Here is a 143,785-nt window from a genome sequence, read left to right as displayed (position 1 = left end):
TAACTTTTATTTTAGATTCATGGGGTACATGTGCAGTTTTGTTACCTGGGTATACTGCATGATGCTGATGTTTGGGGTATGATGGATCCCATCACCCAGGTACTTAGCATCGTACCCAATATTTTTTCAGGCCTTTTTCTCCTCCCTTGCTCCCCCTTCTAGTAACCCCCAGGGTCTATTGTTGCCATCTTTGTGTCCATGAGTACTCACTGTTTAGCTCCCACTTATAAGTGAGAAGATGCAGTAGCTGGTTTTCTCTTTGTGCATTAATTCTCTTAGAATAATGGCCTTTAGCTGCATCCATGTTGCTGCAACAGACATGATTTCATTCATTTTTATGGCTGCATAATATTTCACGGTGTATATTTACCACATTTTCTTCATCCTATCTAGCACTGATGGGCACCTAGGTTAATTCCATGTCTTTGCTATAGTGAATAGCACTGCGATAAACATGAGTGTATATGTCTTTTTGGGAGAATGACTTATTTTCTTTTGGATATATACCCAGTAATGGGATTGATGGGTCGAATGATAGTTGTAAGTTCTTCAAGAAATCTCCAAACTGCTTTCTACAGTGGCTGAACTAATCTACATTCCCAGCAACAGTATATAAATGTTCCCTTTTATCCACACCCTTGCCAGCATCTATTATTTTTTGACTTTTAATAATAGCCATTCTGACTGGTGTGAGATCGTGGTAAGATGCTATTTCTATCATTCCCTCTTCACTGGAGTACCTATTTCTCAACTCAATGCCTCTGTGAACATAAACTACCCTCATTGGTGATCTGGTTCCTCAGTGATAGGAAAAGCAGGATGCTTGAGTCTTGCTCTCTGGGTACAATTTCTAAGACATTGAATTGTTGCATTAGCATCCTCCAATGGTGACTAAGTTTTTTGTATTGTTATGAACTCAGATTCAACATACTTGATGTATTTCAGTCTATTGCAGTTATTATTATTATTATTTTTAGATAGAGTCTCGCTCTGTCACCAGGCTGGAGTGCAGTGGCACGATCTCAGCTCACTGCAACCTCCGCCTCCCGGGTTCAAGTGATTCTCCTGCCTTAGCCTCTCGAGTAGCTGGGGCTACAGGCACGTGCCACCAGGCCCAGCTAATTTTTGTATTTTTAGTAGAGATGCAGTTTCACCATGTTGTCCAGGATGGTCTTGCTCTCTTTACCTCATGATCCTCCTGCCTTGGCCTCCCAAAGTGCTGGGATTACAGGCATGAGCCACCGTGCCTGGCCTGCAGTTATTACTCTTGCGTATGTTAAAACAGTTCAATTTTTAGCCAGCGTTAGAACAGTTCAATTTTTAGACAGTGGGCACCTCTTCAAATTGGTCTGAATCCTTTTGACATGGCCTACTGGTCTATGATAACTCTTTTGCTTCTAGGAGGGCATGCTGTCCTTACTTGTAAATTCCTCTAAGGATCCAGATAACTTTTAGTGTGCTTGCAAATCACAACTGCCTGGCTGAATGAGCTATTGAACTTACTTCACTGGCTTCTCTGTCTCAAATTCCTTACTGGATCCTCCTTTTCCTGCCTTCTGTTTGTGGCAGTGCCCAGAACTTAGTCATCTGTTGTTTCCTCTTTGCTGTCTTGGTGACATCAAGTAACCTCATGGCCTTATAATCTCATTCTACACCAACACTTCCCAAATGTATACCTTCAGAGTGGACTTCTCCCCCAAATTCCAGAATCCTATAGATCCAGCTGGCTACTCAGTGTCTCCTCTTGCATGTACAAGACTGGCATGGCCAAATTGAGCCCGTGATTCTCCTCACCACCACTAACAGCCCTCCCCAAACCTGCTCTTGCCATCATATCAGTGATAACCCCATCCCTCCAGAGACTCAGGCCAGTATCTCTGGGGCTGCCTTTGGCCCTTGATTTGCCTTTGCCCCTCTTCTGTTCTGTCAACAAAACCTATCAGCTCCAGCAGCCTCAAGACTTCATGTCCTTTGGCTACTGCCCCAGTTCAATCGTTATTATCTTTCCGTTGGATTCCTGCAATGGCTTCCAGCCGGGGTCAGTAACAAACAGATAAAATCTGCTAACCTGAAGTCAGACAATCTCCCTTTTCTACTCAAAACCCTCATAAGGCTTAATGTCTCACTCCAGGTGACAAACCATCTAGGGAGTGGGGGTGGGGAGTGCAGAGTGTAGGATGCCTTGGAGCTACACCACACCCTAACCTGTCTGGCCTCTTCTCTGCAGCATTCCTTCTCCCTGGCACAGGCACACCGGATTCTGGAACATCCCTCAGACAAGCCTGTCCTGCTCTCCTTAGGGACTTTGTATCTGTGCTCTGTCTTCCTGGAACGTCTGCTCGGCTGTTCTCTCACCGTCTCTGTTCTTCTCACCTTAGACTGCTCAGCACCAGGAACTGATGTTCAAGGCTGCAGGCATTTGTGATAAGAGGAAAGCCACGGAGGTTGGCCAGACCCTAGCACTGGAGACTTGAATTGGCTTCTGATATGTTTTAAGCGTCCCTGTGGTCTAAGCCATTGTTGGCTATTTTACAGATCTGTTTGTATACACTACATTTCCAAATGTACGTACATTTCTTACTAGACTCTCCACACTTAGATTATTTCTTTTTAAAAGTATTCTAGTTTCTGAATGTAGACATCTTTTAATTTCTTTATATGTACACAGATATGAAGGTTCATGTACATGAATACATTTTTAAAGACATACTAAATTCTTACAGTTGTTTTTAATTGTAGTGATGTTTTGTGCAGTCTTTTTAAAATTTTTATCTTTTTAATTGGATCATTTCCTTCTCCAGTAACAGTCCCTGACTTGTGATCTCAGATCACCCATATTAACAATCCAGCTTACATTATTATGTATAATATGTCTGTACCTAATTACATGATTATTTAGAAAACATTATTTGTGTATATATCTAATCTCAATAGGTATATATTTGGAGGTTTTGGGTCTTTTGAGGTGCAGATTCAGTGCTTTTACCAAAATGGGATCATATTAGAAACACTTCTGCACTTCAGATTTTTTTTTCGTTTCCATTCAATTATAATTTATGAAAATCCTTCCAAGTTGACTAGAAGAGAGGCAATTCATTCTTACCAGTAGCTAATGAATTTTAATATGGTGTTCCTGTGCTATAATTTATTAAATAATTCTCTTAATTGTGGGTCACTAATTTTATTTTCAGTTTATTTGCCACTATAAGCAATGCTACAGTAAACATCCTTGTCCACAGATTATTTAATGGGATAAGAATATATACATTTTGTTCATCAAAGTTGGTTTTGATTTATTGTTTTAATCATGGTACTTTATCTACTTAGACAAAAACATTTAAGCTAATTTTCCTCCTTCTTGAAGTGGATCTTATATGAGTACTTTTAGAGGATGTCTGTTAATAGCAAACTTTATTTTTTCTTTTCTTTCTTTCTTTTTTCTATTTTTTTTTTTTTTTTTGAGACAGAGTCTCCATCCGTTGCCCAGGCTGGAGTGCAGTGGCATGATCTCGGCTCACTGCAACCTCCACCTCCTGGGTGCAAGTGATTCTCCTGCCTCAGCCTCCTCAGTAGCTGGGATTACAGGCACGTGCCACCATGCCCAGCTAATTTTTTTTTTTTTGGTATTTTTAATAGAGATGGGCTTTCACAATGTTGGCCAGGCTGGTCTTGAACTCCTGACCTCAGGTAAAGACAGAGCAGGAGCTCCGTCATCTTGGACAAACACCGCCACTTTAAGTTCCAGCTCCCTTCTAGCCTCATGTACTTCAAGCAAATCACTTCTCTTCTAACTACAAGCAGCCAGAAAGAGCAGACAGTAAAACACAGATAAGACAGCTAGGGCACAGGGGGAGGTGAGGGGAAAGTCTCTTGGGTAACTGCCAAACTTCATCCTCATACAATGGGCCCCAGTAAAACAGTGGGCCTTAATAAGCGTATTTCTTTCCCTTCAGGCACACTAAGATAGGGACGCTAAAAGCAGACTCACTGCAGAAAGATGTATGGGAACAGACACACAACTCTCCCTCCCAGATAAGCACAACAAAGAGACATAGAAACAGTCCAAGCCTCTGATAAATGTTCCCACCCTGAATCCTTAAAAACTCTTAGCCTGTAAGAAAGTATTCCTCTAACCTAACTCGGCAGAAGGTACCTCTCATGTGTGTTTTCTCTAAAATAAATCTGTCTTGACTGGTGAGCTGCCTTTTGTGTTTCTTTCCTCTTTCTTTAATTCTTTCAGGTAATATGCCCACCTCAGCCTCCCAAAGTGCTGGAATTACACGTGTGAGCCACCATGCCTGGCCTATTTTTTCTATTTTGGAAAAAAGTGTTCATATTAACATGTTTTACTGAAAGATATTTCAGATATACAATTGTTGGTTGAAAACTATTTTCAAGTAGCACTGTGAATACAATTTCCCTCTATTTACTGGCTCCCATTGATGCTTGAGAAAGTAGTGTCATTTCAAGTGATATTACTTAGGAAGGTTGCCTGTATTTTCTCTTTGGTTGTTTTTCTCTCTAGTCTCTGTTCTGCAGTGTGTGTTCTATGGTGTATGCCAATATGTGCTTTTAAAAAATATTTCTTTCTTGAAATTTTCTGGGATTTCTGATGCTGAGGCTTAGTGTCTATGATAAATTATTGACCATTCATTCTCTTTAAATATTGATTTTCACTCATTTTCTCTCTTTTGTAACTTCTGTTAAGTGTATGCTTGGCATTCTTACTGCTTGTTTCAGTTCGATAATACATATTTATGTTATCCATTTCTTTGTTCTTCTGCCCTGAATGCTCTGTAATTCCTCTAGATAGATCATCCATTTTACTAATTCTACATTCAATGCTGTCTACTCTGCCATATAACTTATCTATTGAGTTTCTAATTTTAATAATTGTATTTTTAATTTCTAGAACTCTTTTTGGCATTTCCCCCCTAATCTTCTGGATCATTTTTGAGCGTCTCTTGCTCTTTACACAAACTTTTGACCCCTTTTTGCCTATATTCCGGCTTAACGTCCTTCCTTCTTTTTTCTTTTTTTAAATTTGTACTTCTGGCACAAAGGCATGGATTAATTAAACTATTTGGCTCAGGACACACTTTCAGTATTTGCATAGCTTTCTGTTTTGTGGTTTTAAAACAATATTATAATGAATGCTTGTGAACTTACCATTTAACTTATAAATCAGAAAATTATCCTTCTCCATTGGTATCCTGTATTCTGAATTTCAGGCTTATAATTCCCTTGCTTGTTTTTCTTTTGTTTTCTCCACCCCACCCCCACCCCACCCCTTGCTGCACCTAGCCCCATCTCATACACACACATACACTCACACACTTAGTATTGCTTATATTCTAGCTTTCTAACTTTGTAACAATGCATTATGCTTTCTGTAATCTTCTGGTGCTTGCTATTTTCACATTGCATATGTCACTAAGATTCGTTCTTTTTTTGTCTAAAATGGAAGTCTACTGATGCTCAGAGCTGAGAAATAGTTTATTGCTTAGGAAATATTGTTGGAGAACACAACGTATTCACTTCTTTGTTGATGGATACTTGGGTTACTTCAGGCTTTTTCTTCTTTTTGTTTTAATTTTTGCTAGTACAAGCTGTGATGTAATGAGCACTCTTTTAAATCTAGAGGAATTTCTGCATTGTAGGGTAGGCAAAAATATAACTTTAAAGGTAATGCTAAATTGCTCTTAAAGTGTTATATCAATTTATATTTTTACCAACAATGCATACAAAATCCCATTGATCAACATAATCTTTAATACTTGCTCAAATTTAATTCTTTATTTTTGGCTAATTAAAGAAGTATAAAATACTTTTTCATTGTGGCTTTCGTTTTCATTGACCAATTTTTATTTCCCTTCTTACTTTTCTCCTTCATGGTTTTTTTTTGGGGGTATTCTTGTCTCCTTGATTTTGTAACCAATTTGACAATTTCCATTCAAAAGCCTACTAAAATGTTGATTAGATTTGTACTAAATCTATAAGTTTTGAGATAATTGATTTCATTGTCATGTTAACTCTTCCTACCCATGAACATGGAATGCCTGTCTTTTCATTTAGGTCGAAGTTCAAAGCCTTCAGTAAAGATATAGAATTTTTGAATCATAGGACTCATATGTATTTTATTAGATTTACATTTCCATTATAAATATTATTTTCCAAAGTGGCTACAACACTTTGCATTTACACCTGTAATGTATCTGGAGGCTGAGGCAGGAGAATGGCGTGAACCCAGGAGGCAGAGCTTGCAGTGAGCCGAGATTGTGACACTGCACTCCAGCCTGGGCGACAGAGCGAGACTCCATCTAAAAAAAAAAAAGAATCCTCACCAACACATGGTGTTACCTATCATTTTATTTTTAGCCATTTTACTGTGCGTGGAGTGGTGTATCATTGTAACTTGCATTTCCATAATGACTAATGGTGCTGAGAATCTTTTCATATGCTTATTTGCCATTCTTACGTTTTCTATTGTGAAATATCTGTTCAAAGCTTTTGCCCATTTTTAACTAGGTTGTTTGTCTTCTTGCTATTGAGTTGAAGAGTTCTTTATATATACTAGATATAAGTCCTTTATTAAATATGTCTTCTGCAAGTATTTTCTCTTCATGGCTGGACTTTTATTTTAAAATATATTTTGTAAAGCAAATATTTTTAATTTTAAATGTCCAAATAATCAAATTCTCCCTCTCTGTAGCTTCTACTCTGTGGTCCTATCAAGACATCTTTGCCTAACCTAACGTCTCAAAGATTTTCTCTTTTACTTTTTCTAGATGTTTTAAAGTTTAGCTCTTATGCTTAGGGATTTTATCCATTTGAGTTAATTATTGTTAAGGTTGATGTTCTTATTGTTTTGTGTGTTGATATCCAAGTGTTTCAGCACAAATTTTTGAAAAAACTATCCTTTCCCTCATTGATTTACTCTGCCAGTTTTGTCAAAAATCAATTGACCAGGCCGGGCACAGTGGCTCACGCCCATAATCCCAGCACTTTGGGAGGCTGAGGTGGGCCTATCACCTGAGGTTGGGAGTTTGAGACCAGCCTGACCAACGTGGAGAAACCCCATCTCTACTAAAAATACAAAATTAGCCAGATGTGGTGGCACATGCCTGTAATCCCAGCTACTTGGGAGGCTGAGGCAGGAGAATCACTTGAACCTGGAAGACAGAGGTTGAGGTAAGCTGAGATCACGCCATTGGACTACAGCCTGGGCAACAAGAGCAAACTCCATCTCAAAATAAATAAATAAATAAATAATCAATTGACCATACCTGTGTAGGTCTATTCTGTAACCTTGATTCTGTTCCAGGTACCCAAACAACATTGTTGTGATTATGTTAGTTTTTACAGTAAGGACTTAAATCAAGTGGTTTAAGTCCTCCAATTTTTAATTTCTCTTCAAAACTATTTTGGCCACTCCATGTTCTCTGCATTTCCACAAAAATTACAAATTCACTTGTTAACTTCTATTAAAATATCAGGTGTTATTTTGACTGTAAGTGCAATTAATCTATTGGTAATTTGGGAGGAAATTTGACATTTTAATACTATTGAGTCTTTTGCTTATTGAATACAAGATACATCTCAATTCTATTTAGGTAGTCTTTAAATTTTCTCAGCAATGTTTTGAAGTTTTCAATGCACAGGATTTGTGTGTATTTTATTAAATGTATCCCTATTTTATGATGCTACTGCATATGGTATTTCCAATTGTTCATCACTGCTATAAAAAAACAATAAATTTGGTATATTGACTCTGTATCCTGTGATGTTACTATACATTATTAGTTACAGTCAAGTTTTCTGTAAATTCCTTAGAATTTTCTAGGAGACAATCATGTGATTTACAAATAAGAACTGTTTTACTTTCCAATTTGTATGCCTATCCAATTTGTATTTTTCAATTTGTATGCCTATTCAATTTGTATTTTACTATCCAATTTGTATGTTTACTTTCCAATTTGTATGCCTCTATTTTTCTTATGTCATTGCACTGGGCAGGACATCTAGAACAATGGTTGCTAGAAGTAATTAGATAAGACACCCTACTCTTGCTTCTCATGTTGAGGAGGAAACATTCAGTCTTTCACCATTAAGTATGATGTTAGCTAGATATTTCAATAAACGTCTCTTAGATTGAGGAAGTTTTCTTCTATTTATAGTTGCCCGAGAGTTTTTAATTGTAAACGAATTTTGGATTTTGTTAATTCCTTTTTCTACACTTTTTGAGATGATCATAGGCTTTACTTTTTAAATCTTTTAAAATGTGGTTGATTGCACTGAATGTTAGACCCATCTTGCGTTCCTGGGATAATTTCCACCTGATTATGGTATGTTATCATTTTGATACATTGCTGGGTTTGATTTGCTAAAATTATGTTAAGGATATTTTAATCTGTGTTGTTGAGGAATATTACTCTGTAGTTTTACTTTTATATAATGTAGTTTTCTAGTTTTACAAGTGGGGTAATGCTGACATAAAAAAATGATTAGCAAAATGTTCTCCTTTCCAATTTTCTGGGAGCGTGTATGTGGAACTGGCATTATTTCTTCCTTAGATGTTTGGCAGAATTTACAAGAGAATCTATCTGGGCCTAAAGTTTTCATATGGGAAGGTCTTAAACTATGAACTCAATTTATTTAATAGATATAAGACTATTCAGGTTATTAATACTTATATTATTCTTGAGTTAGGTTTGGTAGTTTGAGTCTTTTCAAAGAAATTGTCTATTTCATCTAAGTTTTCAAACTTCTAAGTATAGAACTGTTTGAAGTATTCCCTTGTTATCCATTAATGACTGTAGGATTCTTAATTATGTTTCCTTTTTTATTCCTAACATGGATATTTTATGTTTTTAAATTTTTTTTGTAATCAATATCCTTAGAGGCTTATTGACTTATTGATCTTCTTCAAAGAAACAGTTTCTGGTTTCAACAATTAAAATTTTGTTTTTTGTTTTATGTGTTCTCTTTTATATTTGTTATTTTCTTAATCCTGCTTATTTTGTATTTCTTTTGCTCTTTTAAAATTATTGTTTGTTTCTTAAAGTGAAAGCTTAAGTCATTCATCTGAGGTGTTTCTACTCTTCTCTCATATAAGCATTTAATGCTATAAATTTTCCTCTAAGAAGTGGTATTAGCCTGGAGAGGCTGCCTATAAATACATTATCATAGACTGAGTGGCTCCAAAAACAGAAATGTATTTCTCACAGTTCTGGAAGCTGAGAAGTTCAAGGTCAAGGTCCAGCATGTTTGGTTTCTGGCAAGGGCTTTCTTCCCGGCTTCAGTCAGCTGCCATGTGGTTCTGTGCTCAAAAGGCCTTTCCTTAATGCATGTACTCTGGGAATTGGGGGTGAGGGTCTCTCTTCCTCTTCTTGTAAAGCCACTAATCCCAACATGAGGGATCAACCCCCATGACCTAATCCAACCATCATTGTCTCCCAAAGGCCCCATCTCCACGTACCATCACACTGGGGATTAGGACTTCCGCATATGGATTTGGGGAGGACATAACCATTTACTCTCTCATAGCACTTCTTAGCAGAATACTACATATTTGAATTCTTAGATTTTCATTTTCTTTAATATGAAATTTCCTGAATTTCTTCTTTAATGTCTTTTGACAAGTGTGTTAATTTCCAAATATTTGTGACTTCTAAAACTATTTTTCTGTTTGACTTCTCATGTAATTTTACTATATCTGAGATCATGTTTTGTATGATTTCAATCTTTTAAGTTGTATTTAAACATTTTTTGACCCAGAATATACCCTGTCTTGGTGACTGTTTCACCTGTACTTTAAAAAATTTTGTATTCTAGTATTGTGGGTAGAATGTTTTATAAATGTTGGGTTGGTTTAAAATGTCATTCAAGTTTTCTATATCCTTGCTGATTTACTGTGTATTTGTCTTCTTGAATTCTGAGATAGAGATTGTTGATGTCTCCAACTGTAATGGAAGATTTGCTTATTTTTCCCTTCAGTTCTATATGTATTCATGTATTAGGACATTCTGTTATTAGATGTATACGTATTTAATTTGTTATGTCCTCTGGAAAAATTGGCCTAAGTGGTTATAACATTCCCTCTCTATCCCGGGTAATATTCTCCGTTTGACATTCTAATACTAATGTACCCACTTCATGTGTTGTTTTTATTGTCACTTGCATGGTACACTTGTCTGTCCTTTTACTTTTAGCCACTGTGTGTCTTTGCATTTAAAGTAGATTTTTTAAATGGCATACCATTTGATATTACTTTATTTATCCATTCTAATAATCTCTGCCTTTTAATTCTTAGTGTTTCTATATATGTACTTAGTGTAGTTGTCAATATGTTTTAATTTAAATCAACCGTCTTACCATTTGTTACTATTTATCCATCTGATTTTCCCCCTTTCCTGTTATTTATTTCATTTTATTATTTTATTTTTATTTTTATATTTTTGAGATGGAGTCACTCTGTCGCCCAGGCTGGAGTGCAGTGGCACTATCTTGGCTCACTGCAAGCTCCACCTCCCAGGTTCACGCCATTCTCCTGCCTCAGCCTCCTGAATAGCTGGGACTACAGGTGCCTGCAACCATGCCTAGCTAATTTTTTTTTTTTTTGTATTTTTAGTAGGGACGGGGTTTCACTGTGTTAGCCAGGATGGTCTCGATCTCCTGACCTCGTGATCTGCCCGCCTCGACCTCCCAAAGTGCTGGGATTACAGGCGTGAGCCACCATGCCCGGCCTCCTGTTATTTTTTTTGGATTGAGAATTTCTTAAAAACTTATTTCATATACCCTACTGGGTTATCAATACCACTTTGTTTTAGCTTTTGGTGATTGCTCTGGAGTTTACAATGTAAATATCTTTAATGTATCAAAGACTACTGTCAGATTATATTAGATTCTCTTCCAGACTTTTTGCTATTATTGTCACATATTTATGTCTTCATATGTTATAAACAACACAATACAATTAATTATTTTCGCTCTATTAGGCTATTAATTATCAGAGGACAAAGACATTGCCATATGCATCTTTCCCAAGCCTTTGGAAAATGCCTAGAACAGAGTGTGCTTTAAATAAATGTTGATTTAATGAAGGGAGAAAGAAATCACCTTCCCGACCCACATTCACAACAAAACGCTGTCCCTCTGCTGGGTCCTCAGGGTGCTCTGTCCCTCTCCGCTACTCTCCTTCACATGGCTGTGTGTTTCTGGCCCAACCTCTTCAGGGCTGTTTTCACATCGTTTTTCGCAGACTGTACATGAGGGGTTGAGCGTTGGGATGAGCAGGGTGTAGAAGATGGAGATTGCCTTGCCCTGCTCCATGGACTCCACAGGCCCCAGCTGGGCATACATGACAAACACAGTCCCGGGAAAGACAGTCACTGTAGTAACGTGAGAACCACAGGTAGAGAAGATTTTGCATCCCCTAACTGCAGAGTACATCCTCAGGATAGTAGCTGGGGTGTAGCCACAGGAGACGAAGACCACAAACGTCACACCCACCATAATGAGCTAGCGATCCCATTACTGGGTATATACCCAAAAGATTATAAATCATTCTACTATAAAGACACATGTACACGTATGTTTATTGCAGCTCTGTTCACAATAGCAAAGAGTTGGAACCTACCCAAATGCCCATCAATGATAGACTGGTTAAAGAAAATGTGGCACATATACACCATGGTATACTATGCAGCCATAAAAAAGGATGAGTTCATGTCCTTTGCAGGGACATGGATGAAGCTGGAAACCATCACTCAGCAAAGTAACACAGGAACAGTAAACCAAACACCACATGTTCTCACTCATAAGTGGGAGTTGAACAATGAGAACACATGGACATAGGGAGGGGAACATCACCCACTGTGTGTGTGGGCCTCTTGGGGGGTGGGGGACTCCGGGAGGGATAGAATTAGGAGAAATACCTAATGTAGATGATGGGTTGATGGATGCAGCAAACCACCATGGCACGTGTATACCTAAGTAACAAACCTGCATGTTCTGCACATCTATTCCAGAACTTAGAGTATAATAAAAAACAGAAATACAAATAAAATAAAATATTATATTTTAATATATTACTTTTTTCTAATCTATGAACATGATCATGTTGTCTGCAAATAATGGTCATTTTGATTATTTTCGGAGTCCTATTTTTGCTATCCCTGGGCCTTTAATTTACATTTTAGTTAGTTTTTAACTTAGTGCACTTGCTGGGAACTCCAACACAATGTTGCATTTAAGTGGCAATAGAAGGTGTTGCATCCTTGACTTGTTTTCAATTTTAAGGAAAATACTTTCAATATTTCAAAGTAGAAGTTTTGGAAAACTCTTATTCCTGGTTTGCCAAGAGTTTTTTTCAAAATGAATGTTGAATTTCCCCAGATGCTTTTACTGCAGCTATTGAGATGATCATATGTATTTTCTTTTTTCATTCTGCTGATAATTTAAGGTACAAAAATTGATTTTTAAGTATTTAACAACCTTGCATTTCTGATGTAAACACAAGTTGGTTGTAATATATGATATTTGTCTATATGTGTATGTGTGCATGTAAGTACACACACACACACACACACACACGCAGGGTGAGACTTTTAAGACTTTTGTTTTTTTCCTTTCTTTGTTTCTTTTTTGAGACTGGGTCTTGCTCTGTCACCCAGGCTGGAATGCAGTGGTGCAGTCACAGCTCATTGCAGCCTCAACCTCCCAGGCTCAAGTGATCCTCAGCCTGCCAAATAGCTGAGACACAGATGTGTGCCACCATGCCCAGCTTTTTTTTTTTTTTTTTGAGAGAGAGACACAGGGTCTCCCAATGTTGCCTAGGCTAGTCTCAAACCTCTAGGCTCATGTGATCCTTTCCTCTCAGCCTTCCAAAGCATAAGAGATTTTTTTTGTTTGTTTATTTGAAAAATTTTCCATCTGTATTCATGAGAGAGGAGGGCCTGCAATTCTATAATGTCTTTGTCAGATTCAGAAATCAAGATAATGCTGGCCTTATAAAATGAATTCATTAGCGTTCTTTCTATTTCTAATCTTGGGAATGCCATGGTCATGTTTCTTTCTTAAAAGTTTGGGAAACTCATTGGCAGAGTTTTCTGGGTCCGGAATTAATACACATGCAAAATTTATGATTGTGAATTCAGGGTCTTTGCTTTCTGTATAATCGCTCAGCTTTTTAATTTCATCTTATGTTGGCTTTGTTAAGGTTGCATTGCTGTAGAAATATTTGTCCTTTGCATCTAAATTTTTGATTGATCTGATGTTGCTCATAATATCCTCTCACCACTGTTTTAATATCTGTAGTCTCTGTGTGGTGCCCTGTTTCATTCCCGACGTTGGTCACTGATGCTGTTTTCTTTCTGCTTAATCCACCTGGCCATGTGTTTATCACTCTCATTAACCTTTAAAAAGAATAAATTTTAACTTGGTTGATCCTCTATATTGTGTGTTTATTTCTTATTTTATTAATTTATACTCATCATTATTTCTTCCTTTCTACACTCTTTGGGTTACATTTGCCCTTTTACTAATTTCTTGATATGGAATGTCATTGAAAGAGATAGTTGTCTTTCATAAGAAGATATGAATTTTTTTCTGTTGTGCCTTTTAGATTTTCCATAAAAATTTGGTTTTCATAATCTTAACTGACATATCCAACTATCATTTTTTGGTAATAAATATCTTACTTGAGGTTTCATCAATTTTGGAAAACTCTCACCTATTATTTTTTCAAACATTGCTTCCAGCTCATTCTCTCACTCCTGCACTCAAGGACAGCACTCTTACATATGTTAAGCCTTATTACCATATTATTCCCTATGTCTTTTCTACTTTTTCAGCATTTTTAAATTCTTTTGTCTCTTCATGCTTAAGTGTGGATATTTTCTTTTGATCTATATTCCAGTTAACTAATTCTCTCTACAGCTATATCTAATCTGTTGTTAAAATGATTCATTGAGTTCTTAATTACAATTATTTTATTTTTTAATTCCTGAAACATACTAATCATACTTATTTTGAAGTACATGTCTGATGGATTCTGTGAATCTGCTTCTAATGGTTACTGTTTCTCCTTGTTTTTTGTCATTTTCCTGTGAGACTGGTTACTTTTGATTACTTACCAAATATTGTATATCTTAAAATGTGTGGATAATTTCAGGCTCTGGATGATGTCACCATCCAGACAAGCAATCTCTGACTACACTAATTCAATCAGAAATTGATGAGATTTGAATTTGGGAGATAGCGTGAAATCTTGTGAAAGCTAGTCTGCTTTTAGTTTACTGCTACTTCTAGGATATTGCTCTTCAAATGCCCCTCTATTAGGTGCCAATTTTTGTCCACTAAACCCATGAATGCTAGTTACTTTTCAGCATCTCAGTAGCAACTTTAGCCGTTGCCAATTTTCACAAAGGAAAGAGCCCCAATACATTTTATTCTCACCTATCTTGGTTTAATCTACATTTCTATCTCAGTCCCCTAATCATTGCTATCCTAGTCACTAATTATTTTAAACAATGTAAAAATATTTTTAAATATTTCATATTTCATCAAGAGGATTTGTGTAGTTTTTCCCTTCCATTGCTAGGAACAGAATTCCCGTTTTATCATTTTCCATTCTTTTCTTTTTGAACTTTCTGTGTCATTTTGTTTTAAATATATCTCATCAAAAAACAAGTAGTTGTTTCTTTGTTTTACCATTCTGGGAGCCATTTCCTCTGAATAGGCTAATTTACTACATTTATCTTTGCTGGGCTTTTGATATTTTTAAACTTATAACTCATATATTTTCTTGTATTTTGTGTTGGCCATCTTACTTACTTCTTTTCTTACTAATTTTTGTACAAATCATTGAGTTTTTTCTTCCACTTTTTATTCTCAGTATTTGTATATTACACATTTATTTCTATTTTTCCAGTAGCTACTCTTACATTTTTAATATATATGTTAAATATATACTTTGTATTGATGCCTGGAGTGAATCAGAATCTCCATTCCTCAAGAAACCCAGAACATTAACATGATCTTCCCCTTAGACCACCACCCTAATATTAACATCCTTCAGCAGCTTAGATTTAAAAATATAAACATTGTATTACATTCTGTATCAAAAGTCATGAGGCTTAAAATATATTTTACTTTCTTGTTTTTCACCATGATCTCTTTTACCTGTCTTCATCTTTCTTGAAAACATTTATTTTTCTGGAATACACCATGTACAACTGTCTCATTGTTTATTTGATAAAGGGGATGGGCCAGAATCTTGTCTTGTGATGTCTGTGCACACATCTGGGGACATACCTTTCTCTGTCTCCAGTTCCTGCAAAGCACCACTCTTTAAACCTGTGGATAGGCACCTTCCTATACCCTATGAGATAACTGGGGAAGAGCTGACTGATCTAGATTGGTCCAAAAGGAGCTCCCAAGAGCATCACCTGGTGGATGGCCCAGAGTCTCTTCCTGTGTCCTGCATCTGTTCATACAGCCCCGCCATGCCCACACCTTAGCAATCTTCTGTATATATTTGGGGCTTTGTACTGTATCGCTTACTCCACAGATTTTTTTCCTTTCTGAAGAATTCTTCAAAATGCCTTCTTGCTGATGACATTTTTTCTTGATTTTCCAGATTATTATGGATTTATTACATTCAGAAACTATCTTTTGTATTATCTACTGGGATCTGGTGTGGGAGAGAGAAAAGAAAATATGTGTATTCAGCCATCTTGATACAATACGGCTTTAATTTGTATAATGACATAATCAATGACACTTATGTCAGCCAAGTATTCTGATATTTATTATGAATTTTTTATTACCTTTCAAATGAATTAAAGCTGTCCTTTGCTATCTGTCTCTATTCTAGTCCTATAAGAAGTGAGTCAGCCATCATTGTGAACTGTTTACTAAGAATCCCAGTGCTTGTTTTTCGCAACCTGAAAGTTCCATACTCCCCCGGGGTTCTACCTTCAAACTAACTCTGTGCAGACTAACAGGCAAACTAACAAGCTTGAAATTCTTGCCTCATTAAGGAGTTTCTAATGAGCTAATCAAACATGGGTAGAGTTTGGCCAAAGAAAGGCCCTTAGAGAATCTGGATTCTGAGACAGAAAGGAGAGGGAAGTAAACCCTGGAGACCTCAGCCTAGACAACATGAAGATCCTAATGAGCTGGGCCTGGCTGGCAGCCAGCTCAGTAAGCACATACAGTCAGACAGCAGATCGTAAGGAGCCTGGGCTTTTGGCCCCAGCCTCTAGTGAGATAGCTTGGCCAGCTGCATCTTCTAAGGGATTCAAGTTGCCAAACCACCCGCATCTGCAAAGGCAGGCCTCACCATCCATAGGCCCAGATGAGCAACCCATCCCCACGCAAAGCTCCTCCTTTGTCTAAGCCATCAAAACACTGGGGTCCACATAGCTCAATATCTCATGGGATTAGAATCAGAGAACCTGGAAATATTCAGAAGTTCACTTAGTCCAATCCCATCATAAAATGAAGCCTAGACAAACTAAAATTTTACAAGCTGCATGCATTTTACAAGCCACATAAATTCCAATGTCAATCATAAAGAGAAAAGGTGCAAAAATGATGAAAGTTTGAAAAAGAACAATGAGGCGGGATTTTTTTCAACGAGATGTTGACATTTATTATAAAAGTAGTGATTTCTGGTGCTGTTGGCTGCCTAGAAAGTCAGCCATTTCGTCTGTTATCAGGTGATTAGCATCGCCACCCTTCCATGACAGAGACCAGACATGCAGATGCCAGTGCTCTGTCCCCCTTGCAGCTGGAGTATCCATATTTGATGCAGTTGTGATTCATCATTTGGAAATCATCTGGGAAATACTTTCCTCCTGATCAAAAGCGACAGTAGGGCAAGATAGACTCTGTAGAAGAGATTAATGGCTGTCCTTTAACACTGATTTCCTTGTGTGATGTTGTAATAGAATCCTTGTTGATAGCTGTTGCATATTCACCCAGAATAAAGACAGGAGCTTTCGTCCTCCTGCAAAACACTGTGGTCATGTAACCAAGTTGCAGTTAAAGTAGTATAGCCAAAGTGTCACACAACAGCGTCCCAGAAGCTTCCAAAGACACAGCACGATATGTCTGCTGCCCTCTCATTTTTCTCTTCCTTTAGCCTGCTATTTATTCGGCAGATGTCACCATGTGGAGCCAGGACTTCAAGTTCAACATTGGTGGAGCAAAAAGGCAGAAGGAATGTGAGTTACCATTATGCACCAGTGCTGCACCACCTGCCAGGAACTTCACATAAAAATAAACGACCCTGGCCGGGCGTGGTGGCTCACACCTGTAATTCCAGCACTTTGGGAAGCCGAGGCGGGCAGATCGTGAGGTCAAGAGATTGAGATGATTCTGGCCAACATGATGAAACCCCGTCTCTACTAAAAATACAAAAATTAGCTGGGCGTGGTGTCACGTCCCAGCTACTCGGGAGGCTGAGGCAGGAGAATCACTTGAACCCAGGAGGCGGAGGTTGCAGTGACCCAGATTGCGCCACTGCACTCCAGCCTGGGCAACAGATTGAGACTCCGTCTCAAAAAAAATGACCCTTTCTTTTATTTAAGCCACTGTTGTTTGGGTTTTCCATCACTCACAGCTACTTGAACCATAAGTAACAGGACTTTTCTCCATGTGCCCTTCCTTTCTGTCTGTGGCTTTGTGGGAGCAAGGTATGATGTCTGGAGCTACAGTAGCCATCTTCATGCCATGAGTCAACCACCCTGAGCATGAAAGTCAACACTCTGAGGAGGGGCAAGGAGGAGGAAGAAAAAACCTGCACCTCTGAGCACTTGAAACAACCTTCAGACCAACCAGTCCTGGGCTTGTTATGCATGGTAATAGCACTATTAATTTTAAACCACTTTTAGTCAAATATTGGTTACTCTCAGCCAAAAACATCCTAAATAAGTCAGATATGTTAATTGAAACTAAATTGTTAGTGGAGATATACACAAACAGATCAGTAGAACAACCTCTAGAGTCCAAAACAGATGTTTGTAAACATGGGATTTCACACCAGTGGAGTTTGGGGCAATAGGCTTTTCACTTGGGGGAAAAGTGAGAATCCTACCTCAAATAATACAAAGAATAAACTCCAGATGGATTGAAATCAAAATATAAAATCATACAAACAAATAGAAGAATATTTTTATGGTCTTGGAGTAGAGAAGTTTTTTTTATAAAGCTACAAATCTTAGAGGAAATAAAAAAAATTTAAGCTTCTCTATAATGAAGGACACTACAGATGAAGTTGGTAGATAAATAGAAAAACCTGGAAACAATATCCAAAACATGCTAGGCGAGTGAAAAATAATTATTGGGATATATTGAGAATTCTTACACATCAATAAGAAAAAGATTTTTAAAAAACTAACTGGAAGGCCAGGCGTGGTGGCTCACACCTGTAATTCCAGCACTTTGGGAGGCCGAGGCAGGTGGATTATTAGGTCAGGAGATCGAGACCATCCTGGCCAACACGGTGAAACCCCGTCTATACTAAAATACAAAAAATTAGCTGGGTGTGGTGGTGGCCACCTGTAGTCCCATGTACTCGGGAGGCTGAGGCAGGACAATTGCTTGAACCCGGGAGGTGGAGGTTGCAGTGAGCCAGGATCGTACCACTGCACTCCAGCCTGGTGACAGAGCAACTCCATCTCAAAAAAACAAAACAAAACAAAACTAACTGGAGATGGACAAAGGTTAGAAACGCACAAATATAGGAGAGGAAATACAAATGAACGATCAACATGAAAAGATTGTAAGTCTCAATGATAAACATCAATTTTCCGTGAACAAAGTAAACTATGAGGTTAAATATGCTCAACCTCAATGAAGAGACATTAAATTTCAATGATTGGGGAAAATAAAACCCGAAATAGTTATGTTTTGTTCATAAGTTTGTCAAACATTAAAAGGATCACTGGCACCTGGTTTTTGATAAGAATGTCATCTTCACTTGGTTATCTCAGAGATCTCTTATAATGGACCTATCCAAAAAAATCCTCTCTTAATCTTTCCTTCCCAATCCCTTCTTTATTTCATTTCTGGATCTTCCATACATCACTCAAGCCAAACATCTGAAATTCTTTAAAAATTCTTTTTCTTTCTCTTATAATATCTAACTTATTTCCAGTCATAACCTGCATCATTAAGACATTTAAAAGTGGAAACAAGGCCCAGCACAGTGGCTCATGCCTGTAATCTCAGCACTTTGGGAAGCCGAGGTGGGCGGATTGCTTGAGCTTAGGAGTTCGAGACCAGCCTGAGCAACATGGCAAAACCCCACCTCTACAAAACATACGAAAATTAGCCGGGCATGGTGGTGCACACCTGTAGACCCAGCTACTTGGGAGAATGAGGTGGGAGGATCACTTGAGCCCAGGAGGTTGAGGCTGCAGTGAGCTGTGATCATGCCACTGCCCTTCGGCCTGGACAACAGAGTGAGAACCTAACTCAAAGAAAAGAAAAGAAAAGCGAAAACAATAACACAAGTTTTAACATATGTAGGATAACTTCATTCATGTTAGAAATATTCAATACATACCCATGTGAAAATCAATGTATATAAATGCAAAGGCAAATAACTGGGTGATGTAAGTCTATTTACATCACTTACTTCTGCCAAGGATAATGGGGAAGGAAAAGGGAGATTGGAAAGTAAGAGGGGGCTTCAGTGTCTCATTTCTTATTCTTATAAATTTATAGACTTCTTTCCATGTGACTGTGTTTCCAAGAAATAAGATAGCTGAATCAATAAACTTATTGTTTTAAAAAATATGAACTACACAGAAGGCTACAGCTATTATGACAATTCCCCATAAACACCCAAACCCATTTTCCATTTTTTATTTATATGTTCTAAACACTTTGTTGCATATTCCTCGAGGTTTTATATTTCTGGGTGCCTATCTCTGTGTCTGTCTGTTATTTTCTCCCTCTCTTTTTCTGACAGAGTCACAGTTTTTCTCTATATGGGTGGACTACAGTTTATATGCTTTATTTAACCCATGTCCTATTGAAAGATTTTTTTTTTTTTTTGGCAGGGTCTCACTCTGTCACCCAGGCTGGAGTGCAGTGGCCCGATCTCAGTTCACTGCAACCTCTGCCTCCCGGGTTCAAGTGATTCTCCTGCCTCGGCCTCCCGAGTAGCTGGGATTACAGGTGCACATCACTATGCTCGGCTAATTTTTGTATTTTTAGTAGAGATGGGGTTTCACCATGTTGGCCAGGTTGGTCTCGAACTCCTGACCTCAGGTGATCTGCCTGCCTTGGCCTCCCAGAGTGCTGGGATTTAGGCCTGAGCCTCCATGCCCGGCCCCTACTGAAAGATTTATAAGTTGTTTCTTATATATTTATAATTTGTTTCTTATATTTCCATTGTTTCCTAAGGGACTGCAACAAAAATCTGTCTGCACCAGAACAATGATTTTTGGAGGCGAGATTCATAATAATAGATGAAGAGTGTCAGAAGGTAGGTTCCTTTTACAAGGGCTGATAAATTATCCTCCAAGCATGAAATGCTAATTAACACTTCAAAGTGCTGAGTTGGCCTATTTCCCCACAACCTGTGATGATTAAATTTAATTAGTATTTTTGAATTTCAGCTACTCTGACAGGCCCGAAGAAAAAATGGTACTTCAATGTTATTTGTCAAACCGTATTCACTTAATTTTAAGTGATGTCAATCATATTTTCTTACATTTATTGGCCACTGATAATCCTTTTTTTGAAGTTTTAAATCATATTCCGTGTTTATCTTGGAATATAGAAGCTGTTGGAAAGTTTACCTCTCATGAATCCATTTTTAAAAATTACTAGAAATTTGACCAAATGATGCTTGACTTGGGATAAAACATCAATTTAAGAAAAATAAATGTTCAAGAAACACAGCAGTGAATAATGAATTCAGAGGCAGGACTTCCAAAATGGTGGCATAAGGGTTTCTATAAATCTGATCCTCCAGGCCAGGTGCAGTGGTTCATGCCTGTAATCCCAGCACTTTGGGAGGCCGAGGCGGGCAGATCACTTGAGGTCAGGAGTCTGGCCTGGCCAACTTGGTGAAACCCCCATCTCTACAAAATATACAAAAAAAATTAGCTGGGCATGGTGACAAATGCCTGTAATCCCAGCTACTCGGGAGGCTGAGGCAGGAGAATTGCTTGAATCCAGGAGGGAGAGGTTTCAGTGAGCCAAGATTGCACCATTGCACTCCAGCCTGTGGGACAGAGACAGACTTGTCTCAAAAAAAAAAAAAAAAAAAAATTCTTCCATTAAAGTAACAAGAATACTGGCAAAATTATCAAAGTCAACTTTTTCAAAATTCCAGAAATTAGCCAAAGTTCATGACACTCTGAAAAGCGTTTACAAAAGAAAAATGACTGAAACTTGGTTAGAATAGCAAGGGCTATGGCATTTTAACTTGGTATCTCTCATCTCATCTTTCCCACCACCATGGTGTGGTAGCCTGGAAAACCAGCGGCCTTGCAGCCACCAAAAGGGAAAGGCTGGTTTTGAAACTTCTCAAGAAGACAACCCTAGAGCATTGTCACTGTGACCTGCAGTTCCCCAAGAAATCTGTATTTATGTCATGGCTACTGGATCTGACCCAGAGTAAGAGTCAGCAGCAATTGTTTACCTTTGCAATTGCCTAATGCTGCAATATCATTATTTCTAGGGCAAATAAGAACTCAACTAAAAATTTAAAAGAAAGACATGGGGTGTAAGATATCCAGAGGCTTTGAAAAGCTCCTATGTATTCCTGGGGATCTAGAAGTCTGCATATAAGCATATGTCTGCATACCTGCCCAGGAAAGACTAGAGGAGCCCAGTCAGTCACCTCTGGCTGACCTTGAGGCCCTGTACAAGCAGAAAGTAAAGGTTAAGACAGATTTGAAGGAGTGACTCTAACACACACAGATACCCTTAGGAAAGGGTGGAAGACTTACTGGCTGATGGCATTTAAGAAAATCTAAATGAACATTGACTGACAATTAAGTCAAGGTGAGTCAAGGGTGACTCTTAGAAAGCCAAGCTTAAAAATAAAAACCAAAATTTAAAAAATACCCAGAGGCTTCCGTGGCCATAAACTGTAGATAAAACAGACTCTACAGAATAATCTGAGGAAGGTCATCAAACAAACAAACAGCAACAAAACCACCTACAACAAACCAAGGGTGGGCTTATACCAGAGTTGTCACATTATATTATTTAAAATGTCAATGTATCAATGAAAAATGATGAGACACAAAGAAACAGGATAGTATGTCTCACACAGAAAAATAAAGCTGTCACTTAAAACTGTTCTTAATGGTACTTAGATGGTGGTTTGTCTAAAACTTATTAGACAAACACATGAAATCAGCCACTGCAAACATGTTCAAAGAACTGAGGAAAATCATGTTTAAATAATTCAAGGAAAGTATGTACAATGATGTCTTATCAAATGGAAAATACCAATACAGAGATAGAAATTACCCATCATATTATTATATATAATATACATATATATATATAAAGATATATATATATGTATATCCCCAAATAGAAATTTTTGGGACAAAAAGTACTATAACTGAAATAAAAGAATTTACTAGAGGTGCTCAACTATAGAAAAAAGAATCAGCAGACTTGTAGATAGGTCAATAGAGATTATTCATAGTAAGAAACAGAAAGACTATAGAACGATTAAAAATAATCAAAGCATCAGAGACTTACAGGATACCATCAAGTGTACCTACCCATACATACTAGGAGTCCCAGAAGGAGAGGAGCAAATTAAGCATAAAAAGGATTTGAATAAGTAATGGTGGAAAACATCCCAAACTTGATGAAAAATATTAATCTATAAATAGAAGAAGCTTAATGAATTTCAATTACAATAAATCCAAAGGGATCCACTCCTAAACATATCATAGTCAAACTTTCAAAAGCCCAAGACAATAAGAGAAAGCAGCAAGGCAAAAAATGGCTCCTCATATATCTAATACTCAATCAGATTAATGCTTAACATCATCAGAAATGATGAAGCCAGAAGGTAGTGGAATAACATATTCAAACTGCCAAAAGAAAAATTATATAACACTGGAATAACGTAATATAACACTGGAATAACCTAACATAACACTGGAATAACATGAAAAATGGCATCTGACTTTTCGTTGTACACAATGGAGGCTAACAATGGAACAACATTTTTAAGGTATTGAAAGGAAAACACTGTCAGCATAGAATTCTATGCCCAGCAAAAATATTCTTCAAAATGAATGCTAAATGAAGACATTATCAGGCACAGAGAAGCTGAGATCATTTGGAACCTTCAGGCCTGCACTAAGAGAAATTCTAAAGGAAAATCTCCCAGCGTAAAGAAGATGATATTAATTGGAGCCCTGAATCTTCAATGAAGGAATAAACAGGACTTGAAAGGGTAAGAGTGAACATATGAGCAAAGGCAAAATAATTTTTTTAGAAAGCAAAAAACAAACAAACAAAAAGTTCAGGAGGGGAGTACATGAAATTATACAAATGTAACATTTCCATATAGTTCATCTTATAGCATAGTATTAATTGAAGATAGACTATAATATGTTAAAGGTACATATTTCAACTTCTAGAATAACCCCCTGAAACTAACTGTATTAACTTCCTATTGTTGCTGTAACAAACTCTATTATCTTACAATTCTAGAGGTCATAGTCTAAAATGGGTCTTATGGAACTAAAATCAAGGTGTGAAAAGAGCTGCATTTCTTCTGGAGTCAATTCAGAAGAGTCTGAGTTTTCCTGTGTCCAGAAGCTGCCCATATATCTTGGCTCTTGGCTGCATCACACTGGCTTGGGTTTCCACCATTATATCTCCTTCTGTGACTCTTGCCTTCCTCTTCCATATTTTAAGGACTCTGCGATCACATTGAACCCACGAAGATAACCCAGGGTAGTTTTCCTATCTAAGGATCCTTGTCTTAATCACATCTGCAAAGTCTTTTTGCCATGTAGGGTAACATGAGCAGATTCTGGAGATTAAAATGTGGACATCATTAGGGGAATATTATTCTGTCTACCACACTAACAAAAGAAATGTAGCTAAAATATCAATATGGAATATAAAGCAGAACATTTTAGAAGTGCATAATTTATCCAAAAGAGGAGAGTAAAAGAGAAACAAAGAAACAATGAACAAAGGAAATAGACATTAAAATGGGAGGAAATAGAAAGACATTAAAATGGGAAACTTAAGACATGTCATTTATTGTATTAAGTGTAAATTGAGTAAATACTCTACACAAAAGAGTTAACTTTATTTTTAAAAAGCATTTAAAAATTTTAAAATACGTAACTTTGCTTAAAAGAGGCAAATTGTTTTGAAACAATGAAGTTGAGTGCTGTTGACTCAACTACTCTGTGCTGAATTCAAAGAGATCTGTCTCATTTCCTTAGTGGTTTCCTGAGCTCTAATAGATAGGAACAAGCATCTTTCTCCTCAAATATCCATTGCAAAGGCTGAAAAGTATTAAATTAGCATTTTCCCTTTCCCAGGAAGAATGGGGGATGTAGGCCAAGCAAAGCAGAAGAATTTTCCAAAAATGCTTGACTGTGAAATTCTCAGCCCAACACAGGTTGACCAGTCAAAATAATTTTCATCCTATAATTAGCTCCAAAACTCAAAGACTAAATAGACAAACTAAAGTAATCCTTGTGGTTAATATTGCTATTGCATTGCTTAGAAGGAAAGCTGTTCCAATAGAATTCTCTCTTCTTCTGAGAGCAGGAACCTAACAGAGATCCAAGGAACATTTAAGTTTAGCAAAAGGTTATTTCAGAAAGCTAGCAGAAAGGAAAGTTAGTGGAAAGCCAATCAGCTCAGACATTTTGTGGTGCTTATCCATATTTTTGCCTGCATGGAATGCCTTACCTTTCTGAAAAATGCCTTCCCGCAACACTGGGTGGTTTGAATGGATGCTGCCATCTTCTGACACGTTTGGAATCTTTGTCACTTGTGTTTTGCCAGAAGAAGGTACCTAACAGCAAGTGGGGCCTAGAGGACTTCCTTGAGATTTTTTGAAGCTCATAACCAGACGAGCAACCCCCCGAGGAGGTTAAGTAGGATAAACGAAGCATGGAAACTGTTGGCAACTTTCTTGCTGTACAAAGAAAAATCATCCGGGACAAAAAAGGCCAACTGATTAACAGACTGTATGAAATTCGAACATCCCTTGAGCCTTGCGCCCAGGTACCCTTGAGACCAGCTGGTCACCTGCTCTGCCTGCCGTTCCACAAACCTTCCAGCAAATTCCTATTCTTCAATGTCTTAGTTGCAGTTGGACTCCCTTCCTTTCCAAGGTAGAATATATGATATTTTTCTCATGAGCGACTCTTCCCCAAGACACCAAATATTTCTCTCCACCTCAGAGGTGACTCTGTTGCAAGTAGTTAATAGTCATTCCAATTAGAGCTGAAGACCTCATACTATGATTTGCCTTTCTGATGTAATGTTTACTTTCTAGCTTCTGAGCTCATAATTGACAATGACATTACTTTTATTTGCAGCAGGATTTCTAGATGTTGCAAAAATCATTAATGGGTTTCTTTGATTTAGGTAGTTATAAAAAGTGAGAAAAATTAAAATGGCCTTTTTTGTCTGTGTCAAAGACTGCCAATATTGAAGATGACTGGAATTGTAATAATAGTATGCCAATAAATTCAACAACATATTATTTTTAAGATAGAGACCGTGTCTCGCTCTCTCACCTAGGCTGCAGTGGTGCAATCATTACTCACTGCCACTTTGAACTCCTGGGCTCAAGCAATCCTCCTGCCTCAGCCTCCTGAGTAGCTGGGACTACAGGTGCGTGCCACCAGGCCCAACCGAAATCAAAAACTTCAATGAAAAGGCCAAATATTTTTAAAATGTACCTAATCAAAACGGAAACAAGCAGAATAGAAAACCTGAAACAGCCATGCATCTATTAAATACATGGAATTTGTAAACAAAACCTTCTTACCAAGAAAATGCCAGGACCATGTGGTTTCATTGAAACTGTTAACAAAAAATTTAATGACAAATAACACCAATCTTACAGAAATTGTTTCAGAAAATAAACGCAGTGCTGTTTTCCAGCTCATGGTTGAAGCTAGTAAAACCCTGCTATCAAAACATGAAGAAGATGCTACAAGAGAAGGAGACTTCAGACCAAGCCTTCATTAACATAGACATAGGCACAAGAGTCTCTAAAAATATTAGCAAACAAATCCAGCAATACAAAACAGGGCATCTCATCATGACCAAGTAGGGTTTCTTCCATGAATTCACCATTAGAATACCCATAATTTACCATATCAACAGAATAAAAGAGAAACACCATACCCCTAGCATCTCAATAAATTCAGAAGAAAAAAGGCCTTTGACAAAAATTCAACACACATTCAAAGTAAATATTTCAGAAAATAGGAACAGAAGAATTGAATAAAACTGTCTCAAGCCAGAAAAAGAGCATTGACAAAAACTTAAAGCTGACATCATGCATGATGTTGAAAAACTGAATGTTTTTCCGCTAAGGTCAGCAATAAGGCAAGGATATCTGCTTTTACTACCTGTAGTTAACATTGTGCTGAAGCCTTCGGCAAATGCAGAAGGCAAGGGAAAAACCGCATAGAGATTGGACCAAAAAAAAAAGAATTTAAATGTTGTTTATTCACAACACAATTTTCTACATATAAAATACTCAAGAATCTATAATTCAACTATTAAATCTAGTAAGTAAATTTGGTAAGGCCATGAGCCATGATTATACAAAAATGAACTGTTTTTCTGTAATTAGCAACAAACAAATAGGAAAAATAAAAATTTTAAAAGGTATGGAAGATGCCTACCCTAAGAACTGCAAAACATTGGTAAGATAAATTAAAGAAGTCCTAAATAGAGAAATGTATGATGTCCATATTATTTAAATGTGAATTCCCCCTAGTGATCGCAGATGGAACCATCAAAATATAAAAATTAGTAAAGAGTAATTGAAGTATTAATAAGTAGGTAAACAATTATTAGCTGTTTGAACAATAAGAGCAAGGACACATACTTTAAGATTTATGTAGAATTTTGTAAACGTTGAGAAAGATGAAATGAAATTAAACTATTTTAAAGTTCTAACATTATCTTAGTGGTAATAAATATAATTAATCTTAATAGATTGTAATAAGAGAATAATGCATGTTGTCTTTTGTAGGATAGCCAGAAAATAATAAAGAATATATAAAAATTTAATAAAGGAAAAATTGAAATACAAAAAACAATTCAAGTGAAAGTAGATAAAAGTAAAAGTAGGGGTATAAAAGAGAGGCCAACTTTTAAAAAATAGGCAAAAGATGTCAACAAAATTATGTCAGCATTTACATTAAGTTATTTAAGTATTCTGTTTAAAAGACTGAGATTATCAGGTTGGCTAAGACATACCTTAAATATAACGACACAGGAAAAATGGAAGCAGAAGTAAGGGGAAAATCTATGTCATAAAGTTAACCAAAAGAAATCTTGTACAGCTATAGCAATATCAGATGATTCTACCTTAAAGCGAAAAGCCATTCAAGAAATAAAGAGAAATGTTACAATGATAGAGGTGGGTTTGTATGCTGTGCAACCTAGGCAGGTTGTCTTACAGCCCTTTATGAGCTCAAAATTTCTTGGCAGTGATGGAAACTCACCTGATGCAGTATCCACCTGAACCACTTAACATTATCCTTGTGGTACCTGGGAATAGGCAAGGGGAAATGATGCAAGCATGAAGTTTATACATTCTCCCATATCATGAGTAGTAAACTCTGTTGTCTCTACCTTCTGTCGGCATCCATGAAAGTGTGGCAGACTTAATTGGTAGCTCATAATTAGGTAAAATCTCAAATTCTTCACAATTCCTGACAAATATGAATGGCGAATAAACCCATGAAAACATGCTCTACATTGTTAGTAATTAGAGAAAAGGAAATTAAAGTCACAACAAAATACCTGGCACATTCACTTGAAGAGCTAAAGAATGGCATTACTAAATCTAGGTTAGGATGCAGAGCAACTAAAACCCTCATATGTTGTTGGTAAGAATGTAAAATGGTACAGCCCATGAAAAGTTGTATGTAAGCTCAAAATACAATTTCTGCATAACCCAGAAATTGCATGCCTTATGTATTTATCCAACAGAAATAAATCTCTGTACACACAGATACATACACAAATGCTCATAACAGCTTTATTCATAATAGCCAAAATATAGAAACAACTCAAATACCAATCAACAGATAAGTAGATTAAAATATGTGGTATATTCATATGCTGGGGATACTATTCAACAATAAAAAGGGAACAAATTATGCACCCAACAATATGGATGAATCTCAAAAACATGTCGAGCAAACGAAGCCATACTGTATGATTCCACTTACACAAAGTTTTAGAAAAGGCAAACATAAATCTATAGTGACCAAAAGCAGATCAATATTTCCTTGAGCAGTGGGTAGAGATCATTTGCTGCAAATGGACATAAATGAACTTTTTTGGGATGACTGAATGTTCTATCTTGATTGTGGTAGTATTACACAACTTTATACATTTGATAAAATTCATAAAACTCTACACTTAAAATAGTGTATTTTAATACACTATAGCTCATAAGGTTGTATCAAAAGGAACATTCCAATAAGAAAAATCTATAGCAATTTGATACTTGGTCAAATATTATAAGTTCTCCCACCACACACACATGCACACACACACACACACCCCACACAAAAATATTCAGGTTAATTTATTCTTATTTCCATTGTTTCAAGATAATTTGTTAAAGAGCCTATCTTTCCCCATCAAACTACCTTAGTACTTTTACCAAAAATCAATTTACCATTTATATGTCGTCAATTTCTGAATCATAGCATATTCTATACCACTGGACTACATATCTGTCATCATGCCAATCTCACCCTGACTTTATTACTGTAACTTTATAGTAGGTGTTGAAATCAGGCAGTAGATATCCTCCAATGTTGTTTTTCATTTTTTTTTTTTTCAAAATGGTTTGAACTCTTCAAGGTCCTTTCCTTTCTATACAAATCTAGGGTCAGATTTTCAATTTGTGAAGCCTGCTAGTATTTTTATTGGGAGTGCTTTAATCTATGGATCCATTTGGGAAGAATTAATATCTCAACAATATTGAAATTTTTAATCCATGAACATGGTATATCTTAGTTTAGTATGGTATATTTTATTTTAGGCCTTTGTCATTTTCTTTCGGCAATTTGTTTTAGTTTTTGGTGTTTCTCTTATCAATATTTTGCAGTACTCAGGCTGAGAATTGACAAAGCAGTAGGGTCTTCTGGCCCAACAACTGGTTGGAGACCCAAAGTCATATGTACATGTGTGGGGAAAAATGGCTGAAAGGTGAGACTAATTTTTCTGGGACCCCTTGACACAGGAGTCCAATGCACTGTGGCTTCAAACCTGTTGGTAAAGTCCAAATGGGGGCTACAGTTAGATTGAGAAAATTGGACACACTAAACGAGAATCCATAGAATTTCCAGAACTCATAGAGGTTATTAATTTGAAACAATATAGAACACCTGGTAGACAGAAAGAGATTACCACTTTAATTGACAACAGAAGCTGGAATGGTTATAAAGAGATTGTTTGTTCTATAGCTTTTTGGGGCCTGTGGAAAGGTAGATGGATCATGGACACTATCGGTAGATAATCAAGCCTTAAGTAAAGTGGTGAAGCCAATAGCTTCAGCAGTTCTTAATGTGGTTTCAATAATGCAAAAAAAATACAGCAAGCAAAAGGAGATTATGCTCAGCGACTGGTTTTGGAGGTGCTTTTTTCTCAATCTCAATCTCAGAAAAGAGCCTTTCATGTAGAAACGATCTCAGTTTACATTTATTGTACGGCTACAGGGTTGTTTGAATTTAGCAGCTTACTGTTATGATTTAGTTAGAAGAGATTTCAAATTGATGCAGCTCTTGAGTGTAATAAAACATAAAAAAATTGATATTGCAATAATATCAGAAACTGAAAAGCAAGCTAGAACTGACCTAAAGAGGATGCTGATACACGTGACTAACAGAGGCTCATTGATAAATCCAACAACAATAGAAGGACATGTCCAAAGGGTGAAATTCTTAGGAATAACATGGGCAGAAACCACTCTTGACACTCCACAGGCAACTAAAATTTAATTGCTGTCATTGCCTACCCCTGGAACTAAGGAAGAAACACAGTGCATGATTAGGACATTTGGATTTTCAAGGATGCATATTCCACAGCTGGGAATATTGGTAGCTCCAATCCATGACACTACCTGAAGAAGGCCACATTTGAACAGGGACCCGAACAAAAAGCAGTAGCTCTATCGATGTTCTTGAGCCCTAATGAGACACACTCAGACATAATTCCGGAATTATCTGCCACTCACACTGCATGCAGGAGCTCATAGCTAAAGCCTATGAGTGCCACCCAGTGGCAAACTCAGGGATTTTGAATCAGAATATTTCCAGATGCATCAATATGACATAGACTATTTGAGAGATAATAACTAGTTTGCTACTGGGCATTCATTGACGCTGCCTCTGTGATTGAATGACAGGAAACAATCTTGAAACCTGAAATGCCCATAATGTCTTGGGTGATGTCAGAGAAATACTCTCATCAGGAGAGCAATTCCCAGAAGAGTTCCAGAATAAAATGGAAATGGTTTACACAGGAGCATGCTACAAGGGGATGCCTGGAAAGTATTCATTGTATTCACAAAACAGCAGCCTCTTTTCCTCTGTGGCTGACTTTAGGACCACCTGAGGGACTGCTAGATCCCATTGCCACATGGGAGGTGCCCTATGAGCAGCCCTGGATTGACCAAAGATAAGCTGCTTGGTTTAGGGACAGCGGTTCCAAGGAGGATGGGTAGCATCCTGTTTGGAAGGCTGCCACCCTATGACCAACTGATGGAAAAACTGATTGAAGAATGTAAGAATAAATCAGTTCAGTCAGTGGAAGTGCGTCCTGTTTTCCTTGTGGTATTGGAAGAATTGAACACCAGTAAGAGCCCTTGTGTTTGGGTGTTTACGGACTCATGGGCAGTGGCAACGACCTGGCTATGTGGGCAGGCAGGTGGGTCATGGAAACTGCACTATTAAAGAATTGGGTAAGGCCCCATAGAAATCACTATGGGAATTTCAGGGAGTGCATTAAAGGACATATCAATGTCTGTCAGAACCCCCTTCCAGGATCAGAAAGTGATTGGAACCAGCAAATGGAAAGCCTGGTGCACTCACTTGAGGTGGCCACCAGGGCCCATGGAATGAGTGGACGTGGGGGCTGGAGCTGTGCAAGGAGGGAGTGCACCTGGATATGCCCCCCCCCACACACACACCCTCTGAGGTACAAGATGCCAGCAACAACTGTCCTGTCTTCAAAGAAGAGGGACGGAGACTGCAGATGATATGAAGCAGACTCCCTGGGTGGGCGCGGGAAGGGGGATGGCCCCACACATCGGGGGCAGTAGACTGTCACAGCACTACTGGTCACTCCAGGACATTATAAATTGGCCATGCAGGAAGAGACACTTGCTCTGGACTGGGCATTGCATACCCAGTGGTAAATGCAAATGCTCAAAATACTATGAAAGGACTGGAACAGAAGATGCTACACCAGTTTGCTCCATGGAGTTACGTTTCCTCAAGAAAGAGCCTAGGAGAGCCAGAGTGACACCATTTTAAATCAACTCCATCTTAAAACTAGCAAGGAACACTCCTTGCCAGTCATGACCCATGGTCTTAAGATGTTTACAGCTAAGGAGGCAGCTTGGTGCTGTCTGCAAAAACACACTCCTGCAACAACAGAAAGTCCAGATGTGCTGATGCCCATAACAATATAGGCTTTCTAGATAATTCTAGCTATGCTTTGATGGACTCACACACAAAAATGTTAAGGACAGTTTTCTTTAAATCAATAGAATAATGCATTTTGTCATGCTGTCAGCTCACCCGCACACAGAGACAACTTAGCTTAGTCATTGCGTGGACGAGACACTTACATAAGAAAAAACTTAAAACAAAGCTGAGGTGCTCCCCATCTTGCTTCCTTTTTTTTTTTTTTTTTTCAGACAGAGTCTTGCTCTGTCGACCAGGCTGGAGTGCAGTGGCGTGATCTCGGCTCACTGCAACCTTCACCTCCTGGGCTCAAGCAATTCTCCTGCCTTAGCTTCCTGAGTAGCTGGTACTACAGGTGCACACCACCACATGCGGCTAATTTTTGTATTTTTAGTAAAGACGGGGTTTTACCATGTTGGTCAGGCTGGTCTCGAACTTCTGACCTCAGGTGATCCACTCACCTCTGCCTCCCAGAATGTTGGGATTACAGGTGTGAGCCACTGTGCCCAGCCCCCATCTTGCTTTCTGAGGATGCCCTGCTCTGTAACAGAGCAGCTTTCAATGAACTCTTCTCACTGCACTCTGTGACTGGCCTTGAATTCCTTCCTGCATGAGACCCAAGAACCCTCTCATGGGGTCCAGATCAAGACCCCTTTTTTCCAGTAACAGATGCAACTAAAACCAGGTGAAAGGCTTGAGCAGGTACATCAGGGAAGGAACCAACTGGCCAAGCAGCAGTGAGCAGGTGTCAGTGTTATTAGCAACAAGAGGAATGCACACTGGAAACACAGGCAGATGCCCAAATGGACAATAAAAATAGAAAATGTGAGATTGTCCATGTTGTGTGGATCGATATTCATTTGTTCTGATTGCCAAACAGGACCCCAGCATACAGATGCACTCCAATGTGCTTATCCATTGACCTGCTGAAGGGCAGCAAGGCCATTGCCAGCTTTGGGAGATGATGGATGGGGCTGCTATAAACATTCGTGTGAATATAGCTTTTGTGTGAATATACGTTTAACAGAAGCTGTGAGACCATTTTCCAGAGCAGCAGTAACACTCTGCATCCACACCAGCAGCGTGCGAGGCCCCAGCTTCCGTGCCTCCCAGAGAGCATGTAGTGCTGTCCCTGTGTTTTATTTCAGCTACTCTGATGGGTGTGCAGTCGTGTCTCATGATGGCTTTGATTTGCATTTCCCTTGTGGCTAATGGTGATACACATCTTATAAATCCTCTTTGATAAAGTGACTGTTCCAGTCGTCTGCCCATTTCTTTTATTCTTTTTTCTTTCTTTCTTTTTTTTTTTTTTTTTTGACAAGGTCTTGCTCTGTTGCCGAGGCTGGAGTGCAGTGGCACAATCACAGCTCACTGCAGCCTCTACTCCCCTGCTCAAGTGATCCTCCCACCTCTGCCTCCCGAGTAGCTGGGACTACAGGTGTGTGCTGCCACGCCTGTCTATTTTCTTTTTTTGTAGAGATGGGGTCTCACTATGTTGCTTCTATTTCTTAATTGAGCCCTCCTTCGCTCTGTCTACTAGCCTTCCTGAGAGTCAGAAAGACCTTGGCAAGTTGGAGTATTTCTTTACAGGAATGCCCACCCTCCCCCACTGCCTTCTCCTCTCTTGCATTGGGCTTCTCTCCAAACAGTGTAGCTCCCAGACTTCCTAGGCAGGGACAGGCCTCTGGGTGCTCCCATTTCTTCTGCCACCAGAAAACTATCTTTTGGAAATATTTGCAAGACCGACCTGTTTGGGCTAAGACTGATACAATGATGTTTATGTTGGCTGTATATTTGAGAAAAGAAATTATCTTATGTCAGAAACTCAAATTTCCTTGTCCCCTTGACAGTGACAACATTCCTGGATTCTGGAATAGAGTATGGTCCCTCCCTGTCCATGTTCCCTGGACCAGGTCATGGCCATTGAGTCTAGAAAATGCCTCTGTCCCCAAGCAGAAGTCACACCCCTCTCTGACCCCAAAGAGAGAGGGTAGCAGAAGTTGTGGTGGGAACAGGGCTGTATGGGTGGACTCTGAATGGACAGGGGAGGAAGGTTGGTCAAGCGGCCTGAATGTCTGGACAGGGCACCAGAGATGGTCAGCAGTAAATGGGGTGAGTTTCTTACCATCCATGGTTGGGGCCACTCCTCAGCCAGGCACCATCCCACACATAAGATTCCAGGCTAATTGGCAGTATGGGGCAGTGACTTCTCCGTGGCAGGATAATTGGACCCTGGAGTCCCTACATCTGTGCACAACGGGGAAGGAAGACACAGCCCCTTCTTCCCTGGTGCCGCCTACAAACCAGCTCTCAAGACTGGCCGGGCTGCCTCAGAGGCCGATGGGCCACAGGTGCCAGTGGGCAAGACAGAGGGAAGTGCTGGGCTGCACCAGGCTGAGGACAACCACCGTGACTTCCGCAGCTCTCCAGGGTAGGTTCCTTCTGCCAGTGAAGTGACTGGGTCTGGGGGACAGCCCCAGGATCTGATCCCTCAAGGGCAGTGGTCGGGGTTGAGATCCCTGCCCCATGACTGGCCCGGGACGTGACTGCACAACGTGGGACTCCCCCTCGTAGGGTCCTGCCTCCCACCTCAGCTTCCTCTCCCTCTGCAGTCTGAAATCTTCACCCAGGGGCACAGGCACAATTCCCATTCCCATGTGCCCACCCTCTGGCTTGCCTGCCTGACCCCCAATGTAGAAAGATGGAAGAAGCCACTGCAGGTCTGCTCACCCCGCATCTGTGCCAGGCATGGCATGTGGGTGGCACCTGCTCTGCTTCGCGCCCTCCCTGCCTGTCCACCACACACCGCCTCTCCCTCCCTCCTGCTGCAGCCTGCTGAAAGCATGCTGGCAGGCACATTTCCGAAAGGCCATGTTCACTGGGTCTCATGCCAGTGACCGGCTGCAGGGCCTGAGCAGGCAGGGCTGTTCTGGGGGGCAGGCGCGGGAGGTGGCAGGCTGGAGCTGCTGCCAGAACACCCACCTGTGCCTGTGCCCTCGAGACGCGGAGGGACCAGAACTCAGGTGGAGGACTGCCCCTTGCCTGCTCCACCTCCTCCTCTCTGCTCTTCCTGCTCACTCTCTGTCTTCCTCTCTCCTCTTTTGCCTCCCTCATTCGAATTTCCTCTTATCCCATCTTTGATGAGGCTGAAAATGACAGGAGGTTTTCCTCTCAATTGGGAGGTTGGAGGGCTGCGAGAAAGACAAACAGACTCAAAAAGCCCTGAGCTTCGCTTCCCGCAAACATGATGCTCCAGCCAAGTGGATCAAGGGTGCCAGGGAGGTGTCCGTTCGGAAGCAGGACGGTTCCCCTGACCCTGATCCAGCCACGGGCCTGACCAGTCCCCCTGTCTGACTCCCACAGGGAGTGACGGCCCTGAACCATCACATGAGGCCCCAAACTCAAACCTGTATCCAGTCTCAGACCCAACCCAAACTCCATCAACAACTAGCAGCTAGGGGGCGCCCCTCATCCCCTCACATTGGGCCTGGGCCAGACTTCGCCGTCTTGGTGATTTTGGGGACAGGCGTGACAAGGGATGGGCAGGAAGACGTAGGTTTCTAAGACCCTCTACCCCCTAGACCTTGCTGCCGTGTCCCCTCCAGCCGCACGCTCATCTCCACTGCAGCTCAGAAGCATGCGTTCCAGGCATCCTCCCCGGGGACAGATCTTCCCCAGAAACACATTCTGGAGGACTCTTGTTTGGTGTTTGTACTTTCCATTGTGATATTAACTCCACAGAACTGGGTTCAGAAAAGCTTTCAAGTAAAATACCTACTTACACTTCAAGACACCAGAAGTAAAAGGATGAAATGTTTTGGGAAATGGTAAATTGCGAAAGTACACCAAATTGTATCACTGTTTTCCTTCCTCCTGAGAGGCATCTGTTCCTGCTAGCTCTGTGCCACTTCCTTTCCAATTCTGCCTGCCCCATTAACATTGAGCTTCTGCCCCCAAACCCTCCCTGATATGTTTTCCCTCTGCCGTTACCAGTGGCCTCCTACCTGCCAATCATGCTCCCTCCTCTTGGAGGGGCCCCCGTGTCCTGGCTTGGGCCACATGTCCCCGAGTGTCTCCCCACGTCTCCCACCGCCTTCACCAGCCCCTCTTCTTCCTCCTCTTCCTGCTTCTAGAGGGGGAGGCTTCTCAACTTTTATTCTTGCCCTCTTAGTCTTCACGTTTTCCTTGGTCAATCTCATGCACATCCCTGCAGGCAGCACAGATTGACTTCCTGGTGTCACTTTCGATTCTCAGGGACCCAGCCAGGAAGCCTCGTTGAGGCTGCCTTCAGCACACACTGGACAGGTTTGCCCTTCCCAAGCCTCCTGCCCTGGCCTGCGCTCCTGCAGCCTCTTTCCCTGATGACCTCGGGGTCTCTGCACGGGCTCCCCCTCCTCACCTGACTCCTCCAGCCTGATCTCAATGAGGTGGTCAGAGTCAGCCATTTACAGTGTGGGTGGTGCCATGCCACTGCCGTCAGAGTGACAGCCAACGTCCTCACCATGGTCCTCACCACCTCAGGCTCTGAGTGGGCTCCTTCTGCTCTTGGTTGTCACTGTCTCCTGCCACTCCCTATCACTCTGCTGCAGCCAGCCTTGCCCCAACCCCCTGACCCCCTTCTTGCACTCCCCAACCTTCAGCCTTTGCACCGCCTTTTCTCTCCACCTATGTGTGTCCGACAGACAGCCACAGGCTAACTCACATCTTCTTCGAGACTCTGCCCTGGTGTCACCTCCTCTCTGGCACATCCCCACCACCACCCCCCAGCCCACCCTGACCTTCTGTTCCCATCCACTCACCACCTTCCACACTCTAAATAATTTCCTTACATATCATGGGTATTATTTATTTTTCTAATTATTTATTTTTCTGACTTCTTTCCTGCCTTCACTAGAATTTACATTTCATGAAGGCAAGAGTTTGGGACTGTTTTTTTCTCCTGATTTATCTCAATTGCCTGAAACAATGACTGGCACATATTAGACACTTAATAAACCTTGGACCGACCCCCTACACATCTTGACATCTGACCTCAGTCTCTGGTGGGTGTTCTGGATGTCAGGGGTACTCCTGGAGCTCTCTACAGGGTGTCCCATAGGCACTGCAAACCCAGCATGCCCCAAACTAAGCCCCTCATCTTCCTCTCTCTCCTCAAGTGCACTTTCCCCCTCTGCAGGGAAACCCTAATGAAGCAGAAGCCTGGAGGCGCCCTGAAATTCCTCATCTCTGGGAGCAGCTAATAGCATCGGGAGCTCAAGTGAGCCCATCAGGAAGAAGCTACGTCTGAGGCAAGTCCTGAAGGGCAACTGGCAGGACAGCAGTGGGGACTGAATCAGCACGGTGCTCTCATGGCACTGAAGAGGTGCCTCCTGCAGCAGCCAGGGATTCCAGGAGGGGCAGGAGCAAGAGAGGCAGTGAGGCCATAGAGAGGCTGACTCAGGAGCAAGGGGCTTATGCTAAGAACATGTGATGGACGTGGCCAGGAGAGAGGTCTGCGTGTCATTCCCTGAATGTCATTCCCTGCTACTGGGATGATGGATCAGACAGAGTCAGGAGAGACTGGAGGAAGACCAGTGAGAGAGCGGTGACAATAATCCAGCCTGGGAGGGACGGAACCTGAACAAGGACAGGGTGGATGGTAGCCCACGAGCTTGGAGACAGCAGACCTGATTCTGGAGGCATTTAAGACGTGGGGCAGAAGGACTCAGGCTTGCTCGGGTGTGGAGGGAGGGGAGGGGAAGGGTCCACACTGGAGCTCAGTGGGGCATCCAGGGGGAGTGGGCAGCCGCACCACTCCCTGAGAGGAAGAGCACGGGGGCAGGGGCTCCATGGCCAGGGGAGGTCTCGAGTCATTGGCTGGACACAGGAGTTGGTTCTGCAGAGGGATCAGGGGCAGCCTGGGAGTCGTCAGCTGGAAGTGACCACAGGAACCGCAGGGGCGGGTACGTTGTTCTGAGTGTGGACGGTGGGGACGGAAGGCTGGGGCCACAGCGCCAGACACTGAAGGAAAGGGGAGCAGAACAAGAGCCAAAATGTGGGCCCAGAAATGAGCAGAACGTCGCTGGCATCTGGGGACAGCCAGTCCCCGAGGTACACGGCGACAGAAGCCGCATGGCAGTGGGAGGAGGGAGTATAACTGCCTGTGAATCTTCATGTATGGGAGGAAGAGGCCTCATCAGAGGCATTCGTGGGAATGTGCACCCCAAGAAGACAGGGGACATGGGGACCCAGAGGTATCTGAGTAGGAGCAGAGACACATCATTGCCTGCCTCGCGCCCTGCTCTGCAGCTGCAATCAGGTAAGCAGTGGGCAGACGGGGCAGGCCTCCCAGAAAGAGGGGCCATGATGCGAGCAGGGTGCATCTTGCACTGTCCACAGGGTGCATTGTGAGTGCAGGACCTTGAACGGTGTTGCCTCAGATCTTCCAGCTTTTCGAAAGAAACCAGATATCGGTGCCTCTGTGTGAAATGTTCTGATTTTCAAAAACAAAGGTCAAAGTGAAAGTTTTAGAGAATTGTCCTTCTGAAACGTGCAGGATAAATGACATCCCAATATACCCAATATACAGGCGTGTGAGGAACGGGCTTGAGAGGTGCTCAGAAGCCACTGGAATTCTCGGTCTGCCCCACCATAAAATCTGTCTCCCTATTTATGTTTAAGAAGCGGTGGCTCATGCCTGTAATTCCAGCACTTTGGGAGGCTGAGGTGGGCGGATCACCGGAAGTCAAGGGTTCGAGACCAGCCTGGCCAACATGGCGAAATCCCGTCTCTACTAAAACAGACACAAAAATGAGCTGGGCACCTGTAATCCCAGCTACACGGGAGGCTGAGGTGGGAGAATCGCTTGAACCCAGCAGGCGGAGGTTGCGGTGAGCCGAGATCATGCCACTGCACTCCAGCCTGGGCAACAGAGTGAGACTCTGTCTCAAAAAAAAAGAAAAGTCACAAATAATCTTTAATTGGATTATTCTTTAAAAATCAGTGCTGAAAGGAAATCAACGAGCAGGCTATGCGTGTCGGGCCCACGGGCTTCCAGCTTGGGCTCTACCCTGTCGTGTCCACAGAATAGCAGCTTAGGAGAGGCTGGAGGACCGGCAGGCATCGCAGGCTCTGTCCATCTGAAATGCACTTTCTGATGTAACATATGAAGAACAGACCCGGTTGGTTTTTAGCATGGGTTTAATGAACTATCTTGACATCACGTTTAACACAATCCAGGCTTTCCTTGCTAATAGTATCACAGAAATCCTCAGCTCTGACATAGGGCTTTCTATACTTTCTCTATGCTGTTCCATTGACTTTATGGTGGTGCTCGTTATCTTTAATATTTATTTTATTAAGTTATTCTTTTATTTTTATTGTAGTTTTTCTATCCAAAATAGAAACACCTCTTCATTAACCTGCTTCTCTTTTCTTCTTCCTGAATTATTTTAGCTATTCTCATCTGTTTATATTTCCAGATGATTTCAAGAATTATTTCATCCTGTTTCAAGAAAAATAAAATTTGGTGAGATTTCAAATAGAATTGAGTTAAATTTCAAAATTGATTTGGAGATATTGACATTTTTACAATATACTTTTTTTAATCTAAGAATATTCTAATTAGTCATTGTTGGTATATAGGAAGACTACATTTTTAATATTCATTTTGAAACCCCTTAATTATAATAGTGTAGCAGATTTTTCAGCTTAAAAGTCCTGCCATCTGGAAATAATGATAATTTTGTCTACTTCTTTATTCTGTTCTGTGGTAGCTAGTACAATGGCACATTGTTACGTAGCAGTAGTTACAACAAAGAGCCCTGTCTTAATCCTGACCTTGGCGGAGCAGGAATGATCCTGGTATTTAGCTGTGGGGATGCTGTAGGCTGTTGGTTGAGGCTAGTATTATTTATCATGTTAGGAAAAATCACTTCTTTGGGGATGACAGATGCACGAAAGTTTTGGGAGAGTTTTTAATCAAAGCCTTTTAGCATTAGCTAGACTTCAAATGTGATCCTTTCAGCAGATTTGCTGACCTCGAAGTCTCTTTGCACCGCTGAAATAACCATGCTAGTGCAACGTGAGCTCTTCTAAAGTGCTGCTGGGTCCTAATTGCTGACATTTTATTTGAGTTTTTTAAGTATAGTAAAAAAGAAAAAAATCATCGATACATAGTTTTTCTTCCCTGCAATCTTCATCAGGCTTTTGTATCAGGAATTTGCTATTTTGTAAAATGAATTGGGACTTTCCCATGCTCTCTAAGGGTTTACCTAATGTAGGAAAGATCTGCTCCTGGCATAGCTAGAAGCTGGGCACAGGCAAAGTATCTGGGCCTGTCGGTTTTCTCGGAAGCAATTTTAACATCATGATGCTGTTGAGCTTTCTGTCTTCACTCAGTTTTCTCAAAAATAGACTTTTTCTTGACTTTAACAGTCACTCTTATATGATTGCTCTTAATCATCTTCTAAGCCCCCAGTCTTCCTTGTCATCTGTAAACTGAAGCTGGAAGAGGACCACTGAATAGAATACATATTAGGTGCTTAGTAAATAGCGCCAACCCTTCCCCTGTCATTTGGTGGGTCTCCATCTGCAGTTTACTCTTTTTTTAGTCTCTGAAATTGCGTTGCATGCTCATATTTTCCTGTTCATTAAACTAGAGTTTCATCTATTTTACTGTCCTCAACTCTAAGCCTACTTCAGAACAAGTTTTTGCTGCTATTGATCAATTCTATTATTTTTTCTAATTCATAAAAAATGATTTTTATGCCATTGTTTTAGGGAAATGTGTTATCTGTGATTCTGCTTTGGAGACAGATTGAACATTTTTCGATGCCATTGCCGATGATTTCTCCACATTTTCTAAACAAAAGTGTGTATTTTCTCAAGGTTGTGAGTTTATTATCCCTCAAATCAACATTTCAAAAATTTTACTATTCTAATTCCAATACTTGGCATTCTAATTTGTTTTTACCTTTGAGATCTGTCAAGTAGTGAGAGGCATGTACTAGAGTCTGCTGCTGCTACTTTATTTCTGTCTCTTTTTTTTCCTTTTTTTTTTTTTTTTTGTCTCTTTGAGACGGAGTCTTACTCTGTCACCCAGGCTAGAGTGCAGTGATGCCATCTCCGCCCATTGCAACCTCCGTCTCCTGGGTTCAAGTGATTCTCATACCTCAGACTTTGGAGTAGCTGGGATTACAGGTGCCTGCCATGACGCCAGGCTAAGTTTTGTATTTTTAGTAGAGACAAGTTTCGCCACATTGGCCAGGCTAGTCTTGAACTCCTGACCTCAGGTGATCTGCCCGCCTTGGCCTCCCAAAGGGTTGGGATTACAGGCATGAGCCACTGTGCCCGGCCCCTGTCCATTTCTTCTGATACTAAAGTCAGGTTTTTGCTGACTCTGTGTTGAGGATATATTATTCACTAAAAGGTTTACAAGTAAAACAGACCATTTGGGGTCTGAAATTTTACTTGATCAAATGTTAATTCTGCAATCATGCTTTCTTTCTGTTTGATTATACATCTGAGCCTACGGTTGTCATTTCAACCTGAGTTGAAGTTTTTCGTTGTGCATCTTGGCATATAACCGCAATTACTTTTGCACCAACCTAATACAATAGATTTTTTTTTTTTTTCTATGACTTGGGCATTTTTTCCTTTTACCGGGTGAGTTTATCCTACATACATTTATTGTCACAACTGATTTTTTTTTACTCCAGTCATTGTTGTAGTTATTTTTGGGTGCTTTCTTATGATTTCCTTTATTTCTATATTTTTTGTTCTTTCAAGATTTATAGGATCTATATCCTTTTAAAAACCATGATTTACTATTAAAATTTTTAAGGACTCATATTACTCTAACAATAAACTCCAGGAATATAACATACCCTTTTGATTATCTCATCTGAAAATGAGGCAACACACACTTTTTTTCTTATTACAATCTTATCCTCTCCCAAGGTTTTCCTCTTGGAAAAACAATTAGATAATCAGTAATTGTTTGGAAAAAGAAGAGTAACTGGTTGAAATCTAGTGACTGGCTTTGACTGTATTTAAGCCCAGTTTCTCTTTTTTTCCAAACAATTACTATTTTTCATTATATATTATTTCGATTAACAAGGAGAGACGTTTGCATTTTGTTTTGTAGCTATCCGGACAACATTTGCTAGAACTGGATACGCTGTGTCTGAATGTGTGTTTCTTCACTGCCCGTGTTTTTACGCTGTGAAAGTCTTGATCGGGGATTGTTATTATATCTCAGGTTAATACCTGTGACATTTTGAGTTTCTTATTGAGGAAGAGTTTAAAACTCCTACATTCAGACCAGGTGCTTGTGCAGGCTGCCTCTCTGCTACCCTCAGGCGTGAATAATTCCAGGTCTGGACACAACATTCGAGTTTCATACCCTCCAGCCCTCGCTAGAAGTTTCTCTGCTGTTTTCTGGACTCAAGTTTTTGATGAAAACTAAAGCTAACTCAACGGATCTTCTATTTTATATACAAAAAATATACTTATTTTATTCTGGCTGGATGCCTTTAGGGTTCTTTTTCCTTGAAGTTCCTAAACTAGCCATGCTCTCCCTGGTACCTGGTGATAATCCTGCTATCCTTAGTCTGTTTACAGCCACCAAGCGGCCCAGCCAGTTGCCTCTGCCCTTCTTAAATTTTGCTGATTTTTAGCCATGAAAGGACTTCCAAATAGAGTTTCCATCAGCCATACAGCCCACTCACACCCAGCCCTCAGCCCTCCTCCCTGCTGACCCAGAGAACTGTGAGATCCAGACTCCCACCATCCATGTCCCCTGGGCCACAGAGCTCTCTGGGCACCCTGGTGAGGCTTTCTGGACACCTTCTTCCCTCCCATGGGTGAGAGGGTGGTAACATCCTCAAAGACTCTTGGCTCTGGGCCGCCTTTCTTCACTAGCTTTTTGTGTCATGAGGGTAGCCCTCTAGTTGTACATTTTATACGTAATTTCTCCTTTTCTTTAAAGATCCGGGATTTAAGGACTAAGAGGAGAGAGAAGAGGGGGCAGGTGGTTGTGGTGGTGAAAAGAAACATGTGCCATCACCCAATCGGCCGCCTTTTGCTGCACCGTGTTAGTTTGGGCAGACCCTTGTCACTCCTTTAACTTTCCCATCGACACTCATTCCCCTACGGCTTGTGGAGTTTCTGCTGCATGGTGGGAAGTGCTCTTGGTGCCTTGGTCAGTAGTGAGAGAGGCATAGCTCCTGTCCTCAGGAGCATGCGGCCCAGTGGGTGCGCAGCAACAGGTGCTTCACAAGCACCTCCCAAATAGAGAGCTTCCACCAGCCCTGCAGCCCGCTCGCACCCAGCCCGCATCCCTCCCAAATAGAGAGCTTACATGAGCCCTACAGCCCGCTCGCACCCAGCCCGCATCCCTCCTCCCTCATGAACACAGCAAGTGCAACCAGGAGAGACAGTGCGGAGATGGGGGTAGGTGTGGGGTGATGGGAGCCCAGAGGACGGCCACAGCAGAAGCAGCCAGAGTGGGGACGGGGCTGGGGGGCATTCCAGGTGCAAGAAAGGATGTGAGCAAAGGGCCAGGGACTCCACTTTATACAGTTCTACGATGTATACTACTGTGGTTTAAACTCATTTTGTGTTTAATCGGTGTACTTAAAAGAAAGCTCTTTTATTAGATTTCATTAATGTAACTCCTATGCACAATATTGCTACCATTTATGGAACGAATACTGCATGCCAACACGAACCAGGTGTTTTAACAACTCCCTACATTTCCTATGTGTTTTCTTTAAAGATCTGTTGAATTCATATTACTTATTTATATTCTTAATCATTTACCTACTTATTCATGCTCTAACAGATGCCATCAATATGTTTCTATTTCATCTTCATTTTCGGTTTTCTTTTCTGTATTTCAATTTCTCTGCTATTTGGGGAAGCAAACTGCTTTTGATATTATTCTGTCGTTTCTGATCCATCCTCTGTTTTCATTAATTATGATATCTGTGCAATATCATAATTGAAACTTTTGTCATTTTTAAAGGCACACGATACACTGCGCAATACACTTTATTCTCATTCAGTCATTTAATCTATGTGCGTTTTTCAGTATAGATTTGGAATTATGGCCTGGGAAAATGTTGAGTTATTGAATTTTTAATCCAGTGCATAACGTTTTCTTTTTGAAGGAGAATGTAGCAATTTAAAAATAAGTCACGGATCACTATTTTCAATAAATGTACACTCACGTGAAACAAAATTCAAAATGCAGAAAAAGGGTTGCCATAAAAACATCTGTGTTCCAGTGACCTGCTCTGCCCCTCAGGACAGTGAGTGTCCCCACCACCTTGTACCTTCACGGGTCGTCCGCCCTATTTACATACTTTTACTTGTATGAGCGGAGGCATACGATCCGTGCTGTTTTGGACATTTAAAACTGTGGCTACAGACCTTGGAAACCATTCCGTATCTACAGACGGACCTGCCCCTTCTTTTCAGTGACCACATAGTGTTCATAATAGGGATGTGACAAAACTTACTTAGCCCATCCCTTATTAATGAACAATACGGTGGCTTCCAAGTCTTTTGTTTATTAATTTAAATATTTGCTTTAGGTTCGTTCAACCAACCTATGCCCTATATCCCTGTATTTCCTTCTGAAGGGGTCTTCTCTGCCTTTTTTCTGAATAATACTATTTATTTTGTGACTTTGTGTTTTCATTGCCTGTTAGTGTAGTGTCACAGGGCAACCAACAACTGAATCTACACATCTTTATAATTCAAATGTTCTAGCCCATGTCCACATGGGTTCACTGCTTCTGTTGTGGAAACCGCATTAGAAGGGCAGCGGCCTTGGTGTTAGAAGATTCCAGTCTGTGTCCTGGTGCTGCCCCGGCCCTGGGTAAGTCCATGAACCTTTCTTTTTGGGTCTCAGACTTTCCATCTCAACTTAGAGATGTAAGCCTTGTTTTTCCCAGGACTGTAGTGAGGATTAATGGATGTGTTTTATATAAAAATACACACTCAGGTGTGGGTGGACGGCTCCTCCCTCAGCCACAGGCCCCTCGAGAACGTTCTAGACTTCCTCCTCTCTGCTGCCATCTGTTTTCTCTCTTCTGGGATTGCACTGCAATCTCTCCCTTGCTGATATTCCCCTCAGATTGACAGGGATAAGGATGTGACCACTTTCCCTTCTTGGCCTGGGAGGCTCCGGCTGCTGCTGTGGATGTGCCTGAGTCTGGGATCTGGCCAAGTTGGACCTGGGCCTCACCCCTGCCATGGTGTCACTTCCTCCTGTAAAATCAACCCTAAAACCAGGTAACAGGTCATATATCTACCAATTTAGAAAGAACAGACTCAAACAATACATCCAGAAGCCTGGGGCAGTCAGCGCTCATCCCCTGGAGGACACCGGACACCCTGTGGATGCCCTTCATGGTTATTGGGTCCCTTGGAGAAGTCCAGGTGGTGAAAAATAGGACACAGCTTTGAGAGATGAGGGAGACTGGTGGTGACAGGCTCAGGAGGGCATTCCAGACCCAGTGTTACAGGCTGAGACCTAGAATCTATATCATCAGAGGTTAGTGCTTAACATGTATCCGGGTGGGGAGCTGCTTTTGCTCCCCACTGGTGCTCTGGGGAGCCACGTGGCCTCTCTTTACACCAAAACTCCCTATCCAGGTCCAGCTCCACTCTCCCTCTGCCCCAGCTGCCCTGCAGCCCTTTCCTCTTGCTCTTTGATGTTTTGTAGGCGCGCAGCTCCCAAGCACAGAGGCATGAGTGGGGAGAATGTCACCAAGGTCAGCACCTTCATCCTGGTGGGCCTCCCCACGGCCCTGGGGCTGCAGTACCTGCTCTTCCTCCTCTTCCTGCTCACCTACCTCTTTGTCCTGGTGGAGAACCTGGCCATCATCCTCACTGTCTGGTGCAGCACCTCCCTCCACAGGCCCATGTACTACTTTCTGAGCTCCATGTCTTTCCTAGAGATCTGGTACGTGTCTGACATCACCCCCAAGATGCTGGAGGGCTTCCTCCTCCAGCAGAAACGCATCTCTTTCATCGGGTGCATGACGCAGCTCTACTTCTTCAGCTCCCTGGTGTGCACCGAGTGTGTGCTTCTGGCCTCCATGGCCTACGACCACTACGTGGCCATCTGCCACCCGCTGCGCTACCACATCCTTGTGACCCCGGGGCTGTGCCTCCAGCTGGTGGGCTTCTCCTTTGTGAGTGGCTTCACCATCCCCATGATCAAGGTCTGTTTTATCTCCAGTTTCACGTTCTGTGGCTCCAATGTCTTGAACCACTTCTTCTGTGACATTTCCCCCATCCTCAAGCTGGCCTGCACGGACTTCTCCACTGCAGAGCTGGTGGATTTCATTCTGGCCTTCATCATCCTGGTGTTTCCACTCCTGGCCACCATGCTGTCATATGCACACATCACCCTGGCTGTCCTGCGCATCCCCTCGGCCACCGGCCGCTGGAGAGCCTTCTCCACCTGCGCCTCTCACCTCACCGTGGTCACTGTCTTCTATACAGCCTTGCTTTTCACGTATGTCCGGCCCCAGGCCATTGATTCCCGGAGCTCCAACAAGCTCATCTCTGTTTTGTACACAGTTATCACCCCCATCTTGAACCCCTTGATATACTGCCTGAGGAATAAGGAATTTAAGAATGCCTTGAAAAAAGCCTTCGGCTTGACTTGAGCTGCGCCATAGAGGGGAGGCTTTCTAGTCTTCTAGAACTTCATCTCCCAATATACAGCCAGCCTCTCTGAGGAGGCCATTTGACTGTTTGCATTATTGTAGTACCGCATTTATTTAAAAATTACTTCCAAATCTATTTTTCTCCTTCAGGAAAAAAACAGAGGTTGAGGTTAATAGCGTAGGTATTGTTGTTGGTGTTGTAACACCAGTACTTTCTTGTTTTTGTAGATGAGCAAAGCTGTAGTTAGTAAAGCTTAATGAATTTTCCTCGCCTTTAAAATTACCATGCACATTTCAGAAAGCAGCAAAACATGTCAGATCATCTGAGATTTTAAAGTCCCCAATAAATTGCAGTGTGTTAGAGTACTAAATATTTAACCATGTGGCAAAATGAGCTCCAGGTGTCCCTGAAGCAAAATGTGTCTGGGAAAAGTAAGGGCACATAGCCTTCTGTTTTACACCCAAGGAATGTTCTCTGATTGTCTTGGGTGGACGCCCCCTCTGCCTTTTTCCTAAATAAACCCCTACTCCATGCCCAGTCAGCTGCTGAGAAAATAAAAATTGTTTTATTATTGCATGAGTTGATTCTGATTGAACCTAAATATACGCAGATGCCCAGGCAGGCAGGGCCACCTCTGTCCTATTCACTGTTGTACCTGGCAGCCGAGCACCTAAATACACACAGATGCCCAGGCAGGCACGGCCACCTCTGTCCTATTCACTGTTGGACCTGGCAGCCCAGCAGAGCATCTGGTGCCCGATGGGCATGCAGGAGACAGAGGCTGGGTATGGGCTGGGTGGGACGTGTAGGGGATCAACAGTGCAAGAAGAGAGAAAGCAAACCCAGGTGGGGGCTGCAGGGAGGAGTGGAAGAGGGCCACCTGGATGGCATGATATCTACACCTTAAAACAGGAATGGAGGTTATTCAATTTAAAGGGTGGAAAAGGAAGGGTGTTCCAGGCAATTTCGATGATAGCAAAGCCTCAGAGGCAGGAAGCAGCATGGAGCTGTGCAGAGCTCAAAGACGCAGCCTCATAGGAGCCTGGTGTTCACCAAAGGGGAGACTTGAGACAAAAAGAGGACAGAGCCCCAAGAGCTCACATGTATGGTGGGTAACGTCAGAGCCCAGAGAGCTCCCAGGTGTAGCGGGCAGATCAGGACCCGAGAGCTCCCAGGCGTGGTGGGCAGATCAGGACCCCCAGAGCTCCCAGGCGTGGCAGGCAGATCAGAGCCCCGAGAGCTCCCTGCATGGCAGGTGGATCAGGACCCCCAGAGCTAACAGGTGTGGCGGGCAGATCAGGACCCGAGAGCTCCCAGGCATGGCAGGCAGATCAGGACCCGAGGGCTCACAGGTGTAGCAGGCAGATCAGAGCCCCAAGAGCTCCCTGCATGGCAGGCGGATCAGGACCCCCAGAGCTAACAGGTGTGGCGGGCAGATCAGGACCCGAGAGCTCCCAGGCGTGGCGGGCAGGTCAGGACCCGAGGGCTCACAGGTGTGGCAGGCGGATCAGGACCCCCAGAGCTCACATGCGTGGCGGGCAGATCAGGACCCGAGGGCTCACAGGTGTGGCAGGCGGATCAGGACCCCCAGAGCTCACATGCGTGGCGGGCAGATCAGGACCCGAGAGCTCCCAGGCGTGGCAGGCAGATCAGGACCCGAGGGCTCACAGGTGTGGCAGGCAGCATGGACTCATCTGGCAATTAAGGTGGGGGTAGAGGTACGTTCAGTTTCCTGCCTTGGACCGTCTATTTGGCAGGTGTGTGACAGATGGAGAGGGGACCCCGTGGGAGGCAAGGAGGCTGTGGGGGAGGCTGCTGGGATTGTGCACGTGAGGGATGAGCACTACCCTGGGTTGAGCAGTGGATGCAGGAGTTGGATGCAGTGGCCGGGCCCATTTGAGAGCTATGTAAGTGTTCAAATCAGCATTTGGGGTTAGAGTGGGAATAGGAAGGAACTGAGGAATGCATCCAGATACCTGTTGGGGACCGAGTGGATGCCAGAGCTGAAGGAGGATGTGCAGATGAGTGAAGGCTGTTGAAGGCTGAGGGAGTGGGTTTGGGCTGTAACTGCCACAGAGGCCCCCAGAGAGTCGGAACTGATCGCACCTGATCTTACAGTAGGCAAAGGGGTAATTCCTATCAAACGGGTAGAAATCAGATCCAGGTGAAGACTTCTTCCAAGGCCAAAGGAGACATGGGATTTCATGGGAGGGCGGGATGGGGTAGCAAAGGGCTTTGTGGGGTCTGATTTAAGGGATCAAGCTGACTTGGGGTCAGGAATTTAGAGCCTGCCTCTCAGTGGGTTGAGCAGGAGAGGGCATCGGGCTTGGGTTTGGCTTGCTCCCAGTGAAGCCTGGTGGTGCCTTGGCCACATGCATGCCTGTTCATCCACAGCTCTTCATCCACGGCCCTTCATCCATGGCTTTTCATTCACAACTTTTCATCAACAGCTCTTCACCCACGGCTCATCCACGGCTCTTCACCCACGGCCCTTCATCCACGGCTCTTCACCCATGGCCCTTCACTCATGGCTCTTCACCCACGGTCCTTCACCCACAGCTCTTCACCCACAGCCCTTCACCCACGGCTCTTCACCCACGGCCCTTCATCCATGCCTCTTCACCCACGGCCCTTCGTCCATGCCTCTTCACCCACGGCCCTTCACCCATGCCTCTTCACCCACGGCCCTTCGTCCATGCCTCTTCACCCACGGCCCTTCGTCCATGCCTCTTCACCCACGGCCCTTCCTCCATGCCTCTTCACCCACGGCCCTTCCTCCATGCCTCTTCACCCACGGCCCTTCGTCCATGCCTCTTCACCCACGGCCCTTCGTCCATGCCTCTTCACCCACGGCCCTTCCTCCATGCCTCTTCACCCACGGCCCTTCCTCCATGCCTCTTCACCCACGGCCCTTCCTCCATGCCTCTTCACCCACGGCCCTTCCTCCATGCCTCTTCACCCACGGCCCTTCGTCCATGCCTCTTCACCCACGGCCCTTCGTCCATGCCTCTTCACCCACGGCCCTTCCTCCATGCCTCTTCACCCACGGCCCTTCCTCCATGCCTCTTCACCCACGGCCCTTCCTCCATGCCTCTTCACCCACGGCCCTTCGTCCATGCCTCTTCACCCACGGCCCTTCGTCCATGCCTCTTCACCCACGGCCCTTCCTCCATGCCTCTTCACCCACGGCCCTTCCTCCATGCCTCTTCACCCACGGCCCTTCACCCATGCCTCTTCACCCACGGCCCTTCGTCCATGCCTCTTCACCCACGGCCCTTCCTCCATGCCTCTTCACCCACGGCCCTTCGTCCATGCCTCTTCACCCACGGCCCTTCGTCCATGCCTCTTCACCCACGGCCCTTCGTCCATGCCTCTTCACCCACGGCCCTTCGTCCATGCCTCTTCACCCACGGCCCTTCCTCCATGCCTCTTCACCCACGGCCCTTCCTCCATGCCTCTTCACCCACGGCCCTTCCTCCATGCCTCTTCACCCACGGCCCTTCCTCCATGCCTCTTCACCCACGGCCCTTCCTCCATGCCTCTTCACCCACGGCCCTTCCTCCATGCCTCTTCACCCACGGCCCTTCGTCCATGCCTCTTCACCCACGGCCCTTCCTCCATGCCTCTTCACCCACGTCTCTTCCTCCATGCCTCTTCACCCACGGCCCTTCCTCCATGCCTCTTCACCCACGGCCCTTCCTCCATGCCTCTTCACCCACGGCCCTTCCTCCATGCCTCTTCACCCACGGCCCTTCGTCCATGCCTCTTCACGCACGGCCCTTCCTCCATGCCTCTTCACCCACGGCCCTTCCTCCATGCCTCTTCACCCACGGCCCTTAGTCCATGCCTCTTCACCCACGGCCCTTCGTCCATGCCTCTTCACCCACGGCCCTTCCTCCATGCCTCTTCACCCACGTCTCTTCATCTACACCTCTTCAGCCACAGCTCTTGCCCGGTGGGCTTCTCACAGCAGGGCAATGTCTTGCTGCTGTCTGCCAGGGCCACCTTCAACACCTGTCTTCTTGTTTCTAACATGTACTTTCTAATAATCTCTTACTAAGTCTATCTTTATCAACTCTGGCATCCATTCAGTCCTCTGCACATTTTTGAGCCAGAGACAACCAAGAAAAGCTTCTTCAGCTCATACTGTAAGCTTCAGCCCACTCTAGAATTGGCCTTGTGAGTCTGGTTTTAATATAGAAACTGTTTTGTAGTCAATCGCGCATCCTCAGACTGCACAGGGCCCTGAAGCCCACTCCTCCTCTGGACCAGACAGTTCCCTGCTGGCTCCCAGGCGCCCAGGTCTGCTCTCACTCGCCAGGGGAAGGGACACTCGGACCCCTGGGAACCCAGTTGGCTTGGAGCAGCTGTCTGGGTAGGAAGGTTGCACAGCGGTGCTTCAGCCACCACTGTACGTCCCAACACTGGGAAATGATGAAGGTCTAAAATCTGCCTGTATCTGTATCTGAGTTATGGAAAAGTTGCTTTTCCTCCTCTGTATTCATTCTGACTGAGTTTGGATCCATTTGCAGAGCCTGTGTCCACCCCATTAAAACCCACTTGTCTCTTCCACATCTGCCAACCTCTAGGCTGCTGCTGGACACCCACATTGTTGCACAGAAGCACCACTGTCCACTGACTGTCCACCTCCAGCTCATGTCCTTTCCAGAGTCCACTGCTCTCCTCTAAGTCTCTGGCGCCCTCTCAGTTGGTACAGAGTGAGCGCTGAGACTTCCTGCCATCCACAGTCAGGACCTCCCTCCTGGGTCTCCTGGGTGTCAAGACCTTGGGTTTGCCTCCTTCATGTGCAATTGATCATCTGGGTCTCCCCCCCACTTGGCCTGCTGAGTCAGACCCCATGTCCCTGCCTTATTTGGAGGAAGGGCTCTAGGCTGGGTAGCCAGCCCAGGGACCCAGGCACAGGCTCAGAGTGATGCTACTGGTGCCATTCTCAGGGCTGTGGAGAGCTGATTTTCCTCCCCAGGCAGCTGGGCTGGGACATGGTTTGTCTCCTGTTAAATTACTCCATCTTCTCTGTCCATACCCTTCTCTGGTCACAACCAACTGAGTCATTCATTCATTTACTCATTTATTCATCTAAGCACCTACTATGTGCCAGACACTAATCTAGGCACTCAAGGTAAATGATGAACAAAATCGACAAAAATCTCAGTCCTCATACAGTTTACAATCTATTAGATGAGAGAGAAATACACAAAATAAATAGGTAAAATACTCAGAATGGTATTCAGGGATACATGCTAAGGAAAAAAAAATATATCAGCTCTAGTCAGCTGAAAAATGGCCCCAAAATATAGGTCTATGTCAAATCTCTGGAACCTGTGAATACAACTTTATTTGGAAAAAGGGTCTTTGCAGATGTAACTAAATTAAGGATCTGGAGATGGGGAGATCAGTGTGGATTATCCAGGTGGGCCCTAAATGCATTGATGAGCATCCTTATAAGAGACACATGGTGGGGAATTCCAGTTCTTTAATGATGGCATAGAAGCTGGCTTCTCCACCTGCCCCTGCCCCCATACAGAATGAACAACAAATACATAGCACCAAGAGTATCACCGGCAACATCCAAGAACTCAAATATGAGGAGGAAAAAGATCGTGCAACCACAGAAAAGTGAAAAAAACTCCAAGCCGACAATAAGAGAATTGGACTTCCATATTCACGACATCCCTCTCCCCAAAACTGCCCAGCACAAAGGACACGGAAAATGTCCCCCTGACTCACAGTTTCTACGCTGGAAAAAGTGAGATTGAGGTGGACAACCAGCTTCCTCACTCTCTTAGGTTTCCTGGCAGGAGATCTGCCCCAGCCTCAACCCACAGGAAGTGCTGCTAGCACTGCTAGCACCTGAAGGGAAAAACAGCCTTAAGGCCAGCAGAGACAAAGCGGGAAGGTAGGACTACCAACCCCAGCTCTGGAGACTCTGTTCTGTAACTCAGCCAAAGAAGATGTCAAATCAGTGTGGCAGTTCAGCAGCACCATGCTGTAGGAGGTTTGTTCCACACCTTCCCCGGGCACAGACTGTGAGCCAGCCTTCCCACACTACCAGGATATCCCCTCTGGGGCCTCCCTCATTTGGGATGGTTGGCACTCTGACTGTTTACTAGAGCTGAGGCAAACCTGGGCTTAAGGAATCATCTAGTGTTGAAAAGAAAGCAGCAACATAGTGAGGTGGCAGGGAGGGAAGAAAGAAAATCAATAGATAAATTACAAGGAGTCTCTAAGCAAACAAATCTAATAAAAGCCAAACAAGCCAGACAGAGAAGACTGGAATAAATAATTAACCCTTCAGTGAAAAACTATAGATGTACATCTATGGGAGACAACAGCAAACAGAAAACATGACCTCCTTAAATGGACAAAGCAAGGATCCAGTGACAGACCCCAACAAGACAGTGATATGTGAACTCTCTGAACAACAATGCAAAATTGCAGTTTTAAGGAAACTCAGTGATCTCCAAGATAACACAGAAAAACAATTCAGAAATGTATCAGAGAAATGTAACCAAGAGATTGAAACAATAAAAAAACAAACAAACAGAAATCTTGGAACTGAGAAATACTTTTGCTGAACTGAAAAATTCATTAGGGCCTCATAAGAGATGAATGGATTAAGGAGAGGAAAGAATCAGTGAGCTTGAAGACAGGTTATTTGAAAACACTGAGTCAGAGGAGAAAAAAGAAAACAATGAATAAAAAGGAATGAAGATCACCTACTACCAGATACAGAAAATTACTTCAAAAACCTGAACCTAAGAATTATTGATGTTCAAGAAGGAGTTGAGCAAGGACAAGGAATAGAAAACTTATTCAAAGAAATAATAACAGAAAACGTCCCAAAACTAGAGAAAGAGATAAACACCTAGGTACAAGAAAGTCTAAGAACACCAAACATAATCAACCCAAGTAAGACTGTGCCAAGGCATATAATAATCAAACTCTCAAAAGTCAAGGACAAAGAGAGGATCCTAAAAGTAGCAAGAGAAAAAAAGCAAATAATTTATAAAGGAATTCCAATTTGTCTGGCAACAGACTTCTCAACAGAAATCATACGAGTCAGGAGCAAGTGGGATAACATTTTCTAAGTGCTAAAAGAAAAAAAAAAGGTCAGTCAAGAATACTGTAGGCAGCAAAGATATCCTTCAAATATAAAGGGGAGATAAAGTCTTTACCAGACAAACAAAAGCTGAGAGAATTCGCCACCATCAGACCTATCCTACAAGAAACACTAAAGGTAGTTCTTCAATCCAAAAGAAAAAAACATTTCTGTGCAGAAAGAAAGCACGTGAAGGTATAGACCTCACTGGTAAAATTAAATACATGGACAAATCCAGAATACTATAATACTGTAATTGCGGTGTGCAATGCAATCATAACTTGAGTATGAGGCCCAAAAGACAGCTCTATCAAAAACAGTAATACCCACAGCGACTTGTTAAGAGATAGGCAATATAAAAATTTGTAAATTGAAACAACATAAAGTTAAAATGTGGAGGGGGATGGAGTTAGTGTAGAGGGTTTTCATTTTTCCTTTGTTTGTTTCTATTCTTTGTGACATAAGTCTTCATCTTTAAAATAATAAACATCCAATATCTATAAGATATTTTTGTAGCTTCATGGTAACCACAATGCAAAAGTTTATAACAGATTCACTAAAAATTAAAAAAGCAATAAATTAAACATACTACCAGAGAAAATCACTTAGCCACAAAGGAAGACATTAAAAAAAAAAAAAACGAAAATGGGAGTTACAAAACACCTAGAAAACAAGTAACAAAATGGCAGTAGTAAGTCTCTACTTATCAATAATAACATGGAATGTAAATGTACTCAATTTTCCAATTACAAGGCACAGAATGGCCAAATAGATGAGGAAACAAGATTAAACCATATGCTGCTTACAAGAAACTGACTTCATCTATAAAGACACAAACTGAAAGTCAAGGGTTGGAAAAAGATATTTGATGCAACTAGAAACAAACAAATATCAGTAGTAGCCATACTTAGATAACATAGGCTACAAATAAAAGACTGTAAAAAGAGACAGACAGTGTTACTATATAATGATAAAGAGGTCAATTCAGAAAGAGGATATAACAAGTTTAAATAGCTATGCACCCAATACTGAAGCTTCCAAGTATATAAAGCAAACATTAAACAGATCTAAAGGGATAGCAGGGGACTTCAACACTCCACTTTCAGCAATGAACAGATCATTCAGACAGAAAATCAACAAAGAAATGTGGGAGTTAAACTATGCACTGGACCAAATAGGCCTAACTGACATTTATAGAACACATCAGCCAGCTGCTGCAGAAATACATATTCTTTTCAGCACATGGAACATTCTCCAGAATAGGCCACATCTTAAGCCATAAAACAAATCTCAACAAGTTCAAAAAAGTATAAATCACTTCAAGTACCTTTTCTGATCATAATGGAATAAAACTAGAAATCAATAACAAGAGGAACCTCAGAAAATACATGAACACATGAAAACTAAATAACATGCTTCTGAACAACCAATGGATCAATGAAGAAATTAATAAGGAAATTTAAAAAATAATTGAAACAAATAAAAATGAAAATATACCAAAATCTATGGGATATAGCAAAAGCAGTACTAAGAGGGAATTTTATACCAATAAATGCCTATTTCAAAAACGTAGAAAGACTTCTAATAAACAACTTACTGATACACATCAAGGAACTAGAATAGCAAAAACAAAGCAAAGCCAAAACCAGTGGAAGGAAAGAAATAATAAAGATCAGAGCAGAAAGTAAATTGAGACTTAAAAAAAATACAGAAGATCAATTAAACAAAAAGTTGTGTATTGAAAAGATAAACAAAATAACAAGTCTTTAGCTAGACTAAGAAAAAAAGAGAGAAGACCCAAATAAATAAAATCACAAACTAAAGAGGAAACAACAACTGAGACCACAGAAATACAAAGAATTATTAGAGACTGGTATGAAGAACCATACACCAATAAGTTAGAAACCTTGGAAGAAATAGATAAATTCCTAGACACATACAACCTATCAAGAGTAAACTATGAAGAAATAGAAAACCTTAACAAACCAATAAAAAAATAACTAGATTGAAGATGTAATAAAAGGTCTCCCATCAAAGAAAAGCCCAGGACCCAGTAGCTTCAGTGATGAATTATACCATGCATTTAAAAAACTAATAACAATGGTACTCAAACCTTCAAAATATTGAAGAGGAAAGAATACTTTCAAACTCATTCCATGAGGCCAGCATTACCCTTGTACCAAAACCAGGCAAGCACACAACAAGAAAAGAAAACTACAGGTCAATATCCCTGATTAACACAAATGCAAAAATTCTCAACAAAATACTAGTAAATTGAATTCAACACGTTAAAATGATCATTCACCATGATCCAGTAGGATTGATCCCAGGGATGAAAGAATGGTTCACCATACGCAAATTGGCACATGTAATACATCACATTAAAAGAACCAAGAAAAAAGACTGCGATCATATCAACAGATACTGAAAAAGCATTTGAAAAAATTCAACATTTGTTTATGATAAAAAACTGGGTTTAGAAGGAACATACCTCAAAATAATAAAGGCGATATATGACAAACCCACAGTTAACATCATATTGAATTGGGAAAATTTCAGAACCTTCCCTTTAAGGTTTGGAACTAAACAAGGATGCCCACTTTCACCACTTTTATTCAAGCATAGTACTGGAAGTCCTAGCCAGAGCAATCAGGCAAGAGAAAGAAATAAAAGGCATCCAAATTGGGAAGGAGGAAGTTATATTAGTCTTGTTTGCAGACAACATGATCTGATAGTTAGAAAAACCTAAGAACTCCACCAAAAAAAAATGTTTAGAACTAATAAACGAATTCAGTAAAGTTGCAGGATACAAAATCAACATGCAAAAGTCAGTACTATTTATATATGCCAACAGTGAACAATCTAAAAAAAAATTAAAAAGCAAACCCATGTATAATCACTATGAAGAATATAAAATACCTAGGAATCAATTTATCTAAAGAAGTGAGAGATCTATAAGATGAAAACTATAAAACACTAATGAAAAAAATTGAAGACGACACAGAAAATGGAAAGATACTTCATGCTTATTAGTTGGAAGGATTAATATTGTTAAAATGACAATACTTCCCAAAGGAATTTGCAGATTAAATGTAATCTCTATCAAAATACCAATGATATTCTTCAAAGAAATAGAAAAAAAATCCTAAAATTTATATGGAATCACAAAAGACCCCTAATAACCAAAGCAATCCTGAACAAAAAGAACAAAGGTGGAGGCCTCACACGATGTGACTTCAAAATATACTATAAAGCTACCGTAACCAAACCAGCATGTTACTAGCATAGAAACAGACACATAGACCAATGGAACAGGATAGAGAACCCAGATATAAATCCACACATTTACAGTGAACTCATTTTCAACAAAGGTGCCAAAGACATATGATGAGGAAAGGATAGTCTCGTCAATAAATCGTGCTGGGAAAACTGGATATCCATATGCAGAAGAATGAAACTAGACCCCCATCTCTCACCACATACAAAAATTCAATCCAAATGGATTAAAGACTTAAATCTAAGACTCAAAACTATAAAACCACTAGAAGAAAACATTGCGGAAACACTCCAGGACATTGGTCTGGGCAAAGAATGATCTTGTGTAAGACCTGGAAAGAACAGGCAACCAAAGCAAAAACAGAGAAATAAGATTACATCAAACTAAAAAGTTTCTACACAACAAAGGAAACAATCAACAGAATGAAGAGACGACCCACAGAAAATGTTTACAAATTATCTATCTGACAAGGGATTAATAACCAGAATATATAAGGAGCTCAAACAACTCAGTGGCAAAAAAAAAGCAAAAAACCCAAATGATCTCATTTAAAAATGGGCAAAAGATCTGAATATATATTTCTCAAAAGAATACATACAAATGGCAAACAGGTTTGTAAAAAAACGCTCAACATCACTAATAATCACAGAAATGTGAATCAAAACCACAGTGAGATGCCATCTCATCCCATTTAAAATGGCTTTTATTTTAAAAAAGACAGGGAATAATAGTTTTTGGTGAGAATGTAGAGAAAGCAGAACCCTCATTCATTGTTGATGAGTATACATTATTTTTGGTGGAGTTCTTAGGTTTTTCAAACTATCAGATCACGTTGTCTGCAAACAAGACTAATATAATTTCCTCCTTTCCAATTTGGATGCCTTTTATTTCTTTCTCTTGCCTGATTGCTCTGACTAGGACTTCCAGTACTACGATTGAACAAAAGTGGTGAAAGTGGGCATCAGTACAGCCACTATAGGCAACACAATGGAGGTTTCTCAAAAAAATAAACATAGAACTACCATAAAATCCAACCTTTCCACTACTGTGTATATATCCAAAAGAAAGCAAATCAATACATTGAAGAAATATCTGCACTCCCATGTTTATTGCAGCCCTATTCACAATAGCCAAAATATGGAATCAACCTAAGTGTCCACCTCAATGGATGAATGGATTAAAAAAAGTGGTACTATATGCAGTGGAATATTATTCAGCCATAAAAAGAATGAAATCTTGTTATTTGCAGCAACATGGATGGAACTGGAGGTCATTACGTTAAGTGAAATAAGCCAGGCACAAAGACAAATATCTCATGTTCTCACTCATATGTGGGAGCTTAAAAAGTAGATCTCATGGAAATAGTAGATTGGTGGTTATGAGAGGCTGGGAAGGGTATAGGGGACTGTGGGATGAAGCGAGGTTGATTAATGGATACAGATGTATAGTTTGATAGAAGAAATAAGACCGAGCATTAGAGATCAGTAAGGTGACTATAGTTTTCAGTAATCTATTGCATATTTCAAAATAGTCATAAGAGAAATAATTTGAATGTTTCTGGTATAAAGAAAAGACAAATATTTCAGGTGATGAATAGCCCATTTACACTGATTTGATATTTACAAATTATAATTGCATTCAATTATCATATGTACTCCAAAAATATATTCATCTATTATGCATAAATTTGAAAATAATAAACACTCATATAAGGAGACACACAGAAGAGATCTGACACACAGATCATGGGAGGTGACGTGACCTGAGATGTAGAGATCAAAGTGTTGGTGCCACAGACCCTGAAGCCAGGAGCCCCCAGAAGCTGGGAGAGGCCAGACAGGGTTTCTCCCCTGGCAGCTGGGAGAGGCCAGAGAGGGTTTCTCCCTTTCCTCATCTGGCAGGGGAGGAAAAAGGAATGTCCTGGCTGGGTGTGGGATTGTAGGAAGTGAGGGAGGGGGCAGGCTGATGCGGAAGGAGAACATTCCAGAGGGCACAGTGAGTCCCAAAGCCCCAAGCGGGGTGGCAGGAGCCAGCCTATCTGAGGAGCACCTGGGGCCATGGAATTAGAGTGGAGAGAACAGGGGAGGTCGGAAAAATTGGACCAGAGAGGAAACAGAGGTCAGGTGGGACAAATTCTTCCCTCAGAGGGTGCGGGCTGTGCAGGAACAAGGGTGGCCCATGGACAGCAGCTCCTCCAGTAGGGAGTGTGGGAGATAGATAGCCACTGAGGAGGGCGAAGGGCCCAAACAGGGAGCCAGGAGCGGGCTCAACAGCCTCTGCTTGGGTGCCCTCAGCCAGGCAGGGGCCAGCCTGGCCCCAGAGGCACAGGCTCACCTAATTGGCAGTGTGGGCCTTTCCATCATCAGGGGGATAATTGGACCCTGGAGTCCCTATGCTCATCAGAAAAAGCCACAGTGGTTTCTCCCCAGTGCCTCAGGCAGCCCACTTCTCAAGAGCATGTTCAAGGCTTGTCTGGTCACTGTGGCCAGACTGGCAGTTGCTGGACACAGGCAGAAGCCACTCTTCACTCCTGCAGGCAGCTGCAGACGTTTGCAGTGAGGCTTCCAGACACCCCAGGTAGGATCCAGCACTTTCCATGTTGCCGATGGGCTCCTTTCGCTGTGATTTTAGGGTACGTTGTATTCCTTGCATGGGGAGAGAGCTCTTCTTTTATGTGTGTGATTGACACTCCCCACTCCACATGCCCCCCACATACAGTCTGGAGCAGGGACTCCCCTCTGCAGTCTCACGGCCAGCACCAAGCAGGATGGCTCATGGATGCTCCATAAATGGCCCTTGCATTTTTGAGTACTGTGCTGGGTACATATTCATAGGCATTGGGTTATGCCCTGATATCTAACATCACACCCAGAATTAGCCAGCAGCCTCAGGTGGCTGAATGGGGCAGACAGCATTTGCTCACTCATCATTGACGAGGACTGGTTCTGGGTGGCTCTGTCAGGCACCAGGGAAGGCATCAGAGTAAATGGCTGCAGGCTGATGGTACGTGCAGCCGGGAGGAGCTACTGCAGTACCCGTCTCACGGACCACCCCAAAATACATCCGTTCTGTGGTATGGAAAGCTTCACTTTCCTCTCTCAGATTGGAGACCTAGGTTTGAATTTGTGACTGGGCAAAAACAGTCTTTGTAACATATTGGAGAACCTTGTTTACGATGAAAGGATGCCAGCCTCCCTCGGCAGCGTCCGCTTGGACTTTCAGTCTGTCCACAGAAACCAGGGAGGTACAGCCAAGTTAAAAAGGCAGCCATGCCTGCAGCGATGGGGTACCCTGGAACAGAAACGGGCACTCGAGGGAAAAAAAGATGAAAGCCAAAGTCTGGAGTTTAGTCCACAGTAATACCAATGTCAATCCCTTACTGTGACAAATATGCCCTCTTCATGTAGGAAGTTAACCTTGGAGGAAGCTGAATGGAGGGTCTCCCAGAGCTCTCTGCACTCTCTTCGTAACTTTTCTGTAAATCTAAAATTATTCCAAAATAAAAAGTTTATTTAAAAGAAAATGCAGCCATTGTCTAACAAGTTCAGGGGATGGAGAGAGTGTGCTGTAAAGGGCCCTGAATTTGTAAAGTAACACAGTTTCAATTTAATGAATCAATCCGGTATTAACTAGCCAACTCATTAATGATCAGTTACCACTATCCAAATAATCAAGATAAATCTATAGGTGCCTCTACTGTTCTGGGTTAAAAGCACAAGAACCAAAGCTCGCTACCCCCACTGCCAGCTCTCCCCAGCAAACCCAGTCAACAGGTGGGGGCTGCTGGCCTTCCAAGGAGCTCCTGTGGACCCCAACTTTCCTCCTTGTGGACTTTAAAGCCCCCTGTGGCCACTCAGCTGGGAAGAGGACACAGTCACCATCCTGGATGGTGTCTAGAGAGGCTACATTCAGACTCACAGCTTGAGACCCCTTTAATGGCAGGGGTTCTTATTGCTTTTGTTTTGGGGAGACAGTAGGCGGTGACTGGAGTGAGTAGTAAATGCTTGTGAAATTGATCCTAAACTCTGAACTGCACGCTGGCATTTTAAGGCAGGGAATGGCCATGCCGCCCCAGTGGATGATCTTGGGTTCCCACAGAATGCTCACCCTAGACGGCAGGAGTACAGGTGCGTTTCCAAGTGTAAACCTGTCCCTGGGCAATTCCCTTCTAGAAGTTTGTTTTTCAGCCTGCAACTCTTCCATGAACTCGACTTGTCTAGCCAACCCCCTACACGTCACCATGAGGCTCTCCAGTAAGTGCCGTGCACCACACCTCCCCAGCACAGACTCCAGATTATTCGGCACCCACCTGGCCCTCTCCTAGTCTTCTCATCAATTTTTAGCATCCTGGGCCAGAAACCTGGGGTCACCCTCCCCAGCTGTGAGCTGGTGGAAGTCTGCCATTCAACCCACCTAGACTGCCAATGAAAAGAACCACCAGATGCCCTGTGGGGCAAGGGGCTGCGGCTACCCTCTCTCTCCCCCACCTGTGGACCAGGTCCCCGAGAGCCAGGCAGCCCTTTCCTGGGAGCCCTCCCTGCATTCCTCCGGCTGGTTAGCCCAGTTTGGGGTTCTGCCCTGGTAGGCTGATAGCCCCTCACCTCATGCCGAGGCTGCTGCCCTGATTTGCAGGAACCCTCAGATGAAGGACCCTAAGGAGGGCCAGCTCTGTGTCCATGCCCACTTGGATCTTGAGAGCTGCCCCGAGCACGTGTGGACTGGTAGTGCCCCTGGACTCAGAGCTTTGGGTTTTGCCCACCCTGGAGCTGCCCGGCTCTGTTCCTCAGCATATACTCTCTTCCTCATTCCTACTTCATGGTTATATGTAAATGCAAGCACACAGAAGTTTTCTACTTTAAAATTCAGAAGATGAGCAGATCACTGCTCTCTCCTGGTGCTCTGGGGAGCCACGTGGCCTCTCTTTACACCAAAACTCCCTATCCAGGTCCAGCTCCACTCTCCCTCTGCCCCAGCTGCCCTGCAGCCCTTTCCTCTTGCTCTTTGATGTTTTGTAGGCCTGCAGCTCCCAAGCACAGAGGCATGAGTGGGGAGAATGTCACCAAGGTCAGCACCTTCATCCTGGTGGGCCTCCCCACGGCCCCGGGGCTGCAGTACCTGCTCTTCCTCCTCTTCCTGCTCACCTACCTCTTTATCCTGGTGGAGAACCTGGCCATCATCCTCACCGTCTGGAGCAGCACCTCCCTCCACAGGCCCATGTACTACTTTCTGAGCTCCATGTCTTTCCTGGAGATCTGGTACGTGTCTGACATCACCCCCAAGATGCTGGAGGGTTTCCTCCTCCAGCAGAAACGCATCTCTTTCATCGGGTGCATGACGCAGCTCTACTTCTTCAGCTCCCTGGTGTGCACCAAGTGTGTGCTTCTGGCCTCCATGGCCTACGACCGCTACGTGGCCATCTGCCACCCGCTGCGCTACCACGTCCTTGTGACCCCGGGGCTGTGCCTCCAGCTGGTGGGCTTCTCCTTTGTGAGTGGCTTCACCATCTCCATGATCAAGGTCTGTTTTATCTCCAGTGTCACGTTCTGCGGCTCCAACGTCTTGAACCACTTCTTCTGTGACATTTCCCCCATCCTCAAGCTGGCCTGCACGGACTTCTCCACTGCAGAGCTGGTGGATTTCATCCTGGCCTTCATCATCCTGGTGTTTCCGCTCCTGGCCACCGTGCTGTCATATTGGCACATCACCCTGGCTGTCCTGCGCATCCCCTCGGCCACCGGCTGCTGGAGAGCCTTCTCTACCTGCGCCTCTCACCTCACCGTGGTCACCGTCTTCTATACAGCCTTGCTTTTCATGTATGTCCGGCCCCAAGCCATTGATTCCCGGAGCTCCAACAAGCTCATCTCTGCCGTGTACACTGTTGTCACGCCAATAATTAACCCTTTGATTTACTGCCTGAGGAACAAGGAATTTAAGGACGCCTTGAAAAAGGCCTTGGGCTTGGGTCAAACTTCACACTAAGACAACTAAATGTCCTAGAGTAAAATCTGTAGTGATGAAACAACATTGTATATGGCACTTTGTGCTCTAAATTAATTTTTAAGTTAAATTTAACAAACCTACAGAACTAAGTGAAATTTAACAAACCTACACAACTGTGCACACGTAACAAGCCTTCGTCTGCATATGTTTTCACAAAAGGACTGTGCTCATGGAACCAGCTCCCAGATCAAGAACTAGAAGCTGCCTTCACGCCCTCTCCCAGTCATTAACCCTCCTCCACAAAAAGCACTGTCCTGACTTCCAAAACCAGATGCTAGCATTGGTGTTTCTGAGGGGCTTACACATAAAGTATGTGCCCTGTTATGTTCAGCTTCTTTCATTCACCGTGCTGCTTGAGTGAATCCTTGATGTTTTTGCATGTAACAATAATTCATGCATTCTCATTGCTATCCAATATTCATAATAAATAATACATTTATACTGTATAATACACAATGCATAATACATTCATACTGGGATAATACATATACTGGGATAATGCATATACTGTATTATGTATTATATACACATAATACATTATGCTGGGTGAAACCCTGTCCCACCTGTCCCAGCAGGTGTGAGCCACTGTGCTCATCCATAATTTATGCATCTAAACACAGATAAGGTAAGTCAAAATATAATGTCATAATCTTATGGGACCACCATCTTATGTGCCGTTCAGTTCATCATTCACCAAATGTCACTGTGTGGTGCACTACTGTGTCAGTTGAGAATATTTGTGCTGGCTTATTTCTGGATCCTCTGTTCTGTTAAATTGATCTACGTATCTATCAATATCACACCCTCCATCCATACCACACAGTCTTGATTTATATGATTATGTAGTAAATCTTAACACTGGAAGAGTGACTCCTCCCACTTTATTCTTCTGCTTCAAAATTATTGTGGCTATTGTACAGCCTTTATATTTTTATATAAATTTTATAGTAAGCCTGTCAATGTCTACAAGAGAACCTCGCTGAGATTTTGCTAGAAATTCCATCAAACCTAAAAATCAATTTGGGAAGAACTGACTTCATTACTCTGTTGAGTCTTTCAATCCATGAACATAGTAAACCCCTCCAATTATTGAGGTCTTCATTCTTTAAATCAGTGTTTTGTACTTTTTAATATGCAGACTCTGTGTGTGTTTTGCTGGATTTAGACCTAAATATTATATTTTCTTTGAAGCAACTGTAAATGGTATTCCATCTTTTATTTCCGTTTCCTTCTGTTTGTTGTTAGTACATAGGATGCAGTTGATTTTCATATGTTGACATTGCAGCCTGCAAACTTGCTGTGCTCACTCATTAGTTTCAGGAGTTTTTTGTAGATTCCTTTGGGTTTTCTATGTGAACAGTCATGTCAACTAAAAATAGACAGTTTTATTTCTTCCTTTCTGATCTGTATGAATTTCATTTTTTATTTTTTGCCATACTGCATGGCCTATTACTAGAACTTCCAGTGCTCTGTTGAATAAGAGTGGGCAGAGCAGATATCCTTGCCTTGTTTCCTCCTTAGAAGGCAAGCATTCAGTCTTTCATGATTAAGTACAATGATGCAGAGTTTTCATGCATGTGCTTTATCAAGCTGAAGCAGCTCCCCTTTAGTCCTTATTTGCTGAGAGCAGTTTTTGTTTTTATCATAAATGAGTATTTAATTTTGTCAAGTGATGCAGAAAACTGCATCAGGCAATCTGGTCATAGATTTTGTCTTCTTTCACCTGCTGGTAAGGTGTATTACATTGGTTGATTTTCAAATACCAGATTAGCCTTGCATCTTCTGAATAAACCACCTTGGGTTGTGGTGTATGATTCATTTCATATAGTGTTGGATTCAATTTGCTAACGTTTCGTTAAGGATTTTTGTGTCTAAGTTCACGAGAGATATTGGTCTATTGGGGTCTGAAGTTATTTTCATGCTGTCTAATATAGTGTGGACGTCAAAGCGACCTCCTAGAGAACATTCCTAGCTCTCAGAACGTTCTATCTGGGGAGGGAAAAGGGAAAAAGGGGGGCGAGAAGCGGAGGGACGGGGAAGTATATAGTAATACTTCCCTTGAACCAGTAAAACTGTAATGCCCAACCTGGTTTTTACTAACTGTTTTCAGATTCTCCCTTTTCCTTTAATCACCTAGCCCTGTTTCCACCTGAATTGACTCTCCCTTAGCTAAGAGAGCCAGACAGACTCCATCTTGGCTCTTTCAGTGGCAGCCCCTTTCTCAAGGACTTAACTTGTGCAGGCTGACTCCCACCACATCCAAGAATGCAATTAACTGGTAAGATACTGTGGCAAGCTACATCTGCAGTTCCCAGGAATTTGTCCGATTGATAACGCCCAAAGTCCCGGGTCTATCACCTTGTAATAGTCTTAAAGCCCCTGCACCTTGAACTGTTCACTTTCCTGTAACCATTTATCCTTTTAACTTTTTGACTACTTTACTTCTGAAAAATTGTTTTAACTAGACCCCCCCCCCTTCCTAAACCAAGGTATAAAAGTTAATCAAGCCCCTTCCTCGGGGCTGAGAGAATTTTGAGCGTTAGCCGTCTCTCGGTCGCCAGCTAATAAAGGACTCTTAATTCGTCTCAAAGGTGGTGTTTTTCTAACTCGCTCAGGTACAACAAAACATCCATGCAAATAGGTTGTAAGAAGTTACGTCTGCATGCTGTGATACCTAGAGGAACCACTACGAAAACTATACATAATGATATTTCCCAAGACATTATCAGTAAATCAAGATGGAATTCTAAAAAAATGTACTGTATCCATTGGAAGGTACAAAAAAAAAAAAAAAAAAGGCAAAGGAAACAAGACAAAAAACAGCAGACATGAACCCTAAAGCTTGTTAAATGGATTTCAGGGGCCCCCAGGATCTAAAAACCAGACCCTCCTGCGTTGGGGACCGGGAATCCGTATTTTTGACAAAAAGCAATTCTTCAATTATAGAAACATCCATAGAACCGGCCTTAGTTTACACAGCTGCATTCCCACTGTTTTACAATCGCATGATCATTTCTGAAAAGTTGAAAACAAAGTTAAAGAATATTTAAGGGGTTAAGAACAGAAAGCCCGAGGAACACAAAAGATTATAAAAACCCTTCCAAACAGCAGGCATACTTGGAAGGAAACCTCACATGCAAGGCTCCTTCGTGGAGCCCAGAGCCCAGGTCCTGACGGGAGCACATTTTAAGAGATGGACTTGCCGGCGCGGTGGCTCACGCCTGTAATCCCAGCACTTTGGGAGGCCGAGGCGGGTGGATCACGAGGTCAGGAGATCGAGACCATCCTGGCTAACATGGTGAAACCCCGTCTCTACTAAAAATACAAAAAATTAGCCGGGTGTGGTGGCGGGCGCCTGTAGTCCCAGCTACTCGGGAGGCTGAGGCAGGAGAATGGCGTGAACCAGGGAGGCGGAGCTTGCAGTGAGCGCGATGGCGCCACTGCACTCCAGCCAGGGCGACAGAGCGAGACTCTGCCTCAAAAAAAAAAAAAAAAAAAAAAGAGATGGACTTGGAGCGTGTGCTTTTGTTTTCTATGCTATTCAATGTGTTCACAGCAGGTCCCCTGGATGAGACCACTTAGCCTTCAGCTCCGGAGGCGACCCAGGCCGGCCTTGCCAGGTCCCTCTCCCTGACAGGCGCCCCTCGACAGGGGTCCCACCCCGTCCCTCCGCTCCTCGCCCCCTCTTTTTCCACTTTCCCTCCCCAGCGAGAACGTTCTGAGAGCTAGGAATGTTCTCTAGGAGGTCGCTTTGACGTCCACACCGCGCCTGGGGGATTCTGCGGGGAGCACAGGACCCTGGGACGAGACGCAGAAGTCGCTCCACGCCCTGGGCGGCCTCAGCTCCCGCGACACCGCAGCAACTCAGAACCCAGGCAGGGGCCGGGCAGCCAGCATGCCGCCCCCACGTTCACCTCCAACTCCCACCTTTCGGCCCTCGCCCCAACCCGCAGGACCCTAGCAGCGCGCTGGCGGTCTCCGCGGAAGCCCCCGAGGGCCTCGGCGCGGCCCCGCCCCCTGGAAGGTTCCCGACAGGCGCCGCGGGCACCCCGGCCGTGACGTCACGGCAGCGCGCCGGCCGCGGGAGAGGGCCCCGTCGCGACCGCGTCCTCTTGGGTCCTTGATTCTGAGCTGACCGGGTAGCCATGGCCTTGCGGCTCCTGAAGCTGGCAGCGACGTCCGCGTCCGCCCGGGTCGTGGCGGCGGGCGCCCAGCGCGTGGTGAGCGGGCGGCAGGGTGGCGGGGTGGCGGGGTGGCGGGGTGGCGGGGTGGGGAGCAGTTCCACATCTCCCCCGGCCTCTGGCGGCGGCTCCCAGGGTCGCTCTCCGGGTGGGTTTGGGGGACCCCTCCTGCCTCCGGAATTGTTTGGTCTTTGGTCGTGGACAGACCTCAGGGGGCCACGAGCTTCTCCAGGCCATTTTATCTCAGCTTTAAGCAAAACGCTGGAGCGCGGAGGTGATCGGCCCCGAGGCTGCCCTGATGCGGGAGGCCCGTGTGCAGGTGGCAGGCCGGGGGCACGCGCGCTTGTCATTCGATAATTCACGTAGCGGCCCTGTCAAGAGCCGTTTAAAGGTCGGGCCCTGCTAGGTGCTTGGGTGATGCCATGTTGAGCAGACACGGAGTTCAGTGCTTGTGTCCTCTTCCTTTTGCCTTTACTCTTACTGACTACTCTCATTGCTTAGCACTTTGCCCCCCCCTTCTTCAGTGAAATTGTTTCATACATTTGTAACACAGTTGGATTGCTTTGTCACATTCTGCCTTACATCCTGGGATCCTTCTACCTAATGCGTTTTTAAAAATGTGCATACATTGAGCGCATTCTTTGTGCTATAAGGTTCTATGGATTTTTTCTTTGTGCCATAAGGTTCTATAGGTTTTGACACGTGTGTAATAGCATGTCTCCACCATTATAGGTTCGTACAGAGTAGCTTCACTGCCTTAAAAAATTCCCCTCTGCTTTACCTATTAAACCCTTCTTTTCCTCCAACCCCTGACAACCACAGATCTCATTAACATTTCCATAGTTGCCTTTTCTGGAATGTCATATAATTAGAATCATACAATATATTGCCTTTTCAGACGCCTTGAATACTTGGAAATATCTATGTAAGATTCACTTATGTCTTCGTGGCTTGGTAACTCATTTCTTTTTAATCACTGAGTAATATCTCATTGCATGGATGTACTTCAATTTATTCAGCAATTGAAGGGCATCTTGGTTGCTTCAAGTTTTTGGCAATTATGAATAAAGCTGCTGAAATCGTGTACATGCAGATTTCTTTTTGGAAATACATTTTTATATCATTTGGGTAATACCTGGAAGAGTGATTACTCATGTAGTAAGACTAGTTTTCTAAGAAGCTGCCAAGCCATCTTCCAGAGTGACTGTGCCATTTGACTTCCACCAGAAGTGAAGGCTGTCCGTCGCCAGCATGCGGGGCTGTCGGTTACTTTGGATTGCTATCCATTCTGATAGATGCGTAGTGGTATCTTGTTTTAACTTTGGAATATCTCATGACATACAGTGTTCATCTTTTCATATACTTATTTGCTATCTGCGTTAATTTCATTTGCGAGAGGTGTTTACATCTTTTGCCCATTTTTAAATTGGATTGTCTGCTTTGCCTTGTTTTGTAACTTGTTTCTTCCTTACTCTTCAGTTATCAAATCAAGATCGAAAAATATCTTGATATTTTATATTCTCCTGTTTTATTTAAATTTCACTATAAAGTATTTTAATATTTTTGTGTTTTCCTGAGTACTTAGTATTCCATAATATGGATATGCCTTAATTTTGTTTAACTATTCCTCCGTTGTCGGACATTTAAGGGTTTCTATTTGCATTTTTGATGTTACATCATACTTCATTGAGCATCCTTATAGGTCAATCTTATGTATATACTCTTTGAATGGATTCCTAATGCTGTAGACCCAGTGTCCTCTAGGTTTCATTACCATTAGCAGTTTAGGATGGTACTCATTGTCTTGTCCTAACTCTGTAATCATTTTTTAAATTATTTCTCATTTTGACACATGAAAAACTAATGTTTCCTTGTTAATAGTCTTTTGTTTTTTTGTAGCAAGGTTGACCACTTTTTCATGTGGTTTTTGGCTATATTTTATAATTTTAAAATAAGCTGTGCGTTTTTATTCTTTGTTTTCTTATTGTTCTGTACAATTTCTGTATATAGTAAGGTTATTATCCCATCATATCTGTTGAACTTTTTCAGTTTGTTTTACTTTTGGTTATGTTTCTTTTCTTTTTTTGGAAGGAATGTTTTCACTTTAGTGTGGAGAATAAATTGGGATGCTGGAGACAGGCATTGAAGCAGGCCTTTGCCTTGTAGATGAGAGGTGTGAAGATGTCTACAGAGTCAGCACATGGCATAGGGAGGTGATGCAGTGTCCAGAGAGTTTGGAGAGTTAGGATTTTGTGTGTAATTCTGCAGTTGAAGGAAGGAGAAAGGTATCAAAGACGACACTCAAATTTGCTCTCTTTTGCTTGTTAGGTAGTGGATATTCCTTGCTGTGAGGGAAAGCAGATTTGGGGGCTAGGGTATGGATGTTGCATTTCACCTTAGCTCTGTTACCTTCAGGTGCCTTCAGGACATCTAGATGGAGCTGTCTAATAGGCAGTGGGGTAACTAGGTCAGGACCTGGGGACAGAAGCTTGGATTAGAGAAATGTTTTTTATTCCCTTCCCTTCACTCCTGAGCTTCCCTCCATCCCTGTCTTTCTTCCTCCCATCTGTCCGTCCATCCATCCATCCATCCACCCCTCCCTCCCTCCCTCCCTCCAATTTTTATTGAACATAGTAAACATATTTAATAAAAATTTCAGGCATTGTTCCAGGGCCTGAGGATTTAGCAGTGAACAAACAGTATATCTGCCTTTAACGAAACTTACATGGACAGAGTGGTGGGGGATAGACAGATAATTAAACAAATTAATAGGCAATGAAGATGTAGATGTTGGCATTTTTATCACCAAGAGGTTTCTTGGTATTTTTACCTAATAGTTACTAATGCCTACAGGAACCAGAGTGGTCACAATGTGCTGCTGTGTGATTTTGTGTTTTTCAGAGAGGAATTCATAGCAGTGTGCAGTGCAAGCTGCGCTATGGAATGTGGCATTTCCTGCTTGGGGATAAAGCAAGCAAAAGACTGACAGAACGCAGCAGAGTGATAACTGTAGATGGCAATATATGTACTGGAAAAGGCAAACTTGCAAAAGAAATAGCAGAGAAACTAGGTATGATTTTATATTACACAGAATGATACCTTTTTCTCAGATATATGGTTGCTTATTTCAGTGGTTTTTCTTCAATATTAATATTAAATAATATTAAATATTTAATAATTGGGCCTAAGGTGGGTATTTTACATTTTTGTTTATTGAAAAAGCTGTTTTATAAAGCGAAACAAGAAAAAGCTGTTTTTAATCTTTTATGTTTGGAAAATTTGTGAAAATCCATGCTGGTTGTCAATTTGAATTGGAATTTTATGTGGGCAGTGTAAGCAGGGCACTTCCACGTAAACTGTCGTGTTTGAGCTTTGTGACAGCCTCTGAAATAGAGCCAAGGACGGTACTCACTCACAGATGGGTGTACTCCTCAGTGAGCAGATGCCACATAGCTGGGTCCCAAAGCCAAAGTTAGAGCCCCTTCCTGACTCCTGGTGCAGCTGAGTGTCCATTGTACCTTTCTGTAGCACCTGCATGACAGCAGCTGCCCGCTAGAGGGGGCTCCTGTGGTTACAGGGAGCAGTCCTTTCAGGAGGAACCTGGATAAGGGCACTGTGCAAGCTCTTTCGCTCACATGCTTGCTCGTATATGTTGTGTGTTCCCTTCATACGTGATGAAACCCAGGCATGTAGGTGACTTTCTCTAGGTCTTTGGCTCCATCCCTGGCGGTGAGATTTGGGCGGGCTGTGTGTTTTGGCTAGTCCCCACTGCTCCCTGCGGGGAGTGAGTGATGTGCATCAGACTGCATCCAACTGTTTCTCCTTTCAGGCTTCAAGCACTTTCCTGAAGCGGGGATTCATTATCCAGACAGTACCACAGGAGATGGGAAGCCCCTCGCCGCCGACTATAATGGCAACTGTAGTTTGGAGAAATTTTACGATGATCCGAGAAGCAATGATGGCAACAGTTACCGCCTGCAGTCCTGGTTGTACAGCAGTCGCCTGCTGCAGTACTCGGATGCCTTGGAGCACTTGCTGACCACAGGTGCAGTATTTCTGGGCAGTTAGATCTGTTCTGTACTTGAACACTATTCTAGAATTCAACCACGTTAAATTGCCACTGAGTCGAGCTTTCCTTTAAGGGTGTTTGATGAGGTGAGTTCTGTCTTTCCAACAAGATCATGAATTTCTTGAGATTGTGTTATTTTTGCTTCAGAATTAATTTAATGCTGTTTCACTATGGATACTGGAGTGAGATTTATGGATTGTATAGAATTCTCAAGGCACTGCTTTAAGCTTCTATACTTACATATTCATTTATATATGAAATGTGTCAAAACAAAGGGGAAAAGAGAGCACAGAAGTGTCCAGGAGGAAACGGGATCACACTTATGAAGACTGTGCATGTGCCATGCAGACAGAGATGTGGATGCCAACAACTAGGGTTGTCCCGGAGGGCCCAGAGATAGGCCGGAATCACCATAAAGCCACGAGGCAGACGTGAATCTTGATAAGATGACGGGGGGAGGCAGAACACACAGGGTCCCATAGGCCAGTGCAGTAGGGGAGGATGCTTCCCTTGAAGGTATCCAAAGCAGAAAGGAAGAGCTGTGTACTGGGGAGCCTGGGAGACGGAAACAGGGATCAGAAAGTATAGTTAGGAGAGGAAGGGAAGGTGGATGAAAGGGCATGAACATGGACTACTTGTGTGCAGAATGAGGTTAGGGTCCAGGGAGGGGTTACTGTAATCATTTTGGGAAACAGCAGTGCATGCTAGACATCCTGAGAGTTGGACCACAGATGCAGTGCCAATTTTTGGTCAAAGCTACCATGCCACGGCGGTCCTCAGTTCACAGGTAGCAGCAAATGGCACATCTGTGTGCGGAGAGAGGGAGATGGGTGGATTCTTAGGGCCTTCGTGTCTGTTTTATATTGCAGTGCTTGCTGCTTTCATTGATTGGCAGTGCCCCTGATGAGCTTCTCACACACAAGCTCAGCCGCCACTAGGGTTGGCTTCATGGGGTCTGAGCCGTGAGAACAAGAATGTGGTTTTCACTGGGAGTGGCCGGCGCACGGGCTTCTTCTCAGAGCTGAGCTAGGAGCCGCTGCCTATGCTCCTTCAGGTCTCCACGGATGCAGTGTGTGTCCATGACACGTATCTACACAGTTGTACGGCGGTGGAGTTATTGTCTTGCTTTGAAAAAGTTGAAAACATTTTATTAGTGCTTCTTTTTTTCTTATATGAACGTAAACCCTGATCTTGGTTAGTGTTACTCCTAAGAAAACAATGTGGTGTGCTGTTTCTGGTTTGAGGTTCTTTACCAGGAGCCAATCCAGGAGCTGATGTCGTAGTGTGGACTTCACACTGACATCCGGGCTTACTCCACGTTCTTTTTAAAGCATTCTTCAACCCTGTCTTCTGACTACTCATTTCTTAAAATGAAAAAGAAACATTTTACTTGTTAAATAAAACCTTGCTTTTTTTGGTGCTATAGTAACCTATTTCCCATTTAGAAAAAAAAAGTGCAGCTTGCTCCCATCTCAGTATTCTTGGGGCAAATTGGAACTGGGTTAACGTATTCATTAAATATTTAGTGCATGTCTGCTGTGTGCCAGACCCATTCTGGGAGCTAAGGGCGCCACAGGGAGGGAAGCCTGTGTTTTAGTAGAGGGATGAAGACTCGATGTGGAAACAGGAATGTCTTGCCCCAAGTGAGTGGTGGCTGCTCTGAGGAAGGAGGCTATGGGGAGAGGCTGGGTAGGAAGATTAGGGGAGGCCTCTGCCCAGACACAGCAGGGCTGACTGCAAGGAGGCTGGCTGGGGACCCTGGGGACTAGTGCTCTGAGCTGCGCAAGTGTCCGTCGGGGCTGCTGTGATAGTAACACAGCCAGTGAGGCTGGGAGTGGACAGAGGTGAGGTTGAGAAGTAGCCCAACATCAGTAGATCTGACTGGAATGGTGGGGGCAGGAGCAGGATGGGGGTGGGCACCGTAGGGGTGGAATACGTTATTTAAAAACAAGCACTTTTTGTATTAACTGGATGCTTTCTGTTATAGCTGACTTAATGAAATGATGTTATATTGCTCAAAACTGAAAAGATACTTCAGTTTTTGAAAATGGTTTCCCACTTACAAACATGTATATGTTCTTTTCAGTATTTTGGTGTGGAAATGGAATTGTAAATGATTGTTATTTTCTTTTTTCTGAAATGCGGTGATCAGTTGACAGTGCTTTGCTATCTGTCTGATTTTCAATTTCTGTTTGCCTATGTTTAAACAGGACAAGGTGTTGTGTTGGAGCGCTCCATCTTCAGTGACTTTGTGTTCCTGGAGGCGATGTACAACCAGGGATTCATCCGAAAGCAGTGTGAGTCAGCATTGCAGACCCACTTCTGGGTGTGTGGTGCGACTTTGCAAAGGCTGTGATAGACTCACCTTGCACTTAACTGTGTTTATGAATGTCTGTTAGATAGATGAATAAATGCCATTACTTAATCGGTCTCCGCTGGAAAAAGGAACTTCCTAAGTATCTTCCACCCTTTCTCCCTCCTGAAATAGGTGTCTTTTGTGCTATCATGTCTCCCTGTGAAAGCAGATTGGAGCCCTGGACCTCAAACACACGCAGCTTAAAGTGCAGCCCCCACAGCCTCCCGTTAGAACCTCCCCTGCTCTTAGCTTGCCCTAGCAATACCTAGGCTGTAGCTCTAATTGTAACAGACTTTCCAGTTTCTAGTGTGTGATTTTGATGAATTGGGATGTTAGCCCTGCCAGTTGCCAGCATCATCACAGTGCTTCCCTCTGACACGCTGCCGTTTTTCAGGACAGTAGCTTTGTGTTGCTGTATTGGGGAAGGTCTGACAAGTGGCAAATGGAAAGGAACAAAGACCCCCTGGTTTGAAGCAGGCTGACCTTGAGGAGTCAGGGTGGGGTTGGGGTGTCTGTGACTAGGACTGTGTTGGGCGGTGCGTTGAATAGGCCTGGTGGATAGTCTGACTGACGGCATTTTCATCTGTAGACTGGGGTGGCTGGAGCCAGTGGAAAGCTGGGATCTGGGAGCTCAGAGGAAGTACTGTTGATTAATGAAAGAGGAGGCCGAAGCAAGCCAGGTGACCATTCTGTGGAGGAGGCGCCTGCTTCTGGCTGCTTGTGTGTCCTGGTGTTGCCGGTACTCCACCTGTGAGCTTGCCGCCCGCAAGAGCACTGCAAGCCCGTGCTTCTGATAGGGGCTGATCCTCCCTGGACATGCTGAGCAGCGGGTCAGGTCACCAGCAAGTGTTTCTGGAGTGCCTGTGGTGTGGCAGGCTCTCTTAGGTGCTAGGGATATGAATATGAAGAAACTTAAGACAAGGCTCCCACGGGCCTGGGGTTGGGGGCTGTTGAACCAATGGGGATGGTTCATTGTAATAAAGTGTACTTAGCACTCCTGAGCATTACTCCTGGGTGCTTTGGGGGCACATAGGAGAAATGTGTAACCGGCTGGGAGATGGGATAGTGTCAGGGACAGCTGTTTTGATGAATGGCCTGTCATCTGTAGCGCAGTGGGAGTGAAGGACATGTGGGGATGGTGGAGAAGCCTGCGTCTGCCACAGGCTGGTGGTGGTGTCCTATAGTGAGGGCTGGGTGCTGGGGGAGAATGATGCTGGATGAGGCTGCACGAGGAAGGAGCTGCGCCTCGGCGAGGATGCTTGGCTTCTGTCCTGAAACTAGTGAGGGACCACTGGAGGATTTTTAGCATGGCAGAGACATGGTTAGATGTAAGTTTAAAATGGTTGCAGGCCTTCATCTGAAGGATGCATTTGGTGAGGAGAGACGGAAGGGGAAGGAGCCTATCTGGGAGGAAATTGGGGTGGGACAGGCGTGCACAGCAGGGAGGCTGCACTGGGCAGTGGGAGTTGCCGCTCAGGAGGGACACTGGGCAGGCCTGGGTGGGTGCTTTCCTGTGTGCACAGTGGGGAGTGGCGTGGACCTGCCCTGGCTAGTGGGCCGCTAAGGGGGAAGGATGCACAGGGGCAGTGGACCGATGTGGCTTCATGTTTGGGTGTTGGATTCCTGAGTGTGAGGTTCCCATGGCAAGGTGGCAGGAGATACCTGTCGGCATCTGCTGAGTGTCTGCTGAAGTCTGAGGACTGGCCTGGGCTGGAGTCTGCAGGCGTTGGGGGTCCAGCACTGACCGTGAGCATGCTTTCCTTGGGAGAGCCCAAGGGGTGATGGGGGAGGGCTGAGACCAGATCCTTTGGGGACCATTTCTGGGGTGATGAGACCCCCACTGAGGGATTGAAGCTGAATGATCAGAGGTGCACAGGAGGAAGCAGAGGGGATGTGGGGAGGGTTGGTTGTTGGTGTCACATGTGCTGTGACTCTGATGGGAACTGAGAAGTGACTGTCGCGTTTCACCTTTCGGGGGCTGGTGATGTTAGCCAGAGTCGTTTGAGTGCTGGGCTGGGGGAAAGCAGATCATGTTGGCTAAAGGACAGGTGGCATAGAGCAAGGTGGGGACCACCTGAGAAGTGGGTGTACTGACAGGACTAAGGGTGAGGGTGGGAAGCAGGGTGAGAGCAGACTCGGTGAAGGGAGGTTTCACCTCAGCAGCAGGAGAGACCGGCCTGCTACCGGTCCAGCAGACCCGAGGTCCCGTGTGCTCTGCCTGGCTGCGGGTTTGTGTTTGTATGCTCAGGTGAACGGTACTCCACTGGCAGCCTCCATCCTTTGCTTTGTCACACCTCCTCCTGGGTGGTCTTCCTTGTTCTTTAGCTCATGCCGTTCCTGACCCTGAGCCAAAGGCTCATCCCACAATTGCCTCTAGAGTGAGGTTACTAGGAATGCTCACTGGAACTTTTTTTTTTTATTTAATTTTTAAAATTTTTATTTATTTATTTTGAGACTAGGTTAGGAGACTGGCTAATGTTTGTATTTTTGGTAGACATGGGATTTCACCATGCTCCTCAGGCTGGTCCTGAACTCCTGGGCTCCAGTGATTTGCGCCCACCTCGGCCTCCCAAAGTGCCAGGATGACAGGCGTGAGCCACTGTGCCCAGCCCATTTCCTTTAAAGCAAAATAGTTGTCTTTCTGTGGACCCTAGCATGGCCGTCTGTCACTTCTGGAAGGTTCCACACGTGAAAAGCTGCAGAGGGGATGGCTTCTCAGCATGGCCTCTCCACATGCACTGGCGTGCACTCTCTGTTGGCTTCTGGGAGGTCGGGTGTGCATGAGCACATGCAGGTGCAGAGTGCTCTGAAGAGCGGCAGGGTTCCCTTGGGTGGCACGGGCCCTGCGGGTGCCGTCTGGATTATGCATTCTGTGTAGTGATCACTTTAGGAGAATTATTCCTCAGCCTTAGCTGCTTTCAATTTCATTTTGTCACTAAATCTGACTCAGTAGATACTTCTGTGCAGCTGATTATACTACTGAACCGGGATAAATGTAGCTTGATGATTTTCAGCTGAGTTATTTGAAAAATAAAGTATTTAAAGCTGTTCTTTATTCTTCAGAGAAGACCAGACTCTTGTATCTATTATTACTATGAAGAAATATAGTAGCATGTATACTATATACCTGCAACATATATACTGCAAGTATATGGAATATATTTCAGTTCAAAGATCACTGAACTGTGACCTCCGTCTTGCGTGACCTACGTCTTGCCTCAGGAGCAAAAGTGAACCCTTAAATGTGGCTAAGATGTGCTAAAGATCTGTCTTTTAGGATGATTAAGGTCACAGTTTAAATGCTGGTATTTTACTCTGTGTAAGTAGCTTAATTTTTCTGGGCCTCAGACCTTTGGTTTGTAAATACAGTGGAGGCGACAAGCCCTGTTTGCAGGGTTGTGGGCACCACAGCTGCTGTCTGCACATGCCCTGTGGCACCTGGAGCACAGTCACATGCCATGTGTGTGGTCAGTGCTTAGAACTGTGACCGAGATAGGGTTTGTAGATTGGTACGTGGCTTTGAGAATTGCATGTATGTTTGCCCTTTTATTCAAGGAGGAGTGTGTTTTGGAAACCCGTGTGGGGACTGGTAGGTGACAGTGCCCCTTTCTCCTATGTGCCAGGTGTGGATCACTACAACGAGGTGAAGAGCGTCACCATCTGCGATTACCTGCCCCCCCACCTGGTGATTTACATCGATGTGCCCGTTCCAGAGGTCCAGAGGCGGATTCAGAAGAAAGGAGATGTAATGCAGTTTTCAATCAAAGGCCAAGCATCTCTATTTTGAATGTAGATCAGCACTAAAAGCCCTGTTTTAATAGCATTTATACTAATTCCTACCAGTCCTCACGAGGAGAGTGACACACACCCTGTTCCCACTTGAGAGAGGGCATCTGCAGGGGTGGAGGGGAGACCCCATGGCTCGGCCTGGTGCCACAGCCTGCGGGCCTGCCGCCCTCCAGTGCTCTGCGGTCCCACTGTGGTCCCCGAGTCCCCTCAGCTGTTTAAACTTGGGAGGCTGGGGAGGGCCTCCTGGCAGAGCGTCCTCCATCCCTCTGTCACGTACCTTTCTGTTCTCTGATGAGGTTTTTGTGTCCTATTGTTTTCTTCCACATTGGAAGCAATTTCTAATATCCCTTGTCACTTCAATCTATTTAACGCAAATCGTGCCTCTCCCCCTTTTTCTTACTTACCAATTCTAGAACAGTAGAGCAGTGATATCCACACACATCCATTTACTCTTTGTAGTTTTCATTGGATCTTAATTAGGTGGCCTCGAAGCAACGCCTTTTGAAGTGACCCTGTGGCCGTCGGTAGCTCTGTTGGCAGCTTGATGGAGGATCCTGAGATGAAACAAAGACCGTCTTTGCCCTATGGCGAGTTCTTTGTTTTTTTTTTTTGAGACAGAATCTCGCTCTGTCACCCAGGCTGGAGTGCAGTGGCACGATCTCGGCTCACTGCAAGCTCCGCCTCCCGGGTTCACGCCATTCTCCTGCCTCAGCCTCCCAAGTAGCTGGGACTACAGGCGCACGCCACCATGCCCGGCTAATTTTTTTTGTATTTTTAGTAGAGACGGGGTTTCACTGCTTGTTTAATACTATGTTATTTTTTCCTGGAGGAGAATATGGTCTCCTTTTTGATACTGTGATGAAAATGCAGGGCTACCTGCCTGTTCCTCACTCTGATGCCCATCCTCAGTGCTGGAATTCTTGTAGGTGCTCAGGAAATACCTCTCTGGATGGTGGGTTCTTGTCAGGGCAACAGTAAAGCTCTGGTTATTTTTTGCTGCTCCTGAAAGATCCATGGGACTAACTTTCCTTCTCTGTTGCAATAGTAGAAACAGCGAGATGTCTATGTATGCCTTTCTATTGCCACTCTGGAACTTGTATTGTTTAAGCATATGCTTGTAAGTATATTGTATAGCTAGACTTCTAAGAACCTTCCATCAAGTGGCAAAAGGAGGGAACTACAAGTTCAAAATGTTTGTTTCTCAGTGGACTAACTGGACACCTTTGCTTATTATGCTGACATTTATTGAGAAAAACAAAGTCATACATTTAACATTCTCTAGATAATTCTTTTGTTATCTGGGAAAACAGTATTTCAAAAATAATTCTGAGGTCTAAAGTAGAGCTGTCAACTTTTTAATTTTTCCAAGTAAAGTCTTCAATACTGTCATCAGCTAAAATTACCCCATTTTATAAAAGACATCACATTATCAGTAAGTCTGTGTTCTTATTTTGATTTTTATTTCAATGCAGTCTGTGTCTCAGTATTGCACCTTTTGGGAATAACTGATAGGAATATCCGAAAACCATTTCTAGATTCTAAGAAAACAGTCAAAGTGATTAATAACTACATATTTTATCAAGTAACTTCAGGTCAGAGTTCTGAGATGGTTGTGTTATGTTGCGTGTTACGGGCTTATATTACACTAGAGTTTCTTTTATAATCAGTTAACATTTAATCTTATTCTACTTGGCACATAGCTAATGATAGAGATTTAGAATCTTATCACCTCTTTTATACTTTTGTTGATTTCACTGACTCCTCTAATACAGAGCACCTCCTATATGCAAGGCGCCTGTGCCAGGCACCTAGGAGGCTGCAAAGATGAACAAAGATGGTCTCTGCCCAGACACCAAGTCCTTATTGGAAAATAGAACTCCCAATTACTGCCTTTCCCCCTTTTGACAGAGCAATGAAGTGCAGCATTGCCTGTATCATCCTTTCCCTGTGCCCCGTCGCATTACTAGAATTAATATGTGTTCAGTAAATATTTATTCTTTGAATGATAGGGTTTTTCTTATTTTGAACAGCTTTAATGAGGTATAATTTATGCTCCATAAAATTCACCCATTTTAAGGGTACGACTGAATGATTTTGGGTAAATTTACCAAGTTGTTGCCACTCTTGCCATAATCCAGTTTTAGAATGTTTTCATCATTTTGTAGGTTGAAACCGCAGGCCTATTCGTTTCTTTCTTCCTTCCTCTCTCTCCTGTAAGTGTTGATTGAGCATCCACCCTGTCCTAGACCCTGCTTGGTGCTAGGGATATACCAGTGAGCAGGGTGGATGAGGTCCTCACCCGTGAGCTCATATGCTGATGGGGGAGACCTACAGCAAGCAAGGAGATAAATAATAAATACATCAAATAGAGGTAAATGATGTGAAGAAAACAAAACGGGCTGAGAAGATAGTGTGAAACTGTAAGGAGTTTTAAATTTTAAAACTTGCTACTCATAATTAGATTTTCAAGTTTCTGAAATTGGCATAGTGCATTTCAGATGATGAGAGAGGTGACAGCCGTAGAAAGTGGGAGAAGTGGTTGCGGGGAGATGGGTGAGCGATGGAGGTGGCGAGCAAGTTGGAGAGATGCAGGGAGAGCCAGGTGACAAGAAGAGAGTGTGCTGAGGACAGATGGCGGACAGACAGGCCACTGCCCCCAATTTTTGGTGCTCTTTCATTCCTGCACTCAGGCACGAGGCAGACAGGAAAGACAGGCAGTGCTGCTTCGTAACAGGCATCTTTCTTGCCCTAAGTATACATCTTAGAATGTGTGGAGAAAGTCACGCTATGGGAGCACTTGGGCAGGCTCAGGTGTTCACTGTAGTAGAAGGAGAATGACTCTAGCTGATGTTGGGACCCTTTACTGTCACCCCGCAGTCCCCACACTGCCCCGTGTGAGTTGTAAGAAAATGGTGCTCAGTGATTGTCTTCGCATTTTATATACGCACAGGTCAAAGAGAATGAACTCTAAATGTTTCCCAGTTTGATTTTTCTGCTTTTGTTTAGCCACATGAAATGAAGATCACCTCTGCCTATCTGCAGGACATTGAGAATGCCTATAAGAAAACCTTTCTCCCTGAGATGAGGTGAGCCAAACACACGACTGATTTATGGGGCTAAAACTTCTTCGCCACTCGTTTCTTAGGCCCCAACAGCCCAGGGAGTTTTCTGTCTTATTTACTGCAGTGGATATTGTCTGAGATGTTTAATCTGATGTTTATAAATAAGAAAAACAGGAGACATTTCAGTTTGATTTTTGTGGGGTTTATTGGTTTATTTGTTTCGGTTTGCTTATCTTGTCAGTACTTTTGCTCTGCTATATTTCTGAATTTTTTTGATGCTAGAAGTAAACCAAGCTCTATTCCATGACAGGTTTTACCATAGAGAACTTGTGTGTTTTTACTTCAGGTGGCAACTAAACATTCGTGTTTACCTAGAAGGATTGATTGGAAGTGTATTCATGGAGAAAATTCATGAAAGATAACACTTTCTCTGGACATTCTTAATTGATGTCCTTGAGAGATGTTTGGATTAGATGAAGGAAACACCACCAGACTGTTTTTCTTTCTTTTCCCCCTTTCTTTCTTTGCTGAAAGCACGTGGAAAATGTGGTTTCACTCATCCTATGGCTTGTCATTCTGCACTTCTTGGGTATATTCGTGTGTAAGGAATGTCTGCCACACTCATTCACGTCCAGTTAAACTCAGATTGTTTGAATAATGCTTGAAATGAAGATTTTTATACTATTTCTCATACTTTTTAAAACCCTAAGCCTCTTTTGGTGCCTAAAAATCTCATGTTCTTGTTGTTTAAAATTTCAAAGTAACTGTAAAGTTGTGAATAAAAACAAAAGTATAGCAATTTTAGAAAAAAAGTTTTATTTTTAAATTTATTTTAGTTAAATACTGAATATTTACAATGAACAGCCTTAGAAGATAATATTGTTAGACCATAGGTAATAATAAAATCGAAAGTGAATAAGAGAAATGTTCTATTCAGGGAGTTTTTTCTGTACCGTAAGTATTAACGTTTATGTCATCTCTGCTTGTTTGTGGTGAGCGTTTCTTTCTTAGGTGGTAAGAAGACAGGGTGGCCTCTGGCTTCCTTTTAACCTGTTGTACTGCCCTGTTTCCAAGGCCACAATACCAAGGGAAGTATCTAGAGCCAACGTGAATAAACAGCATAAACAGAGATAGTTGACCCTAGAGTTTCAGGCTCAAAAATTACTCTTGGAGATCTTCTGGCTTCAAAAACATCACTGAGAAAGAGCTTTGTCATAAGTTCTCAAATGGAGTTTCTAGCTACAGCATCAGCAAAATAATGGCTGGTTTCAGCCTGCGCACAGGGCAAGAGTTTCTTTTACTTTGCCGCCCTCATAGACTCGTTAAGCCTCAAGCATTTATTTCTTACCACTTGGTCTTGCTGTGTTTTTAGCTCCTGTTTTAGGAACAGATACAGTCTCTGTTCATTGTTAAAGTAGATCTTACCTGACAGCTCAAGCCATATGGATTGATGGGAGCCACTTGATGTAGGGGTCATTTGTCACACATTGAAGAATGAGTACCAGATGTACTCTATGCAGTATGCATTATTTTAAGTGCTGAATTGTAGACCAAGATCAAACTGCAGCTTTGTGATGGACTTGGATCTTAAAAGTTTTCTCATAGAAATTCACTATGAAATTTGGCTGAAACTATTTTGTGTAAAATTGCAAGAAACCTATGACGAGTTGTATTTTAAAATTTATTGGCCATTAGCATTTTAGAATTCAGGAGTTATTTTCCAACAGAAACAATATTAGGTTTCCCGGGCTTGTATATTTAAACCATGGTTTAGTTAAATACTGAATATTTTTATTGTTAGATCTTAGGTTAGACCTTAGAAGACAATATTGTTAGATCATAGATAATTAATAAACAGTAAAATCAAAACTAAATAAGAGAAATGTTTTTAGTTTTAATACTAGTATTTGAAATAAAGCAGATTGACCTGACAAGATGATGGCTCCGTTGAAGTTCTGTGTCTCCTGTCTTTGAGCAGTTCCTCCTGTGTTAGCCCTTCTCTTTGTCACGTGCTGATATATGGTGATGCTTCACTGTTTTTGTATTTGTTGCTTATGAATGCATAAAGAGCATTGCAGCCTTTTCCAAAATATTTGTATTGTGGGATTTTAAGAGGTACAATGAGCTAACTCTCATAGGAATGTGTATTTTCTGGCTTTGTCAATATTTGTGACCCAGATCTTAGGCGTACATGTCTTTCTCCTCATTACCTGAATTGTGAATGTGTTAATGAGTATCAACTTAGTTTCACCAACATTTGGCCATTCCCGTGTTCAACATATATTTATTTACTCAGCTCCAACACTGCTAGCTCCCAGTGTCAGTGTTAGCTGAGACACAGAGGTACACAAGACAGGGTAGGGAAGGCCTTTTTGAGAAAGAATCGTCTCCTCTGAGATTTCAGAGACAAGAAGAGGAGCACTGAGTGACCAGCCTGACATGTAGCGAGTTTTGTAACTGTCTTTATTGTTTCAGATTGTTCTAAGGTGGGTGAGGAGCTGGGGAGGCTCTGGAAGTATTGAAGTAACTTGGGGGTTCAGTAACACAGCTTGTGGCTCTCCTCGGCCCTGAGCGACCTATAGGAATAACCACCATTGAGGTCGCACGTGAACTGCTGGCCCAGCCCTTTATGGGGGTTTCCTCCAGATCCCTGACTCCACACTTGATACCTTCTTATTTTAGGCCTCCTTTCACAAGGCAGTGGGAATGAGAGGCAGGTGTGACTGGACGGAGGCGGTTTTATTTGTCTGTTGCCGAGGTTGTTAGCATGCTGAATGGAGGCGCACAGAAGATAGAAAATGGACTCTCCAGGTTACTCTCATCAGGTAGTTTGGGGTCTGGAGCTCATTAAGGGCAGGAGCCCTGTCTTCCCCACCTTCCGTACCCCACACAGCACCTGGCTCCTGGTGGGGCTTCAGCTAATGTCTGTTCAGTTATGTGTGTTGAACGAAACTGTCACATCGTCCTGATCTCTCATGACCACTCTTGTGCAAATACGTCAGATAGTTTGTGACCTTTCATATTGCTGTGTGAGAACAAATAATGTTTCTGTGCCAGCCCTGTTCATCAGGGATGTTTAAGACCTCTGTCTCCTATACACTTCAGTTGAATATTCACTTAGGTGACTTGCAGAGGGAATTATTCTCCTTTGTCACTTTGTGCCTTTCTCTTCGTAATAACAGTGGGTAGCTGTAGAGGTTCAGGAAGCAATACAGCAAGTCCTGTAATTAGCGTGGCCTTTTCCTTGCCAGCCCTAATGGCAAATGCAGTAAGTTACTTTCCTCACTATGGATTTATTGTTCACTCTGCTTACAGTTTCTGACCATTTATGTTGATCTTAAGGGTGCTGTGAGGAGTGCAGTGATCTCGTTGCAGTAAGAATCTATTATCCAGTTGTATGACTCTGTGAATTGTGAGTTATAGACTTGTGTGGAACAGATGTGTTACTGAGTGATTGTAGAGCTTGAAGACTTTTTTCTTTTTCCTACACTTTGGAAGTGATGTGAGTCAGTAATGATGAGACTTAATAAAATACAAGCACTTTACCTGTACTACGTAATTTAATCAACCAGTGGTCTGTTGAAGATGGTCAGCAGAGTTGGTGAAGTTTGTTTGGTACCATTGTAGGGGTCAGATGCTGATTTCAATATGAGAATAAATAGCTTGTACGTTCTTGGAGTGTTTACTTACCCTGTATGTTTACATCCTAAATGTGTGGAGGGTGCTGTGGTGTAAAGATGCCCTCTGCCTGTGCTCGGTTAGGCCCTGGGCTGTGGAGGGTGCTGTGGTGTAAAGATGCCCTCTGCCTGTGCTCGGTTAGGCCCTGGGCTTCGTTGTTCTTCCCTGCAGCGGGCACTGCATTTGGCGATGGTATGTGCAGCTGCTGACATGGCTCATGTACCTTGCTCCTGTGGACAGTGATGGCTGTGGCCTGTCACGCCCTTGGCTTGGGGGCAGTGTAGTCAGGAGAAGGGAAACGAGGAAATGGTCCTGCTGTTGTCACTGTCAAGCCAGCCATGAGAACATTCTGGCTTCTTTTAACATGTCCTCCTGAACCAGTCAAGCTCTAATGCACCCTCACATGCCCAGCACAATGCCCAATGCAGAGAATGTGAGGTTTTAAATTTGAGCAGGAGACTTTAGCGGTATGTATTCATTTGTACATTTAACTTCAGCTTGGAAAAGTTTACACTGAATTTCATCTTGTTTTTTCTTACAGTGAAAAATGTGAGGTTTTACAGTATTCTGCAAGGGAAGCTCAAGATTCAAAAAAGGTAAGAAAATGGTTGAAAAGTTGAAAGTTATTCCTACATTTGATTCATGTGTAAGGTTCTTGCAAATCAGATCGTCAGTTAGATTCCCACTGGTCTTAACAAACATCACTGTTTTATCACCTGAAAGCAGTGCCAGTCAAACCCATCATCACACTCGCCTGGCCATGAGGTTTCGAGTTTCTTTCAAGTAATTCGGTTTCTACGATCTGAAAATTACAGATGTCACAGAATCTTGGGTCATCCACTCCACCATTTTTATTACAGAGATGGAAAATTGAAAGTTGGATTAGTTAATGGGAAAGATTTACATGTGAAGATAACAGTTTTCCTTAAATTAGTGTGTTTTGTGAAAGTCTAGTAAATCTTGGTGTAGTTTTCAGGGAACTTTATGAATAACAGCCACACAAACATTAAAACATCTGAAGAAGAATAACGAAAGAACATTTGCCCTCTCACATACAGAAACAAACTATACGATTGTAGTAAGGAGAGCATTGTGGCGTTAATGCAAGAATTAATAAAGAGCTTAATGGAACAAAACAAGAGTCCAGAAACATGTATGCACCTGTGTGTAAGTATCTTCAGTTTGGCAAAGTTAGTTCCTTAAAGGATAATTACAAAAATGAAGTAGAGGAAAATTGTTTCCTAAATGGTACTGAGGCAATTGAGCATCTATTTGTTAAAAAACAAGTTTTTTATTTTGTATTTTATATATTAAGCATAAATTACTAAAAACAAAATGAGGTGTAACAATTCTAGAAGAAAATACAAGTTTCAGGATCTGGTCTTGAAGTGTGAGTGGTGCCTGTGTAACAGAGAAGCTTTGCATAGTTGGCTGCTGGGGTGACAAGCACGCTTCAGTTGCCTCTCAGCATTGGGAGGGTGAGAAGAGGGAGGTTAACTGAGCTTTTCTGCACAGAGAGTAGCATTCTCCTTGCAGAGGGAAGCCCTGCATTCTCGCCCAGGCTCTCCTACTGCCAGTTGTAAAGTTCTTTTGAGACCTTGGTTTATTCTACTCAGACTGATTAGATTACATTTCATTTTCTCCTCCGCCTTCTGTTTCTGTTTTTAGAGTATTTATATACCTTTGAGAGACTGTTTAGGTGGCATGTATCTTAGAAGAAGAATAATACATTTTGTCTCTAATAATATGTTATTTGAGTTCATTTTTGAATTTACCCAAATTCCCGAAACTAAAGAGGGTTCATGAGTTTGGCCTGTTGTGAGGAGAGAGTGGGTATGGAAAGATTACTCCTCTGGAAGGGCAGACTGTGTAGACAGCCAGCCTTGAGGCCGGGCACCTAGATCATTAGGTCTCTCTAGGTAATGGGTTTGTATCTTATTCTTTTGTCATTTTGAGGCGCTAGGTTTTGCCTTTTAGAAGGAACTTACTTGGGAAGAAATGAGTAGCCTGTCCTGAAGGCTGATTTTTCTCCCCTAGTCTTCATTGTTCTCACCTGTCCTTTTCTCCCAGCCTGCAGGGTAATGTCTGTCCTACTTGATCCCTGAGTGTTAGCTAGGCAAGGCCATACTGTGATGCAACTCTGAACCCCACCATTTCATTAAAGGTCAGCCAGCTTCACTTCCATTCTGTTACGGTGTGATTCTTCCTGCCAGATATTCATAGCTTATAATGTATTAAAATGTTACCTCGTGGCCAGCCATGGTGGCTCACGTCTGTAATCCCAGCACTTTGGGAGGCTGAGGCAGGAGGATCGCTTGAGCCCAGGAGTTTGAGACCAGCCTGGGCAACATGGCGAGACCCCATCTCTACTAAAAATGCAAACATCAGCCAGGTGTGGTGGCGTATGCCTGTAGTCCCAGCAACTCGGGAGGCTGAGGTGCTGAGGTGGGAGGATTGCTTGAGCCCAGCAGGCCAAGGCTGCAGTGTGCTGTGATTGTGCCACTACTTTCCAGCCTGGATGATAGAGCCGGACCCTGTCTCAAAAAAAAGTTATTTCATTTAAATTTCTAAAATGGGGTTCTCTGTTTAAACTGGAATTTTTCCTGTCTTAGGCGGTAGAGGACATTGAATACCTGAAGTTCGATAAAGGGCCGTGGCTCAAGCAGGACAATCGCACTTTATACCACCTGCGATTACTGTAAGTGCATCTGTGTGGGGGCTGCTGCATGTCTGGGGTCTACTTGCATGATGGGGAAACTTGGGGAAGTTTGAAATAATTATGTTTCAAGTTAGGTGTTAGCAGCACCAACCCAATACTTAGAGGTATTTTCTCTTCCAAACAGCTCCTGAACCCCCTGGTCTGATACTTAATTTATTGAGTGCCATTATTAATTTAACAGGCATTTTGCTTCCACTATGTGCAACACCGTTCCAGATTTAAGAGATACAGTGTCAGATAAAATTCTTGATGTCTTTGAAAATGTGTTTTAGTAGGGGAGACAGAGTAAACAAATAGATAAAACTGCGTCAGGTCACAAAGGCCAGGGAGAGAAGTAACCCTGAGTAACAGGGTGGTGAGTAGCTAGGGGTGACAAAGGGCCTCTCTCGGGATGAGGCCTAAGTGAGGCCAGGATTGGGTCCTGTGGGCTGTGGGGTGAGCAGAGGGCAGGGGCTCGGCAGGTGCAGAGGCTCTTCAGCCAGGAGTGTGGTGGGAAGGTGTGCCCAGCAGCCAAGCCAGTGTGGCCGGAACAAGTGTGGGGAGGGGAGGCCACAGCGGAATGGAGCAGGACTAGGAGGGGAGGCCGTGGCGGAAGGGGGCAGGACTAGGAGGGGCGGCCGTGGCGGAATGGGGCAGGACAAGGAGGGGAGGCCACGGTGGAAGAGGGCAGGACTAGAGGGGAGGCCACTGCAGAAGGGGGCGGGACTAGGAGGGGAGGCCACTGCAGAAGGGGGTAGGACTAGGAGGGGAGGCCACAGCAGAAGGCGGATAGGTCTTGGTGCGTTTGGTGGGTTTTCTTCTGATGAGATGAGATGCCGTTTGGGGGTTTGAAGCAGAGGAGTAATACGATATGACTTATATCCATTCAGCTATTGTGTGGATTCTTTGGTATCTATTAAATGAAAAACAAAAACCATACCGATTAGGTAAGGTTGAAAAAAGCTGTCTTTGTCTGCACCACTCTATTGAAACTGCTCCTGCCAAGGAGACGGCCTCGCCATTCCAGATGCGGCAGACCCTTGTCTGTCTTCATGCTGCTCCCTGGCCCTGGAAGCAGCACCGCTGCCCCTCTTCTCCACTCCCTTCTCCTGGTTCCATGCCCTCCTCCTCCCCCACTCTCTCACTCCTCCACCAGCTGCTGTCCTCTGGGGCCGGGCTCTCTTTTTCTGGTTCCTTCTGCCTGCTGCCAGGCTCTAGCAGGCACAGTGACCCCGGGCAGTGTCTCGTCCGTTGAATTCAATTTCTTGAGGACGTACCTAGTCACACAGCTGTGGATAGCGTGGATACCACCGTAGGTCTTGGCGCAGACCTTTACCCTGCACAGCCAGCAAATATCCCTCGGCTGCCTCTTGCAGTGTCTCTGTGCATTGACCTTCCCACCGGTGATCCCCAGCTCTGCCTCTTCTGTCCTGGCTGGTGCTGGCCACCCGGGAATCTCATCCTGCTTGGGTCTGTCCTCCACCACCCACCCCCTGCTGCTTCTCATCACTGCAACGCCCAGTTCCTGGTATGGGCCTCATATCCAGCGTGCACTCAGGAGATGTATCTAGAGTGAGTGACTTTGATTTCTTTTAGGGCTATAAATTCTACAAAATTCAGAGATGATTTTGTAATGAAAAGTGCTGTTGTATCATAATTCTGATTATTTATAAATCAAGATTGGAGTAATTTGAGGGTCTTTGACTTGTGAAAATGCAGGAAACATGAGTAGCTATTTGGGGATCTGCCTTTTGTGTTAAGCCTCGAGCCCTTGGCCTGAACCTGCCCTGTGCTGCTTCCTGCCTCTACCCAGGATGCTCTGCGCAGACTGCACCAACACTTTGCCTCTCGAGGGCCTGGAGGCACAAGGATGGCCGGGGCACTCAACTTCCCTCTCCTCAACGTTTGGAAGTAAATTAGGAAGTTGGTGCCTACAGATGGCAGCTCTGTTCTTGGCCCTGTGATGTTGGTGTTCTTAGGCCGTTGGTGCTTACCTTCTTTCTCTACCTGATGGGATGTGAGTGATACAGTAGTCTCCTAGGATGACCAGAGGGACAGCTGGCTCACTGCACATGTCACTAAAAGTTCACTGATCAAAATGTAAACAGAATGTGTAATAAGGTTACTTCTGGCCAGGCAGCATTCACGTCTGTAAACCTAGCACGTTGGGAAGCTCAAGCGGGAGGATTGCTGGAGCCCCGGAGTTCGAGACCAGCCTGGGCAATATAGTGAGACCCCATCTCTACAAAAAATTTAAAAATTATCTGGGTATGGTGGTGCATGCCTATAGTCCCAGCTACTTGGGAGGTTAAGGTGGGAGGGTCACTTGAACCTGGGAGGTTGAGGCTGCAATGAGCTGTGTTCACGCCACGGTACTCCAGCTTGGGCGACAGAGACCCTGTCTCTCAAAAGAAGTTCACTTCTGTTTGATGTTTTTAGTACAGCATTAATAAGCAAAAAATAGGTTTACATTAAAAAAAACTAGTCATTCTACTTAGTTTGTTAATTCCTGCCCCACTGTTAAAATAGTATTTGCAAAATCAGTTTTCTAGTTAGTGGAATGGATACTGAAGGGTGAGCGAGGTAGGCACACTGTGGGGTCCTCATGTCAGACTGAGGAGACGGGAAGGGTCAGGTCAGCCCTTAGCTGGCTGTGTGACTTGGGACAAGTCACTTTATCTGCCTGTGCCTCCATATGTAAGATTATGGCAGTGAGGTAGAGTGCTAGGCCATGTGTAGTGAAGGAAAAAACAAATATAAATTTCATATATTATATTCATGTATTGACTACTGTATAAAATGGTGTTAATCTAAAAGTAGCTTACTGAAACGATTGGCTCTCTAGAAAGTCTTTTGAAAGGAATCTAGCAAATCTTCCATTAGAAAGTAAAACAAACAACAAAACCTGCTTTCCTTGTCTTTTTTTTTTTTTGAGTCAGAGTTTTGCTCTTGTTGCCCAGACTGGAGTGCAGTGGCACAATCTCAGCTCACTGCAACCTCTGCCTCCCGGTTCAGGCGATTCTCCTGCCTCAGCCTCCTGAGTAGATGGGATTATAGGCATGCACCACTATACCTGGCTAATTTTTTGTATTTTTAGTAGAGACAGGGTTTCGCCATGTTGGGCAGACTGGTCTTGAACTCCTGACCTCAGGTGATCCACCTGCCTCGGCCTCCAGAAGTGCTGGGATTACAGGCGTGAGCCACTGCGCCGGCCTTCCTTGTCTTTCTGAGCCATTACTAGGAGATGGAAGTAAAGCACAAAGCACTGCTTTTGGCCTCTGAATAAATATTCTGCATCCTGGAGACAATGGCCAAAGGTTACAGTGCCTACTCCAGGTGGACAACACATTTCAACCTGAGGGCCGTGAGTTTGCTGATTGACAGGGCGACCGACCAGAAATTAGAGGGGTCCTCTGAGGTGTCTGAATGTAGAAGTTTCTCTGAGTCACTGAAGTCAGCTGATTATTCCCTGTGCAGCCATTTTTGTTGCAAAGTCAGTGTGTGCTTTGCTGTGAACTGTGGCAAGGGCCATCAAACATTGGTTCATTCCGAGTAATTTTAACTTTAGGACAGGGATGCGTAGGTGATGGAGACCAAGAGGAGAAAATAAAAGTATATTTCTGAGAAGAAAATGATTGTTGTAATACCAGAGACTCACCATTTCATAACCAGGTCAGAAGGACCCCTTGAGAGGGACTCAGCCACTCACCTGTCACTGTGCCCCTGGGCAAGGGGCCTAACCTCTCTGAGCCTCTGTCTCCTTGTTGTAAAGCAGGAAGAAAATAGAAGCTACCTCATAGGACTGTTGTGGGGATTAAATGTGGGAATAATTTGAAAGGCTCAGAACAATGTGTATATATCATAAGTACTAAAGTTTTAGGGACTATGTTATGATACTGTTTATGGTATATTATTATACTCTGATTGTAGATGCATGATGTGTTTACATTTCTCCATTAATATTTTTGTTCTTTAATACTAAGCTTTTTTTTCTTTTACTTTTTAAGTAGTTTTTTTCTGATCTTAGAAATAATTTACATTAATTATCCTCAATTCACGCTTTATGGAAATCTACAGTGAAGTTGAACCAACCCACCTCCTAAAGACAACTGTGTTGAAGATGCTATTCATATTTTTTTCTGTGCATGCCCCAGTGCAGTTGATTGTTATAAGCCAGAGTCCCAGTGTGCCCCGCCCCTTGGTGGGAGAGCCGACCTTCCGAGTGATGTGCTCACCACCCTTACAGGATTGAGCACCACAGGGCTTAGCACTGCTTTGTGTACGTAGTTCTGTGTTGCTTAACGACAGGGATATGTTCTAAGAAAGGTGTCGTGAGGCGATTTCATCATCGTGAAAACATCATAGTGTGTGTTTACATAAGCGTAGATGCTATAACCTGCACACCTAGGTGGTATGGTGGAGCCTGTTGCTCCTAGGCCATAAACCTGTACAGCATGGTACAGTACTGAATACTGTTGCCAGTTGTAACACGACGGTAAGTATTTGTGTATCTAAACATAAAAAATAATATGGTATAAAAGGTGAAAATGGTCCACCCGTCTAGGGCATGTACCGTGAGTGGAGCTGACGGGACTGGCAGTTGTTCTGGGTGAGTCAGTGAGTGAGTGGTGGGTGAATGTGAAGGTCTAGGACATCACCGTACACTGTGGTAGACTTTGTAAACAATGTACAATTAGGCTACACTAAATTTATATAAAAAGTTTTTTTCTTCAGTAAGAGATTAACCTTAGCTTACTATAACTTTCTTTATAAACTTAAATTTTTTTCTTTCTTTATATCCTTATTCTAGAAGTATTTTCTGATTTTTAAAATTATTTATTTTTACTTTTTAAACTTTTGTTGTTGTTGTTGTTAGTTAAGATACAAACACAGTGGCCTGGGCCTACCCGGGGTCGGGAGCATCTGTATCATTGTCTTCCATCTCCACACCTTTCTCACTGGAAGGCCTTCACGGGCAGTAACACGCGTGGAGCTGTCACCTCCTGTGACAATGATGCCTTCTTCTGGATGCCTCCTGAAGGACCTGCCTGAGGCTGTTTTACAGTTACTTTTTTAAATAAGTAAGATGAGTACTCTAAAAATCACGATAAAATGTCTAGTATAGTAAATAACCTAAACCAGTAACATGGTCATTGATGAGAATATCAGGTATTCTGTACTGTACATAATTGTATGTGCTGGACTCTTCCACGGCTGGCAGTGCAGTAGGTTTGTTAATGCCACATCACCACAGACACGGGAGTCATGCGCTGAGCCACGGCACTGTGACAGCTGCTGTGATAGGAAGTGTTCAGCTCCATTAGAATCTTGTAGGACCACATTGTATATGTGACCTGTTGTGGATGGAAACGCCATGCTGTGCATAACTGGAAACCGGCAGGAACCTGTCACACGGTACAAACAACATGGGTTTCACAGGAAAGCCACGGGAAGGCTCTGTAGTGCACTCTCCATCAGTATAACTTTGTGAATTTGCCGTAACATTTCCATTTTCCCAAAATTCAGCTTTAGCTGCAGCTGTCAGGTTCCTCGTAGGAAACAGATGGCACATTTGACCAGAGAACAGAAGAGAGTTTAGTAAAGGAACCATTGATAAAGAGCAGGGCAGGGTTGAGGGAAGCAACAGGATGGTGAGACACCCAGGCCATCCACAGTGGGAAACTGGCAGTTGAGGGCGGGGGCACTGGGTTTTGGAGTCCAGAGCTGCTGCTGCTGCTGCTATGGAAGAGGCTGTCCAGCATCAGATGGAGCCCGAGGGGGATGGGGAACCCGCATGCGGGGAACCAGCAGAACAATCGTCCCCCCAGCTGCACTTGAAGTCAGAGGGCAGCAGAGCCCCTCGGATGCAAGGAGCCAGCCTCTGGGCACAGAGCACCTTGGAGGAATGGTAGAGAGGAGATCTAAAGGGCCAGGTGGAAAACAGCCCCAGACTGTCCACCCAGAGAATGCAGAGGACGGTCGGCATTCACCGTTATTCTCTGTCCAGAATGAAAACGTGCATCCCTACGTGGAACAGGAGCAGCCACCATGTCATTGTGCGGTGATGACCATTCATAGTCTTGAGTTGGTCACTGCAGGTGTTTTTCATATAAAGTAGAGGGGGAAAGAAACAACCTGCCACAGAGTTCCTGGAGTCCCCGCTTCTGTGGTGAGTTCGGAGACCCAAGTTCACTTTGGTAGCTTCCTTGGTTCCCACAGCCTCCTCCCCTCTGCCAGCAGCTCAGCTCCATGTGGTCCTTACCTGGTGCAGCATCCTGAGCCTGTGTGCTGTGGGTTGGAGCCTTGGGGGCTCCCTCTGTGGTATCTGCCTATCTCTATTCAGAATAAGATTTATCACAGTGAATGAGGACAGATACGCAGACAGATCAATACAAAAAAAGACATGTTGGACTCTGGAGAAATCCATGCACAGGCTCTTCCTCCTGTGAGGGACACTGACACATTGATTGAGCAACTTTCTCTAGCAGTGAAAAATACAGTAACATATGGGCAGTATTTCTGCCTGGAAAGCCCTTTAGACACTCAGTGCCCGTAATTTTTTTTTTTTTTTTTTGAGACGGAGTCTCGCTCTGTCGCCCAGGCTGGAGTGCAGTGGCGCGATCTCGGCTCACTGCAAGCTCCGCCTCCCGGGTTCACGCCATTCTCCTGCCTCAGCCTCCCGAGTAGCTGGGACTACAGGCGCCCGCCACCACGCCCGGCTAATTTTTTGTATTTTTAGTAGAGACGGGGTTTCACCGTGTTAGCCAGGATGGTCTCGATCTCCTGACCTCGTGATCCGCCCGCCTCGGCCTCCCAAAGTGCTGGGATTACAGGCGTGAGCCACCGCGCCCGGCCTGCCCGTAATTTTTACTGGGGGCTGGTCACGTAGGAATCCTCTGCTTCGCAACTACTCGGGTTCCAGACTCCCAGAAAGAAGGCAGGTGTTCTCCATAACTCCCATCGTACCCTGGTAGGGCTGAGTTTGCTGCCCAGCCTCATCAGCATGGGGCACTTTTTAGAAGCTGAGTTTCCAGAAGCCAACCAAGGGCCAGCCTCGCAAGGAGGCCCTGCCACAGACAGCAGCATAGGCCTGCTCTGTGTGTGGCGAAGGAAAGGCTTTCTGAGAGCGCAAGAGCTGTGCTTCTGGCAGAAAAACTTCAGGCAGGGGAGGCAAATCCGAACCTAGGAGATGTGGTTTTTTACCTTGGGCAGAGCCTGGGATTTTAACAAGACTGAGGTTTTGTAAGAGAGGGGCAAGGGAACTGAGCACAGACAAAATCGCATGTGAGTAGTGGTGAACCATGACGCTTAGTCTGGGTAAGGAGGAAAGTGAAGGAGGGAGGGGTGAGGGGCCTGAAATGACAAAGTGGATGAGAGGCCAAAGGCACACCCTCTTGGAAGAGAAAGTCAGGAACAAAGGTTGAATATAGAATCAAATCACCTGCGCTTCTGACACCACAGTGCCAGGATTAACAGTTGAATGCAGGTTCTTCCAGTCTTTAAATATGTGTGTGTGCATATATTTCTAAATATATCTTGTGTGTATTTTTGTATTCTACTTCCAATATTTTGAGCATGTTCCTGTTTTGTTAAACATTTTAAAATTTGATTTTTTCATGGCTCCCCATATATGCTGCACTTACCATTGATTGAGATGCAAATCAGGGCTTGGCAAACTGTTTGGCCTGTGGGCCAGATCCAGCCGTCAGCTGCTAAGAATGATCCTTACGTTTTTAAAGGATTGGAAGGAAAAGAAAGGATTATGTGATGGAAACTGTATATAGCTCTCAAAGCCTGGTATTTGCTATCCGGCCGTTTACAGAAAAAGTTTTGACTTCTCCGACACTGCATAATCTGCATAATTTACTGTTTCTTTAAAATAGATCTCTTGGATTATTTCAGTTTCTTCATGTTCATAATACAGTGAAGAGCATGTAGTACCCCTTCTTGTTCAATTTCAGGTTACTTAAGGTATAAAAGTGGTCAGAGTATATGAACGCATTTTACAGCTATTGAGTTTTTGCAAAATGATTCTCCGGAATATGTGTACCAGTATTCATACTTGGACCTGGTCCTCTGAATTTCCCTATAAAGAATATAATTAAACAAAATGCAAACAAAAACTTTCGATTCTGATACCCATACAAGTATTTGTTTTACTTTGCATTTTATAAACACTAAACTTCAATTTATATTTTTATTGGCTATTTATTTGCTCTTTGTGAATTTTCCCTTCATATTTATTAACTTTTTCGAAGAACCAGGTTTTTGTTTTGATAATTTATCCAGTTGTTTTCTGTTTTATTGATGTATACCCTAGTTTTATTATTTTTTCTCTGCTTTCTTTAGGCTTCACTTGTTCTTTTTCTATAGATTCCTAAGCTTATTGATTTTAGATCTTTTTTCTTTTCTAATATAGTCAGCCCTTTGTATCCCTGGGTTCTGCATCCTTGGATTCAACCAACCTTGGATCAAAAATATTTGGGAAAAAAAAAGCCAATAAAAATAACACAGCAATAAAAAAATAATAAAAATGTAAAAATACAGTATAACGACTATTTATATAGCATTTACATTGTATTAGATATTATAATACTATATTATTGTATTACATTGCATTAGGTATTATACATACTCTAGAGATGATTTAAAGCGGGGGTGTCCAATCTTTTGGCTTCCCTGGGCCACATTGGAAGAAGAAGAATTGTCTTGGACCACACAAAATAACACTGACGATAGCTGATGAGTTAAAAAAAAAAAAAAGGCAAAAAAACTCACAATGTTTTGAGAAAGTTTATGAATTTATGTTGGGCTGCATTCAAAGCTGCCCTGGGCTGAATACAGCCATGGGTTGGACAAGCTTCATTTAAAGTGTGTGGGGAGTGTGTGCATAGTTTATATGCAAATACTGTATGGTTTTATGTAAGGAACTTGAGCATCCTCAGATTTTGGTATTAGTGGTGGTCTGGGAAGGAAGCCCTGGAGAACAGAAGAATGGTTGCATATGCATCAGTGCTGTCAGTTTCCCTGTAGGTGCTGCTTTTGCTGTATCACACAAATGTGGATAAGTTGTATTTTTATTTTCGTTCAAAATGTTTTAAAAAATATTTTGAGACTTTTTCTTTGACCCACGTTATTTAGAAGTGTGTTGTTTAATCTCCAGGCATGTAGGGATTTTCTAGGTATCTTTCTGTTGTTGATTTCTAGTTTAATTCTCTTGTGGTCTGAGAATACACTGTGTATGATTTCTCTCCATTTACATTTATTAAGGTTTTCTATGGCCAGTGTTTCCTATCTTGATTAGTGTTCCAGTTCAGCTTGAGAAGAGTGTAGATTCTGCTGTTGCTGGAGTGTTGTATAAATGTCAGATCGAGCCAATTGACGGTGGTATTCAAGTCATCGGTATCCTTACTGATTTTCTCTCTGCTGGGTCCATCGGTTACTCAGAGTTGGGGTCATCAGTATCTTTACTGATTTTCTCTCTGCTGGATCTGTTGGTTACTGAGAGTTGGGTTTAAATTTCCAACAGCGCTGGATTTGTCTATTTCTCCCTTGGGTTCTATTAGTTTTTGCATCATATATTTTGAGGTACTGTTGTTAGGTACATAGTTTATTATCTTAGGTTGTTATCTTCTTGAAGAATTGGCTGCTTTATTGTTATGTAATGCCCCTCTTTTTCGCTGATGTTTGTCCTTGTTTGAAATCAGCTCTATCTGAATTTAATATAGCCACTGCAGATTTCAATTAGCGTGGGCATGGTGTGTCTTTTTTCCTCTTCTATCTCGAGTCTTTAGTTTTCTTGTAGATAGTAAGTAGTAATTGGGTCTTGTGTTTTAATCTACTCTGACAGTCTCTGTCTTTTAATTGCTGTATTTGGACCATTCACGTTAGAAGTGAGCGTGAAGATAATCAAGTTCCATTTTACCATGCTTTTCCCTGTTTTCTGTTTGCTGCATTTGTTGTTTCTCCCTGCCTCTTTTTCTGCCTTCTCTGGATTTCATTGAGCATTTTATAAGATTCTCTTTTATCTTTTCCCTTAACATCTTGATTGTACTTTAAAAAAATGTTTGTAGTGGTTGCTGTGGAGTTTCCAGTATACATTTACAACCCATCTAGGTCCACTTCGTGATGGTGCTGCTGCTCCATGGGGCTGCAGGTACCGACGGCACAGTCTTCTTGGCTCCTCCTGCTGTCACTGTGACATGGCTGCCATTCCTTCCACTTTTCTTTTTTTTTTTCTTTGAGACAGGGTCTTGCTCTGTTGCCCATCGCCCAGGCTGCAGTGGCATGATCTTGGCTCACTGCAGCCTCCCCTTCCTGGGTTCCAGCAGTTCTTAAGTATCAGCCTCCCAAGTAGCTGATACTACAGGCGTGCACCACCACACCTGGCTAATTTTTGTATTTTTAGTAGGAATGGGGTTTTGCCATGTTGGCCAGCTAGTCACAAACTCCTAATCTCAAGTGATCTGCCTGCCCTGGCCTCCCAAAGTGCTGGGATTACAGACGTGAGTCACCGCACCTGGCCTCTTCCACTTTTTATAAGCTATAAAATCACTCAATTCATTGTTGCTGTTAGTCCAGGAAAGGCCATTGATTTTCAGTTTTTTCTTATTGGAAGGATGGAAATTACAGCTTCCAGCCTTCACCCTTTGGAGCTGAAGCTGGAAGTTCCCTCTTTGTTTTTTAAAACTCTGTTAACATTTTGGACTAGATGCCTATATTTGTGTGTGTGTTTGTGAATTTACCTAAATGATATACTCTATTATTCAAAACTTTGCTTTAAAAAACCTCCACCTTCTCTTTAAACTGCTCTATTGCAGCGGTCCCAAACCTTTTTGGCACCAGGGACCAGTTTCATGGAAGGCAGTTTTTACACAGACTGGGGCGGGGATGGGTGGATGGTTTCAGCATGATTCAAGTGCGTTACATTTATTGGGTACTTTATTTCTCTTATTATTACATTCTTATATATAATGAAATAATTCTACAACTCACCATGATGTAAAATCAGTGGGAGCCCTGAGCTTGTTTTCCTGCAACTAGATGGTCCCATCTGGGGGTGATGGGAGACAGTGACAGATCATCAGGCATTAGATTCTCATAAGGAGCATGCAAACTAGATCCCTTGTATGCACAGTTCACAATAGGGTTTGTGCTCCTGTGAGAATCTCATGCCGCGCTGGTCTGACAGCAGGTGGAGCTCAGGCAGTAATGCGAGCGAGGGGAATCGGCTATAAATACAGATGAAGCTTCGCTGGCTTGCTCGCTCACCTCCTGCTGTGTGGCCAGGTTCCTAACAGGTTGCAGAGGTTTGTGGCCCGGAGGCTGGGGATGGGACCCTGCTGAACCGTGTTTTGCTGTTATGTCTGAAATCTCATAGTTAACAGTAGATGTCAACACAGCGTCTGGAAGGTGTTTCGGAAATAATTTGTCTGTTCCACAGCACTTCTGTGGGGCGGGACTCCCTCATTTTACAAGGAGGAGACCATGACTCGAGAGCTCGAGCCTGCCAAGGTTGTGTGACTGTGTGGGGCGTCTCACCTCTCGGGCTGCAGGAGCTAGAGCTGCTGCTCTCTGCATCCTCTGTGTGGTCCTGTGTCCCGGGCCATCTTGCCTTCCCTCCTGCCGTCTGTTCAGGCTTGAATCCTGGTGGAACCTTCGACTCCTCCGTCAACCATAATCCTAGCTTGAACCCTCCTTTTTCCCTGCTGACCCCCTTATCCTCCCCAAAGTCACACCCTGCAGGTCAGTGTGCCACTTTCAGTGACTTCTTTCCCTTGTCTCTAACACTGCTGCTCCCCTTGGTGTGGAATCCCCTGGTTCTTGGTGTCTGTTCCTCTGCCTCTCTATTTCTTCATCCCACTCCCACCAGGTTAATTTTTTTAAAAAGTCACAGTGACCCCGTTTTCTCTTTACTAAAATCTTTGAGTGGCCTATCTTCATTTAGTCATAGGTCTGAATTTCCTTTCCCAGAATTAATTGAGAATCCCAGTCTGCCCTGGTTCTGCGTCTTCTACCAGGATACCAGGCAATCTCCCAGGCCCTTCTTCCACCACCACCTGCCCAGTAGTTACCTAGAAATCCTAGCAGTCTTTAAAGCTTGGACGTAATCACCCTTTTTTCTCCCTGACACCTTCCCTTAACTCTTGTAGGCTGTTACTTAAATGAATGTATATGGTATCCTTGTTTGTTAGTATTAGCTACTGCTGGGCATCATATGACATCTAACAAACTTACGGAGACAAGGGATTGTGTCTGACTTGACCTCCCTGTGGTAACAGTGTCATTTTCTAAACACAGTGTGAAATGTGTGTTGATTCGATTCTGCACCATTCATGTAGTTATTTAGTTATGTGCTTATCGGAGCATAGAGAAGGATCCTGTAATTCCCCCATAGCGTATCAATTATAGCATTCAGTTGTTTTAATCTAGCTCACTATGAATGGTTTTGTCCTTTTTTCTCCTGGTATTTTGCCTTTCTTCCTCCCCAAAGATGTTTCATAAGTTTACAATATCAATTGTGTTTATTTTCATTTGAGTACCATTTCTCAATTGAGGGACTCAAGTGATAATTATGACCAATTTTCTAACATAATTATTGTAAACATGCCGTTTACCAGTGACATTCATTTTATCCATAACCTGACCAAATTATTGGTTTAGAACATTTCTGCACCATCTCAGTTACGTGTTGCCAGTGTCTAATTATGTGTATGTGTATAGCTATGCTTGTGCTGAGAGGCAGTAATTGTATTTTTCAGTCTTGTTCATATCCACATCCCTAACTGACTGGCGCCTGCTTGGGCTGGTTTCAGTCCAGTCAGGACGTCCGAGGACACGTCAGGCCTCCAGCTGTGCAAGCTCCTCTCAGACCATCCCTGCTTCTCCAGAGCCCAGACCTTCACACCCACCTTCTTTTTGCTTAATTGCTAAGATTTTTACATGACTCCTGGAGCACGTCTTTTTAACATGAAATTTCAGTGCTACAGAAACTGTAGCATGTGAGATTGGTTTCAGAAGTACAGTGTTTCAGATAGAACTTTGCAATTCAGGAGAAACTGAAAAATAGGGTTTGGAAATGTTATAGGACAAAGTGTTGACATTCGGTTAATTGGGAAACAGCTTGAGTCATAAAACACTATTTACAATTTTACTCTTTTTTCTGTGTTCCTGCCTTACTCTTGTTTTAAAATACGTGTCCCAGCACCTCATATTGTAACCAAGCTCTAGTATATTTTATATTCTTCTTTAGACAGTGACTTATGATATTAAAAGGATATATTATCCTCAATCAGTTTTGAATTCTTCTTAATGAAACTAAGTGCTTTGTGAAGAGAATATTTTCTTTCACTGCCTTTTGCTTCCTGAGTCATAAAATGATTCCTTGTATCTTTATTTCTTACTTAAATCTAGGAGTTTACTGGAGATATACCATGGACTCTTCCTAGTAGTCATCATTAAGCTCATAGTAATAAATTGAAAGGGTAGTTTGGTTAGGTATAAATAAATTGCAACAGATTCTTTTTTTAATCTTCAAAAATAGTTTGAAGCGTACTTGTTAAAAGATTTTCCGGGACTACATGTAATGTTGCCAAATTAAGCATAGATGGCGCTGTTGCTCTCTATACCACACATGGTCCAGGCCACTGATTGCTTTCACATTTTCTAGCATTTTCTTAGGTTTTTCAAACTGTAAAGAGAACCATGTCACCTCCCTACATTGATATTTGTTAACATTTAAAATATGAACTTCATTTTTAGTTGGAATTTCTTATTGTGAGATCACTTCAAAAATTATCCTTATATTTGTGTTAACAGTAAGAAGATACGTACTTGTAGATTATTGACACATGCATGGAAGTGTTTAGATAGAATGCATAAGGAAAGCTAGCAGCAGTTTCCTCTGGAGAGGGAAATTGTAGTCTTACAATTAATGCAGTCTTACAAAATACAGCAACTTTATGCCCTTCACAAACTTTCTGTTTTGCTTGCTTGAGTTTTTAAAAAATATTTGAATATCTTTTGGCAAGTAAAACCAACTTAATAGTAAAACTAAGAAAACGATCTTATCTGTAAGTGTGTACATTACAGCCATTTGCCTACCCATGTGGAAACGCACATAAATACACTTAGGAAAGCAAACGATCATTGTTATCCTGGCAGCAGTTTCTTGGAGGGGCATTTGCATTATTGGATCACTAACCGTGTACGAGCGACGCGGTTTTTACTAGGACGCTCCTGATGCTATACCTACCGTCCACTCATCTTCAGCTTGCCGCAGGTTCGCAGCTCTGTGGCTGTCTGTGGAAGCATGATTCGTGGATCCCGTGAGCCTTGGGTTCTGGTCAGGTTGTTCTGTTTGTGGGAGAGCCTACCTGGGTACCGTGGGGAACAGGCCTTGGGTTTGCTTAGTGGGCCTGGACTGTCTCACAAAGTCTGGCCGAGAGCCAGATACACTCACATAATTTCCATTTGAGCCATTACAAATGAGAAATGTCTCCTGCTTTTATAACTCAGTAATGGGAATGTGACTGTTGAAAATAATTATTTTCTTTGTTTTGAGCCCTTAAGAAAAGAGACTTTATTTTAATGTTTTTTTTCCAAAAGCTCAAAAAATGCTTTTTAAAAATCTTTAAGTATAGTGGTTATATTCAGACTATATTTAATTTAAAATAAGCAAATTGTAACAAAGTATAAATATTTTAACATTCAGCAAAATGAAATGATAAAGCTAAGAGACTATCCTATGATTTGTATATTTATTGGTGCCAAGAAAAGTGGAGAATTAGACCTTTTACAAGCCGTGGTACAACAGACCATCCTATGTTGGCCTCAGCATACAGAACAGAGCAGTAAGACGCTGGCTGCAACCCCAGAGGGACTGAAGCTACTCACCGTTCCTGCCCCAAGATCCACTCATCTGGAAAATTGTTAATGGGGGCATGCTTTGTGTGTAGCACTGTCATATAACCATTTGCTTCTAGCTTTTTATTCCTGCTATTCCTGTGTTTAAAGCACACTTTGCCTCCTTTTCCTATGTCTCCAAAACAGCATTCATTCCCAGAAGGTCGTCCTATGTAGGTACTGAGGCTTTTAAAAGATGCTACCTCAGGTTCTGAGAGTAATATTAAAAAGCAGCTCCAGATCGACCATGTGGTCTTTGGGAGGAAGGCTTTGCTGCTGGGATGATTGCTTGGCAATGAACGGCATTTATTGGGATATATAGATTTTTTATATGGATGTTTAAAAAAAATCGGACTTAAACTTCTTTTATTGTATTTATTTTGATGGTTTGGTGTGATCCACATGTCTTATTTTTTAGGGTTCAGGATAAGTTTGAGGTGCTGAATTACACAAGCATTCCTATCTTTCTCCCGGAAGTCACCATTGGAGCTCATCAGACTGACCGTGTCTTACATCAGTTCAGAGAGGTAAGACTGTGGAAATGGAGAAAGCTGGCCAGTGGATGAGTCTGCAGCACCTGGGGACAATGCAGTCACTTCTCCAGAAAGGGGTTTTTGTTGTTGCTGTGTTTTGTTTGTTTTAGTGAAGGAGCCTCTTTTTCATTGAAATAATCCTCCCTTTTCCCTGTATTTCTGTGTGGAAAGCTGATGAAGTCCTCAGATGACAGCCCCAGAGCAGAGATGTTCTTCTGGAAGGTTCTTCATCAGGCATATTATCTTGATAGGAGAACACTCTGTTCATCAGCTGTTATGTCAGTTTCTTTACTGTCAAATGTTACTTCTGGTATTTTCTTACTCTTTGTCTGTAAATAATGAGGGTTCCATTTCTGCAGAAGGCCCTTAGGCCATATGGGAGGACATAGGGAGGGCAGGCAGAGCTTGGGACAGACAGCGAGGGTGGAAGTTGGTAGGGGCAACTGTGTCATTGATCTTCTTATCCAATTGCCATACCTTCTTAGTGAGTTATTTGTTCTGGCAAGATTCCATTAGGTTCGAGGCGTGTGTAAGTTTTGCTGGGAACCAGCGGGTGAGTTGCAGCCTGCACTGCAAATCCCAATGTCAGTGGACTGGGAAGAGCACGATCCATATCCGCGGCAGTGGTGGCTGTGGTTTGTTATGGGTAAAAGTGAAATAGTTGTATTAAATCAGAACTCCAAGCTATGCCTTCGACATGTAGATGAGTTGAAATCTAAATTTTTTTGCATTACTGTAATTGTCTGAGTTGATATGAGCAAATTGCCTGAAGCACCCACTGAAAGTCTGGGTAGATCCCCTTGCTTCCTTTCTTACTCTACTTGGCATTTTCTTTTAAGTAAATTTTTTGGATTGTTTTGGAAGTGGTTTTATTCAGTGTGAGGATTTGGGGAAAACACATAAAACCATAAAGATATCTCTCAGAGGCACCTGCGGTTAATAATCTGTGTTCACCTCCTTCTGTCTTTGTACACGTGTGTGAGTGTGTGTGCTGTTTCTCCCTTTGTCCTTGTATACTTGTGTGAGTGCGTGTGCTGTTTCTCCCTTTGTCCTTGTATACTTGTGTGAGTGCGTGTGCTGTTTCTCCCTTTCTGTCCTTGTACACGTGTGTGAGTGTGTGCTGTTTCTCCCTTTCTGTCCTTGTACACTTGTGTGAGTGTGTGTGCTGTTTCTCCCTTTCTGTCCTTGTACACGTGTGTGAGTGTGTGTGCTGTTTCTCCCTTTCTGTCCTTGTACACGTGTGTGTGTGCTGTGTCTCCCTTTCTGTCCTTGTACACGTGTGTGAGTGCATGTGCTGTTTCTCCCTCTTTGAGTGGGGCTCTGCGGATTTGCTGCTTCCCTGGCATCAACGCTGTAGCTGGTGCTTTGCTTGCTGCTCTTGTGTAGGCCAGAAAACCCACACTTGGTGTTCGTTCCCTGTCTCTGCTTTTGGGCGTGGCCAGGTCCTGTTGCGTCTGTTTCACAAGTGGCTTCGCTTCTTCCTGTTGACATCCAGGCTGCCATCATTCCCACCTGAGCTTGTTCGGCGGCTTCCTCTTGGTCTCCTTGGGTTTAGTCTCGCCCTCAGTCCTTCTCCAGTAAGGCAGAAGCAGCCGTGATCTCAATGCAGAACCCACCATCTCAGTCCTGTGCCTGAAGTCCTTCCTTTGCTGTAGGAGGTGTGTTAAAGTCTGCCACTCTTTGTAGATTTGTGCCTCGTTTCCGTTTTGTGAGATTTTGTCTCATGTATGTTTTAGGGCTGTATGATTAGATGCGTACCAATTTAGAATTGCCTTGTTAGGAGGGTCACCCTTTTCACGATGATGTTTTCCTCTTTACCTGTAGTGGTGGTTCTTACTGTAAAGTTTATTCAATATTTATGTGGCATCTGAAACTTTCTTTTGGTTAGTATATGCATGATGTAACTTTTTCTATGTCCTTTAATTTCAAGCTTTATGTGTCTTTATATTCAATGTGGATACCTTGTAATTTGCAGTTATTTTTAAATTTTTTATTAGTCTGAATATTTGGGATATTTATCTGTTCACATTTAATGCAATTACTGATATATTTGTAAATAGTTATCTTACTGTTTTATATTTTTTCTACCTGTTCTATGTATTTTTTTCTTCTTTTTTTTCTTTATTCCATTTACCCCACCTATTTCCCTACTACTAGTTATCATTCTTTTAATAGCTTTTTGTTACTAACCTGATAATTAAAATATTTATCTTTGGTTTAATGATGTTGAAGATCAATTAGCTTTCCAGTTCCAGAGCAGAGTACCCACTCGCATGTTTTGCATGATCTCGGTCGTCTTAATTCTCCATACGTGTTAGCCCCACAGGCATCTGCGACTGTTCGGAGCTGTGCTCGGCAGCTCTGCCTGTGCATTCGCCCCACGGCTGCCCACTCCTTCTCTGGGCGCTGCGCCTGCATGTAGCATCCTTGGCCTTCTGCCCGAAGAAGTTTTTGCTAATACTAAATTCTCACACTTATTTTTTAAAATGGTCTTTATTTGATCATCATTTTTACCTATTTGGTTTTTTTTAGTTTGGAATGTTCCAAACTAAAAAAAGAAAAATAACTTTTCCTGAACCATTTAAGGTAAGTTATTAACATGATGGTCTGTTATCTTCAGACTCTTGAATGTGATGGTTCGCCGAGTGTGGTCTCAGCGTCAGGATCATTTGAGCTGCTGTTGGGAATGCAAGTTCTCAGGCTTCAGTCCAGGCCTCCTGGACTAGACACACAGGGGATGGGGCCCAGACACGCATTCGAGTGAGTCCTCCTGTCGATGCACAGCGCCTGCTTTGAGAATCGTGGCTTGAATGTGTAATTCTCACAAACAAGGGTGTTCTCCTCCACAACCCCAGGACAGCTGTCAGAGTCAGGAAATAAGCATCACGCGTTACTGCTGTCCAGTCCACAGGCCCTCTTCATGAGCAGTCATTTATCCTGGCCATGTTCTTCTGAGCAAGAATTGCCAATCCAGGGTGATGGCCTGCATTGAATTGTTTCCTCTGCTACATCTCTTTGAATCTGGATCAGTTCCTCAGGCTTTTCTTGGCATTCAAGACCTTGACATTTTTGAAGACTACAGAACGGTTACCTTGCTGAATATCCCTCAATGTGGTTTTGAGGGATATTTGGCATATGGTTCCCATTTGTCCCATCACTGCTTTTGTTACCTTTATTGCTTGTTAAGGTGGTGTCTTCACTATAAAGTTATCTTTTACTCTTAATATTTAGTCAGTATTTTGAGGGGGACGTACTTTGAGAATATGTACATGTCCTCTTCCTCATCAAACTTTCACTCAGTAGTTTTAGCATCCATTGATTTTCTTGGCTAAATTATTACTATGATGATTGCCAAATTATAATTTTCTGTTTCTATCGTTCTTTCTGTATGACCAGGTAGTGTCCTACTAGAAGCAAGTAGTTTCCCTTCTCCCCATTTATTTATTCATTGATTTCCATATATCACTATGGACTCCCAGATTCCTGTTTATTCAGATACATCTATACTTGTTTCTGTGTTTCTATTTGTTGAAAACTGTGAATACACACCAGTGTCTCCAGTTCCAGTGCAACACATCAAGGTTCATTTTAGTGCTCTTGTGGTCCATATCCTTCTCAGATGATGAGAAAGCCAGCCCCCGTCATCTAAGTGTATTTACCTGCCGGAATCCCACGGGGCGTAGCTAGTCTCCTGTCTCTGCTACCATGGCGTCCCTAATCCCTGCCACCCAGGCAGGTGCAGGCAGGCATTCTCCAGTCCTGCAGAACAGCTTTCCATTTGAACTTGAAGGAAGGAAGGCTGTCTTCATTCCTGCAGGTTGTTTTCATTGGGTATTGAGTTTTAAATTGCCAATATTTTCTTTCAGTGCTTCCAAACTTCACTGTTTTTTATACTTCTGGCTTTTGTGTTTCTAATGGTAGTTCCTCTTCGGAAGATATTTCTTATTTCTCTGGCAGGTTTTTTCCCCTTCTTTTTAAAAGAGATTTTTCTGACTTGGTTTTATGCATTTATGCTCTCTGGGGTATGTTTTGTGTAAGTAGGTGTGCATGTGCGTCTGTACTCACTCGGCCTGAGGTTCATAACACTCTTTGAGCCTTTGGCTGGTGTTTATTGTCTGTAGCACTTTTTTTTGTTGTTGTTGTTTTTTTGAGACAGAATCTCACTCTTGTCACCCAGGCTGGAGTGCAGTGGCGTGATCTCAGCTCATTGCAACCTCTGCCTCCCAGGTTCAAGCGATTCTGCTGCCTCAGCCTCCCGAGTAGTTGGGACTACAGGCATGCGCCACCATGCCCAGCTAATTTTTTGTGTTTTTAGTAGAGACAAGTTTTCACCATGTTGGCCAGGCTAGTCTCAAACTCCTGATCTCAGGTGATCTGCCTGCCTTGGCCTCCCAAAGTGTGTCTGTATTACTCTTGCCGCATTTTCTGTCTGCCTTGGCCTCCCAAAGTGTGTCTGTATTACTCTTGCCGTATTTTCTCTCTGCTCTCTTTCTGGTTCCAGTTGGTCATATGTTGGACCTTTTCACCATACACCATATTCTTCGTGTGTCTGCTCCTTTCTGTATTTCTCGTCTTTTTTTTTTTTTTTTTGAGCGTGCATCAGCCTAGATGTGTTCTTCTAAACTGCCTTTCAAGTTACTAATCATCCTTTCAGCTCGTTCTAATCTGTTGTTAGACCTGTATTTCTTATATTTGAGTTTTGAATTTTCATCCTGGTTTGTTTTTGATTCTAGAGTTTTCATTGTTATAATTTCAAGTTTACTGCTGATATTATTTTGTCATCTAATTTCTTAAACATATTCATCACAAAGTTACACAGAATTATCTGATAATTGCAGTATCTGTGTCTTTTGTAGGCCTGTGTGAGTGGTCTGGTCTCTCACGTTTGGTTTGGGGTTGTTTAATCTTGGTGTTTGGTGGCCTCATCATTGGTGTTTTGTTGTTTTCCAATGGCAGTCATTTTTTGTGGAGACTTTGCCTGGAGTCATCTCACCCTGGAGAGGATGCACTTTACCGTCTTCTGGCAGGCATGGAGGTCAGGGCAGGTCCCCTGAGAGCACTCAGGAAGCAAGCTGGTGATGCTGGGCTTCTGTTTTGTGAGGTCTGGGGTGTTTCCAGCTTGCGCTTACTGAGAGGCCATTTTTGCCAGGGTCCCTTCTTTTTGTTGGGTCCTGAACTGCATGTTTGGCCCCACAGTGCACTCCTGCTGCTGAAAGCTCTGCCGGGCTTCTCAGCCCCCCGGCTCTGCTGGTGGGACCAGGGAGCGCCTCAGGGATGGGAACGTGCAGCCCAGCTGTGTTTGCTTCTTCTCTGGACCTTGGCACCCAGGGCCCTCCCTGCCCTGTTGCCTTTACAGCCTGATGTTGCCTTTGTAGAATTCTTTTCTGCATTGTCCCCTGTTTGGTTGTTCAGGAGGGGACAGATGTGTTAGCCGTTTTAACAGTTACATGGTGAGCTCACCTAGCAGTTTTTCATCACTGTGTTTTATGTGGTTTTGTCTGCTTTTCAGTTTGTGAGCATTAAAGAGAATCTAAGAGAATATATGATATTGGGCTTGTGGTTTGAATTAAATGTTTAGAAATGTTAAAATTTTGAATCGTATTTAAATGACTGGGAAAATCCGATTTTTAAATTTCTAAGCATTTCAAAAAATAAACTTGAATGTTTAGAACAGTTTTAGATTTACAGAAAAACTGTGACGGTAGTAGTGAGCTCTCATATCTCACATCCAGTTTCCATTTTATTAACTTCTGTGAGTATGGTACACTTGTTATAATTAATGAATTAATAATACTTACTGGGTTTTTGTTTTTTGTTTTTTTTTTGGAAACCGATTCTCACTGTATCGCCCAGGCTGGAGTGCAATGGCATGATCTTGAGTCACTGTAACCTCCACCTCCCGGGTTTAAGCGATTCTCGTGCCTCAGCCTCCTAAGTAGCTGGTATTATAGGTGCCTGCTACCATGCCCAGCTAATTTTTGTATTTTTAGTAGAGATGGGGTTGCACCATCATGGCCAGGCTGGTCTCAAACTCCTGACCTCAAGTGATCTGGCCACCTCGGCCTCCCAAAGTACTGAGATTACAGGTGTGAGCCACCAAATTCAGCCCTTATTATTAACGAAAGCCCACACTTTGAATTATTCAGATTACCTTAGTTTTTCCCTAATGTCCTTTTTCTGTTCCAATACCCCGTCTAGAATATCACATGACATTGGGTCCTCATGTCTCCTTAGGTACCTCTTGGTTGTAACATTTTCTCAGACTTTGTTTTTAATAAGGAGTGCTGGTGAGGTATTTTGTAGACTCTCCCTCAGTTGAGGGTTGCCCGATGTTTCTCTAGCGATTAGATTGGACTGTGTGTTTTGGGGAGGAATCCACAGAGGTGAAGCATCAGGGGCACTTGCTGTCAGTGCAGCCTGGCACCGTGGCCCTGACCGTGGGCTCCTGGCTGAGGTCGTGCTTGTTGGGTCTCCACTGGAAGCTGCTCTTCCTCTTTCCAGAAAGCCCCATGCACACCACAGCCTTTATGTTCCTTTGTTGAGTAAGAATTGTCTGACTGTTTAGAGGATTTTGTTTAAGGAAATTCGGTTGCTTGATATTAAAAAATGATCAGTTGAAATTAAATAGTAATAAATAATAATGACCATTTCTGTAAATTCATAGAATTCCTTTTGTCCATCAGAGACATCAGCAGCAGTTCTCATTGCATTTCCTTCTGGAAACAGCATTGTGGGGATACCTGGAGGTGAATGAACAAAGCCCCTCTGGGTTTCATGTGCAGCTGTTTCAGATCTGGGAAGGTTTGTGGCTTCTCACAAAAGGCTCTCTGCATGGGTTGCAGAGCTGCTTTCTAGATTGGCTTCTCTGGGCACTGGGGAAAGCTCCCTCCCCTCCGGTAGTCCCCTCCCTCCTGAGCCTGTGCTCAGGGGGCCCCTCAGGGAGCTTCATTCTGACCTGAGTGACTTCGGTAGAGCCCTTAGCAGACAAGGAAGCGAATACTGAAATGTCTTGTGTGAAGCCTTCTGTAACTCCTTGCACACACCCCTGAGAGAGTGCAGGCCTTCCCCAGGAGTAGGAGGAGATGGAGGGTTTTTATTTCTAACAAAAGGCCCCACCCTGGTGAGAGTGGCTTCCTTTTATCTGGCCACCCGACAGACAGCTTGTGCTAGCAGCAATTTCCATCAGATGCTGAGCGGAAAAAACAACTGTTGCTCTAAAAACACGTTAAAAATCAAACCCTAACTATAAAACCCATTTTCTCCAACTCTTTTCCTTCTTTTGAAAACAAATACTGATGGTGTAATAGGAAGGCAAATGTTCATGAAAATGTAGTTTCTCTTGGATCATTTGTGTTTCAGGTTGCCTTCATCTCATTTCTGTCTAGTTCAGCTGGAGACAACAGGCATAGCTAGAAAAACAGAAAGTGTATAGGAAGAGAGAGGGCCTGGAGACAGGAATGTGTGCAGGTGGAGGTATGTCTGATCTCATCAGAACAGACGGAGAACATGCCAGAGCCCAAGGAGCCATCAGTCTCTGACACCTCAACTCGCAGAGGCCACCAGGCAAAGACAGTTGAAGTTGTTTTTAGTTGGGTCACAGTTAGAGGTTCTGAGGTTTAGCAAGAATTATTGTGATGTTTGAATTGCTAACAAAATTAAATGCTGTTTTCTATAATTACACGTTAGAAGAAACAGTAAATACAATCAAGACAAGAATCTTTTTAGAAAAGAGTTCAGGTTTTGCTTTATGAAAATTGCAAAAGACAAGTAACTAAAGAAAAGTAAAGTCGGCCTTTGTCAGAGGCGAGGTGAACAGAATTGTTTCGTCTAACCTTGTAGCTGGGGATCCCCTACCCGCAGCGGGCTGCGCAGAGTGCAAGAGAGGGTCCTGAAGTGCTTCTCACTGGTCTTTGGAGGTGGGAAGACCTTCTCATCGGTCTTCAGGTACACGTGTCAGGTCACTGGTTTGCTGCAGGGGAGCAAACAGCATTTGAGGACATTCCACAGGACGTGTGACTATTAGAGCAGAAGGTATTTGGCGGCCAGTTATTTCCTGGAGCACGTGGAGGCCATGGATGCCTTTTCATGGCAGTGGTTCTTAGAAGCCCATTACCCTGCTAGGCAATTTCTCGCTTTCTGGGAGACTTTTTTTTTTTTAATGTTGAAAATATGTGTTTTAGCCAAATTCTGCCACCAACATGAGAATTTCTATAATCCCAATTAATTTTCTAAAAATAAATTACTAAAACTATGCCTTATAATTTCATGAGAAACTTAAAATATACTTGCACTGTGCTTCTGTAAATAGGTGGTCTGTGTATTGTAACACGCCCAGGACGTTGCATGCGTGTTTTATGATGGGTATTGTCCTTGTTGATACCTGGAGGTTAGGAGTTATTAGGTAGCACTTCTGATTCTTGGAAAATGAGTAATGCTTTGACCTTTATTCTTTAGATTAAGGATTATAGTCTTCGTTTTTCTTCCAGGATTTTCCTGATTTTTCTGACTTTAGTGTTTTTGTAGTTTTGTGAGATGGGTCTAGATTTGAATTTTTCTTTATGCCAGTGCTATTTGCATCTTGTTGGTAGGATCTTATTCCTTGTTGGTAATTCCCCCATTGCTTCTCTTTCTGTAGACATTTTAAACCTAGTTACTTTATGCTCTGTCTCTGGAGCGCTGCTCTGGACGCTGTCTGATCTTGTTCGTTGTTTCTTCTTTTTCTCACCCATGGTGGCTTCTTTTCTTGACTGTGTTGGAGACTTTGGGTACAGAGCTTCTGCCCTGTGGGGCTCCATCCATGGGCATTTGGTGAGAGTGGGTCCCTCCTGAGTCAGGTTGCCAGATGAAGTACAGGATGCCAAGGTAAGCTTGAACTGAGAGCAGCTAGTATTTTAGTATAAGTATGTCCCAAGGTTTTTAACCGGGTATCCTATATGATTTCCCAGTCCTGGCAGCCCTGCTCCTGAAAGGACCCTTTGCTGCTGCCAGGCCTCAGATTCCTGAGGAGCAGGGAGGGATTGATGGCACCTTTGTTGCTTGTGGTATTCCAGGCCCTGGAGGTAATGCAAATTTCAACCCTCGAACCTGTGTGGAGAGAAGCTCTGGTTACGAATTCCCAGTGGAGAGTGGTTTCACCACTAGGTGCCAGCTGGGTTCTCCTTGCTGGTAGGAGGCCTTCTCCGCGCACTGAGGTGTGGCCCTTCAGGAGTCACCTCACAGGGACACCAGGCCATGTCTTGTGGCTCTCTGCAGCTCTTGGGCGTCCCGAGGGCACCGCGGCTTCAGCTCACCACTCTGGCTTTTCCACTCACTCTTCCTTCTTAGCCCTTTGTGATTTCTTGCGGAGCTCAGCTGTACGTGTAGAAGCATTTCCAGAGGTTTTTATATCAAGAAGTTTTTCTGCATATTAGGGCTGCTGTTTTGCTAGAAATGGAAGGCTTCCCTATTTTTCTTTATAACTGGAAACTCTGTTTTGGTGCTGGTTCTTTCTGTAGCCATTCTGTGGAGGACCTGTCTGAATTAAAGTCTTCATTTTATATACTCAATAGGTATTTATCCAATGAACAGTCCCCCAGAATGCAGAATTGAGTAAATCCCCAACCCTGAAGGCACAGAAGGGAAACCTGGCTGATCAAAGAATTCTTGCCTTTTAATTTAATCTGAGTTCTATCCCAGAGATAGAGTCAGGCATCTTGGGAGTGCTAAGGTAGTAGGAATGACAGTTTATCTCAATACCTGCTGCCAAGCCTGACATTTCAGACCCCCTGCCCGACAGTGTCATCCCAGTGTCCTACCACTTCTGCACTTAGCCCTGATTAGATCTTTATCGTGCCAGGCACTGTTGTAAGCATTGGGGCCACACCCGAGAGTGAAGCCAAGCCCTGCCCTCATGCAGCTCACCTCCTAGTGGGCAGGGAGAACAGATGATAGACAGGTAACAGGGTGCCAGGGTCTTGGAGAAAGCACAGCCGAGGAGGCTGCCATGTGGAGAGAGGTCTCAGGCACCTGACGCAGGGGACTGAGGGATGTGGGGGTGTAGGGGAGCAGGTGCCACAGGGGAGTGAGGGATGTGGGGGTATAGGGGAGCAGGCACCGCAGGGGAGTGAGGGATGTGGGGGTATAGGGGAGCAGGCACCCCCCGGAAGGCAGGAACAGGTGGACATGGTCTGGAGCTAGAGAAGAGCCCGTCATGGTGAGGTGTGATGCGGGTGGGGTGAGCTTGAGCAGGGAGTGAGCTGAAAAGGCAGCAGGCCAAGGTCAGCCGGGGTCCACAGCTGCCACGGGGACCTCAGTTCAGCGGTACTCCTGGTGAGGTGGTGGCGTTGGTGCGCCGGAGAGTGGCATCATCTGGGTCTCAGGTTTAAAGGGTTGCTCTGCTTGCCACGTCGAGTATCAACTGTGGGGGCAAAGGCAGAGGGCCAGGGCGGTCAGGGAGGGTCCTGGTGGTGCAGGTGAGAGTGCTGGTGCTATGGGCGGGGGCGCTGAGAGTAGTCACCGTCTCTTTTCCCGAGAGCCCCCACTTAACAGGGGCATTGTTGCCCCTCCTTGCCCAGCCAAGTTGCTTCTTGCTTTTTAGGTTTTCAAAATTAAGCAGACTATTGCTGAAGGATTCCAGCAGAGGGAGTCAGGGAAGAGGTGCAGGGTGGGGAGCGGGCTGCTGAGGGCCTGGTGGTGGCCTTTCCTCACCGGACGGTGGAGCCCTGGGCCTCTGCTGTGTTGCCTCTCCTGCAGAGTTGTGTGTGTGACTGGAGGAGAGGGGTGGAGCGAGTTCAGCCAGCACTGGGGTTCTAACTATAAAGCACGTTAGAGACAGGTAGTGGCAGCTGGGTGGGGTGGGCTGTGGGGTGAGGTTCTAACTATAAAGCACATTAGAGACAGGTAGTGGCAGCTGGGTGGGGTGGGGCTGTGGGGTGGGGTTCTAACTATAAAGCACATTAGAGACAGGTAGTGGCAGCTGGGTGGGGTGGGCTGTGGGGTGGGGTTCTAACTATAAAGCACATTAGAGACAGGTAGTGGCAGCTGGGTGGGGTGGGCTGTGGGGTGGGGTTCTAACTATAAAGCACATTAGAGACAGGTAGTGGCAGCTGGGTGGGGTGGGCTGTGGGGTGGGGTTCTAACTATAAAGCACATTAGAGACAGGTAGTGGCAGCTGGGTGGGGTGGGCTGTGGGGTGGGGTTCTAACTATAAAGCACGTTAGAGACAGGTAGTGGCAGCTGGGTGGGGTGGGCTGTGGGGTGGGGTTCTAAGATAGGAATTTGCCGTTTGTGACAAAGGAACTTTGGTGTAAAGGCTTTAATTTAGGAATCCCAGGCATACTTCCTCATGGATCTTTTCCTGACCCTTATGTTTAATTTAATTTACTGATGGATGGATGAGCCCAGAAAGGGTTACACAGGAGCGCACTTCTCAGGGAGTGGTGTGACGCTGGGGAGGCTCGCCCACCCTGTGTCTGAGCTAATTTCTGAAATCTGTTTGGAGCTTATATATTGAAACAAAGCCGTTATTCTAACTTTCACATGAAAAGAGCTCCATGTCTTTTAAGATACTTTTTATTAGAGCTCAAGTTCTTTTATAAGCAGAAACTCCTTTTTTAGGTTTCTAAAAAGCATACAAACGGTGGGAAGACAGAATTCTTCCCCAAATCACCTACAGGTGGTTCGCCCACACCTATTTCAATAGACCTTATTTTAGCGACTCACCTTCATCAAATGGTTCCAAAGTGTTGCAGCCTAGTTTTAACAGAACAGCAGCTCTTCCTTTTCAGACGCGTAGTTTTCATAACATTTAATTAAATTTTGCAATTGCAATGACAAGTACAACTGGCGTCGCTGCTGGGAAACAGACCACTGACTCATACCACTTGGTGGGAGGGACAGAAGTGCCTGCGGGCCAGTGGGAGCAGGTCCTGCCACTTGGCGTCCTGTGTAGGCTGGCTTGTGAGTGGTCCAATTGGGGTTGGTCAGAAGAGCTTTCTGCTGAAAGGAAGAAGAGCTGGTGAAGAGGACCAAGCTTGCCAGAGTATTAGGAGGCAGGCCAGACTGTGTGGGCCCTGGGCGCCAGCAGAGGAGCCTGTAGAGGAGCTTCAGTGTCTGTCAGAGGCCGCAGGAAGGTCGGGGTGGTGAAGGTTGACCATGCCCAGGATACTGCGTTGATGACCAGGTCATAGGTGAACCTTGAGAGAAGTGTCAGGAGACTGGTGGGAATTAGAGATTCTATCTTCTATAGCTTATTATTTTGTCTTGTTTTTAAGGGCTAAGGCATTCTCAGTGTGTTTATAGGCAAAAGGGTAAGTGCTTGTGGAAAGAGGGAAAAGATGCAAGAGAGGAATGGGACCGTTGATGGAGCAGGGATCCCAGAGGCAGGGGGGCCTCTCGGCTCATCAGAGATCCCAGTTCACCAAGCAGGGATCCCAGAGGCAGGGGGGCCCTCTCAGCTCATCAGAGATCCCAGTTCACCAAGCCGGCGTGGCTGTTTGTTTCATAGGACCCCACCCTAGTCTGCTGAGGGGAGGCTGGAGGGGTGGGTGAGGGCTCTTTCCTCCCATGGGGAGACACTCTGTTGGATTGGCCATGTGTGGAGTGAAGGCATAGAACCTACATCCAGGGTGCTGCGAGGGTAGGTGAGAAAGCCAGCTGACCCATGCTGGGTGGTTGACCAGGCCCAGTGACCACGTTGGCCATTGTCATCGAAGCATCTCATTCCTTGATTAAAATCCACTAGTGCTCTTCACATCACAGGGCCAGTTCCAGACAGTAGATTACAGCCATTTGATGTGTCATATTTACGTTCTCCTAGTGTGAAAGCAGCAGTTTGTGTGCTTAACATTATAAATATGCATGGTTGAACATCCTGGATGTGATGGCTAATGAGTCTCTCTGGAACAGATTGGTTTTGGAGATGTCTTGACTGGCCTTTAAGGGGCACGGTCGTCCAGCTGTGGAGCACTCGTGGAGTCAGATCTCCACACAGTGGTTCAGGTCCCTGTGAATCCTCTCACCTGCGGGAAGGGCCTGGCTGCCTCTTCTAGGTGTCTGGAAAGCCTGCTCTTTCCCATCAACTGCACCCTTAAATGGGGACTCCAGAAACAGGAGCAGTGTCAGGGGCGAGTTAGAGGGCCTAGCACGCCACACTCAGGGACAGTGGCGGGACGCTGGCAGGAGCAGTGGCAGCTCATGGGGCTCCGGATCCCACGTGCCTGTGCTCACCCACCTGCACCTGCCAATGGATGGGTGACTTTGAACAACACGAGAAGACAGCAGGTGGGGTCCAGCGGCCTTCGTTACTGTTAGGAAGAAGGTCCAGTTGCCCATTCTAGACTTACTGTCTCTCTTGTCTGTCTTTCCTTATCCCTGAACCTGGCTTCCAGTCTGAGTTTAGGGAGATCTGTTTGGCGGGGGAAGGTTTCCCAGCTCTTCCTGTGGCTGGATGGAGTCAAAGGCACCAAGACCTGAGTCTGGGAGGGGTCCAGCCAACTCGTTTTTCTTCTTGGGGTTCTGTAATTTTTGCTTTGCTTGCCCTTGTGTAATTATAAGAGGTGCACAGCTGCTGTTTGGGTTGCAGTTGTCTAAATCAGTGGTGCCCCAGAAGTTGCCAGTGTTCTGGGAGCTGCTCTTACTGAGAGAATCATGTCTTTTTACCGGAACTCCTTCCTAGGGCCACTCTGAGCGCTCTCAGCCTCTGCCACAGCTCATAGTTTCTGGCTCCACATGGTGGAGTCGCCTCGCCTTCTGCTGTGGCTCCTCCTTGTCACTCTTCAGTACACTCAAGAGTGGTTCAGCCTGTCGGTTGGAGCTCCACCTTCCCTGTGCATTCATTTGGCCCCCATTTCACCGCACTCGGTGCCAGACACTGCACCAGGGCTAGAGACACAGCCCAGTTTCCACACCCTGGAGACTCGGCAGAGACACGTGCGCAGATGATGCGATGGAATCCCAGAGGCTGTGGGGACCCGTGAGAGGGTAGGGATGTGCGGTAGGTTGCTGTGTCTGGGATCTCAAGACTCGCACCTCACAGGATGAGTATGAGTTTGCCAAGTAGAAAGAGTCTTGTAGGGGGGCAGTTGAGGGAGAAGGAGGATGGCTGTGAAGGCCGGAGGCTGCAGGGCATGGCCGGCAAGGGCCATGATGTGAAGGGAAAGGAGATAGTGGCCCTGGGGTGAGCATGATGTGAAGGGAAAGGAGATAGTGGCCCTGGGGTGAGCATGATGTGAAGGGAAAGGAGACAGAGCAGGTGGGGAGGGTGACGAGTGGGGCGAGATGGCACAGGGTCTCAGGGTGGACTGTGGAGCTTACTTTTCATCCTAAGCCACGTGGGGGTTACAGCAGGCATGAGATTAACCCGAGGAGTTCAAATATAACAGAATCAGAGAGCATTGCACATTGTTATATAACCAAGTCTTGAATTGCAGTGTAAAGAACTTCTTATCAGCATTGATGGGATAATTAAGAAAGGTTGTCAGAGATGTTGGAATTTGAACCAGAATTTAAGATTCATAGATACTGAGGATTTATGGGCTTTATTTAGAGTAACTTCTTGACTATTAGAAACCCTATCAGATAAATTTTAAAACGGAGACCCAGAGCTCAAGGTAAGACTACTAAATGGATGATGTGGAGTGATGGTTAAGATGACATTTTCCTGGCTGGTGCTGTGGCTTTGGTTGGGAACAGCGAGAGATACAGAACTGACGGTCTGGGATCCAGGAGGGTGGTTGGCAATAGGGAGGAAGTGTGGACACTTGATCCAGGAGGCACTTAGGATTAATCTGGCAGCCATGACCTGCGAGGTGGGGAGAGGCTGGTGGAAGGAAGGATTATGGGCTGGGGGCTGGAGTGTCATGGGCTGAGTAGGACCTGACAAGAAGGGGAAGGAGCAGAGAGACTGAGGCTGAAGAGGGCACCACTTCTGCTGCTGATCACGGTGGTAACAATACCAGGTCACCCCGAGCATCTTCTGTGTGCTGGGCACTATGCTGTTGCCACAAGAAGACACTATTATTCTTATTCCCATTTGCAAATGAGCAGTTGGACACAGTGGCTTTCTGAGGTCCTGCAGCTTCTGGGAGGGCAGGACTCACATTTGGGCAAGTGTGGCCGGGCGGCCATGCTGCTTCCCATTTCCCTGCTTCTTGCAGGGCCCCTGGGGTGAGCACCATGCACAGACTAAGGTGTGGGGGTTGTATTAGGCTGGTCTCGCATTGCTATAAATAAATGTCTGAGACTGGATAATTTATTTAAGAGGGTTTTATTGGCTCACGGTTCTGCAGGCTGTACAGGAAGCATAGCAACTTCTGCTTCTGGGGAGGCCTCAGGAAACTTACAATCATGGTAGACGGTAAAGGGGAAGCAGGTACATCCTAATAAGGCAGGAGCAAGAGAATGGGGCAGCAGAGTGTCACATATTTTTAAATGACCAGCTCTTTGGTGGCGGAGTGTCACATATTTTTAAATGACCAGCTCTTTGGTGGTAGAGTGTCACATATTTTTAAATGACCAGGTCTTGTGTGAACTCAGAGTAAGAGCTCACTCATCACCAAGGAGATGGCCCAAGCCGTTTATGAGGGATCCGCCCACATGATCCAAACACTTCCCACCAGGCCCCACCTCTGACACTGTGAGTTACATCTCAGCATGAGATTTGGAGGGGACATCCACACTCTCATTTGATGAACATGCTGGTGACACGGGTACACAGACGAGTAAAGAAAGACCTTTTCACAGCAGAGTGGATCTTAGATTTTCATATGAATAGAAGGGTTTATGATTTTTGGTTTTGTTGATCCTGTGACCTTGGAGTGTTTGTCCTGTCACTTGTCTGGCTAGTGTCCTGATGGCTCTCAGGCACCTGTCCACACTCTAGGCGACACCCAGCGCTAGGGCACTGATGCCTCAGGAATCCAAGTTTTCATCTAAAACAGCGTTTTCATTGGGTGCAGTGGCTCACGCCTGTAATCCCAGCACTTTGGGAGGTTGAGGCGGGCGGATGACTTGAGGTCAGGAGTTGGAGATCAGCCTGGCCAACATGGAGAAACCCTGTCTCTTCCTAAAAAACACAAGAATTAGCCAGGCGTGGTGGCGAGCACCTGTAATCCCACCTACTCGGGAGGCTGAGGCATGAGAATCACTTGAACCCAGGAGGCGGGGGTTGCAGTGGGCCAGAATTGCCACTGCGTTCTAGCCTGGGCAACAGAGTGAGACTCCATCTCAAAAAAACTAAAATTAAATAAAAATAAATAAGTAAAGCAGCATTTTCAGTGGGGCATGTGTACCTGGGGTCTGAGCAATATATATGAACATGTTTTTCCTTAGCGACCCTCCTCATTTTGTGCCCAGAATTGACCCTGTGTAAGTTCATGAAAATACTGAATGTGTGCAGGACAGGCTGCTGATTTTTTAAAGTCACGTTTTAAACATTGTATCAGGTCACTTTTTATTTCTGTACAGCCCTTCTTTGGATTAGACAAACTGTGATTTGGTTTCTATTTTACCAGTTCAGTCTCTTTTCAATGGAAGGAAGCCAGATGCTGTTAATATACTGTGCTCCCTCCTTGAAGCTGATCGTGTCCAAGATAGTTGCTAGGACAACAGAATCTTCTGTTTTCTCGCCTGCTATTTTTGTTTCTTTTACTATCTCAAGTTGTTTTCATTTTCAGTATTGAGTTCTCCCTTACCATTTTTTAAAATAGAGATGTTTTTATTAACTTTAATATGTTAATACTGTGTGTTCTTGCCTTTATGAAATTCACCTTACAGAAAGGCACTAGGATCAGTTTACCTAAACATGCGGGAGACGGAAGGCCAGACGTGACTGCTTTAGATTCCTCATGACATTCAGAACTTACTTGGAACTCAGTTTGGTATCTAGTTGTGTTAAAATACAAATTTTCAGTTTATAAGTTACTTAATTAGGTTTGAAAGTAAATGTGTAATGCCTTCAGTGTTCTCTCCACTTTGTGCCCTGCCACCTGCACTGTGGAAATTAATCATAGAAACTCAGCGTTAATCTGTATGCCCGAGTTATTTACATCTCTGTGTATGGAAAATTATCAGCATGTGTCCCTCGAAGAAGATGATGAGCATAAAAGGTGATCTTTACCAGGTCCATTGGTTTGTATGTGATTGCTGTGGTATGTGGTATCTGCCTGTCTACTGATGGAAAGTGGTAAGATACTGTCTTACATGCAATCTGGAAAACCAAGTGCCCTGACTTTACAGTGTGTTACATATGATTGTATTTACTTTAGAATTTTTAGAAAGCATACCATTTTCAGGTTTAAAACAAGCACTTAAGTTAGGAGCTTTTCTATTATTCACAGCTAATAAGAGTTAAGGAGGATTAAGACATTTGAACTATTGTTAATACTCATTGCAACAAATATGACAGCTAAATAACGATATATTTGTAGGAAGCTATAGTTTTATGTGTTAAAAAATAGAACACACATTTTCAAAATAAAAATATGGTTTTTGAAAGTTGACTGTTAAAAGATTTTTTGAAAATTGATGCCAATTTTGTTATATTCGATTTGTGTTCTACAGTAATGGAAATTAAGGGAAATTGTGTATCAGAGAAGTGTCTTTAATATCTATAGTGCTCTTCTTTAAAATTAATGAAAAACTCCAAGCAGAATTGATTAGCATTTATATGTTATAATGGAAAATAGGAGTTGGAAACTGGAATTTCCAAATCACCCCAGAACTGTGCAGTATTTTGAAGCTCCTTAGTGCATCTTGAGAGAGGGAGCCAGTCATGCCGGGCATAACCCATTGCTTGCCCCAGCGGAGTGAAGCCCACCCAGTACACAGGCCCTCACTCCATCGTTTTTTTTGTTTAATTTATATATTTACAGTAATACAATAAAGGGTTTGTTGCTGGAATATACACATTTATTTATATGTATAATATTTATCAATATATGTATACATGTAGACACACACACACACACACACACACACATCCTTCATGAAAACTCTTTCAGCTGGGAAACTGAGCATCCTTGAATGTCCCTGAGGTGACTACTAGGATATAAACATCCCCCAAGGGAAGTGCTTTGAGTTACATACGAAAGGACCTGCAGAAAGATTGGAGTCACCTTTATCCGGGTAGAGTGGATTGTGGACCATAACCTAACAGACACCCAAGAAATCTCATAGCTGAGACCTTGAGCAACATACCTTTACTATATATATGCTGATTGACAGATAAATGGAAAATTGGAGGGAATGAGGGGAATTCAGTAAAACCTCGTGTAAGTAGTATGTGATTGAGGAAAGAACTTATTGTGTTATTTTTAAGAGTTAGCACACTAAAAGTTACAATTTAATTCAACGAATATTTACATGCTTTAGTGGGAAAAAGATCCTGGACTTGATCATTAAAAGATCGGGGCTCCACTTTCAGCCTGCCACCAGCTAGCCACATGACCTTGGGCAAGTCAAGTCTCTGAACACCCTGTCTCTTTTAAAACAGAGACTGTGCCTTCCTTTACCTCATGCTGTCAGGGTCACAGGAAATAACACTAGTAAAAAGGCTTCTACTTAGAGGCTGCCCACTAATATCAGTAAGTGTATCAATGATTGCATTGGACATAACTTTTCGATGAGTACCAAAGGAAAAGTCAAAGGACGAAGGGAGCTCTGAGAAGGAAGGGGCATTATTTCATGGCAGGATTCGAGGAGGCAGAGGTGGCTCAGGACAGCACTTCAAAAAGAGTGAGTGGCATAGGTGTTCAATAGAGAAAAGCCATGGCCTTGGCCAGGAATAGCAAGTCAGCTGCCACACTCAAGGAAGACCTACTTGGAGACCCTTGCGATGTACCTGGGCGGGGAGGTGCTTGTTCAGGAGGTTTCTTTGGCTTTCTCCTGAATGACATTTCCTGAGATATATCTACTATCAAGTTAATCACATTCACTCACCAAATAAGTTCTTTTCTGCTTTCTTCTTACAAAGTAGCATTTGAGAATGTTTTTGTATGGCACTTCTTTCATTACTGTAGTTCTCTGATAAGTAACTGCCTAGAGCAATAGTAGGGCTGTTAAGTGTTAGAGGCTGTCTTTGCTTAAACTGAAATAATGACACAGAGAAGTTTGTCCATAAAAATGAATGATTCAGTGACATCTGTTGTTATTAGCCAAACCCTGGATAGGAACTTTCTTAGAGGGAGGTGAGGTGCCCTCTCTGGCTGAACTACCTGCTCCTTCTTACCTTACATTTCAACCATATATAATAGCAGGTGAGATTCACATTTACATCTTTTCCTAAGTTCTTTTTAGAATGGTTATGTACTGTAATTCCATCTTATTTCCTTTGTGGCCTTACGAGCTACCCCTCTTTATTTCATTTCTGATGATTGCCGTAGGGTTTCACCACGGGCAACTCTAACTTGTCACAGTCAATCCACACCTTGTCAGCATTTAACCGCCTCACACAGAATGCAGGTATCTGGCCCGAGGCCACAGCTGTTCCTGCCCTCTGTGTTCTTTGTGCTGTTATTCTCATATACTTTCACAGAAACCACACAATGGACTGTTTTGATTTTGGCTTTAAACAGTAAGTTATCTTTTAAAGAGATCGAAACAATCTTTTAGTCTTTTAGTCTTTTATCCTTCCCTCTACCATTTCTGATGTGCTTCATTCCTTTGTGTGGACCTGAGTTTCCACCCGGCATCATCTTTCTCCTGTGTGAATAACTTCCTTTAGCAGTTGTTATAGAACAGGTCTGGGAGCAGTGAATTCTATTAGCTGTTGCTTTTCTGAAAATATATAGTTCGACTTCATTTTGTTGAGTATTTTCTTTTGATATAGAATTCTAGGTTGACAGTTTTTTTTTCCCCCTCCAACACATAAAAGATATTCCATTGCCTCTTGGCTTGCATAGTTTCTAATGAGAAGACTGCAGTTCTTCCTAGCTTTGGTTCTTGTCCCTGATGAACCTTTTTTCCCTTTGGTTGTTTGTAAGATTTTCTCGTGATCCTTTTCTTACTAGTTTTTCATAATTTAATTATGGCATGCCTCTGCGTGGTTTTCTTGGTATTTATCCTGCCTGGGGTTTATTGAGTTTCTTGGGTGGCAGGATTATCATTTTCAGAACACATGGAAAGTGTTTGGTTATTATTTCTTCAGATTTTTTTCTATCCTCCCCCTTTTGGGGACTCTTATGTATCCATGCATTAGGTGACTTGCTATTTTCCACAGGTCCCTGTGACTCTGTCCATTTGTTTTTGGCCTTTTTCTTTCTGTGCCTAATTTTGGATAGTTTCTGCTGTTCTGCCTTCAAGCTCACTTATCTTTTCTTCTGTGGGTGTATGATATGCTATTAAGTGCATTGTGTTGGTTTAGGTCTTCCAAGAATCAGAAGCCAAGAGATTAGATGTCGAAGAGGTCTGTTGGAAGAAAACACCTTTGAAGGATCAGGGAGAGGAAGTCTGAGGTGGCAGGAGAGCCTTTGCTCTTCCTTGCGGGACTGTGACAAGAGACAGGAGGAAAGAATCCAGGAAAGATTTGGCCAGGCTGATGAGTGTCCTAGAGCCAAAGATGCCTGTCAGGGAGTCCCATGTCCACAGGAACAGCTGGCACCAGAAGCTCTTCTGTGCTTCATCACTGACCAGGCACATTCTGTAATGTGCGTGGCCGTGGCACCAACAGGCAGCAGATCCTGAGGCTCAGCAGATGCAGGGTCAGGAGTGGCAGGAGCGTTGCAGAGGAGCACACTTTCCTCCCTGCAGTAGGAGCTCGGCAGAGCACATTTTCATGGCCACCACACTTATCCAATAGAATTGTGTTTTAGGAATCCTATTTTTTAGCTCTAGAAATTCTCTTTGGTGCTTTTTATGTTTTCCAGTTCTCTCCTTATGTTTTTCGTTTAATTCTTAGAGCATACTGAACATTTTTATAACAGCTGTTGTAATGTCTTTGTTTCCTAATTCATCGTCTTTGTCAGTTCTGAGTTGGCTTGATATTTTCCCCTTGTTATGGGTTACATTTTCCTGTTTCATATGCCGAGAGATGTCTCATTGCTTTGCCATACGTTGCAAATTTTATGTTTTTGAGTGCTAGATCTTATTCTATTCCTTTGAACTGTGTTAGAACTTTTTTTCTGACAGCAGTTAAGGTACTTGCAAGTCAGTGTAAACCTTTTGAGGCTTGATGTTTCAGCTTTCTGGTGAGCCTGCAATGGGCTTTCTTCAGGAAGGGCTTAGCCCAGTATCAAGGCATGGCCATGGGGTCCCTGTTGAATGCTGCATGCGTGCAGTGAGAGGCCCCTCTGCTCTGGCCAGTGGGAGCTCGCCGACTCTCAGCCCTAAGTGAACTCTGGGAGTCATCTACTTGCAACTCCCTGGAAACTGTTCTTTCCCAGAAGTCGACTTTGTCCAGCTTCATGGAGTTTTACCCCCTGCACACACTGATGGCTACTCAGCCAGAGACCGAGTGGGTCCCCTGTGCAGATTTCTGGAGCTCTTTTTCTGCCTAGGCCCCACCCCTTTAGTGCTCTACTCCGTAAAATCTAGTCACTGTGTCCCGCCCAGAGTCAGATGCAACCGCCAGACTCAGTTTCTCCAGTTTCTAAATGTATCTGGCTGGGAGGCAAGTACAGACCCTGTTACTGCCTCATGAAAGGAAACTGTTGACTATTACTTGGCCTGGTGCCTCTCACTTAGGCCCTAACAGTATAACTGATTGCCCAGGAGCTGCATAGTTCACGTTAACTGAAGTCTGGAGTGTATTTCGGGAGGGGGCATTTTTCCATGTCAGGGCTTCTTTAAGACCACAAGGCTGAAGTCTGTGCTCGCTGCTCGGCGGAGGCCGTGCTCTGCGCATTGCGTGCATTTGCTGCCTCCTCCCTTCTCCTGAATGGTCACCTCTTCCCTGCTGATCCGCACGCTGTCTGCACCTGAAGCCTCTCTCCGTGTTGGTCAGGTAGGATTTCTCCACCCTTTTCGCCCTCCATCACCTTCCATCTTCTACTTTGGACTTCTCCCACATTCCAACTCGTTTCTAGGATTTTCTAGCCAGAGAAGAGAGGACTGGCTTGGTTCATCTCTCTCAAAGTAGTTAGGACACAGTGTTTCACCAGTAGAAGGAGTTTCCTCCATTAGAATGAGTGACTGTGTGTGTGTGTGTGTGTGTGTATATATATTTTTCCTTGACTGATTTCTGTGCGAACAGCTGGCATTTGAAGCACTATATAGGGCATGTCTAAATTGTGCACCCAAGAGAAGAGCCTGGGAGAAGCCTCATTGTACAGCCTTGGCCCTCATGGCACAGATCCCAGGTTGGCTGTAGCATTTAGAAGTGGACACTTTTCTAACATCAGAACTCATCCAGTCCTTACGGTGAATCACACAAACTCAGTGGCGTCACTTTGGATCAAAGAACAGCACGTTTCAGCTGCCTCTGCGACCTCACCTGGAGCTGGGGAATCACCCTGTTCCCCGCTGTTGCCAAGCACAGGACCTGGCACCTGTGGGCACTTAGCCGGCACAGGACCTCGTACCTGTGGGCACTTAGGAAGTAATTGTGGGCTAAGTGAACTTAAACCACGTCGTGGACTCAGCTTTACTGTCTTGTTGTTACCTTCCTGTCTTTCTTAGGCCAGTGATCAGCAAAGGTTTCCTTTAAAGAGCCGGAGAGTAAAGGTTCCCAGCTCTGTGGGCCACACAGCCTCTCACAGCCGCTCAACTCTGTGCCGTGTGAAAGCACCACCAGCCTGTGTGTAAATGCATGGGCCAGGTTGTGCCAGTGAGGCCTCATTTACAGAAACAGTCAGCGGCGAGATTTGATCTGTGGGCTACAGTTTGCCGACCTGTGCATGAGGCAATAAAAGGCCAAGAGCCTGGTATAAATTCATAACGAGAAACCAAGGCTCTGAATCAGCCCCGAAGTGTAAGCAGCAGCATAATGATCTGGAGCAGCATCTCGGCGTTATTAAATTCAACCCATTCCGATGGCTGCGTCAGCATCTATTGCTCTGTTTATTGTTTTTCCTTAAGCAAGCAGTTCCATTTCTAGAAATTTATCTCAAGCACATAAATCTAGAGGGGGCACATCGGTGTTATTTATGACGGGAAAACTGGGAACAGACACAGCCCTAGGCTAGAAGAGGCACAGAGTGATGTACAGTGTGGGCCAGTGGTTAGGAGCAGACTCAGGAGCCAGGGGACACGGCTCCAATTCTAGCTCTGTGAACACACTGGCCGTGTGCCACCCTCAGCAAGTTACTTAATCTCTCTCTCTTAGGAAAAAAAAAAAAAAGGAAATCCTTGCACATGCTGTAAAATTCAAAAGATGAGAGTAATGTTCCTTCTTTGTTCCCCAGCCGCCCAGGGCCCCTCCCTCAGGCAGCCTTGTTCAGGTTTCTTTGTAGCCTTCCGGTTGGTGGGGGAGAGGGTAGCACCTGTGTGTGTGTGCCATTCACCCTCTTAACTGTGAGGGTCAGGAAAATCATCATGTTAGTTTACATTAAGCGTGGACTTCTGACACACGGATTTGCACGCAGATATTTGGGGGAAATCACGAGTGGGTTTGATGAGAGTGTCCAATACTGTCTCTTCTCCAGTCTTTCCTGTATATGAATCAGGATGCACGGGTGGGAACAAGTCCGGTCCTGTGGGGTTTTCCGGGAGAAGAAAGTACAGATCCACATTCCCAAACAGGCTGGGCCACATCCCCAAGCAGGCTGGGCTGCAGTGTGCACACCCTCATGTGTCATTTTGTATCTGCTAGTACAAATGTTCACACCCTCTGCAGCCTGGAATGGAAGCCCACCCTGCTCATTCTCCATGTCTGGGCTCCATCGGGGGCCGGAGGGGGGGGGTTGTCATTTCCAGCCCAGCCCCCCCGTGACCAGCAGCTCTTAGGGAAAGGAACTTGGTTTCTACACTGAGTCAGCCCAGGTTGCCAGTGACTGGGCAGGGTGCCTCCCAGTGCACTGTCTAAAATCCCTTCCCAGCTCCAAGCCTCGCCCTGGAACACTCCGGGTGGGCCACCAGGGACTGACACACGCCAGGGTCACGGGTGGAGGGCAGCTTAGCTGCTTGGCTCTGGAAGAGGACTTGGAATGTTTGGCTTTGTAATTTATTGAGTTTTTTTTCCCTTCAATAAACTTCCTTTTTGATTTCTAATGGAAAATGGAATACAGGGAAAGAGCCTCCTGAAAGTGTTAAACTTATCAGAGCCCTGTGAATCTAATGAGTCCAAAATGCCTTGAATTCAGAGATCCAGCGAGGGAAACTCCATTCGCATTGTACGGTAGAGGGGATTGCGGAGGATGAGCATTGGAGGCGTTTGTTCCTTTTTCTGTTAGGCGCTCTTTCTTCTTTTGCTCCTTAGGGATTCTTGGTTTGCTCACCCGGTATATACTCGGCAGAAGCCCTGACTTCTGACAGGAGGAAAATGATTTTCTTTTCATTTTAAAGTGGGTGTACGGCCTTCATAGTTCACCTGAGATAGTTCACCGCATGCCCTTTGCATCTCAACCTTTGGACGCACAGCCACACACATGGGTGTCACGCACCCGGGCACCGTGAACGAGCAGATCCGGGAAAGCGTGGCTCGGGAGGAAGGTCTGACGAGGCCCGTTGCGGCTCCCGGAGTGAGGCTGCCCTGCGAGGGAACGGGCTTTGCTGCTTTCCTCCGAGGCGTTACCATGCGCGTTTTCTCATGTGATGAATGAGCACTGGGTTTTGGGGGTGGAAGGCTTACTTTAAATTAGCCGATACAGACGTGAAGTAGTCATGTAAACAAAGTGGATGATTTTGCATTTTCCTGGTGTGAGATGTTGCAAATGAACCCCTCCCCCCCGCATGGTTCTCTGTTGGCCTAAAACACTGAAAAGAGACCCCCAGGATCTGAGAACCCTCCTGGGTATCAAAGGCCAGTTAACTGCTGCCCGAGAAGTCCAGACACAAACTTTCCGAGACAATTAATGGCCACTGGCTGGACTTAGCAGGTTTGGTATTCTGCTAGTTTCTATTATCTGCTCTGATTTAAAATTCTATTTGCAAAGATGAAAACGGAGCCAGACTGTCCCAAACCCAGCCCTTCCTCTGTCAGTACTGCTGTGAACAGACCTGCGTGGCTGGTCCTGTGTTTGGGTAAAACATTAAATGACAACTTTAATTGAAAAACCCTGGGGAAGCTGACCCAGGGCGTCTTAAGAGAGGCGCCTGCTGGCCGTCGTGTGGGTTTGCAGCAGGTTGGTTAAACGGGAAAACCTTTCGGTGATCTTTTGTTCAGGTGTCAACTTTCTGTTCTTTGGGCTTAATTCTGCAGTTGGTCCTTTAGGGAAAAAGAAATGAATTTCTGGCAGGACCACCTCTCAGATGTGGAACCAACTACAGCGTTACCGTTTCCTGGCTGCCGCAGTCGTGTTTGAGTGTGGTTCTGCTGGAGGTGTCCTCGCCGGCAGTGTTCCTGGAGGGCCTTGCTGCTTTCACAGCTCTCTGGCCTGCCCCTCCCTCCGGGTTTGTGTTCTTGGGGTTGACCCACACTCTCCTGCATCCTCGACCTGTTCCCCTGCACAGTTTTTTTCTTCCTGGTGTACAGACGTGACCCGGTATCTCCCATCATAAAAAGCAGACACCCGGCAGGAGTTGTCTGTTGCTGCTGCTGCCAGCTACCACTCTCTAGCGGCTTAAAACAGTACACATGCATCCTCCTAAAGATCTGGAGGCAGAGGTTCTAAAATCAGGGTGCAGGCGGGGCTGGCTCCTTCCGGGGGCTCAAGGGGAGATTGATGTCCTTTCCCTTTCCAGCTTCTAGAGGCCGCCCACATTCCTCAGCACCTGGCCCCACATTACTGTGGCTGTTGCTTCCATTGTCACATCTCCTTCTCTGATTTCTGAGGACCCTAGTGATGGCCTGGGGCCCACCCAGATAACCCAGATGATCTCCCAGTCTCCTGCTGCAGAGGCCCTTTTGCCAGGTGAGGTCATGGGTTCACAGGTTCTGGGGGCTGGGCATCTGGAGATAGAGATCTCCACCACTTCTTGATGCAGAGACCCCGCCTACCAGCCCCCTGCACATGCATGGGCGTGCAGGCATAGACATATGTGCCATTACCTGGCATGTGAAAGGTGGCCCAGGCGTTGTGTCCCCTTCCTCAGCTGCTGACTGCTTCCCCGCTAGTGTAGTCTCCTCCCACCCTGCTCCTCCTGTCTTCGTGCAGAGCTAGTGGCCATCTGGTGACCGTGACGCGAGGCCCCATATGTCACGCGTGGTCACACCCAGCTCCTGCGGTGGCCTGTGCGCCTCACTCCTCAGTCCCTCTGCAGCCTCAGGCCTCAGCCATGCAGTGCTGCTCTTCGGCCTCTTCTCTTGTCCAGCACCCTGGATGGTCGGCTCACATGGCGCTGCCTCCCTCAGTTACTGGGAGGTGGCTCCACAGCCCTGTCTTCTAAGCCACAGACGCAGGTTTCCAACTGCCCACGGGTCATCTCTATGGGGCAACCTGCCATGTAGCCCCCACACCCTGCACATATTCTATAAGCAGACCGGACACTTACCTTCCCTGGGGCTGACCAGCTCTTTCTCTCTGTCACCCAGGCCTTCCTGACCCCGTCAGGCCCTTTGAGGCCAGCCCCAGGTGCCCATCACTGCTCCCCAGTCTAGAAACAGCACCTACAGCCCGTCTGACACAGGTCACACCTTACACCAAAGGTCTTGTCAGACCGTGAAGCCAGAAAGTCACGTCCCTCTCCTGCGGTCTTCCTGCCACTTGTAGACACCTGTAGTTCGAGCAGCAGTGTTGGGGGATCCCCCTGACCCTGGAGGGTCCCTCACTCTCCTGACGCCTCCCTGGACTCTGCCAGACTAGCTGCCTGCGCCCCCTGCTGGGATCCCAGAATACCAAACCCCCGGGCTGTCTTGGCATCACTGGCTGAATGACCTGGGCTTTCATCTCAGTCTCTTTTCGGATTTCAAACTCCTGAAGGAGCTGGGTTTTTCTTTTTTCTTGTGTGTCCCAGAATTCTCCTGGTACCCAAACAAAACCGTCTGTATCCACACTGTGTCCTGGGCCGGAAAGCTGGAGGCTGGCTGTGCCACACCCCCCCCCCCCCCGCCTTTAGATAAGCATTGATGTAGTTAGGATGTCTGTCCCTCCAGATCTCACATAGAAATCTGATCCCCTGTTGGAGGTGGGGTCTGGTGGGTGGGGTCTGGGTCATGGGAGTAGATCCTTCATGAAAGGCTTGGTGCCCTCCTTGAGGTAGTATGTTCTCACGGAGTGCACGTGGGACCTCTCATTTTAAAGTATATGGCAGCTCCCACCCCCCACCCGCCTCGTGCTCTTGCTCTTGCTCCCACTCCCACCATGTGGCGTACCTGCCCCTGCTTTGCTTTCCACTTTGATTGGAAGCTTCCTGAGGCCTTCCCAGAAGCAGATGCTGGCACCATGCTTCCCACACAGCCTGCAGAACCATGAGCCAATTAGACCTCTTTTCTCTCTGCATTTCTCAGCCCCGGGTATGTCTTTATAGCAGTGCAAGAACGAACTAACAGAGCACCGGCCCCTCCACTTCCAGGGCCCACTTTGCAGCTGTGCACCTAGGAGAGGAGAGGCTTTCTGGGGAGGAGGAAGGGTGGCTCCTGGGCCTTGAAGATCCTAGAGCTCTGGGGTCCTGTGTGTGAGATGGCTGGTCTTGGGGCGACCTGTCTGCTGCTTCATAGGATGCGTTGTGTGTTCGTCTGTCACTGCGTGGCCACTGTGGCAGAGGCCAGGCAAGGCACATTTCAGTGACTTGTGATCCAGGCAGCCATGGCTGTGTGGATGGCTATGAATGCCTGCTGCTGATTAGGATAAAGGAAAAGCTGATTCTTTTAAAAACGGTTTTAGTACCTGTTCTTAAGGGCAGAATTTGGAAGGGGTGTGTGTGTGTGTGTGTGTGTGTGTGTGTGTACACAAATTGGCTGTGTACCCATGCTGATTTGAAAATATGAAAAAACTCATCATTTTCCCACCTGCCATCGCTGGGCGACACACACCGTGCTGGGCGCTTTCTCCTGGCTCCGCAACGAGGTGGTCCTGCGGAGCAACACTCCTCTTTCCGCCTCAGCCAGCCCTGTGCTGGCCGCCTACCCTCATGAACAGGCGTCTTTGTGCTGGCAGGGGCTCTTGTTGCACCCCAGATCTCCCTGTGCCCTGTGAGGTTGGCCTCTGTGGACCGCCACCTGAGCCCCTGACCTCTCCCAGATGGTGGGAGAAGTGGGGGCTGTAACATCCTTTCTGCAGCTCCGTCACTGCCAAGCTCAGCCCCCCGCTGCCCTCTCTGGCAGCATCCGCTCCTCCTGGGCTCTGTCGTCCTGTCGCTCCTGGATGTTCAGTGGCTCCCGCTAGGGTCAGTCCTGCAGTGCTTCCCCCTCCTTTGCTGGTTTTCCTGAACCCTGCCCATGTCTACTTAAAAGGCCGGGATGAAACTCGCTTTCCTACTCCGCCAAGGGCCCCTTACAGCCAGCGGCCCGGCCTCTGCAGGCCCTCTTCAGAGGGGATTTCACCCGGGGCTTTTTCAGAGAGAACTCGGTGTTTCAGATGGTGAACTGTGGTTCCTGGGTCCCAGCCCCACCCCTGTGTCTGCATGGCTGTCCCTGCTCAGGGCCTCCCCTAAGTGCCACCCATTGCTCTCTGTCCCCCTCCCGTGGCTCTTGTCACCCTCCTGACATTAATGAGAACACTCAGTAGTTCGTTTCCATTTGTGGCTCCCAGCCCTAGGACAGAAGCTTCTGGCAGGCAGGGCTGGGTTGTGGTTTGTGTACCTGTGGCATCCTTGCACTCACAGGAGACCCTGCCACAGATCATGTGCTCACCAGCATTGCTGAAGGAACTCATGAAGTACAGGCATCTGCCGGGTAGACATTGAACTATGAGCTGGGGAAACATTCATTCACGTTAAACAGAATGCACCAATGCCTTTTTCCCCCACAGCTGCCGGGCCGCAAGTACAGCCCTGGGTACAACACCGAGGTGGGAGACAAGTGGATCTGGCTGAAGTGAACGGGCCGCCTTCTGCTCCAGCTGCATCACAGTGATGGCCAAGCTGCATCAGCCGCACTCTCCTGGACGCCATATAGCTTTAAGATCGGGGGAGGGTAAATAATGCAAAAATTGCACAGTGGAAGAAGGGGTCTCACAAAAAGCAATCCATCCTGTAGTATAGGTAATGGAGTTGGGGGAAGCAGCTTCCATTCTGGATGTTTGGAACCCTTTAGCTTTGTTTTGGAATGGCCCACCATTCTCACTGGAAAACAGTGGTCTGCTGTGAAAGGCCAGCTCTCGGCGGCCCCTGTGGTTTCAGCGCTGCCGCTCTGTGTCATTCAGGTTGTGTACATTGTTTTTCTTCCGACTTCCAGAAATAAAAGTGTTTCCATGGGAATTTCCCCATCGTACGTCTGTGTGCGTGCGGGCACGTCGAAACTGCACACGTGCACACGCTGCTCTGGGCCCTGACTGTTTGGTGTGGTGTGGTTTAATTGAGGCTTACATTATGCTGAAGAGTTTTTCTAAAGGCCTACTGTATTTATTTTAGTAATGTGCTACATTAGAGTAGAAAAAATAAGAACGTGAAGAAGAAATAGCAAAAGGAGAAAATTACCACAGATTTACAGAACAATATGTTTTAAGAGAGACGTTGAGAAAGATTCACGTGGCCGGCCGTCCTCAGCGTCTCAAACTCCTTTGAAGGGAGATTTGAGCTTAGGCTGTTGATGACATAAGATGCAAAAGCAAAATAATACACTCTCTTTGTTACCCAGAAAATCAAGTTGCCAGTCAAAACTGAGAAATGAGAAAGAAAATCACATTTCTTTATTCATCTCTGTTGAAGCCTAGAAAACCAAAACAAGCTGGTTGTGGTTCAGCATCATGGTTTAGGAATCAAGCTGCCAGTTGTGAGTCCTACTGAACTGTGGGTTTTCCACTGTAAAGCTCCACTGTGTCCAATATGGTAGCTCCTAGCCACATGTGGGTATTGAAATTTAAATGAGCTAAAATGTAATACAGTTTAAAATTGGGTTCCTTGGTTGCACTGGCCATAGTTCAGGCGCTCCACAGCCGCCCGTGGGCAGTAGTTCCAGTGCTGGTGCAGAGGATGATGCTCTGGTCCCCACGGAAGCTGTACCAGGCCTCGCTGCTGCGGAGCATGCGAAGAAGACGCACACTCCTTCCCTCCTTGCGTCCGCCTGCCTTGTTCCCGCTCCCCTTCCTTCCCTCCTTCTTCCCTCCTCCTTCCCTCCCTTCCCTCCTTCCTTCCGTCTGTCCTTGTTTTCCTCCCTCCCCTTCCTCCCTGCCTCCTTCCTTCCCTCCTTCTTCCCTCCTCCTTCCCTTCCTTCCTTCCTTCCTTCCATCTGTCCTTGTTTTCCTCCCTTCCCTTCCTCCCTGCCTCCTTCCTTCCCTCCTCCTTCCCTCCCTTCCTTCCATCTGTCCTTGTTTTCCTCCCTTCCCTTCCTCCCTGCCTCCTTCCTTCCCTCCTTCTTCCCTCCTCCTTCCCTCCCTTCCTTCCTTCCTTCCAATCTGTCCTTGTTTTCCTCCCTTCCCTTCCTCCCTGCCTCCTTCCTTCCCTCCTCCTTCCCTCCCTTCCTTCCATCTGTCCTTGTTTTCCTCCCTTCCCTTCCTCCCTGCCTCCTTCCTTCCCTCCTTCTTCCCTCCTCCTTCCCTCCCTTCCTTCCTTCCGTCTGTCCTTGTTTTCCTCCCTCCCCTTCCTCCCTGCCTCCTTCCTTCCCTCCTCCTTCCCTCCCTTCCTTCCATCTGTCCTTGTTTTCCTCCCTTCCCTTCCTCCCTGCCTCCTTCCTTCCCTCCTTCTTCCCTCCTCCTTCCCTCCCTTCCTTCCTTCCGTCTGTCCTTGTTTTCCTCCCTTCCCTTCCTCCCTGCCTCCTTCCTTCCCTCCTCCTTCCCTCCCTTCCTTCCATCTGTCCTTGTTTTCCTCCCTTCCCTTCCTCCCTGCCTCCTTCCTTCCCTCCTTCTTCCCTCCTCCTTCCCTCCCTTCCTTCCTTCCGTCTGTCCTTGTTTTCCTCCCTCCCCTTCCTCCCTGCCTCCTTCCTTCCATCCTTCTTCCCTCCTCCTTCCCTCCCTTCCTTCCATCTGTCCTTGTTTTCCTCCCTCCCCTTCCTCCCTGCCTCCTTCCTTCCATCCTTCTTCCCTCCTCCTTCCCTTCCTTCCTTCCGTCTGTCCTTGTTTTCCTCCCTTCCCTTCCTCCCTGCCTCCTTCCTTCCCTCCTCCTTCCCTCCCTTCCTTCCATCTGTCCTTGTTTTCCTCCCTTCCCTTCCTCCCTGCCTCCTTCCTTCCCTCCTCCTTCCCTCCTCCTTCCCTCCCTTCCTTCCTTCCGTCTGTCCTTGTTTTCCTCCCTCCCCTTCCTCCCTGCCTCCTTCCTTCCATCCTTCTTCCCTCCTCCTTCCCTCCCTTCCTTCCGTCTGTCCTTGTTTTCCTCCCTTCCCTTCCTCCCTGCCTCCTTCCTTCCATCCTTCTTCCCTCCTCCTTCCCTTCCTTCCTTCCGTCTGTCCTTGTTTTCCTCCCTCCCCTTCCTCCCTGCCTCTTTCCTTGTTTTAAGAATTTGAAAATAAAGTTTCCCAGGAGTTTTGAATTGGAGTCGAGATTTAAGTGGCTGAAGTTTTGCATTTCACTAAGAAACCAACAGCTTTAATCATGAAATGAAAGCACAGCTGGGCATTGGGCCAGTCACAGAGTGTCTTTTGCTCTGAGCACTTCACAAACCCATTGTGGAGGGGAGGAAAGAAAAAGAAAGCCATCTTTAATTATCTTAGCTGTTCCTAATGTCTTTGGCTGCAAAGAGCTAGCTGTTTCCTTCAACCTTGGTGGTTGCATGGGTAGTGTCCTCAGCAGTGAGAGGGCAGGTCTGCCCTGTGGTCAGGATTGCCCTTGTGAGGGGCAGAGCTCTCCAACCATGCAGGGCTCGGTGTCGGCATGGTGTGGACTCGGGTGCTCTGATCGTCCCCTGTGTTTGCGTCTGACCCTGTGTGGTTGCATTCCCTTGATGGAGTCGGAAGTGTGTAATTTGTAGTGCTGAGGACATTCGTCTGTTTGATTTTCTGGTGTTTTCAATGACATGCATGTTCAGCAGAGAAAGATGAATAAACACTGTCCAATTCTTCTCTCCACATAGAAGCCTCAAGAAGAGGTGAGGAGATGCCCCGATTTCCTTATTTCAGAGCAGTACGTGAGTTCGTCTCACGAAAGCTCTTACAACTAAAACAACAGCAGCAACAAACCAGGATCAAAATCATCATGCATTTTCCAGGATTCCATGTTGGACTTCTCAGTGCTTTGGAGATCAGGAAATAATCATGCTGTTGCAGCAGTATGGTTTTGTGTCTGGATTTTATTCATACAGGCATGTGTTTACAGGCATGAGAATTCTGTATTGAAAAGAAAGTCCTTGTTTTTTTCTAACGTATCTTTCTGTTCCATCAACTGTTAAAACCAAATTGTTAAGAACATTGAGCTTCTTAGGAGAGATTACATGCAGCTACTTAGGACCACCTCAGCAAAATGGGGTTGCCTGGGTAGATAGCAGCAGCAGCTCACCAGCCCCACGCTGCCAGGCTGCTGGCTGCTGTCCACCAGGCAGCCGTGGAACCTCCATGTTCTGCCTAGGTGTTGTGGCAAGAACAGCAGGGAAAGAGGCGGCCGCCTCCAGGCCACAGGTGGACCCAGGGACCTTCAGTTACGCCGCTTCAATTGAATTCGTGGTGGTTTCTCTGCTACAGCAGAAGTGGAAGAAGCTCTTGTCTTGTTTGGCATTTGTCCCATTTTTTGGCTAATAATTGGCTTTGAATCTCTCTGTGTCCTGCTTACCAATTATAGCTTTCTGGATTGGCCATTCTTAGCAGTGCAAATGTCAATGCAAAGAAGCAAGCAGGCGGCTACTTTCTGGGAAGAAGCATAGTCCGTGCTCACACTGGATGCAAATCTGCAAGATTTGGGGGTTTGGCAAAATAGGGGTGGAGGGAAAGCTGCCATGGCTGTCAGAAATTGGGGCTTTTTGAAGAAAAGCTTGTGTAGGCAGCAGCCACTGGCTGGCCAGAATTCCATGAATGGAAGCAGGTGCCCGAGTGATCTGGGGCTTTACATCTGGATATAAATAGGAGCCGGGAGCCTGAGGCTTTGCTTTAGGAAAATCATGAGCCAGAAAACAGAGGAGGTGATTGTCAGTAGTCACCTCACGCCGCTAGTGTTTTCTAATACTCTCTCGAATTGTCAAAGCAAAGGACCTTATAACAGCAACACGTGTGTGACTCGAAGCAGCGAGCTTCCCTTGGGAAAAGGAGCCTCTTCTCAGCAGAGGATCCCAGCCTTTCTGTCCTTCCCCATCGGAATGCCAGGCTCTGTTAGTTTGGATGTTGGACATTGCCACCTGAATTCCAGGAGGCCGGGGAGCTCCAGTGATGAACTTGTCCCCAAAAGAGTGGTGCTATTCTCAGAGCGATAAATGTTCCACTGAAAGTGTCTGTCCCCTGGCTCATGCTGGCTGCACTTGCTTGAAGGAGGCTGATTTAAGGGTTCTAATAGGAAGACAAATGAAACTATCAAATTTTATCTTTAAGCATGTGAGTAAGTTTGCTCATTCGCTTTTACTATCGATGTATAGTTTAAAAATTCTTAATTTAAAAATTATTTTAATAGTAAATTTTTCACAAGTGAACACTTTTTATCTTTAAATTAAAATTCTGAAGCTCCCTAGTTAGTTAGATCCAATTGCTGGTTACATTTTGGGAAGCTCTCATTTTAGTGCTATGTAGTTTCATTGAATAAACATGTTTTTAATGAGACTATACCTGGTGATTATATTAAAAATCCCAGCTTTTAATTTGTAAAAAGCTGTTTCCTCTGGCATGTTACGCGTGGTAGTGTGGGTTTTCTTACAGTGAACGTTGATGGGGCCTCCTGCATCCAGGGCAGCATCTCAGCGCTGGACACGTGGCAGTGAGAGCAGAAATGCTAGCGGTGGCTGAGGGGCGAGGCCCGGGTGGAAGCCCCTGATGCAGGGTTGTGCATGTGCAGAATCTGAAAGCTGTGAGACTTGGCGAGCCCACAGTGGAGGGGGGTGTCTGAGCCGCAAGGAGGGTCTGGCCTGAGCTGCAGGGCACCCCCCCAGAGCCCACTGTAGGTGTTGGAGGGCTGAGGAGAGTGCAGAGGGCCTGGGAGGCGAGGGAAGGAGTGAGGCGGCCAGGCTGGGTCAGGTGCTCCACACGCGTCAGGGAGAGGAGGACCTGCAGGGACTGTCGACGTGACTTTGGCAAGCTCTGTGTCCGCAGAGCTGGAGCTGAGCTGGCTGGGGCAGGAGTCAGTGTGGGAATTAAGGAAAAAACAAGCAGGTAGGGTAGAGAGCCAGACTACCATCAAAGCATGAGTTTTCTGCTGTCCGGCTCCGCCGTGACGCCACTCCTCCCACCAGAACGAGCGCGTTTGTCTCCACACTCTCCCCTGCTTGTCATTGAGCTTTGTTCGGTTTAGGAAGCATGAACAGAAAGGTGGCTGTGACAGGCAGTGGGCTGGAAAGTGCATTTCCACCGGTCTGTCCTCTCCTGGGACAAGGTGAGCTTGGTGCTTAGCACTGGGCCGTCCCGACTCCAGGAGCAACGCCAGTCCTCCAGGCACGGGAGGCTTTTCCTCCTCTCAGTATTGCAGCAGGCAGCGCACAGCCCTTCTGTCCAAATCTGGGAACCTGAAAGACCGTCGGAATCTTGCTGTTTTAGACGTTGTAAGAGGAGCGGGTAGGACCCCACGCGCTCAGGCCCCACGCTTTGGATCTACCCCCTCTGCAGCCAGAGGGACAAGCAGCTGCTGTGCTGGTCATGGCCTCATCCCGTGTGTGACGATGGCCACTCACGTCTTCTCATTCTACAGAATTTATCACCATGCGTCAGACTTTTATTTGGATTTTGTGCGTCTTGCATGTATGGTGGGGATGACCGGCCCCACCTCCAAGTGTAGGCGCTGGAGCCCCTGGGGACGCAGCGCTGCTTGTTCCTGACAGATGGGTTGCACCGGTGGGAGGGGTCCAGATGCGTCAGCTCTTGGGAGTCAGTGATGGGTGTACCGGGAATGGCCTGGCGTGCATTTCCATTCAGAAACTCCCAGTCCCTGCCTGGAACCTGGCTCCTTTTGCTGTTTTTTGCCCCCTTTCCTGTCCCTTTCCTGGGTTGCTGGTCCCTGCTGTCGCCCCTGCCTCCCTGGCTGCAGAGCTTTCCTCTGGAGGACTCCACACAGAGCCTGCGCCGTCTCTGACTCCAGGCTCTGCTGCCCTGCCCCACTTTGGTCTCTCAGGTTGGAGTTGAGGTTGCATCTGCTGAGAGCCGTGCCCACAGGTGAGGTAGCATCAGGGTCCTGAGCCAGTCTACTGTCCCCTGGCCGTGGGTTTGGAGCTGCCAGCCACCCTTCCCTGAGAACCCAGCCTATGACTCGGCTCCCCTTGGGCCTGCCCCATCTTTCCCTCCTGCCCCGGTCTGTCCTGCGGCCCCCTCAGTCCTCATGGCCAAGTCAGCCAACAGCAACCCACACACAGAGGCCACTTCTGGATGGGTGTCTGGCAAGGTGTGGGTCTGAATTCAGCCTTTTGCCTCGCGTGCCTACCCCCGTGTCCTGGGCTCTCCAAGAGCCACCTTAGGAAGATGGGGAGTGGGTCTGGACCACTGAGCAACTGGTCATTCTGCATCAGCTCCTGAAAGTCCCTTGTGGACCAGGACCCTGATGAGGACAAGCTCTTAGCTCAGAACAACACAGAATCCAGCGCTGGCCATAGGACGGCTGTCTAATGGTCCTTCTCTAGAAACCTCTCTGTGCCATTCTGAAAGTGGAAAATGCCGGCATTGGTCATGCGACCTTGCACAGCTGACTATTTTCATGGTCTCTCCACCCACTCTGGCCCCTTCGTGTTTTGTGGAGAGAATAGCAGACCCTGCCCCCCGCCCCAGTGTTAAGAGGTGACTTAGACACCCTCACCTTGAAGTTTTCACATATTTTCTATCTATAGTATTTGTATACTTCACACGAAGCCTTATTAGTGGATAAATATAATAAACTCCTTCCTATTGAAATAAAATTTGAGAAGAACATGGTATGTGCCAGCCAAAGCCCAAATTCAAATGAACCCTTCTGTGAAGGGGAAGAATCAGTCTTGTTGAGAGAATGTAATTTAGATGCAGAAAGAATCCCAGCTGCCTAGAAATCCCCGTTGCCAACAGCAGGCGAAAGGAACCACTCATGGGAGGGAATGTCGCAGGGCATCGGCAGGTCGGGCGGCAGCGCAGCAGCCGTGAGAACACAGGACTCTCACTTCTGGGCTGTGTCGCCAACATTGGCAACCAGTCGTCACCTGCCAACAGTGCCACCCACTTGGGGGAGCATGGATGGTATTGGTCGGGCTCTATCCAGCTGTTTGTTAGCAGTGAGTACAAAAAAATAAAAAAATGATATTTTTTAGCTGGTCAGAAATGACTTGAAAGACCTCAGACTGTTGAGTTAACTTAAAACAGCCCCTCCTTTGCATCTAACAAAGTAATAAAATTGTGTGTGTTCATCCAGTGGGTAAATATGCAGCCTCTGCTGTTTCAAGGAAAGTGAAAGGCTCCGCAGTATGTGTTATCTTGCCCTCCTTAAGGCTGCTTTTCCTCTGAATGTCCTTGGCTCAGAAAGCTGGTTGTCAGGGAGCTTCACTGGGGTCTCTGAGGGGACTTCTCCAGAGGAGCTGGTGAAGGAGCGCGTGAGGACACAGGAGAGCAGCATCTCTGGCTGGCACTCTGCCCGGCCGGGCAGGTTGAGCCCACTTTCACAACCCTGAGGCGGTCACAGCCGGACCGTCAGGGGGAACCCACTCTCACAGTCCTGGGTGGTCACTCAGCTGGCCTGGCAGGTGGCACCCAGTATCACAGCCCTGAGGCAGTCACAGCCTGACTGTCAGGGGGAACCCACTCTCACAGTCCTGGGGTGGTCACTCAGCTGGCCTGGCAGGGGGAACGAACTCTCACAGTCCTGGGGTGGTCACTCAGCTCTCCCAGCAGGTGGAACCCACTTTCACAGCCCCGAGGCGGTCGGTCACTCAGCCTAGCCCAGCCCAGCAGGTGGAACCCACTCCCCACTGTCACAGCCCTGAGGCGGCGGGGGCGTCCTCCACCCCGCTCTTCCTGGAGAGACGCCAGTGTGTGGGTTTGGAAGTGGAGTCTATTTTAAGTTTGCAGTTCCTGAAGGAGCCTGTGTTTGCTGTGCTGTCTCCACATGGTCACAGCCTTGAAGCCTCCAGCCTTTTAAGGGCAAGCCTCTGCCTGGCTGCCTGTGGTCGGGGCAAGCCGCTACTTACGTTCCCTGAGGTCGGGGCAAGCCGCTACTTACGTTCGCGGTGCCTGTTGCATTTTCCCACCTAAGAGGACACAGGAGGTGGTGGAAGGGGAGTGGAACTAAGGCGGGGGACTTGAGAGCAAACTGTGAGTGTCCAGAGCTGTAGGAGGTTCGGAGAAGACACTGAGGGCTCCTCCTGCAGGGTGAGAAACCCTCCTGTTTCTGATTGCCTCATGCACCACCATGCTCGGGTCACCCGGCAGGCACCCCTCCCTGGGGCTGAGCCCAGATCAACGCGGAGCAGTTTCCTAGGGCTGCGGTAAGCAGCTGCCTTGCACTTTGCAGCTAAAGCAGCACAGATCTATTATCCTAAGTTCTGGAGGCCAGGAGGCCTCCAATCAAGGTGTCAGCAGGGCTGGTCGCTCCTGCAGGCTCCTGGCCTTCCCAGCTTCTAGAGGCTGCCTGCGTATGTGGTCTTGTGACCCCTCCTCTAGTCACCTCTCCTCTCTGCTGGCCCCTGCTGCCTCCCTTGTGCAAGAACCCCTGTGATGACATTGGGCCACTCAGTCCAGGAAACCCCCCATCAAGATCTTCAACCCCATTTGCTCAGCCCCTTTGCCACCCGAGGTCCCATGTCCCAGGAGCTGGGGATCAGGATGAGGCTGTCCTTGGGGCCCTGTTCTGTGCACCACAGTCCCCACCTTGGGCCGACAAGAAGGCCCTGTGGAGACTGGCAGCCACAGGCCCTGCTCTGGGTGGCCCTTCAGCTTCTTCTCACCTCCCACGTGGCTGGAGAGGAGGGTCTCACCCACCACAGAGATGGGCCTTCTGCCTCAGAGAAGGCATGGAGCAGCGGGGCTGGCGTCAGCAGCTGTGCCTTGCGTTTTCTGGCAGCTGTGAGCAGCCCTGCCTTGCCAGCTTGGTCAGCAGAGCCTTGCATCTGCCGTGGGCTGGCTGCACCCCTCCGGGGCCCTGGCCCAGGCCCATCCCTGTCCCCACGTGGTACACACCGTGGGGAGAGGTGGACATAGGCTGTCCCATGTGTGGTGACAGGTGGTCTCCATAGCCATGTCTGGCACAGGGTTGCCCATCCGGGGGAGGGAGGCCTCTGGGAGGAAGAGAGGGGAGACTGTTTTGTCCATCGTGGAAGTTCAAGAAAACCAGAAAAACCCCTACAGGGGTACCTGGAAGCTGTTGGTGCTCAGAAGCTCTTCCCACCTACAGATCTTGTGATGGGGCCTGCAGGTGAGTGCCCACCGGCTGCCAAGGAGAGCCTCAAGCCGCACAGTTGGGGCCCTGCCGGCCAGTGGGGGTGGGTTTGCTGCGGGCTGCACAGTGCTGGCCTCCTGAACCCTTCACCTTCCACAGACAACAGCATCCTCATCTCTGCCCAGGAGGTCTGCTCCTTTCTCCTGGGCCCCCCTCCCCACTCTGCCTTCAGAGCCCTTTGTGCTTTGGCCCCCACCCTGCCAGCCCCCTCCCTGCGCCCCCCTCCTCACCACCCAGTCCTTCATGCAGCCTTTCCTCTCCCTGGGCTTGCAGGTCTGCCCCACCAAGCCCCCATCCCAGGACGCAGCCAGGCTGTCTGCCCTCTGCGAGCAGGTGTGGCACACGTGTTGCTGGTTCATCCCGTGGGCTCACAGGGCGGCTCCTGTGCAGACCTCTAGTGGGCGTGGGACTTCAGGCAGCAGCCTTTGGCCCCTGCCGGCCCACACCCCAGGACCCATGCCACAGCGCCTACTGAGGGAAGGAGACCAAAGGGCATGCACCATATCAGGTCTTGAGAGGGACAGAGCCAGGCAGGAGCCTGGGCAGGCGTCAGCAGGGCCCTCATGTGTTCCTGGGTCCCACTGTCCTTCCCGCTGCCCAGGGCATGGCCAGGCCGGAGGCCTCGGTGTGCCGTTGGGACCAGGCCTGGGAACCCCTCTGGCTTGTTTCCCCTTTTTAGTTACACAAATACTTTATTATCACTTCTTAAAATTTAGGAATTTTAGGAAGGAACAAGGAAGATAGCTTTAGAGTTATATACATTTTCTTTTACTTGCCATTAGAGTCTTCCTAGACCCTGTTTTTTAAAGATGCCTGACTCTCCACGCCCGGTTGTGACCAAGCCTGCCGCCCCTCCATCATAGCTGCTTCTCAGTGTCCGGCACATCCTGTACTGGGTGCTGAGGGGACCCAGGGAGGGTGTGGTGAGAGGAGGACCCTGACCAGGCATCCCTGGGACACGGCTGCCCAGCACGGGCATTTTTTCTTTTATGGAGGCTCAGAAGTGAGGCCTGAGAACACAAGAGAAATGGCCTCGGTAGACCCTGGCCCCACTTTCTTCCCAATCTCAACCACCTTCGACGACTCAGTCATCCATGTCTGCGTCTCTCCCCCTGCTGTCCTCTGTAACCCACGGGTGACTGACGCAGCCATTGTCCCTGTCTCCAGGGCAGCGGCACAGGAGCGTGTGGCCCTCCCGAGGCCCCTCCCGCACGCCCTGTGGGCACCCCGGCTCCCATCGCCGCAGGGTTCCCTGTCTCAATAGTAGCCTCGCCTTCTGATGTCTTGTGGTCAGATGTTTGCTGGAAAGGGCCACAGAGCCCCAGCGAAAATCCAGACTCAAAGATGAGACTGAAACGGGAAGTGTCAGCATTGTTTTAGGGTTTTTCACTTCAAAAGCCAATAATCCTCTGAAGCAGGGCCCTTCTGCACTCCTTCCAGGCTCAGCAACTACCTGACAAAGGAACGAGGGGCTGAAGCGGAACGTACTGGAAGCCCTGGCCAGCAGGTGGCCAGTGGGACGCTGACTTGAAGCCTCTTTGAAGCAGTCATGGGAGCAGTGGGAACAATTGCCCCGTAATTGTTGGACAGTGTCACACAACTAGACAGGCACCTACTTGAATCACAGAATGGAGCTGTGTGGTGTTTCTGTGACACTGGGATGAAGCTGCAGGCACGAGCAGGGGTCTGCACAGCTGACCACGGGGACAGACAGGCGTGCGGCTGCCACTCACCTGCACGTGGTGGCCATGTGACATGCACAGGCCCTGCCTGTGTGGGGTCCTTACACCGAGGGCACCAGGTCTAAACACAAGTGGGAAAGGTCAGTGTTTACATCTACACTTCAGATGCCTAAAAACAGAGTCTTCGGGGAGCAAGGAGGAACCGTTCCTCAGATTTCCAAAGGTCATGCCCCGAGGGGGCTGCTTGGTGGACTGGAGCCATCTGAAAAAGAAGGTGGTGGGTCGGGAGCCCTGAGCCTCCTGCTTGGGCCAAGGCATGCCCACAGGAGACCTCTTGCCCGCTCACGGACTCGGGGGCCTGAGGGATCCCTGAGGAAGCTGTGAGTGGTGGGCAGCCGTCTGGCTGTAGGAGATGCATCATCTCAGCTTCTTTATAACAAGGCCAGCCTGTGCTGCTGAGGGTGGACCAGAGCCACACAGCATGGGGCGGAGGAGCTGTAAGGACTGGAAACCTTTCTAAATCTCTGCCACCACTTCGTGAGCCCACTCTGAGGTGTGCCCCTCCCTAGATTCTCACAGCAAGCTTGGCTGCAGGTGGGGCCGGCCTGATTTTTCTCCCATCATGTACGTAAGAAAATGGGCTCGAGGGTGGGACCTCCCCAGTCTCCCAGATGGAATGTGGTGGGTCCCGGTTCAGGCTCAGTCAGGGCTCTCCTGAGAACAGGACCCACAGGATGAACAGATGTGGAGACAGTTACAAGGATTCTGGAGGCTCAGAAGCCCCAAGATCTGCTGTCTGCAAGCTGGAGACCCAGGAGAGCCAGTGGTGCAAGTTCCAGTCCAAGGGAAGACCAGTGTCCCACCTCAACAGGCCACTGTCAGGTATGGTGGCTCGCGCCTGTAATCCGAGTGCTTTGGGAGGCTGAGGTGGGAGGATCGCTTGAGGCTGAGTTGGAGACCAGCCCGGGCAACATAGATGCGGCCTTGTCTCTTCAAAAAGTAAAAGTGTGGTGGCACACGCCTGTTGTCCCAGCTACGTGGGAGGCTGAGGTGGGAGGATTGCTTGAGCCCAGGAGTTTGCACTCCAGCCTGGGCAACAGAGAAGACCTTGTCTCTAAAAAACAAACAAACAAAAGCAAAAAACAAAAAACAGGCAGAGAGTGGGAATTCTTTCTTCCACCAGCTTTCTGTTCTTTCCAGACCCCCAGTGGACTGGAGGATGCCTGCCCACACTGGGGAGTGCCGCCTGCCTTCCCGAATCCACCAGGTCACATACTGATCTCATCCCCCAC

General features: G+C 44.9%; 4 protein-coding genes across 4 annotated transcripts; all 4 read left to right on the top strand.

Annotated features, from left to right (window-relative positions):
* Positions 1 to 38,164: 38,164 nt before the first annotated feature.
* LOC100968789 (olfactory receptor 6B3) lies at positions 38,165 to 47,171 on the top strand. The gene is made up of 3 exons (XM_008965639.4): positions 38,165 to 38,226; positions 44,685 to 44,793; positions 45,643 to 47,171. The coding sequence occupies exon 3, from the start codon at positions 45,668 to 45,670 to the stop codon at positions 46,592 to 46,594; it is 927 nt and encodes a 308-aa protein (XP_008963887.2). The 5' UTR covers positions 38,165 to 38,226; positions 44,685 to 44,793; positions 45,643 to 45,667; the 3' UTR covers positions 46,595 to 47,171.
* Positions 47,172 to 48,967: 1,796 nt separating this feature from the next.
* LOC117979308 (putative proline-rich protein 21) lies at positions 48,968 to 50,655 on the top strand. Its single transcript, XM_055108386.1, has 2 exons — positions 48,968 to 49,952; positions 50,471 to 50,655. Exons 1-2 carry the CDS (start codon positions 48,968 to 48,970, stop codon positions 50,653 to 50,655), a joined length of 1,170 nt encoding a protein of 389 aa, XP_054964361.1.
* Positions 50,656 to 52,624: 1,969 nt separating this feature from the next.
* LOC100969138 (olfactory receptor 6B2) lies at positions 52,625 to 63,006 on the top strand. Its single transcript, XM_063595624.1, has one exon. The coding sequence runs from the start codon at positions 61,808 to 61,810 to the stop codon at positions 62,969 to 62,971; it is 1,164 nt and encodes a 387-aa protein (XP_063451694.1). The 5' UTR covers positions 52,625 to 61,807; the 3' UTR covers positions 62,972 to 63,006.
* A 50-nt stretch (positions 63,007 to 63,056) lies between these two features.
* NDUFA10 (NADH:ubiquinone oxidoreductase subunit A10) lies at positions 63,057 to 131,629 on the top strand. The gene is made up of 10 exons (XM_034955516.3): positions 63,057 to 67,212; positions 70,075 to 70,243; positions 71,003 to 71,218; positions 73,453 to 73,539; positions 77,222 to 77,343; positions 80,394 to 80,473; positions 84,669 to 84,723; positions 86,740 to 86,825; positions 102,148 to 102,256; positions 131,182 to 131,629. The coding sequence occupies exons 1-10, from the start codon at positions 67,138 to 67,140 to the stop codon at positions 131,248 to 131,250; spliced, it is 1,068 nt and encodes a 355-aa protein (XP_034811407.1). The 5' UTR covers positions 63,057 to 67,137; the 3' UTR covers positions 131,251 to 131,629.
* Positions 131,630 to 143,785: the final 12,156 nt, after the last annotated feature.

The sequence above is a fragment of the Pan paniscus genome, chromosome 13 (assembly GCF_029289425.2).
Source record: "Pan paniscus chromosome 13, NHGRI_mPanPan1-v2.0_pri, whole genome shotgun sequence".
NCBI lineage: Eukaryota > Metazoa > Chordata > Mammalia > Primates > Hominidae > Pan > Pan paniscus.
The sequence above is the reverse complement of the archived record's forward strand: the minus strand, read 5'-3'. Positions and strand labels throughout refer to the sequence as shown.

Bases quoted from the DNA above. Each gene is read 5' to 3' on its own strand.
- LOC100968789 (XM_008965639.4), top strand. From the start codon at position 45,668: ATGAGTGGGGAGAATGTCACCAAGGTCAGCACCTTCATCCTGGTGGGC.
- LOC117979308 (XM_055108386.1), top strand. From the start codon at position 48,968: ATGCATGCCTGTTCATCCACAGCTCTTCATCCACGGCCCTTCATCCAT. The intron at 49,953-50,470 runs CCCTTCGTCCAT...CTTCGTCCATGC, and splicing joins CCATGCCTCTTCACCCACGG to CTCTTCACCCACGGCCCTTC.
- LOC100969138 (XM_063595624.1), top strand. From the start codon at position 61,808: ATGGTTATATGTAAATGCAAGCACACAGAAGTTTTCTACTTTAAAATT.
- NDUFA10 (XM_034955516.3), top strand. From the start codon at position 67,138: ATGGCCTTGCGGCTCCTGAAGCTGGCAGCGACGTCCGCGTCCGCCCGG. The intron at 77,344-80,393 runs GTAATGCAGTTT...GCTTTTGTTTAG, and splicing joins GGATTCAGAAGAAAGGAGAT to CCACATGAAATGAAGATCAC. The intron at 84,724-86,739 runs GTAAGAAAATGG...TTCCTGTCTTAG, and splicing joins AAGCTCAAGATTCAAAAAAG to GCGGTAGAGGACATTGAATA.